Here is a 144,179-nt window from a genome sequence, read left to right as displayed (position 1 = left end):
TAAGAAAAGGCCCCTTTCTCACCTGATTACCTATTATGCTGTCATAACTATATGATAGCTTTTATCCGAGAAAACAGCAACAACAATGACTGAACACAACATTTTGGCATGAATAAAAACAACAAAGACTTTGATTGAACAGCAATCCAAAAATGTCCATTTTTTTATGATCCAGCATCGTAATGAATGAAAGCATGTGATATTAGTTTGGGGTTTTGTTCAAGCCTGTTATCAAAGAGGAACAACAATGGCAGAGGAAGATGGAACAGGCTTGTGTGAAACAGAAAGTTTTTGTTTTTCAATTTTCAAAGCCTTCCGTGAGAGTCGCTGGGGGAAACAATCACCCTGACACAGGTCCATTGTTTCTGGGCGGGTATGAATACAACAGGCCTAATGTGTCTGTTGTTCGCGGTTTCTGGCTCTCTGCACTCATCACTTCCCAGAAGATAGGTGATCAAAGATAGAGACAACAGGATGCCGAAGAGATATCACAGAGAATGTGAGGATTTACATCTGCACTCCTCATAAAACCAGAAGCTTTCACAATGGAGCGCTGATGGGCCCGCAAGGACTGAGCGGCACTCTGTGTGTTTGTGTGTGTGTGTGTGTGTGTACAATGGATTTCCAGCTCCAAATCGTCTGTTATTATCCTCTATGTGAGAAACACCTATGGGAACCTCAGCAGAAAAGGCAATATCAACAATTTCACACAAAGGACCAAACAGCAAAATTATGCTTTCAAAAACCTCTGTCTTGCATGGTAACACATGCATGTGCACAATCCTACATAAGCACACGTACACAAGCACACAGCCAGATGCAAGGACATATCACAGAGCGCGGAGGGGATTACAATATTTCCCCCCTCAACCAGATTAGACAAGATCAAATTATTTCCCTTCCCTGATGCCAGTTTTCTGCTGTCTAATGCCGGCTTTTCAAACAACACAAGGTTTATTGTGGGCAGCGCATAATGCAGCAGATTTCAAATTCCTGTCAAATGCGGTGGGATAGAATACAGTAGCTCTACTCGTATTCAGCAGGAGGAGGCCCACGCAGGCCACTTACACTGACTGCAGCTAAGCTGTTTATGTCCCCCATTCAGCAGTTACACAGGCCAGCGAGTGTAAACACAACAGTATCTTTTTAATTGTGCTGTTTCAAGCCTCGCTTCTCTGTCGAATTAGAGAGCGGACCACTCTCTGTCTTTCCTCCCAGTCTGGCAGATTAGGGGCCTTGCTGTAAGGAAATGCCGGGGTGGCTCGGTTTGGAGTTGTCACCGAATCAGCTTAAACTTTGCTCAGCATGCATGGCGAAGAGCGATAACAACCAGATGCTTGTTTGCGGTGCAGAGATGCAGCGGCAGGGGCGGCTGGGTGAAGGCGTGTGCATGCACGTGTGTGTATGTCCAGCAGACTTTTCTGCTTGTTGTCATCTTATTTGTTAGAAAGCTGCAGATAAGGGGAGACAGAGTGAGCAGAAGAGACTGAGATAGGTACTGTGTATGCGTGAGAGTCCGATAGAAAGAGAGACGTTGAGTAGGTGAATCAGTATGTGAGTAAAGGATTGTAAAAAAAAAGAAGTTTGAATGCAGTTTTAAGTACAGTAAAGACATGGAGGATAAAAGAGCAGTCATATTTCCCCATGTTAAAAAATGGCTCCTGCTGTAAAATGAATCATGTGATTGTTATGATGAGATTGTTTGACAGTTGACAATGAGAAGCTGCTAGAATAGGAAGAAAGGAGTCATATAACATAGTCTTTGGCCTGACGCAACCTAAACATTGCGGTTACATGTTACAGTATAGAATTACTGCGCCAACTGCTGCCAACTGTTGCCAACCAACAAGTTATTATAATGGCTTGATTGCTTTCTTAATAGTTTCCATGAGGTGTGTCAAGGACAGACTTGTAACAAGTAACATAAAACAGATTAGCATAAAAAATCATCAAATGTAGAATAAAATACTGATGTTTCATAGATTCCCAAGTCTTTTGTCCTCCCTCATCTATTGGCTGTTGCCAGGACAAAGTCGACTTTGGTGTTCTAAACACTAAATGTGTTTTCTTTATAATTCTTTTTTCTATTAGTTGGTGAAGTTAGGTGGTGCCAGTATTGAGCAGTGCCTAATTTGCTCAGTATTGGGTTTGCAGTAATCATGCACTCGCAGAACAAATTACCCACTTCCAACTTTGCTTCTGACATTCATGTCCAGTCCGCAGGGCTGTTTGTTTTTTTTATTTGTTTTATTTAAATGTGGGAAAGAAATTGAACTTCTGTAATCACCTACAAGTGGAATAAGCATTAGACTGTCCATCTGCTTACTGACTTTGTAAAAACGCAACTGTCCTGAATAAAGATTCAGTGAGTGCCCCAAAACGGCATATGTTCTTCTGGAGAGCATTGACCAACAGCACATTTTGTTATTTTATTTGGAGGAGTTGCAGATATAATGTTAGCTTGACCCTCAAATGAGGCATTGGAGACACCTTGAATCCGATTAAATGGCTTTCAGTCGTAAGCTGCATTCCTGTTTGAATCAGAAATAATGTAATGTTAGTTCAAATTTGTTTGTAGATTTTTTTATGAAAAAGTGACCTACTGGTACCCAAGCATATTACTTGACATCTTGGTTAAACTTGATACATCGCTGAAGTTTTCTCAGAACCCATTTGAGAATCCAATTCATTATAAAATGTATACGAGATACATTTCTTTCTCCATCCCAACCATTAAAAACTTCTCCAAGATTGGTTGTGATGCATTTTTAATTGTGCCATGTGCTTTTGTAGAATGATCAGCTGGAGTTAAATTGGTTAGGACGGGCAGGTTTTAAAAATTTAAACATTGTCTTTAAAAGACGGGGGCAGGGATATAACACTGGCGGTTGAAATGAGGTCCATATACAGTGAAGGAATTAACCTTTTCTGTATTTAAGAGCTGTGGAGAAGAGACAAGAAAGTCTCTGTCTGTCACCTCTGGCATTCAGGAGAAAAGAGGGGGAGGGGCGTGTTAAGGAGGAAAGGGAATGAGGAAAGGAGAGAAAGAAGAACAGAAAAGGGGGAAGGGAGGGATGTGAAGGCTCATGAATATTATAATGACAGTCGCTTTATTTTTTATACCATAGGCACATCACACTACGGCCGTGCCGTATAAGTTCCCTGACATGAGAGTGGCATGATACTGTACATCCAAAATGAAGACAGGTGTGTGAGAGTGTGTGTGTGTGTGTGTGTGTGTGTGTGTGAGTGTGTGTGTGTGTGTGTGTGTGTGTGTTTGTGTGTACTTCTTCTATCTTAATGCAAACCATTTTAAGCTTTAAAACTACTGCCAGTTGGACCTGTTTTGTTGGTGTTAAGATCACAATTTTAGGATGAGTTCAGATTTCAAGTGTTGGACCTTGTCAAGTACAGTAATAAAAATATGAGGGTGCATGCCAGCATACTTATAGTACATATTGATGTCTGCAATCTTCCTGTCACAGTCTATACACAGTCAAGGAGCCATTAACTTTCTGTGTGTTTTCATTTTTTTTCATGACTTCCCTGTGTGACTCTCCCAGGTTGCTGAAATCAGAGCTCCATGTGGTTGCAAGTTAAATCTGAGTGTCTGAATTTAAATTGTCACACGGGAGAACTTGAGGGCGCGTGTCCATGCTGTTGAGGATGATAGATGTTGGACAAAGAAGTAAAAGCTATTTTAAATCGACACCAATTGGGAAAATGAAGTGTTTCTGGCTGTTTCTGGATCTATTTCAATAAAAGGACTTTCATTTTTCAACAAAGTATCTCTGTCCAATAGTTTATGGTTTATGACCACATACCTCCAAAACTAATGACATCACCATCAGCTTAGCTTTGTGTTTACTGCTAATTACCTAATATGAGTATGCTAACTATTACCAAACTCATACCAATCTCAGAACCCATCAGTTATCAGTTGGACGACGAAGAAGCCTCGGGGGACAAGGAGCTGTATCTGGTCCAGACAAAGACTTGCTTTTCCGTGTATTGTTTACAGTCCGATTATTAACTTGAGATGAGACTGGAGTTTGAGTAGAGAGACGACATGTAAGACCGGATTGTTTCACAAGTATCCAGTTTACAAGCTAAATTAAAACCCATAAAAAGCTAAATCATCATATGCGTTCTGCCTCTTTTGCTCTCACACGGATTGTTTACCGGCATTCAACCAAAGCCCGCTTGAATGAGTCAATAGTCCGCGAACTACAGACGGAACCGCTTCTCATGCCAAACTTTGTTCATCGATATCAATGTTATATTTGCTGAACATCAGCCTGTTAGCATTGTTATTGTGAGCATGTTAGCATGCTGACCTTTGCATTTACATTAGCTCACAGTACCGCTGTGCCTAAGAACATCCTCACGAGCCACTAGCACGGCTGTAGACTCTTGTTGTTGCATTACACTGAAAACAAGATGTATTGTTTGCGAGAAAGGAAATAGTATTTCTCATGATGAGTATATATAGACTGTATGGCTCTCTGCCATATATTTTTTTCTTTGCGTTTTACAAATGCAAAGGCAACCATCTGAACGGTGCTGTATAGTTTGAAGAGCTCTGGGAATCACCAAACAATAAGTGGATTCATTTTATTAATTTCAGCTTCTATTATGAAGTTTATCAAGTGCACTATGGCTCCCTGTACACTGAGTTTAACACATGTAAGTGTCTGAAGCATAGCTGAGGTCTAAAATAGTTTGAAGGCTAATGTCTGAGCCTGTAAATGGCATCGTTACATCATTAAAAAGTGAATCTAAATCTGTACTCAAAGTATTATTGCCTGAATCACACCTGTGAAGATTTCCGAAAGCACCTTCCATTGCCTTGATTTTTAAATGTCGGTCAGGAAAGATGTTTTAAAATACATAAATTCAGCAAAAAAAATGATTTTATATTAATATTTTCAAAGGCAAAGAAAACATCAGGTCTGAAGAGCACTGAGGTGATGCCTATTAATCCTCTTCTATCCGACAGCAGCGTTGGAAAAGGTAGAATTGTGAAATGACAAGCCCCTAAAAAAAGTGAACAAGCACACTTGAATGATTTCGACTAAAGCTCCCCTCAACCATGCCTGTGGTTTTGAAAAGGAGGAGAATATGGTGAAATCTGTCTGTAGACTGACGCAAAGCTGAGTGGACAGGCAGGTAATAGGAGGGCGAGGCGGGGAGAGAGAGACAGGCATGGAGCAATCATGAAAATGAATGCAAATGGAGGCAAGGGCAGCCATGGGAGGTCCAGGAGCATGAAGACGGGTGTACTTAAAAAAGATCTGTTCAAAGGGCACTGACAGCCTTACCCTCACAAGATACAAATGAATGGGTCTAGAATACTGGACAACTTGGTATAAGTATACAGACATACTTTGACAGTTTCAAAAACATAAGTAAGTGTTCAGATTTGTGAAATTAAACATTTCTCCAAGCCTAATCAAGTCAAATATATATATATATATATATATATATATATATATATATATCTATATATAAATACACACGCACATTTGGACAGACAAAAAAAACATGCAATCTTGTAAAACAGCGCCACTTTGATGATAAGTAAACTCAGCTCTGATGCAAATAGACTTGACAAACGTTTATTATAGAGCCACTGTATTGATAGGATTTTAGGATTTTATTGTGCAGGTGTTTCTGTTATGTGTGCTGCTGCATACTGACATCTTAAGTTTGAATAAAACTGACAATCATCACACTTTTTTATGATAGTTTACGACCTGCACATTGCAATCGAGATACAGATGAAAGGCAGCTTTGTTTGTGGTTGATTAGTTCTTTAGAGTTTGGTGACTTTCCGGATAACTTTGAAGATAAGGTTGGCAGGGGCTCCTGATGAAGTGTGGGCAAAACTGCATACATAATTCCTCTGTCTCTTTCCCGCTCACTTATTTGCCCTCTTTCCCTGCACCACAGGTCCTGGCCTTCCTGCAGCTTTGAACATCTCAGCTTGTGGTTCCAGATTAATAAAACAGGAAATTAATGAATTTTGGATGAAATCCTCCCAGTTGGGGGCAGGTTGCGCCTCATTAAGGCCTGTATTATTGATCAGATTGAAAACCTCCAGTACCTCTGGAACCAAACTGTTATAACCAGACACCACCTCCCCCTCCCCCATAAAGAATGCTAATTGCATGGAGGTAAAGGATTAATAGCTAATTGAGCATATTTTCAGACAAATCATCATCATGACTTGACACTAAAACGAATGTCTTTAATATGCATGGGGCCTGTCACACACAGTTAGCTTGATAATATTATGGGCAAGATTTAGAGATCCAGACAAATAAATATACCGCTCGTATTACTGCTGAATAAGGGATGTAAATGTATACTGGAATGAGGCATAATATTCTGCAATGTTTCCATTCTTATCTGAGAAGCAATCAGCTGATGTGAATAGAATGGAAAGAATACAGGACATCTAAAATTGTGAAATCTCCAATTGAGTCTCCCCAAAGTTGTTCTAATTTAGTTGATTAAAAAATGAATATGACAAATATCATCTGGGTTTAAAACTCACAGTAAATACAGAATTCCTTCACTTCAATAACAACGTTACCAGGGCTGCAAAGGTCTTTCCTCTGTGTGACAACTGCACTGCATCATGTGGTTCCATTTGTTTTCTCTTTGGTGACTATATTTATTTTCTCTTCAGCAGCTTGCCATGAAAAATTAAATGGATGCTAAGTGACTAATGCATTTTCTCAGTCATGTGTTGAGACAATAAAAAATTAACAATAGAAATAATTAATTTTGATTGGTGCCTACGGTACTAAGAAACTTGTGTTGTCCCCTTATAAGTAATTCATATCTCATGCAAATTCTCCTCCTTACTTACATGCAAAATAATGTTGCTTCCGTGTTATATAAATTCTGAAAGACTTTTAACTTATGTTCCACCATGTTGTGATTACAATATGCCCCCATGCACCTCAGCCTGCCTGCAAATTTTATTTGCTTTTATTTTGAAGCTGCACCCACTCATCTAATATGCATTTAACCAGAGGTAAACATGCAGCCCAAGCAAGATTTCATTTTGTAACTATTAATTCTTACCTTTCTCCGTGGCATGGCTCATTGTCACACTATTGTAAACATCTCTCCTTTTGTTTTGTTGTCTGCTACTTGGCATATCGCTACCAGCGCTGCATGCCTTAGATTTAACTGTCATTTAGGCTAATGCAGCATCCAGTTCTACTTGTTTACATGATGTAAGCCTGACTACTACCACTGTGGCAACATTCGTTTATTTGTTTTCGCAAGTGATTCATCAAATAGATCCGATGTTACCGGGATACCTACTGTACAGTACAAGTTTGAGTAAGCATCTTTACAAGAACAACAGAGATCCTAATTATGTACATCAAGTCAAAGTGATTGGTTTGATATTACAGTTGACTGAAAGTTAATATGGTCATGATTTGAGCTGCAGACTAAGCTTTTAAGGTGTGTTCTTTCACTGCTGGGTATAACACTGGAATTGGATGAAATTGACCATTTTTGCATTCACGACTTGAGTTTAATACACTGGCCACAGAGGAATTCCCCAAGTAAATGAAGCTATAGTATACTATCACCACAAGAACTGCATGTTCTTTTTTGCTGTTTTATGCACTGTATGTTTCATGTCACAGGTTCCAGGTGTTCAGATCAGTCAGATTTTATTCATGTATTAACCGTATTTGTACAGAAACAATGAATTCCACACCACATATAAATGGTTGTGAACATATTTAAGTGTGTATAAATAATCGATGATTTGGTTAACCCTCTTATGTCTCCTGGACAGGTAAACAAAGGACAATACAAAGAACATACCGTTACAACATAACAATTACATACATTTCCCCTCAGCCCTGCCTCAACCCAACCAACACTCACAAGTAAAGTTCTTCCTGTAAACACTGTTGAGTGCACACACACACACACACACACACACACACACACACACACACACGCACACACTCCTCTCTGCCCCTTACAAACCCCTTGTTGTCCCCGCATGGCATCTTGCTGAATGAGTGAATCCATCCTGACAACAAATGGGATATAAGACAAAGAATATGTTTCCCTTCACTCCCCGTATTACTAATAGATAGACTGTTGGGTTGCATAGCATAAATACTTTAACCATGTCGCCTCCATTTGTTACTGTGTGGCCCAAACAGATTCAAACAGGAACATATGAAATATAAATTGGCATTTTATAATGGCCCTTTGGGTGTGTGTGTGTGTGTGTGTTGCATTGTCGTGATGCTCTGCAGGGACTCCCCAGCCCTTGTAGACAAAGTAAATTGAAGAGGAAGAGAGACCAAGCTTTTCTGTGGGGATTTGAGATGCGTTGCAGGCAGCTGTAGTAGGTCAATGCAGGGAAATTCAATTTAATCCAGCAACTTTTCTGCCCTGATTACCCCCCAAACACACACACACACACACACACACACACTTAATCCTTCAAAGCAAAATGTACATCCTAAAATGTGGTTAATCCATCTTTCTATTTATAAATTATAGAAACAACAAACAGTGAAAGTCAATAAGAATATACTCCAATTGAAGTGAATGTGACAATTGTGCTGTCATTATCTTAATATTTTTTTTATTTATTATTTTTGAGACGATGGTTTTAAGTATTATTGTCTTAAATTGCATGATATTGTAAGACGTCCCTGTTATTTTGTGCACACCCTATATTCATTTGTGCATGAAATTCAAAGCTGTACATCGTCGGAAAACAATACAAAGGTAAAATATTAAAAACTAAAAAAACACAAGAGGAAACCTAGTTAGCTGAGCAAATGCACAGAACACGTTGACCAGAAGCAACATGGTTTCTTGGAGCTTGTACTACACTCCTGTTGGACATCATGTCAATCCTGGGATGATCCATCACTCTGAGGAACACACACACACACACTAGCATCTCCGGCTCCAGATCTGTCATTGCGCAGGCTGTAAAACATCTTGTCCGTCTAACACATACACCAGAGCTAAATTGCTGTACTACATCTTAAATCAAGAGTCCATCATTGTACTTGGTGAAGTACATCTACTCTCTCTTGTTACAAAGCTATGGCTGCAAACTGAGGCAATTATAGCTGCATGGATTTTACACATAAACCCACACACACTCAAAGAAAATGTTATACGACTTGATTATATGGACATAATGCATCTACACACACCATTATACAGTGGCTTATATACACAAACATTTATAGCACAAGTAAATCTATTTGTACTGACATTTTGCTAATTCTTTTCATCATGAAACTGGGTCTCTGTTGGACACTTTTAGTTACTCATAATTAGAGGAAAAGATTGTTGTCGTGATTATATACAGTATTTTAAGAAACCAACATTGGTGGTCTGAGATTGGACAAAAACCCTTGTCTACAAAGTCAGAGATATTGTACATAATTCTGCTCTCTCAATGACGGAGTTGCATGTAAATGTTGGCATTCAGAATCATCCTGTTGTTTGCTCTGCATATGTTGTGTAAAAGAGCAAGATGGAATTCCTCCACTGTCTTAATTAATGCTTTTATCACCTTATAACTTGTTGTTTTTTTCATTATTTATTTCCACTGTGTTTTGAAAACAATATGTCACCGCTGAAACCTTACCCAACACAGCCAGACAATCCAAATCCCGACTTTTCACCAACTCCCAGATGAATCCAGCTTGAGCTCCTTCTTCAGTGAGGAAACTCAGGATGAGACAACTGAACAGCAGCCCATCTGAAAACGTAAGGTTTCTGAACAACACTAGCGTTGAAAAGATTCAGAACATTGGGATAATACAAGGGACAAAAATAATTAAGTGAGGGGAAGTGGTAAAGAATAAGAGAGAAGGAGAAATTGGGCAGCGAGGAAGAGAAAGAGAGGGAGAAAACAAGAGGCAGTAGGAGTAAAGCCTGTCCATCCAGCTCATGATTACCAGTTCAGATAGCACTGGCAACCTTTGATTTAGAGATAATCTCCTTATACTCTCCTTTGTGATAAGTGGACATTGGATCTGTCTGGAGTGACTCATTACTGCTCTATGTCTGTCTGCCTGATTGCCTTGTCTGACACACACACATCCATCCACTCATGCACGCAAAGTCTGGACACGCACAAATATACATATTGGTGAGGGTCAATATCAGGTTTTCAGCAAAGACACACAGTTTGCACTGTTTCTCTCTTTCCCCCCTCTCTCTCTCTCTCTCTCTCTCTCTCTCTCTCTCTCTCTCTCTCACTCACACTCACACACACACACACACAGCTACACACTCACACACTGACAAACACACAGGTCTGGTTGAGCACCTAGGGGATGGATAGCACCACATTTAAACACTTAACAGACCAACTTGCTGTCTTAATGTATCTCAGACTCTTCCTCTCCACCCTGCAGCTGCTGTGAGAGATAGACAGATACTGCAGCTGTTTCTACTAATGGATCAAAAGACAAATGGGTCTTTAAAAGGGATAGCTACCCCACATGGGTGGTGTGTCTTGAGGAGATAATTATATGACATATTCTTTGTCTGGTGATTTCTATCATATGCTATTTTTTTGTATTAGCTCAGCAATGTATCACATTGTATACTACATGTTTTATGATTTTCTGTGCACTGTGATTTTGTCATAGTCAGCTGTCATCATGAACAGCTAAGAAAGATGACGCCGATTTCAGATTGGTACAAGTGACATTTTTTACTACCACAAAAGCAGCTGTACTTCCCAGACAGGTTTAGTTAAATTATGAACTTCTTTTCCGATGATTGGAATTGTCATTTCACAGAGGAGCGAGATGAAGTATGAAGGAGCGAGAGGTAGTAAGTCTCTTCCTCCTTTCTCACAGGTGCTGAAAAATGCACACTTTAGTATATGATAATATTGACTGATATGGCCTGCTTTTACAGTTGTTGACTGTCCTGTGCCGTGATGGCATCTTAGTCAAATATATTTGAAAATGCATGATGGTGAATCAGATCTCATTAAGAAATATTGTGTCAGACAATTCCTTTAATTGGGCCTAAACACAGTGACTCATGTAGAGAGAGGGTCTGGGGTATGCAGACATGGCTTTCTATGAGCAAACTGAGAAGTGACAAGTGTTCAAAGTTTATATTGTTGTGAGTGTAAGCCTTATTCACTGTGACCGTGACTGTCTCACCAGCTAAGGTGAATTCATACAATATAGAAACATCAGTACTGTTGTTTCATCTATCTAGAGTGGGGAAATGAGGGGGAGAGAGAGAGACAGAGAGAGAGAGAGAGAGAGAGAGAGAGAGAGAGAGAATCAAACTATTCATCAAATGTTATTAATGACTCGCCCATATGCATGTGCTGGATAATTAACCATTCACAGGTGAATGTAACCGATAGGCGCCTTGCTTTCTCTGCAGCGAATCGAATGAACTTCGATAACATCAATGGCATCCCTCCTTTTTACTGCACTCATTCATTCTGCTCTTTTTTTCCATTGTGTTGTCCGCAGGATGCTGGTGTCCCTTCGGTTATCAAACTATCGCCAAAATTTGCCCATCTATCGAGGCAAAGAGAGCAAAGGAGGGCAGAAAGAAGCAGAGAGGGAAGAGTCTAATTACTTTAGCCTGTTCCACTGTCAGGTCATTAATAAAACCTAGTTATCTTCCAGTGACGCCCAGCCAGCAGCCTCCCTCAGCCATATCTTTGTCTTATCTACTATAAAAAATATTTGGGAATTTTGTCTGTGAAAATAATTCAAGATATTTGTCTGGGTTGGATATTAAGAAAGAGAAAAAAAACATACCAGCCATGCCAGAGATATTCTTGGAATAATGGAAAGGTCCCTCTAAACGTGTGTGCTTGTGTCTGTATGTTTCTGTGTGCATGTCTACACGCACGTGTGTGTTCCAGTTGGATAAATGTGCAAGAATTACACTAGCTCGGTTTCATAAACATTGATGGATCTGGGCAACCTGCAAATGCAGATAAGGGCTGTGGAAAAATCACTGGGGCAGGTTTTTACTTCTTGGCCAATGTATATTTAAAAAGAGTACGCTATAGGTTACATTTGCATTACTTATTCCTTTGCCCACATACATCAATGACAAGCAGGGGAAAATGAATAGTCAATAACAGCGTGGCAGGGTTGTCCTGACGTGCATATTTTACACCCACCTCTATCAAATAGAAATAGTTAGGTGATATTGAATTCATTTCCTGTAGTGTAACCTCTTTGGCCTGGTTGCTCGGGAGTCTGGGAGATAGAAAACAGAGTTTGTATATCAGGTTGCAAACATGGAGCAACACTGTTTGTTACCTGCTATCATCCATCTAGCTACGAAACTGGGACTAAGTCTACATTTTTTTCATCCTCGGACAGCTGTATAAAATCTGGCAAACTGCTCACTGGAGTAGCAAGGACTGGGTTCGGGCGCCTTAGAAACAGCCTTCAGTATGGTATTAGTATTGTGATAAAACATTGAAATAGAAAGTTTAGTTTAATTATGTTGACTTCATTGAGGCACAATTTTTGTGTGTGTGTCAACAAAATAAGATTGTTCCAACTCATCTATCTGGCTTGAGTTTCCCATACCCTGTTCTTCAGGTATCACATTTAGACACACAAAATGTGTGTCCACATATGTTACAGTATGTTCCTAAGCTTTCAGATACAACCCATAATACCCATCCATTATCTTCGTCTCCACCCTCTGATGACAGGTTGTTTCCAGCTGCTTTGAAACAGTAGTGCCCTCAGCTGTGCACTGGTCTCTGATCACACAAGAGACGTATTCAGGAGGACATTGAATGGATAACTGGATATGGATTATAAAAGATGCTGCCCACTCAAAATATCCCGTCCAAAGCATTCCACTGTAACTCAACTCAGCACGGCAGGGAGGAGGAGTGGAGAGTTCAAATAAAGTGTCAGCAGGAAACATGAGCAGGTGTCTCCTGATGTTCACTGGGGAAAGATAAACTATATTCAGTCTAGTCCAAGTCATTAAACTGTTTATATTTAGTATTTAGGAGCAGCAAATAAGCCGTATTTGTTAGCAAAAATATGTATATTTAATGTAGTCATGAATGGAAGATAATCACATAATCACTGATGATACTGTATTTTTTGATCTGCTTCCCTGTGTAACCTTTGCATATTTCTGGAATCAGTATTTTAACTATTTTGATATGTTTTGACAGATGCGGTGTACTTTGTGTGTTGTTATACTTACATTTTGGTCACTTTAGAATTGCCCTTGATGACTAGAGTAGACTTTAAAGGATTTCATCTTTTAGGTTTACTGAAAGAATCGTACCAGTGGCTCAGCAGCCCATTCCTACGTCTTCATCGATATGTGTTTTCTCTACATTACCCATTACATTTCCTTTGGAGCAAAGGAAAGTTGTCATCATTATAACTATTCACTGGCCCTGCTAACAAATGAATAATACATTAAATGGAATTCACAACAATGGAAGCCCATACGGTAGATTGATTAATAAGCAAAAGAAAGTATTCTGCCAATATCAATTGTATTATGGAAAGTAAAATACAAGTAGCGCTTCATGTTAAAGGACCTTAAGTATACGTTGTAGGTAACAAGCCCTTTATAAGTCCTAATAAGATGCGTATTAACATTATTATGTATTAACAAGACTATAAAACAAGAAACTTCTTAATACAATAATAGAATCCTTTTTTAAAGTTATTTAGAAGTTTTTTTATAATTGTGAATAATAGCATTACAAACATTTATTGAGTTTGAATAACTTAGTGTTAAACCTTTTCTGGGCTTTTTGTTTGCTTTATTAAGATTATTGCATACTTTATCAGCATTTACTTTCAGTTAACAATGCACTTATTAACAGCTCACTATGTTATTGCTGGTACAGAATCTAGAGCTAGAATAGTGCCTTATTAAGATTAAAAAATACTTATTACAAGAACCTTGATATGAAGCGTTACTAAAGTACGCTGTTAAGGTGAGCAAATATACCTATAGGAACTGCATGCATAAGGAACAATCTTGCACCTCGTCATTTATATTCAGTGCCAATGAGGGAAATAGCGTGCCCTGTAGCAAAGCGGAGCGAAAGAAAGAATAAAGGTGCAGTGGCTATATTTCATTTTTGAGGATGGAGAATTGATTTGACTTTCGTAGTTTACATACTTTCTCATTGAATTACACATTCTTCATTCATTAATACTAACATTGTCAGATTCCAGTTCCAGACCAGTACCCTCACATCCATCAGTATCAAACAGCACTGTATTGTAAGTATTGGGCTAAAAAATGTAAAACCACCATTTTCCCACAAAATGCATGTCAATTAACAGTGTATCCAGAGCACTAATGAAATTGAATGTATCCTTAAAGAACCCAGAGACAACACATACTCCAAACTCTTGTGAGTGTTTGGGCATGACAAAAGAACATGTTTTAGAAATAAAGATTGCATATGCTCTTTGTTTATCTTATGGCCCACTAGATAAAGTCAACATCACAGCTGGCGCACTGAGCTGGATTCAATCACACTGCTTTCACCTAATATCCCCCACCACACACACACACACACACACACACACACACACACGTAACCCACCCCCTATGATTCAGGGTCAGCCATGCCCATCTCCTCTGCTCTGCATTTAGGACTCATGAATAAGTAATGACATCTCTCATCACCTCAGAGCACTGACAGTCAGGCCAAGAGCTTTCATCTGCTCAAGCCCGTGTTCAATGTTAATGTTTTTCTTCCTTCCTGATCATGTGACAGACAAGCAGCTGACCCGAAACCACCATAAACAGTAGCAACCTGTAAGTGCATGACGGTGAGGAAATGGAAATATCAAGCGACATTACTTGATTTTGATTTTAAAGTCATTACTCAGGCAGGGTCAGCACTCAAGTTTGCAAACTGATTCCAGCACTAACATTTACTTCTTAAATATTCTGAGGAAAAAATAACTTGTTCTATTATATATGTTTTAAGTAATTCTAAAGTAATATGTAGTTTGGTAATTTAAATACAGGCTGTTTCTGCCATGAACTAGGATGAAAAGAGAGTCAATAAAGAAAAATGGCTTAAGTGAGGACATGAATGAGGTTGCTCTCAGGCCACTAAAGACAAACACCGATACAGTTAATTCAATAAAAACACAAAGGCAACAACACCTTTCTCCTATGTTCATTGACAGTTAAGACCAGCCTGGCAGTCAGTCCCAGAATGATCAATTAGTTAAACAGATGTTCAAATCATAGTGTAACAACAGGGCTTGGGGGAAAAAAAGCATGAAGCAAAACACCACAGCAATAACCATTAATAACCGAAGGAGAGATCACCAAAAATAAAGATAAACAGAGTGCCTGTTTGGAAAAAGAAAAAGAGACAGAAATAGGTAAATGGTCTATCAAATGTCTTATAGAACTTTCTTGTAAACAGTGTCAACAAATGTCTGCCGTGAGAAAGGTCTATTGGTGAGTGCCATCAAATGCGTTGAATGCATTTCCTTCTCTTTGCAAAGCTGATTTTTCTCAAGTTTGAAACCTGCATTGTTTGCATCCATGTTTACTTATTAGTCGTTCTGTTCTTCCCTGCTTTTTGCTGACACATTGCTGCGTGTCTTGGTGCATTACCCCCACCTGTAGATGAGTGGAACTGTGTAAAACTATTAGCTAGAATGTGTATCGTGTCCACTGCATGCATCCTCCAACAAACAAAACGGGGACCTACCTAAGAAAAAAGTGCTCAATAGCTGCTAATGGGGAGAAACTCGACACGGTACCGTTTAGTTATGGCTATGGAAAGATTGTGGTTTTGGTTAAACACCAAACAAAGTTAATGCCTCCTGTGTCTACATCACAATCTTCACCATATCGCTCACTAGACCTGGACCTATGTTGTAGTAGCCTACAATGCACTGTGAGTATTTCCACTACAGGTCTGTTACAGTGGTGATGTATTTTCACCAGTAGATTTATTGATGTGTGCAACAACTAATTTCTTATTGTGGTTTGGCTCCAGTACATGTTTTTTGTCCTTTTGAAATATGGTTCAACATGTAGTGATGGATTTGCCTTGAAGATATGTTTTAGGTGGTAGTAACTAATAGTATCAATGCCATCTCCATCTCCATCCATTCTCTCTCTCTCTCTCTCTGCCCCCCCCCCCCCCCTTTCGTTTAAATGTCCTCCTCTTTTGTCATTTTTTAAGAGGTTGGCCGGTGCCCTTCCCTCCCCCCCCCCCCCCTCACTTTTGCATATTCATTTCATGTTAAATTGATGGATTAAGTTATCCCTGGCTCAAAATCAATCGTGGCTTGCTATGCCTTATTCCTTTACACTGGACCACTATCCAGAGACAGAGAGAGAGAGACTGGGAGAGAGAGACTGCATTGAGACACTGATAAGACTCAGTCCCATTATATGTCATTTTAAACAAAGAAGCAAAGCAGCCTGTGGAGACTCCCTATCAGCTATTAAACAGAGACGTAGCATGCAGCCTGAGATTGATGATTAGCATTTTCTCCTGGTAGAATAAAGATGCCGGCCTGGACCAGCGATAACTGGAGAGAGTAACAGGAAATGCTTCCCTTTTTCTCGCCTCTTTTCCTCCTTTTTCTTTTAGTATTGTCTTGATACCATGAATAACCATATCCATAAATGACTAGTTCTGTCTCTTTTTTCTTCCAGTCTCTTCTTCCAACTTACTCTCATTTCCTCCCTCTCCCATCACTCTCTTGACACCCTTGCTTCTCTCTCTCTCTCTCTCTCTCTCTCTCTCTCTCTCTCTCTCCCTCTCTCTTTACCAAGGCAAATAAATGCACAGGCAGTGTTGCTGTTCCTTTGTCTTTGCGTCCTTGTGTAATCTGTTAGGAGTGGACAACATGGAATCCCTCATGTCACAGCCGGAGACTTGTAAGTTCTGGCCAGATACAAGGCACAATGACACAGAATGAAAGCGGGGTAAAAGGGGGGATTTAAGTAAGAGTTTGATAGGAGCGTGTAAGGCCATTGTTTTCTTTGCTGCAAGACCAGTGTCAACCATTGTGCTGGGACAGTTTAAACACCATGTAAGGGCTGCAAGACAGCTGGGTTTTAGATATAGAGAAAGGATGTTTCTGCTTGATAATCTGTCTGCTGTTGAATGCCGTTGTATGCCGCCACATTGGAAAATTACATTCACTCTTCAAAACTACATAAAATCCTCCCATACATTTTTTTTTATTTTTTCCTTTACAAAACTCTTTTGAGAGGTTTTTCAAGAATAATCTTTTTCTTTCTCGTAATTACAAGATGTGGAACGTGTCATCTCAAGTCACCAGAGTCAAATGCGCATTGACCTTCACATCTTTGCTTTCCTCTGCAGTCTGCTTTGAGTTTTGTCTCCTCCATTTAATTCTTTCTATGATGGACAAATGCATTTTTATTAAACATTATTTGGGCTTTAATTAAACCACTGTCTATTACTTTATGACACTCAATACGATTTAGACTAGCAGTTTGTATGTTTTAATTCTGCTCCTGGAATTAGTTTTTATGTTATTTATTTCATGTTATTTTATGATATTATTTCACTGAATTCTGTTCTCTTCAGGAGTCAACGCTGAGTCAGAGAATAATATGATACAAGCAGATACCTATTGAATTCATGTAAAAAGTTAAACTGTTGGAAAATGTCTATTGAGTTGTAAAAGTAAAAAGATAAAAGGTTGGTAGAGTTGTGTGGTCTACAGGTTAGGAAAGTTTATCAGGCTTGTGATGTCTCTCCAACATTCCAATCTTTGATTTCTTCTCGACCCCTAATGTTTATCTTTGTCAAAAGACAAAGACCAAAAACAACCAAACTTTACTGATAGTTTCAAAAACCTTCTGACTTGTGCATTTTCATAACCTTCCAGATGGTGACATATCAGTCAATTTCACTTATTGACCAATATTTTAATTCCTTTTTCAATCCCTGTTATCCATAATAGATTCATATTGATTTCTAACAATTTGACTTTTCTATATACTTTTCTATATAGTCCCCCAATATCTGCAGTCACCTCCACATTTGCAATGCATGCTTGTTCACCTATCAAGCACTCCATGTTTCATGATGTTTTAAACTTCATGGCAAATTTCAAACTACATATATAACTATATGATTGTTTCTTTATTTTTCTGAATGCAGCAGCCTATGCAGATGTGTAAAGTGCAAAATCATTGGTTCTTTGAAGCTACAAATTGCTGTTTGTGGCCATGCACTGCACTGTATGTCATTGTTACCCATATGTGACCTTCAAAAATCAAGAGAAATGAAATTGTTAACACTGCACAGTTCAAATTAAGTGTAGCCAATCACACAATACTTTGAGTCAGGATAGTTAATCACGTGATTCTGCAAAACTGTCACAACCAACCAAACTGAATGCCATAAGGGGAAACATTTCACCTGCCATACCAGTATTTATTTTGTGCCTCACAACCACATTGTTTTAGTTGATATCAGATTTCACATTATCACAACACAAAAAATACATGAAGGGAGATGCACATATACTGTAAATGTACATAAACACACTTATAAAACCCTGCTTGTTCGCCATGCAGGGACATACAAAAATTAAATAATGTCCACAAATGAATTGTGTATATTTGTGCAGCACACATGCAGTAGTAACACGTACGTATACATACAGTAAAGACTACACGCGTTTATGCAGATGTAGATGTCCACACACACTGAGAGACACAATGTTTGTCTTGTGGTCCTCCCAGTGGTCTTCCCAAGTGGTCAAAAGAACATCACTAGAGCTCCTCCACTTGCTCATAGCTATGTACTGCAACAAACAAAATCATGTGTGACATATCCCACTTTGTAGCAGCTGACAACCCATACATGTGTCTATTAAGAAATAACTATTTAAAACACAGTAACAAATGGAAATTCATATAATATTGTTGCAAGTTTTTTTTAATGTAATAACAAATGTTCTCTAACTCAAAACACTTGACTAGTGGATTAAGCCAAAACACAGATATGATATGATATTTATATTTAGAATATCTGTGTCTCATGACACATTCTTAAATACCTACCTCACATTTATTGTTTATTTTGCCAATTTTGGATAATACTATACTATTTAATTTAAAAGAAGGTTCTAAGCTACCTTGTACAAAAATATATTGCTTTAGAAAATATAAATATGCTGCTCAATTGAGAATGCATAGCAAAACCAGATATAAAACATGAAGACGTCACTAAACAAAATAACTATGTGGTCATCTTTAGCTGTTGCATTAATAACATAATTTGGCAGAAATTAACATTTCTACATTTCCAGACAATATTACCAATTATGTTTTACTGAGTAGCTCTATTGGGTTAATTCATTGTTTCAGGTTCTTCTTCTTGTTCATTCACATTCTCAACCCAAATTGTCCACGTCTAAGTGCCTACCCTAGAATCATAATCTCTAACCTCTGGGTTGTCAGCACCGCCTCAAAGATTCAAACTGCCCTGGAGAAGATGAGGAAATGGCAGAGGGAAAGGAAACGGGAAAGGAGAGCGTGAAATGACAGTCCCACTGTTTTTGATACCTTTGTCATCACCCTAGATGGTCAATTAGACTAAACAGTGTCTGCCTTAGAGAACAGGATGTGACAAGAGAGTCGGAGAGAGAGAAAGAGAGAAAAAAGGTTGTCAAAAAGTGTTGACAGATGTGTAGACACAGAATGACATTTCCCCAAAAAACTTGTGGCATCAGCCTTTCTGCAATCTGACTGTAAAGTCATCCTCCCATGCCACCTTCTTCCATTCCAGCATTCCCATTAAAGGAGGGTCATTTTGTTGTTGTCTACAGCTTTTCAATCTGCTTGTTGAGAAAATAATTCCGCCTATGTTTCTTTCTCTGAGTCTCTCTCTTCTTCTCTACCCAGCCTTGTCTACCTTCAAAATGTCTGAGGATTTTTTAAATGCAAAGTTGTTGATGGAACGGCAGCAAGAACGGGCGCTAACGAACCTAGTCTAAAGTCCTAGTCGTCTATGACGCATCTCAGTGGAGAGACACCCAGGAGGCCGCCATAGATTCTAGAGGAATACAACCTGCAACCACAACTCCCTTTCTGGAGCCATTTAGTGGTGGGGGATAGCTCCGGGACTTTTTTACTTAGAAAAGTAGCAGCAGTAAATGAGAAGTCTGTGTGTGTTTGTTAGCATGTTAGTAGTGCAGCTGTAGCAACAGCAGTTCTGTGCATGTGTTTCTGCTACCACAGTGTTTACAAGGACAAAACTTCTACATGTCACAGCTCCATTATAAAGGAGCTGATTGGGACCGACTTTGGATTGGTTCTGCTACTCAGGTTTTTTAACTTTATAATTGTTTCCACCCAGTTTTAGCAATAAAACCATGGGAGACTGTCAGCCTCTAGTTGAGCAAAGTCTTTAGAGACTGACTTGAGCGAGTCGAGCAAGAAAGTGGATTTTGTTACCTTTTAAATGAGTCAGGTTAGCTGTGTCCCCCTGTTTTTGTGCTCAGCTGCCTGGCTGCCGACTGTGGCTTCATGATTATCTTACACCCTTGATAGTGGTATCAATCTTCTCATACAACTCACAGCAAGAAAGCAGATATACCCATTTCCAAAACTTCCTATTCCTTTAACTATTTTCTACTTTTCTTTTGCTTAATTTACCATGCATTAAAAAAAAGACTTTCACACATAAAATAAACCTGCATTTTAACCATCAACATCCCTCGACTGTGTGCTGGAGCACATCCATATGCTGCAAAACATGAAATTTACCATAAAATATAAAGCCACCATTCCATCTTAAACCCGGGGGCTTCAATTCCTTTATGTTTTCACTGGCAAATGAGAGACAGAAACTCATTTTTGGCAAACATAAACCAAGTATGAAAATAAATTTCAAAGCGAAGCCTATCTTATGGTCTTCATTTGAAAGAACCTCACACATAACAGGCAATGTGTACCAGTGAAGTGATGGGTGTGCCTTTTAGTGAGTATCATTTAAGCCAAATCATATACATAATGGATTATTCCTACTAAATTATGAAGCATAACACCTGCCACACTGTGATGTTGGCAATGTTTTCAGAAACCAGAGTGATGCTTGTTGAAAGACCTGGTTCCTAACCAGTGATAGTCTGGTGGAAGATCTAGTGAGCATTGTGAGCTTGTTCCAATTATATTATTATGAAAATAAATACAAGGAATTAACTTAAACTATATAAATGATCAGCTTGTAGCCCCCGTATTCCCTTCTAAAGCAAGGCCTTGGGTTTTATGTGCATCCCTCATACATACAAACACACACTCACACACAGACACAGGTCACCGATGTCCTAGTGCCTTATCGTGGTATTAGCACTCAGGCAGATCAGTGGTTTCTGTCAACTAACACTCGACCCTTGATGATAGCACAACAGGGCATGGGTATCTGTATTGTGCGTGTGTGTGCATGCCAGACTTTTATCTTTTTCCTCTTCCTGCTCTCTATCATCCAGTCACATTCCAAAGCCATGACCTCCCCTTTCATTTCCAAACGGCCTGACATCTCTATTTGTTGTCCCTCCTCTGTCTTATTCAGCGCTTCAAACTTTGTATCTTTCTCTCATTTACTTTATTTCAAGAACACCATTGAAAGTGAAACGTATACAGAGAAGAACAAAGCATGTTGAAAATCCCAAATTCTGTGTCATTTGGTCACTCAGTGCTAGAGGCTTTCTCTCAAGGTCAAAGTCCATCTCTTCACTATTCCAGCAAAAATTGAGAAAAAGTGTCATTAACGTGTTTAGTATGACAGTCTCACCTCCTGAAAGGCTGACTCTTTTGAGATGGACGGTAATGATGTTCCCCATCAAACACTAACCTTAAGAAGAAGGCACTCAGCACCACTTACGGAGTTCTTTACAAAGAAAACACACACACAAACACACGCCTGTTCAATCCCTCTTTACACGCCCCCCTGTGTAGCATGTCTTTGTTTTTGCCTGTGTAAAATTACAGTTGTACAGGTGTCCAGCCGGCAAAGCAATGCTGAGAGACAGGCATGCGAGAGGACAGCCAAGCACTTGTGTTCGCCACAAAGATCTTTCTTGTCTTACAACTGGCTGTCCTGCCCAGCATGTGGCTTTGGTTACAAAACCCGCTCTTCTTGCGGGAGCCCCCTTCATCTCCCTGAAGAACACAGAGGACGATGGAAGGTGCTTTCCAAGATGAGCGGCAAAGTGGCTTCCTCTTTCAAAGGGCCGTGGATGTACATGGCTCATGGATTCCTGTGTTAGCTGTGAGATAGTGCAGCACCTGGAGGGGCCATACAGGAAGATAGGACAAGAGACCAGAGGAGAGAGATGAGAAAAAAACCCCAAAGAGAAGCCGCTTAGATTCGATGCCAGAGAAGGGACAGCAGCTCTCTCGGATTTCAAATGTCCGTTGTGTGAAATTGTGGTTTCAAACGCTTACAAACCCCCCCCCCCCCCCCCCCGCCTGCTCTCATCATCAGCATATCATGAAATGCGTAGATTAGCTCTTTCACAAAAGCATGCTGCACAGAGCCGAGTATTGTGAATTCCACTTTTACCTGTTTGACAAAGTCCCCTCTGGGATAAATCAACAATATTATACTTTTGGTTTGAGTTTTTTTTTATCTCAAAAGAATGTGTTTTCTCTTGCAGCCAATTGTAATACACAAAATGCAAGTGTTTATATTGCATACAAAGACAAATGAGACAAAAGGAAAAGTCTTTGTTGTTGAAGCTCAGGACAGCAGTAAAACAAAGGGCCTTTGATGATTGACACATCCAGAGAGTCCCCTGCCAATCTTGCGCACAATCCATTTCCTCAAGCCAAAGTGTTCTCTTTGTGTGTTGAATATGTTTTGGAACATGCCGGCCATTGATTGACATGGGCGCAGGGGCTGGTAAAACATTACTGTGGTGTGAAGCAAACAGCAGTCTGTCTGTCACACTGCCTCAGATGTTTGGTCTGAGGGGGTGTACTGGTATAACAGTGGTGCAAAAATCTGGACATTCTCTCTCTCTCTCTTGTTCTCAGTCTCACTCCTCACTTTTCCTTTAACTCATTCTTGATGCATTCCCAATTGAATTTTTGCCCTTAAATTATCTTTCAACTATCGACCTGGTCTTCTGTCTGTCTGCACAGATCTGCTGTGTGTCTTTCTCATATGCTCTGCCTCTACTCGCTTTTGTTTCTTTAAGACACATTCTGTCTTCAAATTTCCTTCATGGACAATCTTCATGAGCTGATTTGGTCAAGTGCAAGAAGCTGTTTCAGCTTTGGATCTGGGTTTAAAGGCATATTGACAGTGATGGAAGGCCCCCAAAGTGCTAGCCATCTTTCACATGCCCCTTGGGAAATGGAACTACACATAATTCTTCCCTTACTGTTCGTAAAGCAATACATCTTAGGCCACTTTTGATGATGATCACTACAGTAATGTTGACAAAACTACATCAATACATTCATAATCGTCCTATTATTGGTTTTCCAATACATCCTACATCTGGCTTTAAATATTATGTACAACAATAATAGTGACGTATTTGTACTTGTTCAGGATATTGAAACTTCCTTTTTTTTTTTACCTACAAACAGTTGGAAGGCATAGTATTGACACCCAGTTCGAGTCACCACCTTGCACCTTTCGCTCTCCAAATGAAAACAATAGAAAAAATGCTGTATATATAAAATGACCTAATACTTGTGTATTTCCAAAATGTCATATGGATTGATTCAACACTGGCATTACAATTTTAATCAGCGGTGTAGAACCAGGTGTTAAAGCGCATGCGGCAGCCCTCCGGGCCATAAGAAATTGGACAAGGCACCAGGAAATTGTGTCTCCTCCAGAAACAAGTGTTTTGTGATTGTTTACCCCATGTCTTTAAATTGCATTTCTTCCTTTTTAATTTAAGCACCTCAGCTATGGGATTGAGGGAGGGAAAGAGAGAGGGAAGGGGATGTAGGAGGAATGGGGAAACCTTTTCCACTATTTGTTTTTTCCTTTTTCTATCCCTCCATCTTCTCCAGTATTAACCCTGTCTGATGTGGTTCCTGTCAAATGCAAATGTCACGACCTGATATGGTCAGCCCACAGGGCACTTTGACTACACGTTCCACACCCAAATTAAAATATGAGGTTGAATGTTGTGTGCGCGTGTTTGTGTGTGTGTGTGTGTGTGTGTAAAATGTGCATGCCGTGTGTTTGCGCACATGTGTACGATTGACTGGCTGATCTTGACATACTTGCAATTACAAAAACCGTAAGCAAAAACATGATTGCTGAGAGGACAGGGAGAAATCAAGTGTGATGAATAAAATACAGCTTCCAAAATACAGCGCCTTTGTTCTCACCACATGCTTGAGTACCTGTATGAACACGTAGTCCAATCAATAGGTTTGTGAATGAGGAACTTAAGAAACTGCTGTGCACGCAAAATTCAGCTTTTAAGCAATAGAGTAAAGCGCTGTGGTCAAGATACATTCTGCTCTTAGTTTTTCTTTAGCTTCCAAAAACTTTTATTCACAAAAAAATTGGCTAGGATTTCAAGTTGTCCTTCAAAACTAAAGTACTTCAGTATAATTAACAATTCATCACATACTCAGACAGTGGACAAATAAAAATAGCCAAATAAAACGTGAAAGCCAAGCTTTTGTGGTACTTTCGAAATTGGCCAATCCACAACTTTACTAATTTGAATGACATCCTCTCTAAACACAAAAACATTTTATTTAGTTTTCCATTTTTCTTTTTCATCTTCTGATCATATCTTCACAGTCACACATTCACACATTCCAAACTTCTTCTTCTCACATAATTCAATGAGAATCAAACGTTGCATGGTGTAAAAGGGAGTCAATAAAGCAGGATGTTGTGATTGAGACCTCAATTCCTTTAGAAGATCGGCAGATAATGATGAAAACGAGGTCACTGCTGACATTCATGTTACATTCCACTCAAAGAAAAGTACATTGTTGCTGGAACCTACACATGTAATGAATGACAGCTTTTTGGTTGGATATTATTCTGTAATATCTTTCTCAATATCGTTTCAGCCTACATTATTGTCGGGGGTGGAAATCACCCAACAACACCATGATCCATAAACGCAATGTTTATTAGCAAGTCACATACAAGCCATCTCTATATACTAAAACATGTAGTTTCATCTGTTATAAAGTTTTGTCTCATTGTGAGTAATTATTCTTATCCCTTTAAAAGATTGTGGAATATTTTTCTGGCTGCATGCTTTAAAACCTTATCTTTTTTTCAGTGTTTACTCTGATGGCTACTGCTGCCAATAAAGTGGCCGAATTCCCTTGCTTGATCGGAACAAAAGGAAAAGTTGTTACCAGCGGACTAAAATTGTGTTGGTGGATTTGTATGGTCCACAAGAGCTGTATCTGTAACTCTGTGTGTGTGTATATGTGCGTCTGAGTGAACATATGGTTGGGTGTAGTCAGAAATACACCCCTGACTGTGCTGTGAAGTAATCACCACTAGAGGGAAGCATACAATCAGCTATGAAGAGCCATTCAATTTAAACAAGACTCAATACTAAAGTAAATCATATGTCAAGAGGTATTAGGCCTCAGTTAAAGATAAATACATTGCCAAATGCCCTATTTATAGTATACTCACTAATAAATCTCCTGTAGGTTTTTAAACCATGGTGCTGAGTGTGTCCATATTCTAAAATACATGCACATTTGCTGTGAAACATACACTACGTGCAATAGATCTAACTAAAATGCATATTTTTCTTCCCTTCTCTTCTTTTTTATACGTTTGTGGCATTCATTCAATCATAAAAAATAATGAGGTTGGAATTAGGTGAATGCCATAACACCTCTCGGAGTGCATTCATTTAATTAAAGTGATACATATTTGTATTCATTGAGATACGAACAAACTAAATATCTGAACTTCAGGAGCTGCAGATATCTTTGGACAAATATTGCCTTTTGTGACTAAAATCATATGCTCTTGACTTGTATCAGTATGCAATTCATAGTTCTCAACAATTGTGCCATGATGACACATAAACCATCTATTAATACTCACAACAGCTTTTTATATATATATATATACATATATATATATATATATATATATATATATATATATATATATATGTATATGGCTGTTCAAGCATGCATCGATGCACGTACACACACAAGTACACACACGTACACACACACTAAGGGCAGATAGCTCTTGTCACCTAGCCGTCCAATAATGAACACCACCAACTTTTATGACACCACTCTTCTGATGACTCTTCGATTCTGACAGCAATTCTAGTCTGCTAATTTCATTGTTTAGATTCGATAGATAGATAGATAGATAGATATAGACACAAGGACAACGTGAGCTGCTGGTGATGTCTAGTTGTATTTATTATGCATTTGTGTGCAAACACATAACACTTTAGTTGTAGCAATGGTTACCAACTGCAACAGGGTGTGGCTGATGTTGTTTTCGTCTTGCGAGTTTGTGTGTGTCATCATTGTGAAATGTGGTCCTGGAAACTGTTATTTTAGTAGTTTGTAGGGTATACTATAAAGTATTAGTAAACGGTGTGACATTGGGACACTGTGTGGTATTTTCAGTAACAGAGTTCAGTCCAAGGTTAGAGCCTCAGTTTTATGAATGGCACTAAGCTGGCATAGCAGGCATAAGCAAGTATCTTGTTACAAGTAAAAATAGTGACCTAGGGAGGTTCACACGCGTTTTCTTTTCTTGAAGATGGGTGTGATCCGAGCAAGGGTATCCGAAGTTGGCCCCCTAACTTTATGCTATTGGCCTAATTTGGCGCCACGGCTGATGTGATCCCATCGCAAGATGACCTCTAGTTAGTTCATGTTTTCAATTTCTAAGAGGAATTATGCTTGGAATGACAGTATGTTTGTTTGTTGTTTTATTATAGGAATAAATGGCAGAGATACAGTACGCTACACATGCTGTATTGCAGCAACATACAATTTGTTTCCCAGTAGTCTGTTACGTCTTTATTTATAATAGATATTATTTTCTCATAAGTTCCCTCATAAGAATGTGAAACAATTTGGGAACGTGCTGACAGAGAATAAAATAAATGTACAAATTGTACATGTACATTTACTGTAGCTTTAGGCTTTATGCTCAGTTTCCCTTTAAGATTAACATCTCAGAAATTCACAAACGTATAATTACAGTTAGTTGCAGCAATGCTTATGTTAAACATCAAGAAAAAAGAGTGTGATTTAATCCAGATGTGTTTATTGTAGGGTATTGCATTGTGAGCCTATTTTGAACATGTTTCATATTTTGTCCATGCCCCTGGCCAATAGTAGAAATGTATCGCAAATATTACAAATCTATGGTGCATTTTACAAATTACGATATTTTGGACAGTTATGAAGGCAATCTTCTAGGCACAATGATGTAGATCGGAGGATGCGCTACGCATGCGCACGGTCAAAAGAGCAGAATCGTGGCTCCGTTAGCATCCAGAGCTAGCTGACTGGTTGGGGAACACGGTGTGGAGGAAGGCGCTCTGCGCACTGTAGGCAGAAATATATCGGCGACTTCAAATATCCCCAGCTAATCCTTGAGCTGACCATTATCCCTCCATGCTTTGCGGGAGAGGAAGATAACCCTGCACTGCCACCTCAATTAGCCACCGTGCAGGACTGATAAGGGAAACTGCGTGAGGAGACTACCTTTCGGGCAGAATCAGTGTCTGTTTGCAATATTGAGAACTGAGCTTCAACCTCGACCAACGTGACCTCATCTAATAATGAGGTTACCGAGTAACAGACAGTGTGCGATGGAAGGAGATGGAAAGAAGATGGACCAAGCTCCTCCGTTTAGAAACCCGTTTGTGCACGTCTTGAAATTCACCCCCATGGAAAAGGCAAAGGTAACGTTAACGTAAAATAATGTTTGCAGCCAAATGACGTTCTCCTCTACAGCTATGTAGCTTTCTACATGTTGCTGTCGTAGTTTGCAGAACATGAACACTTAAGTGCGGGACCGTGGAGAGGCTGTCACCATCATTTAACTTGGCAGTTTTTCCTAAATTGCAGGTAGTCAGCTGAGCTAGTCTTAGCTAGCCTGCTAACAGTAGCCCACATACATGTTGCTTTCTCCCTCCTGTCTTGTTTGGTTGCTGCCTTGCTTAAGTACTGCTGGAAAGGGCTGAGCATTTTTAATAAAAAAATGGACGTTTAGCCACCGCAACGGCATGCATTGCACAGCATACAACATTAAAATCAACACCTCTCACCCAGGAATCCGTTAACAATAAATATAGCTATTTTAGTATGGCCGTCTGTCCAGGGTGGGCCTAGCTTGTTGCACTGGTGTCATAGTTATCAGAAACGAGCATTTTGTGCGATACCCTTTACCATGATTTCATGAATGTTTTAAACGCGCCGTTAGTTGTAAACACGGTACCGTTTTTCTGTTCATGCCTTTGGTGGTTATCACGGTGCGTCCCACTTAACCAGCAACCAACACGTGTGGATATGGAGGCTGGAGAATGGGATGGAAAGATGACAGTCATGTTACATCTCCCCCCCCACCCCCCACCTAAAAGTTAGAGCTTATTTATGAGACATATTTTGCCCAGCTGTTGAAGTTAAAACGTTTTTGCAATTGGACGCCTGATTAAAATGTTTAAATTTTGCAACATGGAGCAGATATGCAGGCAGTTCAGCTGTCTGTCATTCGTGTTGATCATCTGATATTTATCAGGCTTTCATGCAAAAAGGTGTTCACTTGCAGGCTATTTAAAGCTTCCAGACACAGGTTTGATATATGTTTTGTGTTCTTGTGAGCATCACATTATCTTGCTCTTTCAAACTGTGGCTGTTTACAAATTGGAAGGCACATGTGGGAGCTTTTGCTCACCTCATATGATCTCTTGTGACGGCAACATAGGATTCAGATGAGGTTTAAGAGACAGTTTTAGTTGTTGTCCATGTCCATGGGCTTAAGGAGCTTTGTCTCCCTTATGAACACTATATACTACTTCTTATCAAGTTTGAGTATGTAGTACATTAACATCAGAGAAAAGTAAAAGGAAAAAAAGTATAACTATAGATGCCAGCATGCATTTTAAAAGTGTTTGATACGAGTGCATTGTTCATGTACTCTTATCACCCGTAGCTCTAAGGGAGAGAAATACATACATGTGTTAAATATTGGCCAAACCAGTTTCCTTATGTTTGTAAAGCTTCCAAATTTGAAATTGGCTTTTGATTGACGTCCAGCAGTGCATATCTTGTATTATTTCCTGTGAGCACAAAACAGTTAAACACAATAATTTCGATTATATTACCTGCCAAAATGGTTACCATAAAATGTAGCTTATAGGGTATACTATAAGTATAAAGTATTAGTAAACGGTGTGACATTGGGACACAGCTGTGTGGTATTTTCAGTAACAGAGTTCAGTCCAAGGTTAGAGCCTCAGTTTTATGAATGGCACTAAGCTGGCATAGCAGGCATAAGCGAGTATCTTGTTACAAGTAAGAATAGTGACTTAGGGAGGTTCACACACATTGTTTTCTTTTTTCTTTCTCGCTCCTTTGACGGAGACTGAAAGGAAAAAATGTAGAGTGACGGGTGGATCAAAGCCAAGGGAATGGGCAGGTTTTCTGGTTTGTCCTATAAGGCTAACGCAATAAAATCAAGGAAGTTATCAACAGAGGACTGTTTATTTATTTACACCAATTACACGCGTCGAGGGATGTAAAAGCGTGTTCAACTCGCTTCGTGATTAAATATGCAAATTACAGTTACAATTGCAGAATAATGTTTTATTTTGACAACTGTACCAAAAAAAAAAAAGGCCAAATATGAGACACAAATCCCTAATCCCCTAAAGTGGCATTTAATTGTCATCTTTTTGGTAAGGGAGCTTTTTTGCTTAAGCCAAAAGTGCGTCATGACACAATGGAAATAAGAAGGCTCTGTCTTATGACACTGAGAACAATTGTTTTCAGCATGTTGTGCTGGTTTTGTTTTCACATCCACAGCAACATGACAAAGTCTGAACTGAAACATTGAGGTTATGAGCAGGAAGTGAATGTTCTGTCTACCAGTGTAAACATGTACAAGTTTTTGTTTCGTATGTATTGCATGATTGGCCAGATATGGATAATACTGTATTGTCTCCAATTAATTTTGATAAGTAAATCAGTTTTGGTTATGTTTGCAATATCCTCGATATTGCCGACTAGAAAGGATTATAGAAACGGATGAATTTTGTTGGATCAACCCGTTCAATGAGAGTATGATTGGAGTTGGATCATAAAGCTACATTACTGCCCGTAAGAACAGGCTAACGTCCCGAAAGCTTTGAGGCTTTAGATATATTACAAACAATCCTGTTTCTAATAAGCCAAATTGGCATTGTTGCTCACAGTGCAGGAGTCTGTGCAGTCGAGGCTACAATTGCTGGAGACGTTTTTGCTAATCTTTCACTTGAAGTTGACCCAAATCTTGGAGCAACTGTGGAGACTTGCAGATTCTCATTAGTAGACTCTATTATAATTCAGTTGCCTGACCTTTCAATCCATATAAAGATGCTCTTGCAGTTTTGCACCTTGATGAGCTAATTAGTTGATCACAGAGTTGATTAGCATGGACCTAACATGAGAACATATTTCAGGGTTTTAGTTGCCGATTTAGGTGCATCAGCAAATGTTCCTGTCCTAATCAAGCCTTAAAGCCTACAAGTTGGTAATGTGTCAGAGTGCAAGCTACTAATGTTTAAGTTGATTTAATTCCCATCTTAGGTTAGATGAGCCTAATTTACAATCTTTGTGTGATTTATTGGGAAACCCCAAAAAGACCTGAGTCTGTTTAGAGCCTGCCAAAGCAGCAATGAGTCAATAGCTTATTCCCACACTGTAAAGAACAGTATTTAACTGTTACAGTAACAAACAAACAAAAAGGTTTCGGGATTCCGAGGTGGAGAGAAGACTGTTACCGTTGGAGTAATGTTGTATGTTCATTTATCTGGTTATGAAACAGTCTCGGTGTAAAACTGATTCCTCGAAAGATCAGGCTTCCCTGCAGTCGAATCTCCGGCGGGAGGTGGAGAGCTCAGCGCCCGGCAGCAGCGGCTCCTCCTCCTCCTCAGGCCAGGAGCAGCACTACGCCTCGCTGCTCCGCAGGTCCCAGCTGGGCGCACTGGCTCCACGCTGCTGGAGGCCCAGGTTGTATTGCTGGGTCCCTTGGAGGAAAAGGAGGCACAAGTGAGCCAGAACCAGGACTTCTCAGGGTAGAATGTCAGACCTTGCTGCAGTAAAATAGGACCTTTTCTAAAGGGAATGTGGTGCTCGGAAACACTGCAGCTTTTGTCCAAGGGACCGCCAAAATACACACACAATGAAAGTTCCTCTTTTTAACTTTAAAGATTATACCTTTTTGAAATTGACTCATGACTTCAATACATTACAAGATTCTTAATTTTAGAGCAAATTACACACTGTATTTAAATTTGACATTTCACACAGAGCAGCAATTGCAACCTTCCTACAAGTACAATTAACAAACAACTCAATGACTGCAAAGCTGCCAGCGAAACATAGACCCATAAACACAAACTCAGACAACTCCTAACGTATACAAACTCGCACAAGCGTTTTACACAAGACTGATCCTTTCAGGCCATAACTACAAAACAGGCAACTGTCCCCAGTCTCCGGATGAGTTAGCCGCCACTACGTTGCGTGCATTGTCGTAGACACATGCAGCCACTTTCCCAGTTAGTCTCCACCAGATCAATTAGTTTAGCCATTAGGTTGTCAGCTGTGTGTCTGCTTGGCATACTCTGTCAGGGTTTCCGCCCAGTGCAACGTTAGCGTGTCCCGAAGTTAGCAACAGCAACGACTTGAGCTCACTTAAGGTGGGCTGACTTTTTAAGGTAGACCTGCTATTCAAGCCTCTCCTGATTTATTTTTTTTTCTTATTCTTTTAACTATATAACTGATGGTATCATTTGGTCAAAATTGTTGTTGTTGGTTAACGGTTTGCATTTTGAAAACGGGAAGCTCATACACATGTCTCTACTACCAATAAAAAGGTTAGTTTGATTGTTTTTCTTTTTTATTCACTGTTCCAGTATTAATTTAGTTAAAAGTAAAAGAAAAGTAGGATAAATGGCTATCGGCTACATTATGCTTAGAAAAAGCAGGATACACTTTTAGTTTAAACACAGTCTCTAAACTTTGGTTGCATATTAATAGTTAAAATGTAGACTGGTCTTAACCGTTCAGAGTCTTCTACTTCAGTGCAGAGATAATACCAGCAGACCGATAACATCTAGTTCACAATTGACTGCAATTGCTGCTTTGCATTTCGTCAGTAATACCAACATAAAGCCGACCTCTGTTTTTTTTTGTTGTTTTTTTTTTAGATTTACAGTATTGTTACGATATAGGCTCTACTTGGCAGCCATTATACAATTCCCAAGTTGCATAATTCAAGATGAATGTTTATTTTGTTTTCACTCTCACTCTTAAGACTGCAACGAGCCTTATTGCATGAATATATGCCCTGTCGAACAATGGCTGAATTCACTCCAGCTCCTAAAAAGCCTCTCTGCTTTTGTAGCATTGCCTTTATTTTAAATCTTAGTGACATTCATGCATTCTCATGCTTTGGGTCTGAATAAATCTTTTAACAAATGCATTATACAGTGGCTCTCAAGCATTCCTGGCAAGGCCCATTTTATCATCGGAAGAAAGTGCCAGTTGTTTTTTTTTTTTTCTGTCTTGTGCAAAACTATACTTCACATTTGTATAAAATGAGAGCTAGGCTATGTGTGGCAGACATATATAATTAATTCATATATCTTAAGAGGATCTTGGGGAAAGTAAACAGTTTGGAGGACTATGAAAAGAAAGAATCTAGGGTGGTGTGTCACTGCAATAACCGATAAGATTAGAGTTTAATTTAAATTTGCGACTCCCTCACACAACCCAACAAAACAAATCTATAATGTAGATAAAACCATCATGATGTAGAAAGGGTTATTTCACAGACCAGGGTTATGTTTTGGGGAAGGAAAATATGTGTAAAAAGTGTTCATGTAAGGCTTCATCCACACTATGTTTTCGTTAAAAAAAAAAGATCTCCGTCCACACTTGCGTTTCAGCATCGTGCAAAATGATTTCAGTCCATACTAGCAAGCCTGAAAACGGATATCACATGACTATTCACATACACTGGGCATGTGTACACTGTAAGCAGGAAGTGGATTGGTTGGAGTATTATAGTAGTCTTTGTTAATAAATGTTGTGCTTGATACCCAAGATCTTCCTCTATAAACTTAAACGGACACATTTCGTGGAAACTTTTATTTTTTAAACTTAGTTACAATGCTGCAGGTCTTGCTCTATCACTCTCTCTCTCACACACACACACACACACGCATGCACATCAAAAATACTTCAAAAGGAACACTTACAAATCAAGGTTTACTAGATTATGGGTCAGCACGTCTGTCATTTCCTATTCTTACACTCGTAGCTCTGCTGGTGGCTGAAGTCCCTGTCGCACTAGAGAACATTTATGCTTTTGTTCCTTTACAGTTTCTGTGTGGACTTCACAATAGCTGTGCAGAACGAAATAAGCATTAATTAGAAAAGGGAGGTCCCTTTGGTTTTGTGATCATCACCCTCCTCATAGCCACAAACCGTGACTTCACATGTCACGTACGACTGATAACATTGCTGGACACACCGCTCGCTAATCGCTCCAATAACAGCTTACTTCCTTCGCATGTTGGCAGTAGTAGAGTTAGAAAAATGCTGAATTTAACAGCCGCTAGTATAGGCAACAAGGTCAGCAACGACTGTAATTTGTTATCCATGTTGAATTAACCACTGGTAGTCTATCAATAATCAAGGCTGTTTGTTTTCTTCTGTAAAAAGGGTCATGTGATAGGGACGTGACGAATCAGGGAAGGACACGTCGTGACTGCTAAGTCCTAGTCAAGTAGCCAACACGTGCGACTATATCATCGTTTTCAAACTTCACCGGTTACGTCGTCCACACTAGGAGGTAACCCAGGACTTTTCAAACGTATCTGTCCTCAGCAGCATTTTTAACTTATCCGTTTTTGACGCTCTAAAACTCCGGCCTATAGTGGACGCTCGGTGTAAACATAGCAAAAGATATGCGTTTTAAAATGGAATAGTAGTAGTGTGGACATGGCCTAAAACTGTCTAATCTCCAACTGATCTCCAAAATGTGCTGCTTACTGTCAGTAGTTAAACAAGCAGGCGTTAAATGTATTGATTTGAATTGACAATACTGTCAGACAAGACCTCTCCCCGGATAAGACAGATGGGCTTCATGCTGCCCAGTAGTGGTTGCTACTAAGACAAATATTGACAGAAGATAAACGCTGCAATCAGGGAGTCCTACAAAAGCTGTAAACGGTCACCAGTAGACCAAACGAGGTTTTGTTAGTTCCTTTAAAAATGAAAAACATATGTTTATATGTAACATGTGCATGCTTAGGTGGTATACAGGCCATGTTGTGACCCAAGACACACCATCTGATTTAGATTGTCTGGTACAGGCCATGCTGCAGGCCTGCTGCCCTCTGTACTGGGTAGGACAGACGGCTTCTTTACATGATGCTAGTTAAACTACTTAACTGTTCTGTTTTTTACTTTACACCAGATGCTTATAATTAATTGCTTCTCATTGTTGTCTGATGGGCTTTCTGTTATTGTGCTTTGTTAGATATGTAATAAAATCAGCTCTGTTCTCTCATCTTTCCTTCCTATAAAAAGTGTAAACATGCCGGTGTATTTTTAGAGATCGATTGATGCTTTTTGGGTACACAGTTAAAACTTAGCATTTATTGTGAGGCAAATGAAAAAGCCATCGAGTTTGAGTCAATGACAACTTAACACTGCAAAGACTAATGTCAAAGTGTGTCTGTAACAGCGCCAAGATAACTGATAAGATATGTGTATTGTTGAATTTGTTTCTTTAACCCTGTTCTCGTTTTTCTCAATCTCTTACAGATTGCTTTTATGACAGTCACACTGTTCCCCATCCGTCTACTCATAGCTGCATTCATGATGCTGCTGGCCTGGCCTTTTGCCTTCCTGGCCTCAGTAGGGCGCTCCGAGACCACCGTGGAACCCCAGTGCCTCTGGAGGAGGTCGGTGCTTTCTTATGGATTTGTGTGTCTGTTTGTTTGGTGAATTTTAAATTATTTCTTTTGCAGTTTTGCACATTTTTAACTTACCGATCCCACCTGGTTCTTTTAAAACTTTCATATGACAATGGCTATTATCTGGCCTATTGTAGTGCTGATGCCAGCTACTTAATGGCATTCTTAGCAAATCCTCGATCTTGGCCAGGATATTAATTGCTCTGGTGTGATGAGAGTTTAGCTTATGACTTAAGTTGGCCTCAAAGAAGGAGGGGCGTCCAGTGGGGAAGAGGCAGAACAGAGTCAATGGGGTAAAGAATGTTAAAAGTGTTATTTCTTACTGTTAAATGGTGTCATTTTCACTCGTGCCATGACTCACTGAGCCTATTTATTTGATATCACATATTAATATTAACCCCAGCCCGAATCTTCTATTCCAAAGATATCATGACATTGGACGTATACATCTAGAATACTATAAGTGTTGGAGATGTTATCCCCATCTGCAGTTGAAAAGTGCCCCTCACACATGCATTATCTTGTTCCAGACTGGTGGACATAATTCTGAAGATCCTCATGCGGGTCATGTGGTTTGCGGGTGGTTTCCATTGGATGACTGTGAAAGGGCAAAGGGCAATGCCTGCAGAAGCCCCCATCCTCACCCTGGCACCCCACTCGTCTTACTTTGATGCCATCCCAGTCACGATGACAATGGCTTCCATCGTCATGAAGGCCGAGAGCAAGGATATTCCTCTCTGGGGCAGTAAGTAACAAACCCATACAAGTATAATATTACTGTCATTGTTACCTCTATGAATATGACCTATGTTGTGAGCGAATGTAAGAGAATAATAAGATTATCCAATCTGAAAAAAGAAGATCTGACTTTCACGGCAGCATCACAAAATTTGAGAATCTATGCATATACACAGGTATAACTGAAACTTGTTCAGCCACATATGGGTTCCAGGGAAGCTTAAGTATATACAGTATGCGCCCTGTTAATTCTGGAAATCATTATGACTTTTCAACCTTCTACAGTGTTATTACATAGTCCTAATGGTCTTGTTAAAACCATCCATAGCATAAGGAAGCAGAAATCAAACATTCTTCTCCAGGTTATCACAAGAAAATAACTCCTTCTAACTCATAACATTGTTAAAATGCTATGGATCTAATAATCCTTGACATAATAAGACATCATTGCCAATTCATTCTTTTATTTTACATTATTGACAGAATTGTTAGCTGGCCCACTTTTAAACCTGAACCAGAAATGGCCTTACTCAGTCAGTTCCAGATCCTATTAACTAGATTGCAAGTTCACTTACCTTTGTAGTTGCCAGGTAAGGCATTTGTTCTTATGCCCCTGGCAGCTAGACATGCAGTGAAAGGCCTAGCTGTGTGTTATTTGAGCCTTCCTTTCTCCTCCTGCTCTGCCTACTAAGTCATTAATTGGCCACCTATTTATCTCCAGGCTGAGTGAACCTTGCCAAGTTACCACAGCCTTATTTGCTTGCATTACAGGATTAAAACCATATTTGGACATATTTGCTCATAGGCTTGTTGTCTATTTTGTCAACATGATGTTTTGAAGAAACCAAAGTTGCATAAACAATGGATACATCTTACATCTTCAGGAGTCAATAGTAGTATTATTTTTGGTTGAAAGGTGTTGTTCGACTAGTCACACTGGCCTTGCAGTAGGAACCAGGTCCCAATGATTGGTCAAGCAAGTGGAATCCAGAATAAGCATTAAGACCTGATCAGCCACAGTGACGTGTGGAGTGTCTCTCAGGGTACCAGCTAGAGCCCTAATCCCTTCCTTTCGGCAGACAGCTCACAGTTGGAATCGATTTCTTCTTTCCATGGCCTAACTCTCTTTCTTTCTTCATTTTTATGTTTGACTCTCAATAACTTATTGTGGATCTCTCTTTCTATTTGACTCTCTGCCTCAGGGCTACCAGAAACATTGCTTTTCTAATTATTGTATGTATTGTTAAAGATGGAATGTACGAGAAAATGCTTCTTGAATCAAAATAAAACTTTTGCAAATCTACCTTGAATATTCAAACCCAGTCTTTGTCAGATTAGTTCCTTGTAAATTATGCCTTAGTACTTTATCGATGCTTAACAGACGCCCTCGATCTTTGCCCTGCAAATTGTACACTATGCAAATATATTACACCAGGAGTTTTCCTCTTATACTGCATGGATTTTGTGTTCATTGCATTACTCTGTCTGACCTTTTTAAGAAGGTTTTCTTGCTCCAATACAGTCATGTGGCTGTGCTATGGGAAGTGGAATTAACAGTAGTGGTGTCACTCCAATGAGAAAATGTGTCAGGCTGACGCATTGCATGGAAGTGGTATAGTGGGTGAGTGTACTAATGCTTGTGTTTGGTTATTTCACTCAGAACAGTCATAGTTAGAAATCAGGTTGTTGCAATGGTGTCTTTGTTGTAAAATAGTCTGATCCGACCTTCTGAGGCAAACACAGTTTGGCTGCGTGGTAACAATAGATACAACAAAATACATCACTTCATACAGCGCATTAACAAGGCAAGTAAGTCAATTGAAGCAACTGCAGTAAGCACTGACCACTTCTTTTTTTTCAAAGTATTAAATAATTTAAGGAGATAAGAGTCTTAACTTAAATCTTGGTCTGGGACCAAGGGCGGAAGGCGGAACAACTTCTGTACTCATAGAAGGCAGTTTAAACTGAAGCCATTTGTGCGACCTAAGAGTATGACTGCTTTGCAAAAGTAATAACTTCCAGCTTAAGAAAGTGGGAAATTTGATATAGACTGTACCAGCGATTTAACCTACGCAAAGTGAGGGATGCCCATCCTACCATGTCCTATAAGGTACAATGATGGGTCCTGAAGCTAGAATTAGCGACATATCGTAGGGCTGAGTGATACAGGGGGGTCATTCTGCAAATTCTAAAAGGCCCTCTCTGCACTGGAGGCACATGCGTACATGACTGTCATCTGTCATCAAATGTAAAATGAACACCATCATAGTGGTAGATGATGTAAAGAGGAGCCGGTACAGTGAAGTGTTTGTGCTACTGAACCAGACTGATGTTTTAGGCAATACATATATATCCTGTATTACCAGGTTACATCAAAAGGTCTGGCTGAGGTTTTGCAAATTTTGCAAATTCCAGTTAAAACCAGATTTAAGAGCTCCCCCTTCTCCCTCAGCTAAAACACTAAATGCATATAATGCAGAGAAGCTTTAAGTTGCTTAGCTGTCAAAAGAAATAAAAAAAAGAATTAAGGTTTCTGTATTCATTTGCATTTTCTCTTTGTGTCTGCTTTCTTGCTTCTAGCTTTGATTAAGTACATCAGGCCAGTGTTTGTTTCACGGTCAGACCAGGACTCCAGAAAGAAGACTGTGGAGGAGATCAAACGCAGAGCCCACTCTGGAGGGGAATGGCCTCAGGTAAAGAGATAGACATTCTTCTGCACACATGTGAATGTGGTTGTGGGCACACGTACACATAACAGGAACTGATTTTTAACATTAATAGACTTTATTTCAATATTTACCAAACAACGGATAATAATACCAAAAAATCATCCATTATGATTTACTGATACATTGGGTTTGTTGTAAAAAACAGTGTGTCTGTGCAAAACACCTTTCAGGTTACAATTCTAGCCCCGGTTTTCTGATAGCATGCGTAAGGTATGGGGGGGCATAGTCCACATAGTGCTTAAAAAGACCTTGACATCCCTGAAAAGGACAAAGCTACAGACAATAGACAAATGGACATTGCTCCAGTAAAATCCAGCATTGCAGAAAACAATGTGAGAACTAACTGCACATCTGATTTGTTGCAACTTGCCATATACCGGTAATGCAAGCTAATGCACATATGTATGCTTTGTACCATTCTATTAAGGATATGGGTAGTGATTTTTGTAATTTGCAAACCATTCCTTCTTTCCTACAGATAATGATTTTTCCAGAGGGAACGTGCACTAATAGATCCTGCCTAATCACCTTTAAGCCAGGTAAAGCTTTCCCCTCATCATTTTTCTTCTTAAGCTTTCTTCTCTTCTTCTTTCTTTGAAGTCATGCTTGCAGCTTGCTAGCATGCACTGACATTTCATACTCAACCTAGTGGGAATATTAATTTAGCTTTAAGTGCGGATGTGTGGTCGTGTCATCGAGCAATAAGAACTAAAATCCTAGTCTGCGTTCCCAAGGTTTGAATTATGATGTAAAAGTTTTAAGTTAACCTTACATTTACCTTTTGATAGATTTTCTGTGACGAAGAACTCACATAAGATATACAAATGTCTCATAGGAGAGAAATAGGGTTGGGTGATCGGCTGTAGCTAAAGCTGATGGACTTCATTTGGTAGATGTTTGAATAACCAAATGAGTGCATTGGTTACTCTGGTGTTTCTCACAGTCAAATTTCATTGAGTCCACCTTTTCAAATGTGCAAATTCTAATTAGTGTGCTCTTGTTTGTAATTTGTTGTTTATGCTGGTATGTCAAAGTGAAATAAATCCTTTGTCTTTTTTACTCTTGCAGGGGCCTTCATCCCAGCTGTACCAGTGCAGCCTGTGGTGATTCGTTACCCGAATAAACTGGTGAGATTGTTAATGGATATGTTAGTAACACAGCTAAAAAATCTGAAACTTAATATCAAAAAGATAGGGGGCGGATTGTGAGTGGCTCCCGACCTATCTCCTTATTCACAGCTTAATGTGTGATAAAATGCAAACTTTATTGGTGTAACCTCAGTTTCCCTAAAGATTAACCAGTAGCCCAACACCTACTCACTGACTCCCATCAACCACCTTCTATTGTCTGTTCTCTGATTTATTTAGCAGATAGTTGCCTATTATACAAACTATACACTTAAGTGTACTAAGGGTATGTATCAGGTATCCCAACTAAATCAACATATGAGAGAAGTGCATGATGTTCTGCGTAATGGAGAAAGATCAGCGAAGTCAGCAGAATCATACAGGGTACTTTGAGATCCTCCTTCAGTCAACACTTGGTGTCATGGTCATACTTTGTCATTTTTTGTAGCTCTTAGGTTGGGGTTAGAGAGCGATATTGTTCAAATATGGGGATAGCGGTGCACATTTTCAGACTTTGTCTCTCCTGGAAGGCATTCACAGTGTTGCACTTGGTTGTTCATGTGAAAAGTGACAAATAAACAACAGCTAGTGAAAGTAGTTCAAACCCTGGCTCCTTTCTCAGCGTCACACAGCGTGAGTTGGTTATTAATGTCTGTTTTTGAGATCGCCTGACGCAGACGGTGGCTATTGGTAAATATGCTGAATTTGCCCTGTTGAAGTTCTGGATGCTCACTTGAGGCTGAGTTTGTCCGTGTCGAATGATGGACTTACAAAATGTCTGGCAGGCCAAAGAGGCTGATTCAGTTGCAGTCATTTAAGTCATAATTCAGTGAAGTGTACAGAGCCACTTTCTGATAGCCTCACTGGGAATCTGGTTAATCATGATATGACTTAGAAGGCAAGTACAATGCATTGCTCAGGCTTGTTAGTGAGGCTGTGGAAACCCAACTGAGGACATTGTGAGAAGGACATTGTTTGGGGATCTCTGTTTTTACTGAAAGAGGAAGTGCTTTGAGTTCAGTTGCAGAATTCACAAATGTGGTTGCAAACCTTCATTTTATATATATATATATATATATATATATATATATATATATATATATATAAGTATAAGTATAAAAGTGCTAAGTCAAAATACACCTGGGAAATATTTTTTTTTCTTTTTACTAATGATGTCCTTGCTTCATTTACATATTACAGGACTCAATCACGTGGACTTGGCAAGGGCCTGGAGCGTAAGTACACAATTTCTTCATTTCATATGTGGTGTGCCTCAGTTTCTACGAACTTATAGTTATGGCTGGAGGAAAGAGACTGCCCTCATTATCAGTCTCTGTAGCATCCTCGGAATACTACGTCCTGTTCTGGTTTCGCTTCTATAATTATGGTGGCTCTTTGAATGCAGTCAGGTCACCTGAGCAGAGCTATATGTTTGAATAAATCTTTAAAAGATGTGCACACACTTTTAAATGCCAGCTCTACACTAACTTTTTTTACATTGTTTGCAATAGTGTGCCTGACTTTTTAATTTAAGTGCACCGTGTATACACACACGCTGACATACACACATGCCTTTCGGACCTCCTGCACCGACACACTTCCACCAACAATGATCCAGATCCACCGATGCCAACCACCTTACCCCTCCTACTCCGTCCAAGCACCGAACCTGGGTGGGACAGGGCCTTCTCCATCTCTCTCCCCAACACCTCAGACATTCTCTGTCACTCACCACTTTCAAAACTGCACTTAAAACTCACCTATTTAAATCTGCTTGATGCTGGTTATGTATGTTTTTGTTTTGTTTATTACTGTACTATGTCATCTCTCTGCCTTGTTTTATATTTTGAGTATCTTTTTAAAGCGGGTTAGGGTTATACAAATAAAATGTATTATGCCTGTCAGCGCAAATAAGAGGCAGAATAGGACCGGTGCTTTGCAGAATGCAGGTGGGGGAAGAAAATAAAATCTGCTAAATGTCTGGCACACTGGTGCAACCAATTAAAATGTTTAGTCGCACTTGATAGATTTTCTTATCCAAAAATGTTGAAGGAAAATTACATTTCCTTCTAAACAGTTTAGGAGGAACACCACATTTACATATGTATTGACACCTAAATTGATCCATATGTGAAAAGCTGTGACAAGCATACTCTAAAAGATTGGTGCATATAAACATGCCAGTTTGGGTTTTAAAAGTAATTAATTAAAGATATGAATAATTATGAAACTGTTTAATCTAAATCTAAATCTTCCTATGATTTATTGTATGATGGCAAAAACATTAATGAAATTTCTGGAAAAAGTGAAGCGGTCCATTTTAAACGCACTGTATATTCTCAGTGTTACATCATTTGCCTCATGGACATGTTCCCCAATCAAGGCTCTTTGTTTCTGTAGATGTGTATTGTTGACGATGATGTCTTGTTATTATCCAGGTTTGAAATCTTGTGGCTGACTCTCTGCCAGTTGCACAATGAGTTTGTAGTCGAGGTGAGTGTGAAGTTCTCTCTCCATACTTTACTTATTATTGTCGCTGTAGATGATGAAGTATTTGGTCATGATGCAATTGTAGTATTCCAAATATTTGAATGTGTGCTGTGTGAAAGGACGCGCCTGTTGATTCCATCCTGTTCTTTATTTTTTAAATCTATAGCATATGCAACAGTACAGACACTACAGACTTGTTTCTCTTTTCCTTCTTTCATGAATATTTGAATTTAATGCCAGGGGATACATTGTTCTTTCATTTGTCCACAATAAATGGAATATTTGTTTTAATGATTGTATACATATAATAAAATGTAAATTAATCATTCCCATTTCTCTCTGCAGTTCCTTCCCATCTACACACCCTCAGAGGAGGAGAAAAAGAACCCTGCTCTCTTTGCTATCAACGTGAGACGTGTCATGGCTAAGTGAGTTAATTGCTCGTATGGTATTTGGCAGTTCATCCGTCTGAATGTACAAAAAGCAAAGTAAAAGAAGTATCCAGTAATAACTCTTCACTAACTCTATCACTGCTGTTTGTGATGGTGGTTTTTTTAATCACGTACTTATTCCACATATTTGTCAGTTGTGTCCAAACAGAGAGACACTCACACAAAGTGCAGAGCAGCAGAATCATCACGTAGAAATAGCTTCAAATCAAACCTGTGATCAGATGCTGCTTCAAGCCGTCGATGATCGGCCCCATATCCTGATCGGAGGATTTTGCACCAACCAACATTGCCATCCTCATAAACTGTCTTATACAGTGCTAAGGTTGCACAGGCTTGCTACCTGTGTTATCCTTCTCTCCCACGCTCTGTGCTTCACTACTTGAGGCTAGGGATGGGAAATGTAAGTTCTACAGATGGACAAAAAAATAAACTATAAACATTACTGTCAACATCTAAGGAACCATATTGGCTCCAACATTGGCCTTCATGAGCCTTCAGCAAAGTTTGTATTGATTTGCACATACTGATGTCCCATCATTGTCTCCTCTGTGCCATACTCAGAGCCCTGGGGGTACCCATCACAGATTACTCATTTGAAGACTGCCAGCTGGCCATGGCAGATGGCCAGCTGAGACTGCCAGTCGACACCTGTCTGCTGGAGTTTGCCAAGCTCGTCAGGAGACTGGGGTGAGTCACTCAAACCTTCCAATGCAATGCTCCCATCAAAGAGAACCAAGTAAGGGGTAAAAGGGTGAGACCGTGGCAAAGTACTCATCAAACGCCACAGGGACCAGATTCAATTTGTGCGGGCATGGTTTGGATTCCAGCAAACGCAACTGGTCGTATGCACAGGTGGTGAAGGCAGTTTGGGATTGTGTCCTTGTTGCTACGCTATTAACTTCCATTTGTTGGTCAGGGTGCCTGCACAGTATAAGATCTGGAGGGGGATAGTGGCCACACATGGTTTGGGTTCTTGGTGAAACTCCTCTCTGGGAAGTGACAAGAAGCATCTGGCAGCACTATGTGTATTAGTGGAGGCACATGACTGTCTACTCCCTCCCCAGTCCAACACTTGGCAGTGACAAGGACCACTGACAGTGCAGGGGAGAGAAAAGGAGCATAAGGATAGAAAACCCGAGAGGACATGTAAATGGTTTGGACAAAAATTGAATAGACTGCAGCCCGACAAACGATATGGTACAGTCTTAAAAAAGGACTCTGCTGTACTGAATTGTTTTGATGTTTTATTTTTTCTTCTTTTTGATTGTGGCTTTTCTACATTTCCTTGTTTGCACCATGGTTAAGTTATTCATTTAAACATGGTTTATTCCCCCTGCTATCCCAGGCTTAAACCCCAGAACACTGAGAAGGTTCTGCAGGATTATGGGAACAGAGCCAGGAAGCTGGAAGGTCAGAAGCTGGGCTTGGACGACTTTGCTCACTTCTTCGATGTGCCAGTTTCCGAGATGCTGCGAGACATGTTCGCTCTCTTTGATGAGGTAAAGACTGTAGATACTTTTCAATCACGACCATGATAGCGCTACTGTCTTCCTAAGTGGCCATTAGCAAATAACTTTCATCATCATGACTCTCGCATTATGTCGTACTTGCTTTCACTGCAAATATAGAACTGAAATGACTTAGTTAAAATCGTTAACTAGAAATGCATTTGTGTTTGTATGTAGCAAACAATACTTCAATTTAGGGCAGAATGAACTTCAAGCAGTCAGTTGACAAAGTGCATCTATAAAAATACTGTTAAGAATGGAGGCTGAGGTTCAATACCAGATACTTTTTGAAACTAGTCACAGCACCTTGTTTTTCACTCGGGGAATACATTTGCAGTATAGTACCCAAACAAATAATAGAGGGTTTTATTGCAGCAATGTGTTTATGACCTAAACAACAACCACCCGCAGCTACTGTGAAATAAATAGATAAGTAGCCTTGCTCACATCCTCGGTCTTGATCTCTTGTAACGCATAGTTTTCCATTGTTCTTCCAGCATGAAGATAACTGCATGGATATCAGAGAATACATGATAGCCTTATCTGTCGTATGCAGACCTGCCAAAACTCTGGAAACGATGAAATTGGCCTTCAAGGTATGTTCCGTTCCAAGCTCCAAGCTTATCAAACCACCAGACAGAATGGAGTTCTCTATGCTTGCTTAGGATCAGCATGACATTTGCTACGTTAAAATGCCACTTACTGTAGGTTGTCTTGTGTTTTGCATAACTGAGTAATACAAAATGTTTAGCATACTGACAAGTTTACACATATTTTCCCCCACGTACATGCTCAGATCTGCATTTCATAATTATCAGATAAAACGTGCATTTGTGAGTTATCTTTTGCAACCAATTTGTTTTTGTGACTGCACGAGAACCAAGTGGCTCGAGTTTGAGTCATTTTCATGTTTTCACTTGAATTGCTTTTCATAATTCTTAAAGTTGAGCAGGTTCTGTGACCTTAGGGCTCATGAAACTCATTGAATACAGATGTATTATTTAGAGCACCCTCAGTTATTTCAGACAAAGGGAACCCAATGTCACTGGCTCCTATTCTGACAGCCTTTCAGAGTGGTATGCCTAAAGGCAAAGAGATGACACATGCATTTCTCCCCATTGTATCTTCTCCAGATGTTTGAGGCAGAGGAGGATGGTGCCATCACAGAGATGGAGTTGGCAGTTATCCTGAAGACAGCTTTAGGAGTGACTCACCTCAGCGTGTCACGCCTGTTTACTGCCATCGATCCTGAAGACTCAGGGAAGATCACGTTTGGTAAGAGATATAATAATAATAATAATAATAATAATAATAATAATAATAATAATAATAATATTTCTTAGTTGAATCTTTGTTTTGAACTTTGCTTTGCCTTTTGTCTCATGTTGACTTTGCCTCTGGCGCCCTCATGTGGTCTTTCCACAGATAAGTTCAGATACTTTGTGGAGCAGCAGCCAGACTTTGCCGAGGCCTACCTGTACACAGAAAACACAGGCCTCCACAGCAGCCCGTGCCACGGTCACCGAACAAAGCCCAGCCTGTCTTCCCGGAACCTGCAAGGCACTGCCACCACCAAAACAGCTAACGGCATCTGCCCCAACTTCAGCCCCAAAGACCATGATGGCACAATAGATGGACTCCTCAAGAAATACAACTAAAATGGTTTGAAAATGAAGTGGGAGAAAACAACAGCTCTCCTGGTGAGAGGGTGTTGTTTTGGGGCCAGAGGGTAGTTAATTACCTTTTAGTTAGTAACTTGTTCAAACAGTAAGGGACTACATTTCAGTAACCACAACTACAAATATGAAGAAAGTTTACCTTACCCCTGTTTTTTTTAAGTATTGTGTCCATAAAACTTCTGAGGTTATTTTCAACCAGGTACAGTTTTATTTTGTTATGAATTTATTTTTCTTTCTTTTTTTTTTTCACAGCAAGGATCGTCAAAATTCCAAACAATAGCTATTTCAGATATAATGCTTGAATACTTGAAGGGCAAGCACTTATACAAATTCCGAGGGGAAGTGTTTTTCTGTTCCTTCCGACATCGTGCTAACTGTCCGTGTTTGGAGCAAGAAAAAACACCAGCCCTGGACAGTAAAGTTAATTGATTTTCTTTGAAAATTTCGTGTTGGATTCTCTTTAATTTGTAACTTTTCTCTCTTGAATGGTAGCTGCCTTGTTCAGTGAAAGTGCAGAATGCATGGGCTCATATTGTTTTGAGCAGTATTTATCTAAAGAAGGGAGGCCTGAGGGCACCAGTGACATTGTATCACTACGTGGAGGTGTGAAGCTACAGTAGACACATTTGAGGTGGACTCGGGTCTCGGTGAGTTGACGGTCATAATTGCTATCGGCCTGTTGCATATACAGTGATATATTTAATTTAGCTCAGGGTTCAGTGACAAAAATGAAAAATGTAACTTGTATGATGTCATCATTTTTGACACTATAGCTGGGTTATGCGCATGTATTTTTCTCTTACGATATCAGTACTCTTATGCCCAGTCATTTCTCATTCACATGAACTTCACACATTTCTTTCAGGTTGGCAAATTAGAGTGTCTTTTTTTATTGTTGAAATTTCACAACGTGGACCAAAAATGCATTGAGTGATTTAATGTCACCCGTCTCATTTGTACTGTCCTATTTCTGTCCTGTGGTATGATGGCTGGGACCGGGAGGGTGACACAGAGTATGGTCATTGAAATCATCGTTAGGTGGCTTTGATGGGTATTGTAAAGGCAAGGTCATACTTTCTGTCTTACACTGCTACATTTGATTCATTCCTACAATTTTCACAGCGTATTCCCAATCTGTCTGAAACTACCGTTCAGGTGTTGAATGATCTAATATATAAACAATGGCCCATTAGTCACCTGCTTTTATTCACTAATGGATTCATGTTGTAAAATAGATCCCTAGCACCTTAGCACGTAATCGCATTCAATGGACCAGTCTGGAAAGAGAAAATATCCACATGTGGTAACATTCATGCCCTGTTAGTTTTTTTCCCAATGGTGATCTAATTGGCATATGGTTATTTGAATCACTGAATGTGATTTTATTACTTCTTAGTGCACGGGCATACAGCCTGTGCCTCACTGGGCCTTTGCGTTATTGTTACTATTTAAGATTACACATTTGATCTCAAATCACAGTTGATTAGTCGTTAGTGGTCTTTACATGTTTGGTGTTTTACGACACGGAAGTTATATCATGACTCAATTATCATTTTATAATTTGTCCAGTATTTTATGATCTTTTTTTGTCCGATATGAAATCCTTCTTCAAATTCAATCAACTTTTGGATGTATTGGCAAAAAAAAAAATCTCACACGATGATTCTCATTTGCCAAAAATGAATTAACTGCTTTTAATAATCTTTCCGTCTCTGGAAACACAGAAAATGACACAAAACTCAAATGAACACCTCTTAAAATGTACAGTGCTTTACATGATGTAAGTTTAAAGCACAACTAATTGTTAAAGAGAACACCTCTTCTGAGCAGATGACATGAAACGCATTAGAACGTTTGGAGCTAGTTATATTTGAAATCCGTGCATTGGTGGTTTGATTCGGTTGACTTTTTGTTTATAGATGTCACATAAGAACTTTTTCTTCTTCTGTAATTTCGTTGTTGGTGAGCCTCACATTCCCGTCACATTCATGACCATGGATACTGTACATACATCCCCATTATGGCTTACGGTGAAGCGATATTTCACATCTCTTAAGCCTTCTCAAGATGTATGCTTTCAAAGAGTTCTGATATGTATTTTGAATATTCCAAATGCGGGACATTTTGTGAATTTTTGATATACGTATATGGATGATTTTTATTTTCACTGCCATGACAAAAGATCTGTGATCTTCTCTCCTCTGCAGATTGTATTGATGGTGAAAAATGAGCCTCATTTTCTTTTGTATAATACTGCAATTGTTTTGTGCTGTATTCCTCCTACACAGTGTAAAGTTTTATTGTTATGTTATTGCTATTATTGCTGAGTTGACTGCTTCGAGACAAAAATGCAGATTTCTTATGGAAACCGATAGCCTTGAATCTATAGAATTTTTATGCTAAGAAAAAAGAATGTATAGACAATCTTGTCACAATCAGAAGCTACTCAAAGCGCTGACCTCCAGCGGATATTTTCCCACAAAATCATGGTTTTTATCCTGGTTTCACCCTCTCTCCATCGACCTGCTGTCTTGTGTTTCAGGCATGCGGTTTGAAATAAGCTAAGTGTAAGTGTGTCAGGCCTCGAGGTGAAGTCTGCCACCACATGACAGGCCGCATAGCAGAAACACCCCAGACTGTACACACACATAGACTATATGTTACAATATATTTAGTATTCCCCCCCCCCTTTCTACTTTGTCCTTTTTAAATTATACGTTTCTATGCTTGCACTTTACGTTCTTTACTTTGTTTTTATTTTGTAAGAAATATCACATTGCTGTAAAGCATGTTAAGTTTGCAGGTTACATTATTGTAGCTCCTTTTTGTTCATTTGTATTGCATTCGTATATATTTTCTGCAATAATGGGAGCACAGGGGAAATTAGGGATCACCCATTGAAGGAAGCTGTACCTCATCCCACTTTGGTTTTTGTACCGTAAGAAAGAGCTCCGTTTGTTTAAACATCTAAAACACTCGTCTGCCTCGTCTCAGGACTGTGGACATTTAGTAGCTTGTAAACTTCTAGGACTTGGCAACAGCATTCTGATTTGAATGGTTTAAAACTGCACCGTGAGTGTTAAATGTAGCCCTAAGTGACGTGATTTTACAGCAGATCGTTAATTATACAATGTACTCTGTACGAGGGAAACGTACTGTTTTTGTACATCGGATGGGAAATGTGATTGTAAATGTTAAACTGAAACAAAGTTGATATTCGAGATCTGAGCCAGAAGGAAATGTATTGAGCCACAGTAACCCCTCTTTGTTTACATTTCCATGTGTATGTCTAAAGGAGGATGTTATATTTCATCAGAAAGTCAAAATATATATATATATATATATATATATATATATATATTTTATTTATTTATTTGCATACATTCAGAACAATGGCATTGGGGATGTATGGAAATACTGAGTCCATTTATATTCACACTTGTTTCACTTCCCTTTATTTCAAATACCTCTGTAGAGGCGAATCTCATTTTTGTACTTGCTATCAATCTGATCAAATGTAAACTTGCAAGAGATAAACTTGTATTTATGCTACTGCTGCCTGCTTAGTTTGTCCAGCAGCGAGCCTAAGACGAAAGACTGTCTTTCTGATGGCTTATTGTCTGCGGACCAACAAACTGAACGTTCTGTTTTCTCTGTCGCTTTACTTCCTGTCTTTTTCTATACTAAACAGGTTTTATTTTATTAATGCATTTTGATGCTGAAGAGTCATTACTGCAAGCTACTTTGAATTTGTCTGTTCAGGACTGCTATGATATAACTTGTTAATGTGACTCTTGGATTGAATAAAAAAATGAAATGTGAACATACAGTTGTGTCACTTGGACAATGTTAATTGTGTGTGTTTGGTTGCATGATTTAGAGATGGAATGTGTTGTGCACAAAACGGCAAGAAAGTGTTTACATTCTGCTCAACTTGAAATGGTAACCAAATTCCCTGCACCACCTATAGATGTCTCCACCTTGAGGTAACATGGTGGCAGTGCTGTCTTGAGTGCAATTGCATCAGGTATGTTGAAGTTTTTCGTATAACTTGTCTCCAAAATATCTTTGTTTCACATAATTCTTATATCTAAGTATGCAGTGGTATTGGCAAGACTCTGGCAGCATGTCTAAGATATATGACGTGCATCTTAATAGGCAAGTTGAAGTTTACGATCATCAAAGCTCTCCTTAACGAGGCCTGTGTTTGCTGTCATTGATTACATGTTGATGTCGTTGTGTGGCATCGGGGGTGGTTACTTTATAGCTGCGATTGAAGCGTATCCACTAGCTATATGCATGATATTTATCATTGAATATCTGTTGATTGATTTATTTGCTTCCCTGCCTGTCCTTATTGTATGCTACTATCCTGTCTCTTTCCCTCCAGGCTTGTCTGATTGGCAAATTTTGTGGCACAATATTCCAAACTTTTTATTAGCCATACAATAGCGGCATGGCTGGTCGGTCCACCACTTTGGTGCAGACTATTATTATTTCAAAAACATTCCTGGTGCTCAGAGCATGAACGTCAGCATGTTAGTCCTGACAGGGTTGATATTTCTCTCAAAGCATACAGCCCCTTGCATGGCTCCAGACTCGTAAAGTCATTAGGGTAGGCTATGTAAGAATCAATCCTATGATCTTGTGTGTGATGGGCCTGTGCTCATATGAAACTTCTCAAAGTAGATGTTCTGCTGGAGATCCAGATCTCACAGCTTGCAGAAACTTACAATAGAAAATCATTTCCCAGGGCAAGGTGGAGCATTGTTGTCAGTACGTAAGGTCCAGTGTTTGTGCTTTTCACTTCACTTTCAGGATGGCTGTGTGAGTAAGCTGAGGGAAATCTTTAGTTATTGACATGTTAAACGTTTTGCCTTTGTTTGAAGGAAAGACTATTTTTTTTAAAGCCCCCAGGTTACATCATTTGTATTGTATGATTTCCCCCTCATACCATTCCTCAGCCCTCTTGAATCCCTTTTTGTCCCCTCCCTCCCCTTCACCATTCTTCTCTCTGGGTCTCAGCTGTTGCATTCATGAAAACAAGACACTCGATTATGTTCACCTCATCCGGAAACCTCATACATCCAGCTCGGCCTACATCGACCCAACAATTTCTAATATGAGGCCCGAGGCTTGATGGATTGTTGTGGTGCCGCGGCGTTGATGTGAGGGATTAGTGACCGATTGATCACTGCGATTGGCTTGCAAACAACAGTCATTTTGGATATGAGGGTCATAAATATGTCTGTGGGTAGCAGCTTGATTGGGTTATTTTAAAGCCCCGGTCCTGTTCAGGTTAAGTTTGAAATAGGAGAGGTCTGAATGTCAGGGCAACAAAAAAAGGGCACCTGGTTTGATGTGTAGTTCAAAGTAGGGACTTAAATGTTATAGATTGAGATGAACCGTTTGATTTAACAGGAATTAAAGGCACTGGAAACTCAATTTCTTCATCAGCATCTTACTTCGAGTGATGGGGTACTGAGATGCAAAAGTTCAGTTTATTCTATTTCAATTGAGGTATTTCTGTATTTGTCTGTGCTTTTTTTCACGAGTTTGAAGTGGGCAGGGCTCTGTTGGAAGAAGATGATGTCACTTACTCCCACGAACCAATCAGGATTCGGCCATGTTTGATTCAGAATCTGATACTATTTGTTGGGTTGTTTGCTTAAATTGCCAGGACAATGTCAATCAAATCTGAGCTTACCACACCCACACAGTCCTGATGGAGCAGACAGCATTGACTGCTTATATAGTAATTCATGTTTGAAGTTATTAAGAAAAACTAATGATGTCAAGCCGTGATTTCAGGTGCTTTAAATAGTTTTGTCATATCTTTTTCACACCGTTTAGGACTGACGACATAATTTATCAAACAACATTTTCCTGCTTTATTTGTTGAGGAGTTTGCACCACTTCAGTAGAGTCACTTTAACAACATTCAGCCACAGCTGTTGCACTATTGTACCACCCCGAGGATTCTTTGTAGAATGGAGCCAAAATTCTGATCTCCAAGAAAATGAATAGAATAATATGTCTTGAGCAAGAGATTATAATTTCACACCAATTAAGTTGTTTTTCAATTGTTTGAATCAAAATCTAGATACGCATTTCATTATCAAGGACCTTTTGCTGATTTGTCAAAAATGTGGGATTAAAATTAGGAGGATGATTTTAGAGTGAAACTAAATGAGAAAACTTTTTTTCTATTTTTCCTTAAGGGACGCTCTAAGAATTTATTTGTATGTATTTATTTATATATTAGCGGTTCTAACCACTCTCATCTTAATTAAAACATTTCATCTACCGGGAGACATGATTCATGTATAAAGAAAACATCTGTTGCATTTTCACACTATCATGCTGTGAACACCTTCAACTAACTTGAAGCTTCTGCCACGCCAGTGAATCTCGTGCTTCAGAGCCATAATGTGCTTACATTATACCTACATTATACTTACCTTTAGAATAAAACATCTGGGTCTGGTGAGTGATGGTGAAAATAGAGAAGTTTTCAAATATTACACTACACAACAAATATCAATCGATCAATGCTGCTTGCAGCTTTAATATTTGTTTGTGTTTCACAGATTTACAGAGAAAAGTCATTCAAGGGAAGATGCTTAAATCAGCTGAGAAGAAAAAATGCAATGATGTGAGAGAGAGGAGGAGGAGGAGGAGGAGGAACACATCTAGCTCGGGTGAGGAGGAGGGAGGGAGGAGAGAGTGACGGTGATGGGGTGGAGGGGTGTTGTTGATTGATTCTCCTACAAGAGTGGTATCGCAGTCAGATCTTCATACCAGACCCACAGGCTGCTCTGGGATCTGTGTCTGTCACTGGAGCCAGGCAGGTTGGGAGGGCTTTCCATAACTCCCCACAGATTACCGGTTCCAGTCGACTTTTTCTGTCTTGATCCTCATCTCCTGTCCTATTGTGACTATATCTCTCACTGTCTTTTTTTATTCTTTCAGTTTCTATAAACATTTATGCTACGTAAATATGGTCAGCATCAGTTTGCAGCACACTGAAGAACATCCGCACAACTGGAATTAAATTGTTTAAACTGACAACTGAAGGAGCTTTTACCTGACATATTTCAAAGGTGAGTGTTTTTGTATCATTAAAAATGTTTCTTTTGCAATGTAAAAATTGTTATGTTATTTAATTTTATTATTTTAATAAATGTATTTAATAATACAGTATTTGGCTAATACCAATGGTGTGTCATGGTGACAGGACATTTACAGAATAAATGATAGAATTTGACAATATAGCAATTCAGTGGAATAACAAAGGGTTAAATATAATGATGGTCGTTAAAGTTTACAATTTGAATCTTGAAAATTATGGATATTCCGTTTTCAACAACTTTTAGATTTACTGTTTTTATCTATAAAAGAAAACAGCAACATGAAAAAGGGAAAAAACTGCATTATAGTACAAAATGTAAAACATGATTTTATTCATAACTTTCTTATATTTACCTTTTGGGTTTAATACTGGTACTTTTTCTACAAATTTATTTTATTATTTTCGTGAAAAGTTTTAAAGGGAAATCTGAACAGAATTATCTGGACAACATGTTGACGTTAACAGGGTTCGTAGACACTCGGCCAAATCTAAACAAAATGGCGATCAACAAGTGTGAAATGAAATGAGCATGCTGCGATGGCCTGGTGGAGACGCTCCCCCCCTGTTACCCTCAGACTCGATCCCACTCTCTGCTGTTCTCCACTCCCCTCTTGCTCTTTATGTATTAATTCAGGTAAAACCTCTAGATGTTGACATCAATTAATATATTTAATGACATATCCTTACTCTTTTATGTGTTTATCTCCTATAATGTCTGCTTAACATGTTTTTTGCAAAATTTCTCTCTTTCTATCGTGTTGAACCCGATTAAGTCCGATTACATTCGCAACTATAACTCAATTTCCCCAAAAGGGATTAATTATGTTCTACCACGTGTTTATCTCAAGACTCTTTCTTCCTCCTCCACATCCACCGGCATTTCACCATCGAAGGCTGTGCAGTGGTCACCCCTCCGTGCTGACAGAGAGAGTCCCTGTCGGCCTGATGTCTTCGGTTGTAGCCCCGGAAAAGCCCACCTCCAACACCATGGGCCCCAAAGAGGTTAGTGCGTATCTGACCCAAGTAGTGCATTAATGGCATGCAATTCAGTGTGATTAAGAAAACCTTGAATGAATCACAGTATGGGGCAAGCTCCTTAATTACGTTAATTTATCTCTGATTTGGTCCGTCTGACCTAATTTCTACAGCCCTGAAAAGCGTTGGGTGGGGAAAGAATCGTAATTGTAACGAAAGCCACATTTTCTTGAGGCTAAAATGAACTGAATGACGTCTTGAGTAGAACTCAGAGGACAACATGTAACGCCTTGGCTGATGTATGAAGAATTAATGAAGTGAAGGTGATAGCCACCGTCTGTCATGAGTGGGAATTGAGAGAATAATAAAATCAAGGTGATACTTTGGTGACTAAAAGAGACTTTAAATTACCTGAGTATGTTTTCAGCGCCTGTTGAATCGGATTGATTTTTACCTCCTTGACTTCCACCTCTTTAGGTGGAGCTGATCTTGGTGAAGGAGCAGAATGGGGTTCAGTTCACCTCGAGCACCATTGTGGCTCCGACTCCTGCTCAGATCAACCAGAGTGGGGAGGAGGAGAGGGAGACCTGGGGGAAGAAAATCGACTTCCTTCTGTCTGTGATCGGATTTGCCGTGGACCTCGCCAACGTCTGGAGATTTCCCTACCTCTGCTATAAGAATGGAGGAGGTGAGATGGATTAAAGGGGTGAGGGGAGGAAGCTGATATTGGCCCATGTCCAAACGGTCCCATCCAGAGACTGTTGTTAGTGGGCGCATGCACTTTACTCGCATGAATGCACAGACTATTTGCACATGTATGCAGATCTGTGTGCGTGTGTCTGTGTGTGTGTTCCTTGTGCTCGCTGAGTGCAGTTTGAGATTTTTTTCCCCCTTTTACAGAGATCAAAAAAGGGGAAAAAGCACCACAGCTGCTCTGAATAGATTAGCTCTAACAATCACTGCCACTAATTATAGCTGTTTAACATAGAGCTCTCATTACGTTTAGGAGCTATAAATAATACTGTAGACATAGTCGAGGCTGGCATGCTGTCACACCTGTATTTTGGGGAAAATATTAGTGTTAAATTTGAGTCAATTACCGCCAATATTTTTCTCTTATTATTTGTGGTATTTTTTTTGATAGATGACAGTAAATTAGAGAGAGAGAGAGCCACCTGAGCCACCGAGGTGCCCGAACCCAAACTATTTTTAAGAGTGTTGATAATCATCTATGTTCCCTACTCTGAGACTTTACTAACGTTTGACCTGTCTGTGTGTGAGCAGGTGCGTTTCTGGTGCCATACATGTTCTTCATGGTGATAGCAGGCATGCCTCTCTTCTACATGGAGCTGGCTCTGGGACAGTATAACAGAGAGGGGGCAGCAGGCGTCTGGAAGATCTGTCCCATATTTAAAGGTAGGAATTGGCCATAGGACACATATTTAGATAGAAAGACAGACATGTGAAACTGGAAGATGTACACAAGCAAATTCTTGACCACCAATGCTTTCACATGTATTTTAAATCTGTCTGTCATGGTGCGTACATGCCTGCCTGTCTGTCTGATAAAGGACCTTTAATATCTGCATGTCTTTCTGTCTGCTTGTCTGCCCACATGCCAGTCTCTTTTGTCTGCTTGTCTCCTGTGTTGAGCGGGGCGACAGGCATTGTTTATCCTCCCCAGAACATCAGGTTCTGTTGGCACTCAGATGGAAAGCAAATGAAAATTGGGCTTTTAGACTCTTGTCCTGATTGTCCAAATCCTTCTGTCAAATAGTGGCGGTGAACACTCTCGAGTGGTACTTTTCAACACATCGATAAGCAAAGCGCAGCTCAGGAGAATGCCATCCAAATGTGCACTAATGGAGAAACAAACATTAAGACCAATTCCTGTTTCTGAGCAAAGTCATTGGTTGGAAATATAATAATACACTTTGCTTTGTTCAACTTTATATTCAGTGTGTACTGTACGTACTCCTTCATGGTGTACATCTGTGTGTGTCTCTGAGCGTGTGCCTCCTGCGTGTGAACATGTGCCGTCTGTCAGGGACCACACCGAGTAGGTTGACGTTCTAATCACACGCTTCACTCTCTCTCTCTGTCTCTCAGCAGGGGGGATAACAGTAATTATTCAAATACACACATACACATGCCCATATTGACAGTAATTATTCTGATCAACAAGCTGGTTTCCTCTCAGGATCAATGCATTTGAAGAAACAGAGCGAGAGAGGCAAATGGAGAGATAGAGAGAGATGGCATTGCCTCATGTGGCGCTAATAAGAGGCAGCGCTCCCTGGACAAATATCACATCCACATTACAAAAGGAAGCAATAAGGCACACTTGTGGTCATGCCACTTGGCAAAAGATATAGAAAGGGTATAGATGCGTTGATAATTAAGGCATGAAGAGGCAATCTTTAGAAGTCACGGTGATTTTTATGAGACCGCAGGCGTGTTAAAGGCTGGTGTTTTCAAACTGAGTGAGAGGTTGTGCTTCGTGGTGTAATAATCCATCAGGATCTAGTCATTGTTCAGTACATTTATGCTTAAATTGGAACCTTGTGTGGAACATATTACTGTTTCTACTGATTCATAATGGCTCTCCATGACCAAATACATTAAAATCATAACTTGGTTAGTTTATAAACATTCCTGCAAAGTAATAATGTCAAAGTTCTCATTTATATATAAGTCACTCTCTATGGCTGGATGAGGTCACACACTGATGAAAGCCCTGGCATTCACAGGATGACGAACTGGGTGTCTGTGGCGACAATCGCGGGAAGTGAGATCCAAAAAACATGCTTGTTAAGATAAGCACTATACCACTGTCACTGTTCACTGCATGATAAAAGCATACAGCACGCTAAAGGTGTGCGTTGCATGAAAGTGTGGTCAACATCCAAGATAAGTTAAAGATTTGTTTCCTTGAGCAAGACGGTAAACAATTTCCCGATAAGCTAACGTTCATTAGAACAAGGCATACAATAGTATTTGTTATGCTTCTTTTGTGTGCTATAAGTATCCAGTTTCAGAGTTAATAATTGTGTGTTTTGGGAGCATTTTATGCCTTTTATTTGATAGCTAACAACAGAAAGATGACAGGAAAAGCAGAGAGAGATGCAGAGTGACATGCAACAAAGATTTTATAATCAAGTAAGTTCCACAAAAATGTGAAATCAAATCTCAACTGCTTGAGATTCATCAGCTCTACAGGCATGTGATGATGATCTCACGCCTATCATACTGCGTCACTATCTCACAATCAACGATATCACTGTAGAACCAGAAAATCAAAAATGCGGACAAACGAGCTTTGAAAGCTTCATAAACTATTCCACCTCAAAGCTTATTTTTAAATACCTACATGGTCAAAGCTACTTCACTGCTTAGTGAATTCGTTATAAGACACCAGCACATCTGTAGAGTCAACATACATTAACTAACTTAACATTTAACAAAATGTAACTAAAAGTTCTGTGGACATTTGTTGTATATTAGCGTTTCATTACAAACATGAAACACAGTGCATCTGGTGCTTGTGCACACATTTATGTTACAATTCTAACGCTACTGTGATGTCCATATCAAATATACTACACTAAAATGAAGAGGTCATAGGCCAGATGTGAAGTGGCTACTTTGCTTTAATGTTGAACTATGAATTGTATTTTATAGGCTAGTAATATGTCCATCTCTTTCTATCAATGCATCCCTATGTCTTTGATGCCTATAAATACTGTATGACTCATTTGTGTGCCCCTAACAGGTGTAGGCTTTACAGTGATCCTCATTTCCCTCTACGTTGGTTTCTACTATAATGTCATCATCTCCTGGGCGCTGTTCTACCTCTTCTCCTCGTTCACCAGCGAGCTGCCGTGGGTCCACTGCAACAACAGTTGGAACAGTCCTAACTGCTCCGACTGGGCTGACAACAGCTCAGTCGGTGACATTTACAAGGCCACCCCTGCTCAGGAGTACTTTGAGTAAGTTGGCCTGAACTCAGGCTATAATATTTGTTCATTAATATTTGTTTGATGTAGTTCATTCCTATTCAAGAATGTGCAATTACATAGATGTAAAGTCAGTTTGGAGCCCCACTTACTCTTGAAAATAGTTGTCATAGTCAAACTTATATGACAACTAAGCAGCTTATTGTGAATTTGAATTTTGGGACCTAAAAATGGAGAGACGAACAATAAAATGCCTTCATAACAAAATATTCTATTCCAAAATTAAGCAATACTTTATGTTAATGCTTTATCGTTATAACTGTAACTTTCTATACTAAATGCTATATATCTTATGTTGAGGTCTTTTGACCTACAGCAGATATGAACACTTCAAAACTTCTGCACTGTAAGGCAAACATAATATATACTTTATGTATATGTCCAGCTACTAAAACATTGGTGTAAAGGTTAGGCAGGATGTGCACAGGAAACGCGCACTATTTTGCAATAGCTGTAACTCTGTATGTTTATGCATCCATGTATTCACACGCACACACCCTCACAAACATTTGACCTCCATGGCAAATTTGAGGCTCATAGGGCGAAAAACTGTCCGCCAAAGGGAGGGGACATTTTTATGGACCGACACAGCTCGCTATAGAGATGCTGGCTGCAGGTAAAAGGTTTGATGCAATGCAGAAATAGAGTGAAATAAAACTGAAAAGGCTTATAATTTGTAATGTCTCAGAATATATATAACTATGAATACTTAAGGGAAAAAGAAAAATGTACAAGAGGTATGTTTTCCTCAAAATGGATCCAGTTTGGATGCATTTAGCTTATGCAGCCTCCTACGTTTGTGAAGCCGAACAGGTGTCCCCACAACAAGTGAGGGGTTGTTCTGTTGTGACAGTTGTGACAGTTGATCTGCGCCAGTTGAAATGGCAGTGTGCTATTCACACAGAACCACCTGCAGACAACTTGACCACATCGGTTGAACATTGACTGATCCTATTCAGTTTCATCTGTTGGGCTGTCTCTGAAATGATCTGAATCAAGGCCTCAGCAATGTTCAGTCTTTCAGGTGACACATTCAACTTTACAGAATGCAATAGAAAATTACGCTTTCAAATCTGTTACCTTTTATTGCTAGTGCAGTTTTTCTCTCTTGGCAGACTGTCATGATCTTTGAGACCTTTGACTTTTCTAAAATCCAACATTTTCAAGCAACAGATGCACCGACACTTCATGTAGCATCCGCTTGTCACCAATGAACCCCCAGGTACAGAGCTTCCAACGAGGCCAGACTTAGATTGTTAAGGCAATTTTATGCAGGATACAAGAACCATTTTCAGGTGTATACCTCAACTGATGTTGTGAGGACTCAGGGGGGGTTATAACTGCATTTTGTTTTCTGGCTGGGTCACTATGTTAAGGGTTTCTACCTCTGCCCAGCCTGGCAGTTCTTAAAACATGTCCCGGTTTAAATCCAGGGGATTATGTGTACTTGCCTCCAATTGTGGTTTTCAGGTTAAATCACATTGTCATGACTTTGAAATGATAGACCTTGAACTCTGGTGCGTACTGTACTGAATTGCCGCAATGACAACATACGTATGTGCCATTTAATGTATGCGTTGTCCTGTATATCAACTAGTGGACCATATTTGCCGCAGAAACTTTATAAACTATAAATAGGGACTCAGGAGTGGTCGTGGTCCTTACCAGAATACTCGCTTTCCTTAGACGAGGCGTGCTCCACATCCAGGACAGTAATGGTATCGATGATCTGGGCCGTCCACGTTGGCAGTTGACTTCCTGTCTCGGCGTAGTGATTGTTCTGCTCTACTTCAGTCTCTGGAAGGGAGTCAAGACCTCTGGCAAGGTGGGAAATGATCGCCATGTTTATTTGTATGTGAAAACCACAAAAGTACTATTCTATCCAAGAATATTTAAGTGACTCAATACCTCCAGTAGATTGCGGTCAGCACGCCTCGAGTTTGGATTAGTAGACAGCAGTAGCGACACTAGAGCAAAGCAATATACTGCTGTGGATGGGGGCAGCAGCAAAACATATTTTAGCCACCTAAAAGAAAGGCTCACTTATTAAAAAGCTTAATAGCTTATATTTCGTCCGGCCTTTCTGATGGGAAACTAAACTGAAAGTGAAACCTATCTATGCTCTCTAAGCATATATTCTTAATTTCGAGCACACTTAAACTGCCTTTTTTTTAAGTGGGCCCTTCTTTTTGGTGGCTAAAATAGGTGCTGCGGCCCCCGTCCACAACAGTAGCCTACATTTATTTGCTCTCATGGTGGTGCTCTTGTCTGTTTGTTCAAATTGGGGGCGTGCAGACCGCCGTCTACTGTACGTAATACTCATACCAGTTTGTTGAAATTCTCATTACATCCTGACAGCAATCAATCAATCTAATGCTCTGAAAAAAATCTAGTATCTGTGGCTGTTGCAGGACTGCAATAAGCCTGTGAAATCATTTCATTTGGCCCGAATATAGTCATTGGGTGGGCTACCTGCCTGTCTACCTGTCTACCTGCGTGTATTCTGCCCGTGCACTTATTGCTCATCATCGGAGTCCTTCACAAGCAGCTAGCTTGACAGAGTCCTGTAAATGTGTGTTTGTTTGTACCTCATGCAACCCTTTCAGGTTGTGTGGATCACAGCCACAATGCCCTATTTGGTCTTGACTGTACTGCTGATCCGCGGAGTCACTCTGCCCGGAGCCATCGATGGCATTAAGGCCTACCTCTCGGTGGACTTCCTGAAACTCTGTGACGCCAAGGTGAGTTTTAAAAGGAGAGGGGAGGGGGGCACGAGTGAGGTGAGAGTTGTGGGGGTGCTAGATGAGAAGAATAGAAGGCCTGGGAAGGTAACTGTGTCCTCTATCCAACAATAGTACTTCAAACAATGTGTAAGAACATTTTTAAAGTGAGGTTGCTCAAAAAAGACTAACATATGTTGTCCACTATATCATCCCAATGTGCTAAATTAGACTTCAAATGGCTATTGTACATCATAACAGAAAGGTAATTACTTATGCTCATTAAATACAAGTAGCAGCAGTAATAAAATGCAAGCATAGGATGATTCAATCATTTTAAAGTGAGTTCGTTTCTGCATTCACACTTGGAGCTTTTTTTTTAACAGTTGCAAACAGTCTTCCTTTTAAGCAGAACCGTTCTGTGTTCAAGGCTTTGCTAGCAACACGGAGTTACGACAATATAGACGTTATTTTCAATGTTAATTGTGGTGTAAGTGTTTTACTATTGCATGCAAAATAGGATAAGAATGGAGGATTGCAAGTAGATGGGAGGGAATTAAACATACAGTAAATGACAACAAGGCAGGGTTGAGAAGGAGTAGAAAACGAGACACACAAACACAGCACATACCCAACAAAATGAATCATCTTTAATTGTGGCTCTGGAGAGCGGGTTGTCCACCAATCGGATGATCGGCGGTTTGATCGCCAACTCCTTCAGTCCACATGTCAAAGTCTCCTTGGGCAAGACGATGAACCACAAATTGCTCTCCAAGGTTGTGCCATCAGTGTGAGAACGATTAGATTCGAATCTGAAGAGCAGGTTGGCACCTTGTATGGCAGCCTCTGCCATCAGTGTATGATTGTGTATGTGAATGGTAAAGCACTTGTAGTGTTTCGAAGACCAGAAAGGCGAGATATAAATGCAAGCCCATTTGCCATCGATTTACCATTGCAACATTGGTTTATAATGTTAAGTACTGTTAGAGAGGCATTTCCTCAAGGCATAAAAAAAGTGAGAAAATTGTTTGCGTTACCTGTCTCTAATATGTTCCTCATCTGTGAAAGCTGCTATCACAGCACTAAGGACCTCAATAAGTATGTATGCAGGACTAAAGGACTCCGTTTTGGAGAATGGGAGTGAAAGCAAGAAGAGAGATGCATGGCAGCAATTGGAGAATTAGATTAGATAGATTCATGGAGCAGTAATTTGCAAAATTACCCCCCGTATTCACGAGCGTCTTTCATCTACTGCCGTTGAATGAGTTTCCTGCAATTATCCCTAATAATGGCTTTTTTCCTCTCCTGTGTCTTTTGTTTGCCGCTTCACACAAGTGTGTTTGTTCTGTTGCTCCCCAGGTCTGGATCGAGGCAGCAACACAGATCTGTTTCTCTCTGGGAGTGGGGTTTGGTGTGCTAATTGCCTTTTCCAGCTACAACAAATTCAGCAACAACTGTTACAGGTACAGACACACAAGGAGAAAAAAAAGAGGGCATTCACAGAGACAGAGGATTGGGAGTTGCTTAAACACACACACACACACACAAACGCATGCACGCAACATAAACAGGTGAATTACAATAACCTTTGAAGCTCCTTGAAACCCGCTATGTCTTTGACACCATGCTGTGCCACAGACAGCCGTAACACCAATCACAACTGATGCACTCTTTGAAAATTATCAGCGTCCCACGGGAGCCTTTTATCTGCTTTTTTATGTTTCTGATAACTGACACATGATGACACTGTCCACCTTGAGGATTCCTCCATGAGCATAACACAAAATCACTGAAAATATATTTCGACAAAATGTCCCACTTTGAAAAGTAATGAAAAATTGCACATTTTCTGTAGGACAATGTAACGGCATGTGTAAATTGAGTCTCCTTATTTCCCTTTCACACATTATTACACACTTGGTCCTTATTACACTGACCAACTCATTCATTTGTTAATGTTACCTAATTTTTTTGCAATTGAAGGAGGTTAAACTCTCAACATTACAGCAAGCTAACATTGTTGTCATTTAAAAGCCTTAACAGGCTTTCACCCACCAATGACAGACTGTTCAATTGACTGACAGGTCAATTATGTTGATATTGACTGATGACTGATTGATGGTTTTGTCTTGTATTCTCATTCTCATACTGTTGTTGTTGTTTTATTTCATCTCATTTTATTGATCCAGAGACGCCATCATCACCAGCTCCATCAACTCCTTAACCAGTTTCTTCTCCGGCTTTGTGGTCTTCTCCTTCCTTGGGTACATGTCCCACAAGCACAACGTAGCCCTGGATAAAGTTGCCCGAGATGGTATGGTATTATTTGTCATACTCTTGTCAAATTAAATTCTAATATTTAATGTCTGCTTCAGTGTCCAATGCTCCAAATGCTTATTTGTTTGTTTGTGTTTTGTGCTGTTTTCTACTTTCCTTGGATTTGTTGTTCTGTAGGTGCTGGTTTGGTGTTTGTCATTTACCCAGAAGCCATTGCAACATTACCTGGATCATCCGTGTGGGCTGTTATCTTCTTCATCATGCTGTTGACTCTGGGCATTGACAGTGCTGTGAGTATGCACCCACCATCCCCAAAAGGCATTTCCGGCGATCGGCTAGGCTTAAAACAGGCCTTACCTAGTCCGTCGCTGGCCACAGTTTGGACTTTGTCGTGGCTCAAAAACTGACATCAATAGAGAGGTTTGGCCTCATTTTGAACCAGAGAATCTGCAGATTTATACCATACCCGAAATGTTACGATCTACCAAAGTAAGGAATTATACGAGATAAATACATCCCAGTTTGTGTTGTCTTCACCGCCATCTTGACTGTAAGGGAGCCAGGGGGAGAACTGAGTGAGATTCAACTTTATTTGGAAGGAGAGAGTGGGACACACCTGGCGAAGATCTACCCTCTAGCCTACTGATTGCACATTTCTTTCGTTTGTGACAAAAATTGTGTCAAACAGGTTGTGATGGTGCTGCAATAACTATGGTGTTTATGGGTATTTTAGCTCATGCACTGTTCACTGGATAAAATGTGAAATTAACAATTTTCATTTGTAATTTTTATGTTTTGGGGCTTCAGTGAAGCAATTATGCAATAACAAGTGGTCCATCTACAGTGGCTCACTGACTTTGTGTTTTAATCTAACTCTTCAGTGTCTTCTGTTGTAGATGGGCGGGATGGAATCGGTGATCACAGGTCTGATTGATGAGTTTAAATGCCTCCACAAGCACAGAGAGCTGTTCACCCTCTTCATTGTTGTTTCCACCTTTCTCATATCCCTCTTCTGTGTTACTAATGTAAGTATCATATGGGGGGCAGTCTTACACTTTCATACAAACATTTTATCATTTCCACAAACTCTGGTTGTAACACTGTCCGACAAACCAAATGACGACAAATATCTGCAAATGCAATGAAGTGAATCATCAGATTTATTTTCCTGTAACATACAATGAGGTGTATTTTAATAACGCCATCATTATACATTCATTACATGTTTCCTGTCTTTCCAGGGTGGGATGTATGTGTTCACTCTGCTGGACCACTTTGCGGCAGGAACATCGATTCTCTTTGGAGTGCTTATTGAAGCCATCGGCATTTCATGGTTTTATGGTGAGAGAGATAGACAGTAGGAAGGAGGAATGAAAAAAACAGAGGCATTATGTTTTCATACCCACCAAAGCTGATGCCATATTAAGGGTTTGATAAGAAATCACTTGGTATAGGTGTGCTGTGCCACAATGCCTCATAGTTCTATTAGACATAAGGATGCTACAGCTACAAAGTCCAGTCCCACCAATGGTTTCGACCTCCTCAGTCTCTGTGCATGTGTTGTTAAAGTACAAGGATATTCTGTAGCTGTGCTGCTCATAAGAGCTCAGTGAAGTTAAATGGCCAGTGTTTTGAACCCTGCCAATGCTACCTCTGTGTTCACTCAGCAGTGAGCGACTACACCACATAAAGAAAATTGCAGCTGGGGAACAGGCAATTCCCATCTGTCATGGGAGTCAGCTGTCTAATAGCTAGGTTGTAGAGTGTGGTGGGTGGCAAGTGGGGGTGACCTCAAACTCAATGTCTAAATTCTATTGACACTCGATTTTATCCAATTTTGCGATCATCTCAACAATGCTCTATGTTTTATATGTATCACTCATCCAACACACAAAATCCCTCTAAATGACTGTTCATCTCTGCATGAGATAAAAGAGTTTTCTTAGAGTGAATGACATGTCTATCAGGCACTCTATCAGCACAACACATAAGAAATACTTAAGTTGTGTAATAATAAATATCCTCTACATGCTACGGCCTCAAAAGATTCAACCCCGTATATGATGAATCAGCCATTTGGGGTTTCCTCCTTTTTCCTGTTTTATGTGTAAATTATTAGCTAAAGACCACCTTCTTTATGGCAGACATTCACCTTAACATGCAATTTTATCTACAGCACCACCAGCTAAAAACTGACTTTTGTTTTGTGTAAACCACATCTGGGGACTCCAGCAGGCACAAAATATTATAAAAACAATTTAAAGGTCAGGGGAAATGGTTTACGTGAACTTCCGTATTGCGTTTCTTGTCTCATGTCTACTGAACCTGGACTGTGGAGGGATCCATAAAGGGCTAAATACTAACCAGGCCCCAGGCGGTGGGGTCAGCATATTGCCCTACTTTGGTGGGTCCTGACCTTGACAAGTCAGATAAATCAAGCCTAAGGCTTCAGTGGGTCTTTTTTTTCCCATCTTCATAACGGTTAAGAGGAACCCTCGACCCTTGGCCATTGTGGTCTTTCGTTCTGCTGTCCACTACATAAATACACTAAGCTGTGCTGACTACCTGGGCGTCAGTCTGGATATATTCCTCTTCAGTGAGAGATGCCTTCCAGGCTGAAAAAAAACCCAATGTACAGCCAGGTTTAGAAGAAAAAGAAAGTCGTGATGAGGAAAAGATGTTGCAGTGGCTTATTACAAATGGTTCTGCAGAGTGACTTTAGTCACCTACTGTCTTAATAATATTTTCAATACATGTTATTCAATTATAGCAAAGTATTTCCATGTTTCAGGAGTGGACCGATTCAGTGACGACATTGAAGAGATGATTGGCCAGCGACCAGGCAGGTACTGGAGGCTGTGCTGGAAGTTTGTCAGCCCCTGCTTCCTCCTGGTGAGTCCATGCACAGACTGCGCTGCACATTGGAATTACAAAATTTAAAAGGACATACAATTAACAGCGAATATTTTTGAACTGATGCTTCCTCAGGTCTTTTGCATTTAAATCATTTTCTTCCATAGTTTATGGTGGTTGTGAGCTTTGCCACGTTTAACCCTCCGAACTACGGCACCTACACCTTTCCTCCATGGGCTAACATGGTGGGGTGGTGTCTGGCCATTTCCTCAATGTCCACGGTGCCTCTCTACGCCATCTACAAACTCTGCACACTGCCTGGAAAGTTTTGCGATGTAAGTCGGAACTATGACTCCTCCAAAAATGGACTAAGGGGAAATGAGTGAGGATTAAGTAGGATTTGTCTTGCCAGAGACGTTTCATTAAAGATCAAGTATTCTTTTAAAATGTCTAACTTTCTACGATGTCAATTTCACCTCTCCCTTTCTCCTGAAACAGAGACTGGCTTATGCCATCACCCCAGAGACGGAGCACCATTTGGTAGATAACGGGGAGGTTCGGCGGTTTACAGTAAGTGCTGACTTAATTTTTATTGTATCCTCAGAATTGTTTATTGGTGTTGTTGGCAGAAACCTCTGCAGCTTTTGGATCAATATTCATATTTATGATATTACAGATTTTTAGCCCATTTCAATTAAGCAGTAGAATAATGCAGTGTTTTATTTCATGGGCATGTTTCATTTTCCCCACAGCTGAATCACTGGTTGGTGGTCTGAACAGTAAAGAGAGAAAGAAAGAAAGAGAGAGAGATGATGAGAAAATGTACATTGGGTGGATGAATGAATGCACAGCAAAGGTCTGAAGAACTAAGATGAAAAAAGAAATGGTCATTTAAATTGATCGCGATGGTGGTTGCGGGGGTGGGAGCGGTCTAAAAGTTCAGACAAAAAAGAAACCATAGACATTGTAGTGTGTTTTAATTTCAAAAGTGGATGTGTGGAACTGTGCATTGACCCTCTCCACCATTGAGTTCACGCTGGTGAATGGGATTCAGTCAAACACGTAACGTGGTGTTTACACTGCTTCTTCCATAATACAAAACTCTTCCTGAATGGAATTGCAATGTTTTTTCTTTCATTACAATTAGAAAATAGTAAATATTATTTTCATGGTCATGGGTGAAGATGTCGCAGAGATGCACACAACATCTGGAAGAATTTATTGGATTGTTTTTGCAAATAAAGAACATTTAGATTTTTCCTTTATTTTCTCAGTTTATTATTATCAAGCAGTATCTGACATTTTTTTATTACATTTTTATTCAATTTTCATTCTGGATCAAAACAATATACATACAAATAATACACTTTTATTTATCAGTCAGACATGAATGCTACAGGCACAGGTTTGTCTGAATCCCAGTCCATGTCTTGTTTATTATATTTATTTATGTACTTGCTCTCATTAAAGACTGTTATAATATACATAATTCCTACAGACTTTGAAAAAAAAGACACCTACTTGTGTTTGCATCAAAACAATGTACAATAAATACCAGTTGCTACATCAATAGACCAAAATAACGTAATCGGATTTACCTAAACACTATGACAGAATAAACATTACCTGAGCTTTCTCACTGAGTGGCTCTCATTTCTTCACAAACAAAAAGGACTCGTCAGTAACAAATCAATTGTATTGATTGTCTGAAAATAAAAGTCACTTTCTCTTACCGCGTCCCTGCTTTTGTTCATGCTGGATGAACCATCACATGTATTCTAAAAACATAAATGAAACAAAGCCTGTCTATAATCAGACTTCAATAGGTTCAAACAGCTGTCCCAACGTCCTATCAGCCTATTAAGCGAACAAGCACACAACTTCCAAAAAAATAATTAGTGACACGTTGATAAAAACATCATCAGCCGCACTGCTGATTTAATTAACCAAAGACTAAAACAATGTTTTTCCTTTCAATCAATAGACCACTTGATTGTTAACTTTATCGTACCAGGTCAATGTCCCATCCCCTTATCAATAAGTTGGTGCAAATGCACATTTAATTTTAGTTTAATTGAACATTAGTTGCGTATTATTATCCCCACAGTGTTTTAGGTGGTGAAAAGTATCACTGTCACAAATCCAGAAAGCATGACGCTTTAATTATACCGTTTACAGAATCTTAAGTGTTTCAATACTGTTTAAAAAGCTGCTTTTTATTGAACTGCAAATTAATAGAGTGTAGTGTAATATATGAAGTATTTTAAGTTCTATATTTGTGTAAGTAAATGTAATGTAGAGGGGCTTGTTCGTATTGTACTGTATGATATATAACAAGACCATATATACACATAAATCCATATATATGTATCTATGTGTATTTCTATACATGGATTATTGCTTTGTTACTGTGAAGTTGATACATGTTAGCCTTAAGGATCGTAATGATAATCACGTGGAAAATCCACATGAACTCTCTTCTTATAAACTCTTTCTTAACCATTGACCATAAAACATTTTTTGAACTGGTCAGTAATGACTTGTTTTACATTTGTGGTACATGTAATACACTGAAGGGTTAATTAAATGATATGCATGTGCTGCTGTACTGTGCCTTGTGGTGTTTCTGACTGTATGACTTTTGTTTTGTACTGTCAAATAAAGTATAATTAATGAACTTATTTCATTTAAAACATCCCTCTCTGCTTCGCCCTTTTCTTTGATTCATTTTAGGATTAAATTACAATATATGTGCCACTTGTTACACTTTGCTCTGTAGCACTGCAATGGTTTTATATGAGGTCAGGCAGGGACACATATAAAACTGCATCCAAATGACCACTTGTGTGTTCTCTACATTTCATCACCATTCTAACATTTTGACAATTATGTAAAGCTTGATTCTCAAATAGAGATAAATCTGAGATTTGTTAGTTAAAAATCGTTTAACATTTTTCATGATCACAATTCATACATTCATACACATTCTTACACAAGCCTTTTCCCCCATTCACTGAATATTACACATTATTCTACCAATGTACGTGCACAACTCACAAGTATCCGATATAATGCATGCTGTTCAGTAGGTTGTCTTCAGAAGCTGTAGAAATAACAAAGTCTGAATACCCCTCCGCTCACTAGTCCCTTTCCAAGACTGCAGTAACGTAAGCCATGGTGACCCTGTTTGCCTTGTTTATAGGCCATCCTTATCAAAATAACACTACTTTTGGAGCAACGGAAGTCAGAAGGCGGCTGACGTTACCACAGTTTCACTAGCATGTTGGCGAACTACAGTGACCTTAATGTAACATAAAAACACAGTAGGCTCTAGCTAGAGCCAGTGTTTGGTATTTCTGTTCTGGGCTACTGTAGCAACAGGGCAGACTCCTGGAAGTGGACCTGCTCCCTATGTAGATAGGAAGGGCTCACTGTAAGTTAATGAAAACACGATTCTTGGTTTCAAGCAAATATACACTGATGGAAACATAGTTATGAATATCATATTTCATTTCTGCTTGAAGAGCCCCCGGAATGCTGCACACTGGCCCTTTAATGTTGTTTAACACACTGTGAAGAATAAATAAAGAGCACCATCATAATATTGTGTTCAATATTCCAAAATGAGACATTGGTCATGGCTTCCATCTAATGTGTATATATGTGTGTGTATATATATATATATATATATATATATATATATATATATAGGACAGCCCTATTGTAGTGAAGAGTACCTACAATGGTGTTGAGCTTTCTCAAGATTGGTCAGCATGACCTTGAATCAACAGTGTTCACTAGTAACCAAGGAGTCAAGACGCACTGTCTCAGGGACGATCCGCACAGACAGAGGACTGCATATCCACAGCAGACACAATTTGGAGATGATTACTATCTAAAAAGCTTTAGGATGTATTGACATCTTTACAAATCAGCATGTGGCCTTGCCATCATTGTAGAGTTAGACGTGTTCAGCAATGGTTATACACTATTGGCTTTTTGCAAAAGGAACCAGTCTTATTTATTTAAGGGAGGACAGTCTAACCTCCTGTTGTGCATGTTGGTTTATTGTCCTATAATTATGGTCTTACTCAGCAGTTACTTATTATAGGTTATTGTATCTACTCTTAAAAGAGGAAAATACAGAAATAAATGAGTTGTGGATACAATGCCCCTATCTTTGTCATTTCACCCTATTTCACTCCTGACCAAGCACAAAATCCCCGTGCACCGTTTGTCTAAACTGCAGCTGGGAAGAATGAATTTATTACTGCAACAAATCATTTTTTTTTCCATTCTATTTGTCTCCCTGTAATTGAGAGGGTTTTTAAATGTAAATATTCACTTTGCAATTGTTCTCTGCAATCCACAATAATTACCCACTCAGCAAGCCTCCAATGTTGGCCCATACAGCTTTCATAGAAGAGATCAGATGATCTTAATATGGCACTTTAGCTTTGATATACATTCATAGAGGACAAATACTGTTGTAACATAGAGAGCTGATTAAATGTATACATTTCGCTCTCTCTCCAATTAGAACGTGTAACAGTAAACCAGTTAATGTCAGCCATACTGTTAACTATCAATCATTCTTTTTACATCTTATATCACATGGAAGGGGGTCCTTAATGAATCTAAATGTGAATGTTTTTTAATACCTCCTTTCCTCCATTTGTTGTCACTGAATAAGGGCTCCGTAAAATGCTCTGTGGTTTTCCAAACGATGTCAGGTTAGGACAATCGCAAAGCAATTTTGGCCATGCAAGGATCGGGTTTAAAAGGTGCCATTATCACAACCAGTAAACAACACCAATTATGTATAATTTCATGTCTTGCCTCAAACGTTGCAACTGAAAGGGTATACACAAGGACAGGTGGTGCACGGCACTGTATGATTTGGGGTTTGTCTTAACATATGCCAGGTTTCCATCTAAATGTAGCACAAGTTTTAACAGAATTTTCTGAAAAGTGGTAAAAGAAAATGCAAATTCTTTTGCATTTCCATGCAAATATGTTATAGTTAGTTCACCATTATAAGCAGTAGATAGCGCTAATTCTGAAGTCAGGTGCCATTTTACTATTGCGGAAGAAGAGGGCGCAATGAGATGACATAATTAAAAGAGCAACAGTCAAACCCCAGATGGTGGGAACAAAATGTAGAAAACGTGATGTAATTATGACATTCATGTTTTTTTCATGTCAACCCGTTCTCACTCCCATCTCCTCAATTACAAACGCTTGGTCAGTACCCCTTGGTGTCTGATTCCAATGCACCGGGTCACCCTTTAGCTTCTGTGTGAGATGCAACGGTATGAAAGGCAATTCTCACAAATAACATCTTAGAAAATAAATGATGCATCAAAATGTAGATTTTTTACACCTTAAGACATCAAGTTCTATACTCGATACTTTCAACTAACTCCCATGTAAACCCGTCATGTAAACCACGTCAGTATTAGACTGTCAGAGCAACTGACGTATAGAAAGAGCGAGGAAGTCCTTGTATGGCGGAAGGGAGGGGAGGATGGACGGCTCAAACAAACACAGGACTTTCACCCAGGAGAACGCTGTTTCGTGTATGGAACACATTTTGCACGAATAACGTCTTCATGTTGACTTATTTACCACTTTTATACGTTGCCTACTTACGCCATTTACGTAACGCATGTAGTTATTTTACGTAACAAACACCTGAACCACAATCTTTTCCTAAGCTTATCCAACTACTTGTGTTGCCGAAACCTATAACCAAGTTTTGTTTCGTAAGTAAACCTAAAAACTAAGTAAAGCTATATCGGAAGTTTATTTTGAAAAGACACTGTAGGCCAAGTCTGTTGCCATTGCACTTTCTCACATTTTGCTTTTGTCAATACACCGACTTTTCCACCTCATCATTTTGTAACTCGCCCCAGACTCAAGACAATAACAGACTGTGAGGTTGCAGCTAAACCTTAACATTGGAACTCTCCCCTATTGGACTTCAGATCTGTGAACACTGAGGACCCCTTTAAAAAGTAGCTCAAGACCCACTTGTTCAGACTTGATTTTAGTTTCTCATTTAATTATATAATTGTTCTGGTTTTAGCATGTTGCTCTATGTCTGCATTTCATGTCTTGTATTTGTTATGCTGTCTTTAATTGTGAAGCACTTTGTGACATCTTGAAACTTACTTACTCACGAGGTACTGTTAGCTTGAGCGCATGCCATTTGGAGAAAGAGACAGGACAAGAAACTGCATTTGATCTGAGTGTTGCTCAATTTGGAATTGTCACTGAAAGTGTGTGAAATTGTAGGTTTAGGTTAAGTTAGGCTACATGTTGGAGTTAGGCATTTAGTTGAGATGGTTAAGGTTATAGCACGGAGCTAGAGAATGGATTATGTCAAAGCGTTTCCTCACAAATATAGAAGTACAGAGCTGTGTGTGTTGACCCAGTGTGAACCTTGTTTTGTTTTTTTGTTATACACTGCCCTCTACAGACAAAACACCTGCACTACACTCCTTAGAATATTTTTGCAGTCAACATCACATACCATAATGTAAGAGTCAGCCAGTTCATTCAACAGCCCAGAGTCCACAAAGAGAACACATCGTTGGCTTAACTTTGCCAAAGAAGCCATGGATAGAGAATGTTTGTCAAGCCACTGAGTAATTCAAAATTAAATCAATTAATGAACTGTAAATAAGTTCTAACACATTTCCTTCATATCTTTTTGACTGCGGGATGTTGAAAAGCTCATGCAAAACATAAAGTTTGCCACTTTAAAACTTACTAAGCACTAAAATACAGTAAAAAAAACAACCCAGAAAATACAACAAAGCATTTAATTTAATCTAATTATTTAAAAGGATACAGTAACTCATTACACATTTAAAGCAATCTTAAAATCGTCCCTTAGGTTTTCATGAGAAAATTATATTTCCATAATTGTAGCCCCACATGAGTAATCAATCTTGAACCCACAAGAGTTTCAGAATTTCATGTAAAACTCTGCATCCCCATGTTTCTGTCACTCTGTTTAAAAAGAACAAAAAAAGATAGAAATGATATCCTTAACTTAATTCTGGTGGCATTCTCTCTATTAACTTCTTTTAGATGCATGTATTTATAGTGCATCCCTCTAAAAATGACGGCAACTTCTGTTTAATAGGTGCCAGTTTGCTGTTGTATATTTTCTAATATTTGAGCAACATTTTTAACATGTTCTCAAGAAACAATGTATCTGCACCACTCCCCTGCTGAACAATTATCTAAATCTAAATATATGAAATAGCATCATCATGTGGCCTCAGGAGAGAATCGCAACTGTGACGTTTACAGTTGAACCACAGTAAATAAGTGGTGCAGCTGCTGGCAGAGCGGTTAGGTTACAACCAGCCAGAAAATGACTGTACATTATCCTATACATTATATATTTTATTTCTGTATCTACGGACTGACCTCACCTAACATGTGGAACAGTAATAATTTCGCTGATTGCTGCATGCTGATGAAAGTGGGAGTGAAAGAAGTAAGAAGAGGTTTTGGTGATTTAAAGAGCTAATCATCCCACCAGCAGCTAACACAACTTAACAGACATTCTGTAGGCTGTGGTATATTTGCCACAACTAATTAAATATCTGAAATATTATTCTGCAATTACACTAAGGAAATTGGATTTAAACAACAAATAATCCACACCTTTATATAATGAATACATTTGACTTTAAATTGCTGCGATAGGAAACGTGCCATAATGTGGAAAAAGGACATCGAGTTCAGATGTCCCTGTTGTTACGCAACACAATTATGGTACACAGGACAAACATGTTTTTTTCTCCCACTTTCGGGATGTCACAGCTGGGTTTTCAATTGGTCTCTTGGTGCCCAATTAACTTACGCACTTGGCTGTTGGAGAGTTTTACAGCGTCTTAGTCATGCAAAATAATTAAATACATTTTCTCACAGAGCTCTTCGCATCTTTCATTATGTTTTCTACACACTGATGGTGTGCATTTTAATAAAGAATCATATTTTTTCTCATGATTGACTACCTGTTGATTACGGCTCTGTGATGTCCCTGGTTAATCGGTGAGAGAACAGCGGCGTGTTCCCATAGATACATGTCAACAGATGAGCTCCAATGATACCCAGCCTACATCGTGGGGAAACCACAGAGTCCCGTTTGACTTTTACCATCGCCTGATGCGTATTGCGGTGCACACACGAAGCGGATAACTCTGCACCTGTTCCTCCGTAGTGGATTGCGCTTCTGCTAAAATGTGTGGATAGTTTACATTTATAACACCAGGACACATCAATAGTTTAATGCATGTGCTCATATTTGTTTAATTATATTCAGTTACCTTCTATTGATTAGCCTTTTGCCCCTGAACGCTTCATCTGTGTCCCAACTGCTGTCGTCTTCGAAGATCTGCGTGCCGCTTCAGCCCTAATCAACTCTAAACATTTGGCCAGGATGGAGCAGCTCTAATGTACTTATAATGGCCTATGAGCTTTTGTCTCGCAATTGGGATCAACCTGTTTATTATAACAAAGATCTCTCTCTTCGTCGCGCGCCAGCCTACTTTTTACGCACAACGATGAGCTCGGAGAAGCCGAACTTTCTGTCGCAGCCGGTCGTGAAGAACGTTTTCATGTACCGAAACGGCGACCCTTACTACGACGCTCGCCGGATTGTGATCAACCAAAAGAGGGTGGCCAACTTCGACACTTTGCTGAGAGAGGTGACCGGCGACATACAAGCCCCGTTTGGAGCGGTGAGAAACATCTACACACCGAGAGGAGGTCACAAAGTGGACTGCTTGGAGAGCCTGCAGAGCGGGGAGCAGTACGTCGCTGCTGGGAGGGAGCGATTCAAAAGACTTGAGTAAGACTAACTAACGTTTGGCTTAACTATTTTTCAAATGAGTTTCTCACAGTGTCTAATCCTAAATAATACACATGCATAAATACTGTTGTTTTGCATACATACAACTGCAGGTGTCCAAAGACTAACTTTAAGACCACGACTCAGTGGCCCAGTGCTGAGTCACAGCATGGAGCAGATGAGATCAACACTCCAGAGAAGTGTGCTCTGCTCTGGCCTAAAAATAAGTAGACTTATACTGCAGATAATGAGATTTGTGCAGCAAGTTATTTGTAGAAGGCAGTGGTGAAGAAGCTAAGTGGGAAGATATTCTGAAGCCAAGACGTGTGTGTACTGTCACTGTGTCACCATGTCAGGGAAAGTTGTGGGTTTTTGTATGCATTATCTGCTGCTGAACTGGATATACAGTGCACTTAGTCACCATCCTGTCGTTCCTCTCACTGCATACCATGGTGTTGCTTCAATACCCAGAGGGATTGTATGGAAAATCAGATCTCAAGAGATGATGAATTCACAAATGATTCACCAACTAACTGTTTCCTTACAGTTAATGTGTTTGTACATCCCTGATTGATATCATATTTAAAAACAATCTTAATTTGTGAGTTACAGACTACCTCTGTCGAAAATCAGATAGCTGTGTATGTTTAATTGAGACACATTTCCCTTTATGTTTTGTCTGTAGTTACCTACAGATTGGTTCAAGAAGGAAGAAGATGATGCAGACTCTTCCAATGCAGGTAAGGCAACAGTGTTGCTAAATCAAGCATGCCTTCTTTCATTTTATCAGAAAGTCAGTCAAGAAAGGTAAGTAATGTAGTAAACTGTATTAAGTGAAGTAGTGAAGTAGCTGTAGCAAATTGCAGTGTGTTAGCATGTGTGTATTTGCTTAACTTGGCCCCAGTTTTATACAGATGAATTCATCCAGATCATTTAGGAACGGTTCCTAGTTAAATGTTTAAGTGTCATAAGAGTGAAGTGTAGCCCGAGAAAAGTACTTTCTGTGTCTGTATGTTCTTTGGCATCATACAAACACAATCTGCAGAAATGGAACCTGTTTACATAATTTACGTTTTCTTGTCAATCACTCAGAGAGTCTTGAGGTGCAGTAAGTCCCTACATGCACTTGCCAGAGAAGATCCTCAGGTTCCACTCTACCTCCTTTAGTGTTAGCAGTAAGAAGATCTTGAAGCATCATTTGACCGAGTCTGTCAGTCACTTGCTAACTCACTCAATCGCTGTGGATTGGACAACATGTAAACAGTGAGCCAGTATCCCAGTATCTGTACTAAGTCTTTGCCAGACACAAAAACACAAAAATATCCAGCTGTGTAAACTCAGTTAACGTTTAGCCACATGTGAATGAATACCTTTAATCATAGACACATTTTCTAAATTGTTGTTTCTTTATTCCATTATTATTTATTCCTTTATTTTTTGTTTGGAGATTAATGAAACCCTTCAATGGCTATGTTTTTCAAGACAGGGTTTAGTTACTGTATCCTTACATAATCCAACTTTTTGAAATGAAACTGCCACTAAATGCAAGATACATGAGGATTTGTCACAGTGTAACGGTTTTAGAAAGATCATTTCAGCAAGGTGTTATTGTTTAGCATTCCTCTCTATTCTTCACTGTGAATAATCACTTTGTCGTTGTCTCAATGGCCATGCATTATTGATTTATGGATCATAATCATCCCTCCTTTCAATGCATCTTTAATCACCAGCTATGAAGTCTCAGCCAGAACAAGAGCAGCTCAAAACCTGCTTCAAGGGTGTATTGTTTCTATTTTGAAAGTCAACTGCAGGTCTTCTTCCAAATTTGTATTTTTTTTCTCCCCCATAATAATAAAATAGCATAATGTCTAATTAAACAACAAATAAATAGATGCTGATTTTAATCAGTCGTTGAAACACAAGGTTTTTCTCTAGGATACTACAAATGTGCTGCCCGTTTTTTTCTTTGACCACACACAGCTAATGCTGGCCTGCCTCTCTCTACTGTACAAGGTAATCAAACAAATAGAATCAGGAACTGATTGGGAACTGTTCTAGATTTTGTCTTTTCACCGCCTATTTCAATTTAAATAAGCTTTGTTTTTCAGCTCTATCAGCTCATTAATCACAGATATCCTCAAGGGTTTATTGTTGCTGTTGAGATTACGTGGCGAGCATAAAAAGAGCCAAGTTCGTTGACGAGGACCCTGCCCGCCCCCGCTACCCCACTTTACCTGCCTGATTGTGTCGATTAATGATGAGAACTCTTAGCCGGCTGGATGGTTGGCAAGTTTGCTTCTTTGTCCTTATTGATTTTGAAGCATTATAAGAAGGTCACTGCTTCAGATGTGCCATTCTGTATGTGGCTCATTATGACCCCAGCTTGTGACAATAGTCCCTGTTATGAAGAAATCCTTCCTTTTATATTGCACATACAAGATCTTCTATTGTTCTTACATTCCCTTTTACCTTGAAATGTCCCTCTTTATTGCTCTATGTTTGATTAGGTGGCCTTGAGAGGACCCACTTCAAGCAGTGCTCAAGCCTGCTGGTTGCAGTAAACAGTGATACTGGTAGATTGCTGGAGTGTTCAAGTGAGAGGAGAATCATAGTGATATCCACCTCCAGTCAAGTCCTGGTTATTCACAAATTTCTTTCATCTTAAATTAGCACTAACTTTGCGTATTAACTTAGCTGCACTCTGTAGATGGAATCGAGTGGGTGTGGTATTTCCTCTGTCTGGGTTTCCTGTCACAGGTTACTGCTTAGCACTAACAGTACAACAAGCTTTTGGCCAAACATAATTTGTACATGTACACTAAAATGAGCTGAGGTGACATTTCCTTCCTGCTCTACATTTAAAGATCATGTGCTTATACAAATCATTGTCGTGACCTTATGCCCTGTTACTGGTATACCTCTGAATGTGTCCCACACCTTTTTTTTTTTTTAATGAAGTATATTACTACTTCTGGCCTTCACACCTCTGTTGCCAGGGTGCTCCTACAGGTCCCCAGAAGACTTTCAATATACCTTCTTCCTTATCTCTCTCTCCCTCTCAGAGGATCCAAATCTTAGTGTCACAGTGGGTTGCCGGGTGTTATGGGACAGGACCTGCAGTGCTCACTCTTTGCAATCTCACAACCTTAAAGGATTTCAGAAGGCTCATTCTTCTGCCGTCACAGAGACAAGAGGCAGATTATTTTTAGTGTGTACAATGCTCTTTCTTTTTTTGCTGTCAGGGGGAAGCTTTTGAAGTTACACGATCTTGGTTCTTTTCTCTTTTAGTCTCATTGCCCCCATACCTGTGCCACAAAATATTAAATGATCTCTGAGCAGCTGAATGTTTGACATATTTCACCCTTTCCAGGCCAAACCACTGCCACCGAATCGAATCATTGTGTCAGCTCGATTTCTGAAACCCATCAAGGAGCCGTGTACAATTTTGTAAGTAAAATTTCCCCAACTTAACCGTTTCACACTGTTTTTATTTTGCCTTCAATGTTTTCAGATTGTTTATACAGTATATATATGAAACCCTGATTTTGCCTGTTTACATATACTCACAGGGATATACTTGACAAAGGAAACTAGTCTGTGTCAGTATCAGTGTGTATTTGCTTCAGCCATGTATATTTTCTCTACTTAGTGTGGTAGCAAATGGCGATGTCTTAAACCCGGCCATGAGGGTGTTGATCCACCAGAGGATGCTCAGCCAGTTTGAAAGAATACTAGAGATGATCACAGAGAAGATGGGTTTGAGAGTCCTCGGGGGTGTCCGAAGGTAGGCCCACAAATATGCTCACACGTTTTATATGGACTGTATTTTTCCCCCTACATCATGGTATCATTTCTGTTTTGCTAAAGGTACTCTATGCAGCATTGTCAGTTGCTGATTGTAAACAAACAATATTGAAAGTTGGCTCCTCCTTCGTGGCTCAGAGCCAGAGAGAGAGGCAGCACAGTGGTGTTCAAGCGAGCTAGTGTGCGAATGAGGAGAGGGAGCTGCATTACATTCTAAAGCATTTTTCTTTTCATAGGAAAACTGCATATTTTACCTTTTCCAAAATAATCATATTATATCATATTATCTCAGAAGATTTTCTAGCACTTTGCTGCGGACATTTGCATATTAATAATAATGTATTAATAAATGACCATATGATGATTAAAGGAGGATTTTCTTTACTTTACTTTAGTGCGTCTTGTTTTTACAAACTGGTAGAAACACATGATGGACACTGTGGGGCTTTTGACGTTGTTTCTGTTTCCCAGTCTCTACACCTATGAAGGCCACCCGGTGACTGATGGGAATCAACTGGAGTGCAGTCAGCTGTATGTTGCTGTGGGAAGAGAAAGGTTTAAGAAGCTGCCCTACAGTGATCTTCTTTTTACAAAACCCAGAGGGACAAGGAGAGTCAATGGGTAAGTAATCCAGTATCAGAACATTTTCAATTTAATGTGGTTATTTTCCTTCTCAAACCTATATATTAAAAGAAAAACTTGAAGGTGCAGTGTGTAGGATTTGATGGCATCTAACGGTGAGGTTGCAGATTGCCACCAACTGAAAATTCTCCAGTGTGCCAAGCGTTTAGGAGAACAACAACAGCGAAAACACGAATGGTAATATGGAGCCAGTGTTTGGTTGGTCCGTTCTGGGCATATGTAGAAACACGGTGGTCTGCTTTGTGAAGAGGACCAGCTCCATATGTAGATATAAACGGCTCCCAACAATTCTTATTCTCAGGTGATTATACACTAAAGAAAACATATTTATTAATATCTTAAATTTCTGCCAATAGATCCCCCTAAATACCACACACTGTTCCTCTAAACTCACTTTCAGAATATCTTTGAATTTCCTTAAAAACTCTGTAAACAATTACCTTATATTGAGCAAGGTAACTAAGGTCACTAAGGTTCTAAGAGCGATCAGATTGTATCTCTCTGTGTTCCAGTGTGGCAATTAATTACTCCTCCAGGGTTAATATCTGCTTTCCAGTTTCCTAAACCCCACATCCTGTAGCTCCAAATATACTTTTAAGGATGTATAACTTGCTACATGTAAATAAAAGTGTAGTCTTTCTTCTGTAATGTTTGAATAATCTTTAGAAAGGAACAAAGATCATCAGAAAGAGAATGTATACTTACCATATCACATGCGTCCACACAAAGCTACAGTATCTTAAACACACTTTATTTATGTATCTATTCATAATTTAGGTATTTGTTGAATTGGAACTTTACTTTTTAATCAAATACCACCCAGTAAAGTGTTTCAACCTCAAACTTTTCATTTTCAGATGAAGTTTAGTTCTATTGTAGTTTCACATTCACATTTCATTTCAGATTCCTTTGTTCATTAATGGCAAACACTCTCTATCATCTATTTACTGTATGTTAATACAAAATTGTTTTGTTCACAGAATGAAAGCTTACTCGCTACCACCTATCTACAGATTCTCCAAGCAAAATGGAAATGTAAGGATTACACGTGCCTTTGACATCATTTATTTTGATTATTTTGTTTAGTTTCAAATTGGAAATCAGAAATTCAACATTTCCATAGCTGGCATACTTGACGTTGTTCATATAAACCAGCTTGCATAGAGACAATTAGCACAGATTTAAATTTGAGTTTATTGTTGGTCATGTTTTCCACAAGTTTCTCATCAATTGAACTCGACTTGTATTTCCTCCAGAGTAAGTCTATGGTCAGATGCAGTGATAGTGGTGATGGAAACTCTAAGGCCTCTCCTCCAAGCCACAATGGCAGCAAGGGTCACCTGTCCTCCATCGTCAGAGAGATCTCTCAGGCCAGACTCATGTCCCTCAGGAAGAAGAGGAGTGGACAAAGCATGACCCTCGGCATCTCTGATAATGGTAATGCAGAAACAAATCGAACGGTATGAAAAGGAATACCAATGCAGTGTGGTGGAAGTGGCTTTGGCTCTGCGCTCCTGGGGGGGGGGGGGGCGGCGCGGCAAGCTCACCTGTAGGCATTAGTCACAAGCACACGTTGATAGTGTTTGTGTAATAACTCTCACTGACCAGAGGGAGGAAATAAAAGTTCCACCCTGCACGTCAAAAGCGGAAGACAGTTTGTGTGTATCTGTGTGTTTCTGTTTCTCAATCCCTGATGAAGTGAATACTTGCGGGGATGTATGCTTACATGTGTGGTTGCATGTGCTTGTGCAATCAAGAAGATGAGTGCCTGGCTTAAGACACTTCTCACAAGAATGTCACAGACCATAAGAGCTGCCTTTTAAAATCTCTATGTCTTCTCCCACACATCATTTCCATAAACATGTGCACAAACAGGGCTTGTATACAGTAATACAAGGTAATATGATATCCAGATGATGTAATGCATGGCTTTTTAAATCTTATGTAACCTGCTGCAACATTAAATGCCCACATAGTGGCGCTGTTGCTCTGCAAAAAAGTAGAGCAAGAAATATTGAAAGTAGGTCTTGCATGATGACATTAACTACTATTACAAGAAACACATTACGTCATCTTCTGGGCTTGAGATATTTCAGTGTTACAATGTCCTACAGAAACTCTTTTTACCTCTAAATATTAAGATGTTTTGTTGCTCTGGGTCCCTTCAGATGTTTCCCATGAATAGTATATACATTGTAGATATATACATATTTATACATTGTGAGAAGGAGTTGAGAGTTTTTCTTCTCTTTTTGAAAACAAAATATTACAGTAAAATGGATTTTCTGCAGACTGCTGCTGACCTTGTTATAACGCCTACTGCGGTACGAACCACCATTACGTCATCTCTGGCTCATGATAGATGTTGCCTGTTTGCTACTCTGGCAGGAGTCTTGACAGCTGAAGCCCAAAGGAGCATGGAGAATTCTGTCTGTGGTTCAGGGGAGCTGGCATTTTGCATCAAGAGAGGGATCAGGAATGTGTGTGCGTTCGTCTTTGTCTGCATTTGAAACCTGTAATGTCACCCTCAAAATCCCCCGAGCATCAGATTGTGTGGCATGTCATATTACGGGTATAGAAAACATGTTGCATTATTGGTCCCCTTCGGTGACATTGAGCAAAGATTAAATTAACAGACAGACAGCTCGGAAAACAAGACCAGGCATCAGAAAATATTGTTTGAAAGGCTTGGAGAGCGTATCATATTTTCATGCACCATATACTGTTTGACCTATAAAGTCTTTTTCAAATGTGTCATGTTTACAAGAAACAATATTTATTGATTTGTCTGGCTTAGTAGCTAGGTGTAGTCCATGTAATGCAGTCTCTGCATGGCAGTTGGTTTGTCTCTGTCCATGGTGCTGAACAAAGCTTTTGTAAGATTCAGCAGGTTGAGGTTTCCTAAAGGAATCTCCTATATTTCCTCGTCTTTTCTCCCAAGGCAAACCAATGCCAAGATGTTATTTGTGCATTTGGTTTCTCAAAAGCAAACGAGTTGAAATCATAGTTGCCTATTGGCTCACCAAAAACAAATTGTTTATGTACCCATTGACTTTTACATTTAGTGTTGCGTTCATGTTTGTCCAGTTTAGCTTCTCAATAGGGACACAGTGTTCATATCCCCTTTGTTTCGTGATTCACAGCAGCACAGAGGTGTTTTTGGTGTCCCTTTGGGAAATCCTGCCCTGGCTGGGTATCAGGTAAACACATCCCAATCTGGTGCCAAACAGAACACAGCCAAAAAAATTGCTGACTGGCAGAGGCTGTGGAAAGAACACAGCATGACACCCACACTTCAGACATCTGGTGTGCTGGAACATTGGAATGAAAACAAAAGATTATTATAAAGGTGTCATGGAATTATCAATGTTTTTGTGAGAGAGGGAGGGGTAGGAAATTATAGAGAGATGCAATGCTTTAAAAGAAGCAAATGATAGAGAGAAAAGACAAAGGCGACAGAGTGACCTCATAACTCGAGATTCTCCCTTTGTTCTGTGCTGACTCTGTTGTGACAGGGAGGTTAGTTTTTGTGTGTGTCAGTACGCCAGTCTCCATTATTCACTGTCTATCAGCTGCTGGAAGCCAGACTGAAGATAACTCAGCAGTGTCTGTCTGGTGTATTGTAAAGCTTCTGACTTTTTTGCCTCATCAGAGTGAACACAGTGGTGAGTGACAGCAAAGACAAGGGGGAGGCAGTGCGACAACTCATGCAGCAAAGGTCACGGAATGAATCTGAACTATAACAAAGACATTTGGCGTAAAGTACTTCACCAACAAGACACATTGCCCGTCCTACACTACACCCAACAGAGTAATATTTTATGGCAGCCATTTTTTAAGGACAATGATTTGTCCAATTTAGCCAGTAATCAAAAACACATTCATGTTCAGGTTGTATATAACAAGTCAACAGTTGTTGCTAACCTCAAAATAGAAATAGGACGTTTATCAGTGTTCTCTTTCTTAAAGGGCCTGGGTGACCAGTTCAGTTAATGCTTCCCTTGAGAAGAGAGGAGGGAAGATGAGAAGTAAAAAGAGAAGCAGCAGAAATGGGAAAACAGAGAAGAATAAAGGATAGTAGAACAAGGAAATAATTTGTTTTGGCAGGGGAGGGGAGATAGGATGTAATGAGAAGGGAGGATAAAAGAGAAAGGTTGAAGAAGAGGGAATAAAGAGGTAAGATGATGGAGGCAGGAGAACATTATGAGGAAGGAGGAAAAAAAGAGTACAGGTAGAATCAAATAGTGAGTAACCCGAGATGGAGGAGCATAAGCATTGAGTGGAGGAAAAACGATAGAGGTAGAGGGATGGGGTGGGTTTGGAATAATTGCCTTTCATTTGGATAATATCTCCATTTAGAGTCATCAAAGCAGCATTTCACTTGTCCCTGCCCCTTGCTGGGAACAAATTGCTGCTCTGAAAATCAACAAAAGAGCCTTGCACTTCAAGGAGGACGGACAGACAGAAAGGTATGGACAAGTGAAATGAAAGGGGAAGCAAGAGGGAAAGCACAACAGAAGGGGTAGATGAAGGGGGTCTACTGATTATGTGGACTCGTACATGGATTGTATGTGCCTATGTGCATGCATTAGTAAGGGGGCTTTCTGATTTGCAAAACTGTGTGTGTCCTTTTCAAGTCTACTCAGACCATGATTGGTATCTGCCAAAATAAGCAAATTGTCCCTCTTTACATAATGGCAGGAATTAGGCCAATAACTCTACAGCATTGATATTTGAAATACAGGTGCTACTTTAAAACACATAACAGTGCGGTGTGAGTTTTGGCACCGATAACCTTGTTTTTATTTAATATGATCAAATTGAACAATAAATCATGAGGATATTTGAAACGCAATGCAACCAATACAGTCAACATATAACACAATGCAGTACTTTTTCGCATTTTGTGTTAGTAATGGATGCAGAGATGCACACAGTTAGTGCTAAAGGAGTGTTGGAATAATACTTCTTTGGGGGCTAATGATACTTTGGACATGGTGAATGACTTGTCAGAGTATTACCTGTGAAAACACACACTCTGGATATTGTTGATGGTATCTTTATTTGAGCTGTTCTTTAATTGTTATGGAAACTTTATTCAATGGAAGAAAATTCTAGCTAAATAAACTCACTTTTTACATTGCCGGGCACTCATAGGGCTTGTTTCAAGGACTTGTTTGCCATGCGAGCTACACTGTAATAATGATTTACAGTGCTGTAAATCAAACAAGTTTTCACACGTGTAGTTTTTGCAATTGGAAGCCGATTCCATGCAGGCTGTCCAGCCTGAAACCCAGCAATATGATAAAAAAGTCTTCCAACTGGTATGAACACATAAGTCGTTTGCTCATACACTTTAACACAACCTACAGGAGCTTCTCTTCAATTTGCGCCCCTACTGGTGGCAAGAGATTAACATGTCCTCTTAACTTAATGTAACGGTTGCAGTTTGAAACCTGTGGTTAACAATGCAAAACAGTCACAGTTTGGTGTAGGCAACAAAACTACTTAGTTATGTTTTGGAAAAGGGATTTGGGTTAAAAGGCTATTCAAATTAAGTTAACCTACGTTACAAATGTAATGCACGTCATGTGCATTACGTAGGTTAACCTACATATGAAAGTCAAATAACTCAATGTTGACTTTTGGTTTCACATGAGAGACGAACAGCGGTCTCCTGTGATTGTTTCACCTGTCCATCCATCATTACCCCCACCTTATGCAGACTTCATAGTTTTTTATACTGCGTCACCTGACATCCTCTTTTGCTCCCGTCATAATTGCTACAGCCATTACATTACAGTCATTTAGCAGATGCTTTTATCCAAAGCGACTTACAATTCAGATTCTATCACATTTCTACACCGTAGGCACAGCTACAGGAGCAATTTTGGGGTTAAGTGTCTTGTTCAAGAACACATCGACATGCGACTAGCAGAGCCGGAGCCGGGGATCGAACCGCCGCTCCTCTGATTGAAGGACGGCTCTGCTATCCACTTAGTCACAGTCGCCCATTAAAGGTCTTCGCCTAAGAATAAACGACCTATGGGTTAATTTTGTAGAAGGACAGAGTTTAAAAGAACAAATGATTCAACAATCTTCCCTCCTTTATTTCATTTTATTTTATTTTGGTATCTCAATTGTGAAGTCTCAGTACCTCATTAAGGTTCATCTTGCCTTTTGTTTCCTATCTCTAAGTCTGGAGATGGTGAGTTCCAAACGACTTGAGTAACTCTAACCAAGTTGCATTGAAATATCAAGAAAATCCACTTTACACATAACGTTATGTTCTGAGTAGCCTGCTGTCTCCTTTTCATGAACAAGGTTGCATCCTTTAATGTAGCAGGGAGCCAATTCAATTCATGCCACACAATAGGTACACGTTATGTCCATTCCATTTTTGTTGAAGGGACTTTAATTTGAAGTCAAGGAAGTTTTGAAATATTTTTCAGAATACCTAATTTCCAAAAGTCTAAATGGAAATATTCTTGGTATTATTTGCAAGTTGAATATTAGAGGAATTAATATTGCTGCATACAGTATGTGAGTGTGTCTGTGTGTTTATGCGTGCCTTTACACATGCACAAGCCATCCAAGCCAGATCAACTTTTTGCCTCTGGTGTCATAAAATGTGATGCTGCCTTGGGGAATTAGCTCTGTTAGAATGTGTATCTATAACGCCTGTCAGAGTGAAATAGGGTTCAGAACAGCATTGGGAGGCAGGAGACATGTACATAAAGAGGCTGTGTGTCTGAAATTGTGTGTCTGTGTCAAAAAAAAAAGAGGCTCAGCAGCAAATGATGAGAGACGGCAACATTTGCCAAGTTCTTAGAAAGTGTGGTGTGTGAGCACTGCGTTAAAAGTATGTATGTGTATGTTATGTGCATGACGGTTTTTATGTGCACACGCTTGCATGTCACATTTCAGACAACATGGCCATCCTTTCCAATTCCCTCCTCAATTCTTCTCCTTTCATCTCTCCCTTTTCACTACAGCTCAAAAAGGTTCTTCATGACCCTTTGATGCAGGATTACTGGATTAAAATGCAGAGTAGCTGTACTAATCTGCCACATAATCTGTTAACAAGTGTTTCAGCTGTGACATACAACAGTGAGGGCTGTGACACGTAAATTATAGGGTTAGGGTAACGTGTGACACTTTCAATGAAAAAAAGATTCTTAATTTCTCTCACTTGTAATCTAGCCTGCTTTGCGTGTTTTTAAATGTTTCTCAGGTTTAGCTAGTCACACATCTGGAGTAGCTGTGATAGGAACATCAGCATTTGCAGGATTTGTATCAGCCTAAGACAGTGAAACAGCGTTGACATTCAACCTAAATGGCAAGAGTAAATATGACATTTGTGGAGAACTTAAGTTTACATCATTTGCCACGCAACATGCTTTTTGTTAATCACTGTTGGTTATAATGCATTAATACATACACTTTCAAATGTTTTACATTTCACTCATTTATCATTTTTAATCCAAATAAGAAAGTTTAGGGTGCAAAGAGAACATGAAAACATTTAGATTTAGACAAAACTGATTAGACAGAAGCCATTCGAAATAAACCTTTCATGTGATGAACACACTGGATGGCATGGTTTCCGGCAACTGTGAGAAAAGTAAGAGAACAAGTTCCATGAGTTATTAAAATATTTAACTGAAGCTGTGACCTTTATGAATATGACTCTGTCTGTGTAACTGCAACATTGTTAAGCAGCACCTTCCTCTGATTAAATGTCCAACTTTCTAAGCACAGGGCTGCACTTAACTTTAGATGAGAGGCATTTTTTACTCTATTGAAAAAATTCACTCTCGTGATAGGGTGTTTATTTATTCAGATGCATCGTGGAAACAAAGATGAATGTACATTATGTTATAGTCTATAAGTACTTTAAATTACCCCTATATGTCCTATTACTACTGTATAAGCTAGGGCCAGCTACTTCCGGGACCCCTTCGAGTAAGCCTTAGGCCTGCCGGGGAGAAGAAGACAGAGACACTGCAGACCACCAAGCAGGATCTGGATCTGCACCTGGACCAAACTCCGTACCCTATAGGGTAACTGCCCCAGGCTCCTGAAGTGTTTGTGGAAGCTGATGGATGTGGCAATCCCAATCGATCAGATGAGTGTGGAGCAGAGCGGACACCGGCTTCATTCCGAAGGAGAAAGACTCCCACAACATCAGCCAGTTCAGAGGTATGGCCATGCTAAACCTGGAAGGGAAGATATTCTTCTCTGTGGTGGCAAACAACTACATCAACACCAGTTGTTAGAAGGCAAGCGTTTCAGGGTTTCCTGGCTGCATGGAGCACTCGGCCATGATCTGGGAACAAAATCAAGAAAGCCCAGCGCAGCAAATCAGATCCTGGCGTAATTTGGTTGGATCTCGTAAATGCCTACTGGTCTGTTCCCGACCACTTCTTACATGTACCATCATGCATCTAGAGACGAGTAGCAAAGTACTTTAACAACTTCCATGTCTGCTATACAACTCAGGAGATCTCAACTTGTTTGCACCAGCTGGAGAAAGGTAAAGCAATGGGTTGCTCGATCTCTCGCATCCTTTTCACAACAACAGCAGTTCAGATAATCCTAATTGGTGGAAGACACATTGTTCGAAGAGTCAGATCCCAGTACGGTCAATGACTCCTGGCCCTACATAGCTGAATCAATGATGTTACCATCCTCCCTCAGACACCAGCATGCACCTCCAGACACCTGAAAAGGCTTTTGGAGCTGCTACTATGGGCCAGGATGAAAATAAAATCAGACCCGCAGTCTCTCAATCCGGAAAGGAGTAAGGAACGAGAACATCTCCCTCTTAGTTGATATTGACAATTTCCAGTTCCGTGTGGTCCAACCTGGGACCAACCTGTGCAAATTCTTGGAATGCTTTACACAGCAAACCTGTCCATTGCTGCCTCATGCCAGCTCTTGGACATTCTAAGCAAGATTGACCAAAGCTTCTTACTGGGGAAATTCAAGATCTGATGTTACCTCTTTTTACCTTATACCAACGTCTGATGCGGCCCCTGAAGTTGTGCAACATCACCTCAACAACAGCTCTGAAGATGGATTCAAAAGCCAACAAATACACCTGTAAATGGCTTGGCCTTCCTTTATGTCTTTCTAACACGGCACTGTTTGGGAAGAATACCCTGAAGATTCCACTAAAATTCATTAGCTTTGGCTACGAACAGGAGAAGGTGAGGCTTGTGTTCGAGTTGAGGGACTCACCTGACCTGTCTGTCTAAAACATCATCGCCAAAGTTTGCACAGGATGCAAGTGGAATGTGATGCAGACAGTAAACCAGGCAATCAATTAACTGGAACACCAAGAGATCGTTGGATTGAAGCCAGGCAGGGCCGGTTTTGGAGTGGAAATGGCAGCCAAGATATGGTCCAAAGCCACAATAAAGGATGAACAATCAAGGCTGTGTGCCATCAGCAGCAAGGGAGATGGACAACATGGGAGGTTGTGATTATCAGAGCAGTGATTTGAGCGTATATGTGGGAGACACTCCAAGCGAGGCCGAACTTTCTTATCAGGGCCACGTACACTACCCTTACCAGTCCCTGGAACCTGCACCTTGGGTACAGCTCAGAGAATACCTGCCAACACTGCAACTTCCAGAACTAGAGCATGTTGTAGATTATTTTTGGCTGCATGGCAGCATTGACACAGGGCCACTACTGATGGCACGACGACTGGGTCCTGCACAAGATAGTCAAAACCGTGGAGGCACTCACCCTGCCGCTGCTCTACTACCTCGAGATGTTCAGGGATTAAAAGAGGGAAACATCAGTGAAGGGGGTCTCAGCTGCATGTCCAAAGTCAATTGATGACTTTATATTGTCTATAGGTGTGAATGGAATGGTTGTCTGTCTCTACTGTCTCTGTTAGCCCTGTCATAGCCTGGCGACCTGTCCAAGGTGTACCCTGCCTTCCCCCAATGCCAGCTAGGATCGAATAGGGTAACGATCACAGATCACAGATGGGTGGATATTTTAGTCCGTCTAAGCACAGTTTCCTCATTTATTGAGCGATTTAGCGCTGCACTTAAATGCATAAATTTGGAGGATTTAATAAAAAAAAAGTCAAAATGGAAGCAGCAGGGGCCAAGATATGACTTTTAGGCCCCAGTCTAGGTCATGCCCCGAAAAGGCTGGATCCTACATTTCCCATAATGCAACTGAATAGCGTCTGCCATTTGAAAACCTTCCTCCAGAGCCACACAACTCATTTTTTTGTAGTGCTCAATGACAAGTTAATTGAACTTCATGTGTTAACATGATGGCATTCCTCTTAAATACAGTTGTTGTGATGACCTTTGAGTCCCACATTTAGCATGTACAAAGCATTACCATTACAAATATGATAAGGTGGATGTGCTCATTTGTGGTTTGCTGGATTGCTGATTGCATTACATGCATCACTTTTACCCTAAAGATTCTCGTGATACCGACACTGTATGCTATTTAGCCATGTACACTTATGAATAACATTCAAATATATTATGTGAATGCATGAGAGAGAGAACCAGATGAACAGAATTATTGTGCAGTCATCAGCTTTTACACTATATGGCTGGATTGCGTCACATCACTATATACCCAATACCAACTGGGTCTTTCTCATGTTGGCCACGGCCTTACCATCATTAAATGTTTTAACAAGACTCTGGCCAGTGACTGGAGCACACTTGCTGAGTGGCAACATTTTATAATTACCATTTAGAGTTACTACCCATACTGTTTTACACCCCGCCATAACTCAGCCATGTGCTAAGTGGGTTAAATCAGCTGGGTGTAAATAAGCAATACAATCTACTGTATGGTGATATACAGGGAGTGTTGTGTGAAGTGATTTAGGTACATTAAGTAGTAAGTCAAGTGTTTATTTAACACTGCAGAGCTAATCCGCTGAAAGTAGAATTGGCTTGTGGAGGCCATGTCAACAAGGTTTATTTACAGGGGATAATGGGTGGTGATACTGGGCAGAGCAAGGCAGGTCAGGCAGAGTGGGGTGTGAGCGTGGCAGGAAATGGAATGCACTGGTAGGGGAGGCAGGCTTGGGAACCAGAGAGTATGATCCACTGTGGGCACAGGAAGACAAGGTAAATGCAGGTAAGAGATAACAGTAGGAATGAATTCAGAATACAAAATACTGAGCGGCCGAGAACGACTAACTATCACTGTGGTTGCAACAACGATCTGGCGATGGAAAGCCGGGGTAGATATGTTGTTGAGTAGATTAGTTGAGGGTAGGCAGCTGGGTAGACTGGACAGGTGAAGTGAATGAGTAGTAATCAGGAGGGAGCCGGGAGGAGACAAGGTAGGAGACACGCCCACATAACACACACAGAGACAGACGGAGGAAAACAAGAGATACAGGTGTAGAGGGAAAACAGGAGACACTGCCTGACCGTGACAAATACAGTGTGTATCAAAACAGTGATTTGTATCAGAACTACAACCTTTGACATGTAGGGATTGATTTTTCAGAAGTGGCATTGAAATAAAGATTCTACTATTCCTCATCAAAAAAAAAAAAGCTTCCAATGACCATGGAATCCAAAATATTTCCAGGACACAAAGTCACTCAAAAGATGGGTATGGTCCGAACAAGGGGGACGAAGGGGTCCCCTTGCCTCCTCACCCCTAAACCACATTGATTTTCAGTCGAGGATCACTGTATCCCAGTTTCAATCATTCCCATTCACTCACTGAGAATGGAGAATCCTTGACCTTTTTCGTCGCCATCAATGCTCCCAAGATTTAAATCAACAGCGTAAACACACATGTTACTCAAAGAAAGGAGAATCCTTCCTTTTCAGTCGCCGTCAAAGCTCCTATACGCTACAGTTACATGGCAGTCGTTCTTTGTTACTAAAACCCTTGTTTTGAAAAGACATAAAATGAGTGTGTATTATCACGCAAAAATGTAGCAAGGCGGGTACGTAAAGCGTCATAGTTTGAAACTTAGTGCCATTGACCAAGCTGCGTTGTTTGATGCATTGGTGTGAGAATGTGTTGACAGGGATGACGTATTTTTGCAGGCCGGAGTTGGCATTACTATGGTTCCCTTGACAAAAAGCCAATGTGATTTTGCCATTGGATTTGGAATTATTGCAGAAAATAAGCTCAGTGGAAAACAAACGTTTATGACAGTTGCACGTTTTGTTCAGCAACATGATCTACAGTAATTAACACCACTTTTATAATTTTGGAAGCTTGAATTATAATAAGCATCAATAAAGGGCAAAGGTTAGGTTATAAAAATACTACACACTAGTCTCATGATGTAACCTCACGAACGAGCTAATGGTGGACTAGTGTTTGGCTCATTTAGCAACTCATTTAGCAACTTGTTAGACCGCCTTCACACCATATAACACAAGATTGTGCACAAAAGCATGGCATCAACAGTACTATATTTTGACATTTTCAATACTCTTTTTGAGCTGAAAACCCTCACTGATATGGTTTTCTAGAAGTGTCTCCAGACTAAGAAGAGCTTTATTCAGTTCAATAGGTTTTCCCAGAAGTGCCACAGCACTGAGAACATCTTGACCTGTTCAAAATGACATAACAGCTTTTAGAGAAACTGGAATAATGATTTGCAGAACATTAAAGGAAAGGTTTATTCGCTGCTGTTAAAAGCAACATATACATCCTCAATAAACCTATTTGCGGTTCCCGTTGCCATTGCCATGAAATATAAGATGGGTTCATGCCCTTGTCTGCAACATGTTTCCTGGGGAGTTAAGAATGTGATGTTACTGTATGGATTTAACTCGGAAGTGGAAAAGTTTTTAAATATGATATTAGACCCTGCAAGTCTCTGCTGGACAGATTTTACCCCCTTCAACTGTTCAGTAGAGGACTGAAGAATACACTGATGTAATGCACATCTACATTGTGTTATTGGCTGATGATTGACAACAATCCCTTATATCCTGTAGGATTCATGAAACGATGCAGCTGTTTGCTTACACTGTGCTGGGAATTAAAAAAAACAATGCTCTATTGTTGACAATGTAGCTCAGATTGAGGGTTCATCTGAGCACAGGGAACCATGTGGGATGTTTCTGCTGTGATATTTATTAATTGAGTTGATGAATACAAATCCGTATACAAAATACAGTATTTCGTCGAATAATATTTACATCCTGCTACCTAGTGTGAACTGCACACTCGATTCCCCCAGTGTGTTAGGGTTGCCAGTATTGGATGATCAAATGGAAACACAGAACAAAGCTGCACAATATAACTCTATGGAGCTGCAGAGTGGACACAGAGATCAGATCACCTGTTTTTTTTTATTGATTTTTTTGTTTCGTCCTACAAACCAGTTCCCTAAAACTAAAATCTGCAGCAGTAAGGCAGAATATGTGTGTATGTGTGGTAGTAAAAAAGAGAGAAATGGTTTGTTTTTAGAGAAGTGGGAGGTTGTTGTAGTTTACTACCTGCTAGTATGTCATATTTAGTTGTGTGATTGCAGTGCAGTGCGGTTATTACATTTCTCTGGAACAACATTCTTTTATAACTTTACCTTTCATGACAATGGCAGCTGGAGATGTTTATATGAGTAATTGTACACACTTACAGTTGCATCCTCGTTTTGCCTCACACTGATGGATGAGATGTAGCACGACTTTAGAAGTGTGGGTGTGCTCTGTCGAAGTTTGTTTGACAATAGTGTGTAAGGGAAAGAAGGCATATGTGTGTGTGTCTTTGCCGACTATGAAGGAAAAAAAGAGACAGACAGACACATATTCAGATTTACACACACACACACACACACACACACACACACTATAAAGTAATTTCGCAACACCAGAACCTGGATTTAATGAAGAGCAAGAAAGGGAGGTTCTAAATATTGTGTTTAATTTGATTTAGCATTTTCATGAGCCGGTGCCTCATCCTCAAATCATGTTAAGATGTTTAGAGTCGTTGCGGCTCATCCACTGCTTACTGCTTACACTCAATTGCTTGGCCCTCGCTGTTAATGAATGCGGGCAATTTCCATAAAATATTCTTAAAGAAGTCCGATATCATTACCATAATGTTTCATCTCCCACCATAGCTAAACTTCAATCAGTTTTGCATTTGAAATGCATTAACTGTCTCCATAAACTCTTCTAATCTCTACCCGAGTCATTTTTCTTCTTTAACTGGTATGTGTAGAAAGGTAAAATAATATTAAAGACATTAATTACACTGTTTTTTCCTCACTCTTTTGCTGCTTATTTCTGATTGGGAATTTCAGTCGCATCCATTGTTTCACAACAAGTGTGTAATTGTGCTGTTTATCAGAGCGTATAGTTGTATTCCGCTTATGATGTTTAGGGTTAATTACTTCAAGCCCTTTGATGCACAGGCTCACACGAAAAACTGAAAAGAAAAAAAAAAAGTCATAATTTTGCACTTCAACAAACCTGCCTTGCTGGGCTGATTGCTTCAATGGAAATGAGTGTGTAGCTACTGAGTTGTGATGTCTTCATTTAAACACCAACATCCACGATATCACTATGTGGTTGTTTAGGCAGTACACGATGACAGGGGATTCCTTTGGGGGACTGGGCAAGATGTTCTTGTCTTGCAGACTGCTATTACGGCAAATATACAGTATATATATATTTTTTTTTCTTGTCTCCAATCTACTCTCCCAATGTACTTTTTCAGTCTGTCTGACACATCTTGTCTTGGGCAGAAATATTTAGACTGCAGCTTTTAACAATGTTGATAAGTATATAGGAAATTAAAAAAGCTTTCGCAGACTAAACAATGGATTTCTCCATATTAAAAATATATTATGGGGCCCATTTCTACTTTCAAATCAATGTTGACTGCCTACTCTTAAATTGAAAGCCAGTATCGTGGATAAACAGCAACACTGGTTGTGAGGACTTGAAGGAACTCTTTCAATGTTTGTGTGTTACATCTACCTTAACGGGGATTATTAGGACGATTACTGTGGTGGTAAAAATTATAACGATGATGAAGATGATCTAATTCTGAATCTTCTCACCACCTTGAACTGCCCCGCCGTACTCATCCCCTCCCCTCATGAGCTTACAAAGTGTTTTCTGGCTCTCTCTGCCACACTTCCATTGTCTGTGCAAGTTGTTTACTTGGCTGAGATGGTCTTGGGTGTTTTTCTTCTTCTCCACCAGGTGTCAGTCTTGTTCTGTGTTTTGGTCAGGAAAACAACTGTGGTATAAAATATGTATAATTTCAATAACTGGATGATGAATAAAAGCTCCCTTATTTATAGGATCTTTTTTTGAATTTCTGGAATGATGTAATCGGCTCTGACTGGGTTTAGGGTCCTGAAAAGTATTCAGCAATGTTCCTCATATTAAACCTGTAAAATTGCATGAGGGAATGGAAAACAAAACACTTAACAAGAGTGCCATGATTCTGAATTAACCAGCGCATAGCCTATTTGGGATTTTTTTTACGTTAAATTCATGTTGAGATGTGCAGAGTTACATGCTGCATTTAATCATTTTGACCTTCTTCTACAAAACAGAATGTTGAATCAAAATATGATTCATGTCTTTGATGCATTTCATGGCATTTTATTACCTCCGTCTCTATTGTGTCTGATATGGCCAACAGAAGTCTCTTTAAGCCTATGTGAGATGTAATAAATGTTGATGTATTTACACCAGGCTGACACCCATAATCATCCTTCTTGTTATATTGCCCCTAATAAGCCAATTCAGGGCACAATGTCATACATTTGGACGAGACAAAGATATTTCTCTATCCCATAAAGTCACACTGAAACCTACTTTATTCAATCCCTTTTTTTAAACAGACTACTTTTCTCTGAAATAAGCCCGCGCCTCTCTTCAGATTTTTGCAAACAGTGTGCTCAGGTAACATAATTGTGTTCTCTTTCTATAACCAGATGACCTGGAATCAAAGGCTGATGATGGGAACGCGGAGGACAAGACCCCCCAAGACCAGCCAGCTGAGGAGGTAGAAACAAGCAGCACTGAATATAATATACTGTTAGTGTAGCATGTAATGGCATCTTTGTAAAGAGGTGAAGGTGTACACTCGGTTTTGTAGCGCGTTACCCAAAGAATGATGATGAGTCTGCTCTAGTTTTGAAGATGCTGATTTTCATATTATTATCTATTTCACCTACTTTTACTTTGCTTTAAGATACATAATTCATATAAATATCACCCATAGTATGTTAGGCATATTGATTGACATGCCATTAAAAGGGTTTTGAAAATAATACAGAATGCTTTGGCTCCTCTTGATTTGTATAGCAAATAATAGCGATATCTCTTTCATTCAGGAAAGTGTATGTCACAGGGGGAATGATTGTAACAATGCAATTACATTGTATGCCTGTTTAAATATTTAGAGCCACAGTATAAATTGTTTCCGTGGTATTATTGCATTACAGAATTCTGCAGATGATGCTACAAAAGCCGCGGAGGATAATGGTGAAACGGCAGGAGATAAGGAGGAGGCTGTTGCTGAAAACACCACAGAAGAAGACCCTTCCACTAATAAAGATGAAATGAAGGAAAACCAGGAAAGAATTGGTGAAAAAGAAGGAGGGGAAGATAAGGAGGAAAATACCGAGCTAAATGAGGAAAAAGAGGGAGCAACAGCAGGATTTGAGGAGGAGGAGGAGGCGGTAAAAAAAGAAGTACAGGAGGTGGTCACAGATGAGAGTAAGGAGGAGGTTAAATGTGAGGAGCAGGGGTCCAGCAGTAGCAACAGTGATATGACCCAGGACAGTAAAGAGAAAGAGGATGGAGGCCATACATTGTCTGAGGGCGAAACAGATGAGCGAGACAGAAATATAGAAGAAGAGGAGCAAAATAAAGACAGTGAAAAGGGGGAGAAAAGCAGTGAGGACAAAGTTAATGATGAAGACATGGGGGACGAACAGAAAGAGACAGAAAACAGCAGTGACCAGGGAAAGACTCATTCAGATAACGAGACAAAAGAGAACGATAGCGGCAGAAATAGCAGTAGTGAAAGTAACCAGGATGAAGATGTGAGGAAAACAAAAGAGGGAGCTACCAAGGAGGCAGGAGAAGAAAAGAGAGACGTGAATGGAGAGGTCAGTGGAGGAGATGATGAAGTGGAAAGTGGAACAGAGCTGGACACTGTCGAGAATTCAGCCAAAGATGCCGCACCAAATGGAGAGAAAGGGGTGGATAATGATGAAGGTAATCAAGATAATAACAGGAAATAAGGATGAGGAAAGAAAAGAGAAAGTCGTTGGATGAGCGGTGCTGGAAATAGTAAGCAAGACTTTATGATACTATTTTAAAATAATGAAGGTGACAGAGCAAATAAAAAGTCTTACTCGACGGCCATGTAGAGTCGGCACTGAAAAGTAAACAGGGTCCCAAATGTCAAGAAAGCAATAGAAGCTTTGACAGCTTAATGATGTCAGCTACAAAAACACCATCACAACTTCAGGTATATATTCAAAAGCTATTATTCAAAACATTATTCATAACTCATCATGTCAGAAACGGGCAAAACAAATTAAAGCTTATATATTCTTATTTTTAATTAAGACATACTGTCACCTTGTGGGCTGCTTTATCGTTTCAGTATACACTGTCTGTGAGCACTGTAGTGAGTGATGCTGGGAAATTGAAATATAATTACAGTCATACAATGTTTATTAAATATATATATATATATGTATTTTTAACAGATATGATTATACTAGTTGGTTGTTTTTAAGATGCTTTTTGTATGTATGGTATACTTCGTACTATTTCCCAAAACAAGTGATACAAATGAACTTTTGTAAGTACAATAAGCCATGTTTACTATTGTAAGCATACTGTCTGCATCTGCATGTTATTCCAAATCATAATCCTTCATTAGGTTGTCATTACGTCTTAAGATATCTGTTTATTTATGTCTATCCCCTACCATAAATATAAAAGAGAAAAGTGAGGCACCTTTAAAGGATGCTTTAATAATACAGACTTGGCTTGCTGTCACTTCATTATAACCATGTGTAATCAAATTTGTCAAAAAATAATAAAAAATAATGCTTAGAGTGTGATAATACTAGCTTTTTTGTGGCGGTGCATCTGATCATTATTGACTTTACTTTAGACAATGTTTGTCAAATTGGACGATCTATATGAAATAGATTAAGATAAATATTCATGTTCTCTTGAGCCACTACTGCTACAACTTTTTTTTTTTAATGCTTTATTGGTAAGTTTAATTATTTTACTATTATTTGCTAAACAGTGGCCCCAAATCCAGCACAACCAGAAACAGCGATGGTGTCTCTGTTGCTCACCATGTTGTCATGTAACTCCAACATGACACTCCATCGTCTAACCATGACAACATGGTGAGCAACACAATGTTTTATCATTATTTTGTCAGTCAGAAGAATATATCTCCAGCATTCATGTCAGCCAGTCTTTTCACGCAAACCTGTGATTTGTGTGCTTGATAATAATGTCTGCACAGACACTTGAGTGCTTACAGTGAAACGGTTTTCTGAATGCACCAATAAATATAATGACAATGTGCATCAACCATAACTTATTTAGGCCTGTAATCTAATTCAAGGAACCAAGATGCAAAGCTTAGCAAGTAACAGTCTTGAGTCTTAAACATCTTTGGCGAGAAAGACAAACGAGACAAGATTTAGAATTTGATGCAGCTAACACATCTTGTGATTTTGTCCAGTTATTTTGCCTCTCTGTTTTCCCATGAAACAAGGTTGCATAAAGCCACTATAAACTGCCTCCCACAGGCAGGAAGCTACAGTGTGAACTGTGATCTAATTCAGTGTCTATGATGGCCTCGCCGCCCTCTCATCCCTGCAGCTGTTCAAATTAGGATTCAGTCAATGCGATTGTTAGTCACGAACCCACTAGAGAGAAACATGGGTGAGAGAGAGGTTGAGGTGGAAGGAGAGCGCAAAGAGCGACAGACACAGAGAGGCGGGGGAGGGCATGTGAGTGAGTCATACGGCCTTACTGGTCAAAGCTTCCCCTCCCTAAATGACTTTCCTGATTGATTACAGTAAGAGTTTCTACACGGTGAAGGCTTTAGTAGGTTGGAACACCATTGACAGTCTTAATGAAAACCAACTCCTTTGATTACTCAATCTTTTTTCTTCTTCCATGACGTGAAGAGGACACACCTGTACCTTTACCAACAAAAAAGGACTCGCTTAAACATGTACAATACATAAAACTAGCCCTGTGTTTCAAGGACATAAAGATTTAGAAGAAGATAAAAAAGGTTGTTTGGCCCAATACATAATATAACTGACTCATTCTATGTAACTAATACATGTTAACAATAAATACAATAATTTGAGCAAATCAGAATTTCTAATGGCCCATGTGATACATTTTTAGGTATAAAGTATTATGATTCATACAAATACTGACAATATAATATTCGTAACTTTTGATTAAAAGTAGAAATTCAATATTCACACATTTTGAGCTGCAGATATTTCAATTTTTATTGTGTTCTTTGAAAAATAGACATACTGTATATAGACATTGATATATATTTGTTCTTTATTCAATCCAACCTCCAATAAGTACAGTATACGTCTTTTATTTACTGGGAGAATCTACTTTTACATCAGGAGACACTTGAACTGGGAAACGGTCAGATTAAGGGCAGACGAATATCCATTGTGAATTTGGGATTGTAATGTAAAACTTAACTTTGTTCAATGTAAGGATAAAAAAAAAAAACTCACAATTTTACAACATGGAACTACAAGTCAGCACATTTCTTGATCATTTGATAACACTCTGACCACACTGGAGGTTTTGTTGATAACCGATTGTTTAACGGTTTGCTTTTTCTTCTTGTAGTGTAGGTTTGCAGCTTGACAGTGGTTGTGTAAATACTTGAACATGTCTTGATTATTAGTATATTGTTCTTCATAGTTTAAGCTTCATGTTTGTGTTGTATCCGAGACCAAATGTGTTGACATAACAGAATAGAGTGGATGTTGTGAGATAGTAAAAGGTCCATTTATATTAACATATGGTAACCAGCATAGCAAAAGCTCACATAACTTATATAATATATGTTTATAGTAGCAGTATATAACCATATATTATTTCACACAGTATGCATATGGCATGGAATTGAAGAGGAGGAATTGTTTGGAAAGACCTGCAGCACTGACGCACAGTAGGAGGCAAGTAGCTTGATGGCACTTGGACTGTGACTACCACAAAAACATTGTTCTAACCAAGTACAGTGAAAAAAAAATGACAGTACTGTATCTGTGTGCAATGAATTCAAAGCAAACAAAGAAGAAGCAACAACTAACATAAGAATGTAAAGTGGCAGGGTCACAAAATAAAAAAAAAAAAAAAAGAAAAAAAAAATATATATACGTATATATATATTAAAATACATATATAGACACATAGTTTTGAAAAGCAGCAAAACATGACTATAACAGCTCATTGTGCTTGTGAGTTAAAGTTACAGTGAGTAAAAGCGAGTGCCGATAAAAGTAAAAGAAATAAAAAAACTGCAAACCTGCTCGTTCTAAATTCTGTTTCTCATGTAGTATGCAACTACATATGCATCCAGTTAAAAGACAGCTTTGTTGATGCATACATACTGTAAGCTGTTCTGTAAGCTTCCTGCATAATGTAGTTTCAAGTTTTGTTTGTTAGCACATGAAGGCAGTTAGTGTGTTGAAAGCATCTGTGGATCCAGACAGACTGTAAACAACGAGCGCTGTCAAATTTGATGTAGCTGTTGTGATCTCACTGGAGAGCTTCATGTGCTCTCTTCATCCATCTTGTGGTGTAACATAATCTGTCACGTTGTTTGTTGGTGCGCCCTTGCTCTGTCTTCATTTCAACACGCAGCACCTGCACATCTTTTTTTTTTTTCTTTTTTTTTACCAACTGCGAACTGCAAAAAAATGTGCCTGCTGGAAGGATAGGTGTGTGTCTACATGCTTGGGTTTGTCACAGGGAGAGAAGGAAACAAATACAGGGTTAATGAAGTGTTTAGGAAAACAGTAAAAGATTGTAATTAAAGATAGAAGACGCCTCATTTGTATTTTTGATAAAAGTAATCTGCATGATTATGATTGTGTTAGTAAGTGACAGACTATGTTGTTCCGCATGTTAGGTCCGGTTCAATGTACCTCTCATCAGTCTGTCTGGTCTATTGATCGTGTCTGAAGATTCACTGAAGGAGACAAGGTCAGACGCCTAATAAGACAGAATAAATGTCAGTGTGAAATCTACCCTGAAGGTCTGTTTGAATCTGTGTTCATCTATAATCTGTTCTGATGATGTGTGAACTTCTAGCAAAGTAAGACTGCTCTTGGTTTGTTGCTGCATGTAAACAGAGCTTAAAAGAACTATTCAGCTACGGTATAGCACATGTACTCATATTGTCCATTTGTGGCAGCTCTCACTGAGTGGTGTAATGAAGTTGCGCTGCACATACATGTACACACAGTACACACAAAGTGTTCTGCACTCAGAAAATCTCATCCTCTGATGTCCTTTTAGACACTATAGGCAACGAGATAATGGTTGTTGTGTTCACTGCTGCTTGTGATCATTTTCTGGCAATGGGGGCCAATCACCAATAACTTCAAACAACACCGCATCTGCTGCTCTACAGCCTACAGCAGTAATACCATCCTCCTTTGCGAGTCCACTTGACAGAAGAATACTGAGCTGCGGTGTTGTCGTTCAGCTGCTGTGTTCTATTGATTTGTTTCTGTGGTTTGTTTTTCGGGGTAGGGCTCAAGACCTGCAGGCGCTTTGTCTGATCACTATGGTGTTCAAACACAAGGCTTAAACTTGTCTCAGCTATATTAACTATGCTCCTATATAACCCCAAAAGCAAGCTTAAATGTCAAACAGTAAATAAAGATGATGAACCAATACTATCAATCATGTAAGCTGACCTTTCAAAAGAGAAAATGCACACTTTGATCAACACACACACACACACTTCTTCACTTTATGCCTTCATCTGGTCTTCTGTCAGGTCTCCGACTTTGTGGCCACCGGCTGTATGTTCTGGACTTTGGAAAGTGTGACTGGCACCTTTCCCTCTCCGGGAGTCGGCGCTTTCAATATGGGGGTACCTGTGGAAAAAAGCAGCTCTGTTATGTTTGATATTCATAGAAAGCCCTTTGAGTACAGTAGGACAGTTAGCAATTACCCTTTTCACTATACTCTTTGGCATTTATGTTTTAACCTTCATACCATAATGGGTCGTAACAAGACAGCAGAGAGTGAAACCTCACCAACTGTTGCCTGCAGATCTGCCAACCTCTCCTTGAACTTCTGCTGCAGGTACAGTTCTTCTTTGGAGTAGCTTTTGGCGAAGGCAGACAGCAGGAGACCCACAGCCATGGAGGTGCCGCCCACACAGAACAACACAGCACCAGTCAGCTTACAAACATCCAATGCGCGGTTGAAACTTACAGCGTTGCTGTTCAAGAAAAAGACAATTAGTTAATTAAAAGGGTATAATATATACTTGTGCAAACAATAACTGTGACCCTTAGGAAGTCTACAGTTTCAAATGTCACAACTATAACAATATAATAACATACTGTATGTGCATTCCACTAAAACAAGGTGCTCTCCATTATGATCATAATGTGAAAATGCTGCACATATTGCAATTGTTAATGTTAAATACACAGAGTAGTAGAGTCTTACTCCCTGTATTGTTCCTATACAGTACCTGTCAACAAAAAGGAGGTCATCTTCGCCAAATGCTTCGATCCTGGCTGGAGTGGCATAACCCACCAAAACAACAATGAGACCCGCAAACAATATCAGGGATCCGAACGCGAGACAGACCTAACGGGGGGGAAGAATAACTTTTGCAATTACAGTATGACTACCCAAATAACATCAGGTGAGATGATGATTTGTGTTTGAGCATGAGGGTTAACCTCACCTTCCAGAGTAAAGAGCTCCACCTGCTAGGTGATCTCTGAATCTGAAAATCTTCATCACGTTCCCAGATAGAAGCTGTGCACTCCTCATAAAACTGGAGAAGAGATCAGAGAGAGATGTTCTACTTTACAAACATGGAATCTGAAACCCACGAGCAATCAAGATTTAAAAACCTCACATTTCAAAAAGAAAAAGTCTTTACAGTACAATATGAGACTGGGAAGACAAAGAGTTTGTGATAGAAGAGGAATGTTTAATATTTGTTGAGAGATGCACTATACTCTCGTGTGTGTGTGTGTGTGTGTGTGTGTGTTTGTGTGCGTGTGTGCGTGTGTGCGTGTGCGTGTGCGTGTGTGTGAGAGAGAGAGAGAGAGAGAGAGATATACCTGGTGCAGGTAGGAGCGGACTCCATACTGCTGGCAGTTCCCGCTGGCTTGAGCTTGGTCACTATACTCGGACCCACAGATCTCTGGGCAAGAAGTCATCCTTCACTTCTGCCTACCTGCTTGAGGACACACACACACACATGCATGACTGCACCCCTTGCTTTAAGAGCCCACCCACACGGTTTGTGGCCAAACTCTCTCCTACTTTTACCAATGCCTAAACATGCACGCACAGATATGCAGTGCATTAGTACATTCATAAACGCAAACATGTACCCTCACAGTGCCAGAAAGTTATGTAACACTGTGCTGAAAGCATGGGTGCCTCGGTACATTGAGATTAATGATGCATTCGCCATGAAATGTTGCATGACTCCTCCTTTTTAGATTCAATATAGTGTCGGCTGAAAACAGAGAGGGCTGACATGCACAGAATTAACCTTTTTTTTCTTTTCATATTGTGTAACATGTAATCATGCAACAATATGACACCGAAACCCTTTTTTTGTGTGCTGTGCATCAAACATTAAGCAATATGTTTAGTTTACAAGATTTCACAGATGATATAAATTACATAATGTTGACATTTATCATGATTATTTTCTTACAAGACAGATAATATCAAGTTCTGTAAAGATACAACTTTTAATGGATCAGTAATACGCAGTACAAAGAAACTTGCATCATGTGTTTTTACATTGTTCAACTGTTTTACATCAAGTGAATTCAGGGAATCTAGCACGCTATTTTATTTCAGCTTATATTACATATTATACCTGTTACCCTTTTCTTTCTGTTACTAAAAAATGATTGCATCCTGATCAAACAAATTATGTTAAAAGGCAGGAAAAGAGATGCTAGGAAATCGTATTTTGCACACAAATGCAATTCCCTCACTAACCATTTGAGATCTAGAGGCATTTCACAGCTCAGTGCCTCTGTACAAACTCACTTAACTATGTTTCAAGTTTCTGTCGGCTAGCACTAAATCATAACTGCTGCAGAATTGGGACTAAAACACTGATCCCAGTGTTGGCAACATTTCTTATCAATGCCAAAACAAGTAAAACAAAATGAAGACACATCCCAGAAACACATTTATTTACGATATGTTATGCTACAAAAGCAGCATGCTCTTATGATACGCGTGACAAATAGACAAAGAAAGTGCCCAAAACGAAAAAGCAATATTTCTAACTGACTTACTGGACTTTCTGGTTCATTATGGTAGGAATGTAAATCAACTTGTGGGTAATGTAATCTTTACTAAACTAGCAGTGGTTACACACCTCTGATTTAAAACATGAATGTTGTTGACTTAAATAGAGTTGGGAATACATTTGGAGTTGCATCTGCAGGCGCTTTCTAGCCTGAACAGTATTTGTGATATTTACTGATGCAAGCTGTGCAGTAATAATAAGGGAGGTGAGCACAAAAGAGCATCTTTGACCTCCGTCCTGTGTTGCCATCAATGTGATTACACAGCTCGTGTATAATCGGAAGACAGGCATTACTTTTAAAGGCATTAATACTAATGAATCATAACAGGCATCACTAGTGGCTTCCTTGTTTTTGCTGGCCTTTGATAGCTGACATTACAAAAAATCACAAGTTGCCATCAAAAAGCTTGACAATCTGTAAAGCATATAACCCTCTGTCCTAATACCCTTGATTTAGGATTGACCTATTTCATTACATTAATCAAATGTCCAACAACACACAGGTTTAATCTGCTTTTGTGAGTTGTTCTAAAATGTAAACATTTTGGGGGTTATACTATGAAGATGTTGGCTAGACACAGCAAATATGTTGTCATTCTATTCTACAGACTGTTTGTGTTATCTATACAAATAGATAATAGATGTTCAGAAATATGTGAGGTTGAGTGTGTCTCAATTCCACAAATTGCCAAACATTAGTTCACACAGTATATGGGAGGTGTCAGCGTTTCAGCCAGATGACATAATGTGAGTGTGATGAGTGGAATGCTGCATTAAGATAGGACACAGTGTTCCCTGGTACCTTGTGTTAATCGTATTACTGTTTAAGTTGTACCTGCTGAGGACTGTCATGAACATCTGGCGCTGCCCAGATGCTATGAACTCTTTATACCCATATCTGCATATTCAAGGAAGTTTAAATATTCATCATCAAGCCAAATAATGTAAAATGCAACATATGAGAATATGAGAGATTGTTGATTATGCACTTCTTGTTCCAGGGACTCCATTGAGCCTTAATGTATCCCCATTCAAACATTAGACTAGAGTAGGAAACATGTGTAATTAGGAATTTCATAAAAATAATTTGGAATTATAATATTATAATTAGCTATAACGTGTTTTTGAAACAACATAACATTTCTTTAGTGCTTGCAGATTTAATCAGTGACCTTGGCCAACGTAGTGGCCCAAACTGACAGATGAGATTATTTGATCGATTTAATGAGATGACTGCAATGTGATGTAGCCTACCAACTATGGCTAAATACAAACAACACCACCAAAACAAATAGTCAAAATGGCCCAATACTAAATTCAGATAAGCTAACAGGTCGCAGTTGTACAGTGCGTCTCTTGCAAGGCGATGTTCAGTGTTACACTGGTGCATCCTCTCGTATTTTTTTAATTTATTTTTTCTTCATCCACAACATACAAACTAAATACTTCTCGACCTACCTTGACCTACATCAAACTAGAGTCTTGCAAATAAAAGCAGAATACATCAATACAATGTAAATGGCCAATTCTAGCAGTAAACCAAGAACAAATTGTCCGGTGTACCGAGAGCTGACTGGTGCTGAATGCCATATTATTACCATCCTGCCCTCAGCCAAGCAGGACAACACACAGACGTCATATGTGACGCCAGTCTGAAAACAGACCTCATCCCAACCCCTCATGAGACAAAAATAGAAACCCAGCACGCGTTTCAATTAAACTTCGAAAGGCGGACTTAATTCGGTTCGTCTGACGTCTTACCACCTGAAAAAATATAATCTCTAAATATGATATCCGCAGGTACAATCTTTTAAGTTTTATTTCATCTGATTAGGAGAGCAACGCCCGAAACCCTCGTGGATTTAGAAACCAGCGAATAGGTGAAAGGTGACGACACAAAGTTTAAGAGAACATTTTCGAAATTGTTCCAACAATAACGCTACTTCCAGATGTGCTAGACGATATCGCGTGCAAGGATGACACTGAGTCTATGCAGGGAATATAATTTCCCGATATGTTATTTACAAAATCATCAATCCATCTGAGCCTCTCTAATTCCAGAAATATTTCTGAAAATCATTGAAATCGTCATTTACCTGTCATTAACAGCTCGGAGAGTGATCACTCGCTGCCGTTCCCTCAGCCGGGTCCCATCACTCTACAGTCAACTCTCTCTCTCTCTCTCTCTCTCTCTCTCCCTCCATCTCTCTCTCCATCGATGATTCAGATTTTTACGCTGTCTTGTGCGCATGCGTTACATCCATGACAACATGTGATTCAACAGCGAATATAAATAACCAGACAGGAGGGAGGACTGGCTGAACAGAAAAGACATTCATTCAAGATTAAACATTCAGGCCTATATGAATGAATTCATATTAGATGGATGGATGGATGTTTCTATAGGAACAGAGGGCAGAAACACTCATTGTTTCACAGGGGAGCTTGTCATAACAATGTCAGTTGAAAGTCAAAGACAGGCACAGGCCTACAAAATGTATTGGTCTCTATCATAATAACTACCGTTCCAATATGCATTCAACTTCACCCACATGTATACATGTTGGAATGTATAGATAATTAAAAAAAAGCTCAAAATACAGTAATTTGCATAGGCTCAATGGGATGTCATACATCAGAAACACAAATAAAAACCTAAGGGTGGAGGAAAGGCATTTGAGTCTTGCGTCAAAATCCATAGCAGGTACACAATAATGCAAAACCCACACACCCGTTTCTCAGAATTCCAGTCACATACAGTACAGTCTATTTTTAGTGCTGTCAATGACATTCACTGTTGAGGGAAGTATTAGTCACCGTCTCAGTGCTCTTCTCGAGGAAGGTACGACCTAAAGGGACGATCCACATCACGACTGACGTACAAAGCTCCTGTTCATAAAACACAAGAATGAGTCTGCTGTTGAGTCAAACTCACCACAGTGAAATAAAAATGTGTTTTACTTCTCAGGTTTGTTTAATGTGTGCCCTACAGTAATAACAGCATTTTCTTGGAAGTTCATTTCTTCTAAACACTTAAAGTGGACAACAAACATTGGGTACATAGAATGCAGTGTAGAATGAACCTTTGATTATGTCTATGACCTTGCACACTGTGCACAGTTGGGTAGTTTGAAATGGCCAAATGGGGAAGTGGGAATCCCACTATCATTTCTGATTTTCCGAAAGAAACCTTCCGTACAAAAACACATTGTGGAACAAATGGAAGTAGTGCTAGCCCTAAAGAAAGATCTCTGTGATTTTGACTAAGTGGCAGCTAAAATTAGTAAATCCTACTCGCACCTCTGCAACATCAATCAACATTTATTAATTGTCAAAGGCTGTAAATGGAGAGATTTTATTAGCCACACTGGATTACAGATCTGGTTCTCACAATTTAGACTCAGGAGGCATTAAGTTAGTCTTTATTGGTCGAAAGGCAGAATTTCAGTCATCTTCTCAGGCAAACAATATTCAGGGGGCTAACCTAGACAGGTACTGTAAACGAGAAGAAAGGCCGGACCACTGAGCCAACAATTTGGCAAAAAACTGACTGATTGACAATAAGGAGCCTGGTGGACAGGTGATGGGTCAGATGTTCAGCTGAGGCAAGAAACTCAAAACATACAGCTCAGCGGCAGGTGTGGAATAACACGCCTCTGTTAGGTTAGTGTGCACACATTAGCTGAACTAGAGGCAGCCAAGGAGGATGAGAGGATGGGAGCAGCGGTCACCGTGACGGTTATCTTGGAGATATTTTTAAGGCGAAGAGATGCTGCTTTGTCACAAAGATGAGGATGTGTTGTTTTGTCCTGTAAATGAGTTCAGTTCAGTTCACCTGACAGGTGTCACTTAATTCATGAAAATGAACTCCTGGTATTAAGGTCTATTCAGTTATATTACATCTTCATTTTGTGTTGCTTTAGAAAGTTGTTTGACATAATAATTGATAAAATAATTACATATTTTTTACATAACAAAGATAAGTATGATTTTAAAGATACGTATGGGTCTTCAATGATAAGACATGATTTCTTTTTTTAGATGTAAAAATGGCATTGCATCTCACCTTATTTGCAATTACTTGAGTGGGTCCAACACATTTGTTGTACTGCCCATGAATCACATGCAAATGATGACATATGTGAAGGACTGGAGACCCATCTAAGGGGTGTGTCTGCCTTTTGTCTGATGTATGTTTTCATAGGCATCAGCCATCCTGAATACCGCAAAAAAAAAAAGGACAATAACAGTAAACACATTAACTGAAAAGCAGCCCCATGTCTCTCATTTTGTAAATCAGAATACGGCTGTTTGACACAACAGCCGTGATCATCTTTCAAAGCTCTTGTTTGTTTTTGCATCTTGAGTGTTTCATAGTGTATTTTTAGACATCCCAGAATACCTCTCACAGCATCCACTTGCTACAATTGCAGATACGTTGCAATCATTTCTGTGTCTAATCACACAAAGTGCTCGCTCACACTCATCCCATACACATACAGTGGAGAATATCTTTCTCTGAGGCTCTATCGGCTTACCTTTTGGAGTTATTTGTGTTATTTTCTTGCCAAATCCACTTATAAACATGTTTAAATCAGCTCACGCAGTAGTGACTGTGTTTGTGAGAGCTGCTTTCAGGTCAAATTAAGTAATGGATAGTCCAATTTATAAAATATATTAGGTGACAAAAAGTACAGTACGAGAAATTGAAGCATTGAACCTGTATGTTTAAAAATAGGTGAGTTCATCTTATTCATTATTGGTTAACAAAATAATCTGTCCTGTTACATCATACATAGATTTGAGTATGTGCTATATCACATTGCAGCACATTAATGTCCTTTTGTTGGGAAGAAAACATTCTGTCATCTCTCTCGCTTCCTCTCTGACTCTGTGTACAAGCCGAGCATCTCAGAGCGGAGAGAGGAGGTTTCTATGGCGACGTGAAAAGGTCACCTTCAGGAAGTTCTCTGTGAGCGTGTGCAGAATGCCAGTTGGATAATCAGGCTTCCTGTAATGACTGATAAGAGACCACAGCTCATTAGAGAGAAAGAGAGAGATCGGGTGGGGTGGGATTGCGGGGATTTTTAGTCATTGAGAAAAGAAACAATAGAACATTTATTCCAAAGGTATTCCACACTTTTATTGTGAAATACAGTGCACACTTAATTCCTACATAGCATAAAGTGATACAAAAAAGCAGAAATAGTAGCAGCCAAGCAGACATGACTCTGGGCTAAGCTAATTGTCTACTGTCCCCTCTAATTGTCGATACTGTATGTAGCTAACTTGGGTGCTACTAACATGAAAGAAACAAAAGACACATTGATCTGCTAAAATGTCTGTAGAGTAGGCCGTACATGCCTGGTTGGCAGATCGTCTAGATAGAAACAAGATGACTTAACTACCATGTAGGTCGGACAATGCTACCTGGCTGCCTGGCGGGACAGTGAGACCTACATTAGCAGCAATGCTGCAGCTACATTGCTACATGAGACATTTCTTTTGGATAGCGGTATGACAAGAACTGATTAGAAAGGCAATAATAATCATAACAGGCAGCAGTAACCTGCTTAGAACAGTAAAATAACGATTATAATGAATTCAAGTTGTGAATCAATAAATCAAGTTATTTTGCCCACCCCTATGTGAATAAAAATATATATATTATTATATATATAATCTATATAAACAATTACTAAGAAGAAGTGTAACCTTGTCTTCCACAGAAAACAGAGATAAAATATGTTTTTCAGCACTACTCTGGAACGGGTTTAAGCCACCTTGTAGTCATTAGTTTTCTCTTATTATTTGCTGTAGGCGACCTTTTTGAATTAAGTAGGGCCATGTTTCTTTTAAGTGTGTGTGATTTATGTTACTCTCTCATGCATTACTTCACCCATGACTTCACCCCTTGCATGCTAGATTACCTGTAGCCCGAAATACACACAAGACAGCCACATTTGTGTCTCCCTCCTTCATGTATATCTTCATATGCGTCTTTTTGCTATTGGAAAATTGGAAAAATTAAACATTTCAAACATTGCTTCATTTATTATGGATAATCTGTACGTCTTTGCAGGTGCTGTACATTTCAGAAATCCAAATTGGCACGGGAAAATAAAAACACCAAAAATCTTTAGCAACCACGAGTCTGATTTAGTGGACAATATATAATCAAAGACAGTAAATGGGGTGGGTTCTTTACCATTGGTCAAATTGTGTCCCTGTTACTCTGTACCGTTTGTTGTTATGATGTGTTCTCTGGTAATCTATCCAATAGGTACACTATTATGATGGTGGGAATCTTGCTATGAATGAGATTATCTGATAGACCATTCAAGCGATTTAACACAGCACATCATTTTCTATTTAACTACAACTGTAAACTGCAGCACTCTAGTCAGTAATTACTTTGAACCAACAAGGCTGACATCTACTGGGCATAAGGGCCTCTGCATCAACAGTGAATAAATACTGTGCAAAAAGGGAAGTAGTTTCACCTTCAGTATTCAGTACTATCTATTTTTTGCCTCATAATGATACATTACGTCACAAATGTTTGATTTATAGGCTTGTTAGCTTATTCGGTTGTGTGTACTGTTTGCTGGTCTTTTAATAACTTCTAAACTATGTTGGTATACTTTTCATGACTCAATTCGTCAAACACCCTTGTGCAAGGTGTGTTTGACAGTCAACAATAACTGGAGCTTTTGTCCTATGTTAAAACTAGTGCAATAGCTATTTCAGATGTTATTTGATTTATTTGACATGGTTTATTTTCATTCAAATTATAATGAGAATATAAGACAATGACTTTCTATCAAATTTGTACTCCGATTTAAGCATACATGAATTGAGCTGACTTGCATTAGCCCTCCCCACCTCTCTATATTTTATGATAGATGAGAGGGAGGGACACCTGATCTATCCATCTCAGGAACCTTAGCCTTGGTGTTGTTGTCCATTCTTCATGGTATTGATTCCTCTGTCATTCTGCCATACCAGGGCTGGAAGCTCGGACTTTCCACTTGGGCCTTGCTGTATTTCATAAACTATTGACTGGACGGGCCAAAACAGGTTTTGCTCTGATGGAAGGGATCTTTCTCTGTGGGACAAAGCTGTCAAAGTTATAGCTATACAGACATTGTGGCAATATTTATGCAGCCTCAAAGAATGGTGGTACATGTGAGGAATTAATAGAATCAGAATTAAATACTTTGGAAAACTGACATGATAGGTTCCCTGTGATGAAAGGAATTAGTTTAAATTCATCTTTAGCACTGCGATCTGGCCTGATTAGAATAATGGAGACACCACACCAAAAATCACTGACATTCAGCTCTTTCCAGTGATACAAGAAAATCTCGGACCAGTGCTCTAATTTGTCAATAAGTCAGAGTACTTTAAGCAAATAAAACTCTGCTCTCTTTTTAATAACAAAAAACAAAACATACAGATAACAGTCAGGCAAATGTTATTATAAATCTAACACATCCCTATCACTATATCAATATATTAAAACTGTGGCCAAAGGCTCTCTGTTTTATTGGCCATCAACAAATCTAGTTATGAGAATGCTTTGCTCATATTTCCTGTAATCATTTATCAACAAACTGAGAAGCTTCAGGGGAACTGCAGAGAATCAGGTTAGGATGGAAAAGCTGCAGTTCTAAACAAATCAGTCAGAAAAAAATACACTAAGGTAGGCGTAGAGCTATATGGGCAAAACATAATTTTACAATATTTTTCTTTATAATGACAGTATAACAGTATTAGACACATGGGCTTCCAATACTAATTAAACTTACATCTTTTTTTTAATACAATTTTCTAGATCAAGTTTCATATTAATGTTGAAATTCTTTAAGAAATCAGGAGATACAATGGAAGTAATCAGGTCAATAAATCATATGAAGGCATTAATCATACATACATCCACCTCATTAAATGTAGAAATAGTGTGCAGCAGTGACACAAGTGTCTATGTAAATTAAAGTTATGCTCATTTGTTAGTCTCCTAATTTACATATCTAGGAAGTCTGGAAGGAAACCAAAAAGTTTCTATTTGAAATATGATAGTACATAATTAATCATAACCATACAGCACTCATAAATAACAACAGGTAATCGTTTTAAGCTTTTTGACAACTCTTTACCTATTGGCCCTGCCACACATGTGCACACACTGGGCTGTAGCCTCGTGTTCCTACAGTGATCCTCAGCTACCCCCATATTTTAATTGTACCATTTCACACATTTACACTGAGTGGTCATCAGTCATCGGCTTATGGGGGTTGATGTATGAGTCTGAGTTGTAATAGTCTCTGCTTTGCTCTCCAGGCACAACATCACTTATGAGAGACACACTTAATAGCAATTAATCATGCTAGATCACACCCCACAGACTCTCTCTCTCTCTCTCTCTCTCTCTCTCTCTCTCTCTCCCTCTCTCACACACACACACACACACACACACACACACACACACACACACACACATACCTCCGTATGATGTTTTTATAGCCATTTATGTGAGAACTGCCAAAAAAGTAAATGTTTGGCAACTATACTGCAGAATATAGATCAGGACAGTTTCCTACAGGTCAGGCCGATAACCAGCAATTCTGAGGAACCGTTGGCTTCCAGTTAAAGGCTTGGTTTAGACTCTATATTAAGATTAGAGATGGTTATGTATAGGAAGGAGTTTGTGCCGAGTTGGTATCTGAGGATCGGTCCGTCGCTCCCTAGAACTACAGCGGAATCTGTATCGAGGCAATGTTTTCTGATGGCCTATAATTTCAAATCCATGATTTGTGTGGCCTGCCCCAACATCCAAGCTTATTTGCTTTCATCGGGACAACTGAATGCCAGAAAATGCCTACTTTTCCGCATCATTGTAGGAAAATTAGGCCTTTCCAGTGCAAACAGTCATATCTTAAACGTGTCATACATACAACTAGTTTCTAGACACATGTATAGTTTGTAAAAGAGTGCTGGTTCCTTGAGTTACCCTAAATCTGATCTGAATCTACTACATGCAATCTTGCACCTTCCTCACTGGCGGTAGGGCGAGTTTGGGTCCAGCACACAATACCTCTCCCATTTACTGCTCTTTTTGTATTCTGTAGATCCATCTGCAATCGCAACCCCCTCTGCTTTGGTTCTCTTCCCCTCTCTGTCTCCCTGTGTCTCTGTAATGGTCATTTGAAACAGCCTCAAATTGGAGGATTATAGGTGCATGTCTCTCTCTCTGTCTCTCTGACTCTTACTATAAGTGAGTAAGAGAGAGAAAGACAGTCACATGGAGATATGGCAGACCGTGTCCAAGGGATGTCCTGAAGAACAAAAGCATCTGGAAGAGGCCTCCTTTGCTCTCTCGGTTACCGTGGTTACAGGCTGGCAGCTTATGTTTGTTTGTATAGTATGTGAGCCTGTAATATCAGTGTTTACTGTCTGTGCAGATAAAATATCCTGATTGACAAAATCCATGAAAGGTCCATTATGATGATCAATGTCAGAGATGAGGTTGATAATTACATTTTTTGGTTATGATAAAGGTACAGTAGCAGTTGCTGTGGGGACAATCAGGAAAGGATTAGAACAAATACTAGTCAATGGACGGCACTCAAAAGTTTAAACGTCTGCCTAAATTTGTGCATTTGTGTGTGTCTGTGTGTATAAATGCGTGCTTGTGCCGGCTGGCAAGCAACTGACACCACGTGGCAACAGCCAACCACGCTTCACTTCTGGTCGTGCCAAGCTCTCCAATTACAGGGGCCAGCTCTGCCAGAAGCCCCCTCTTTTCCTCTCAATAGATGGGATGACTGGGCTGCATCCTCTGACACACACACACACACACACACACACACACACACACACACGCACACACACACACACACGTACACACGTCTCTCTCCCCTCCTCTCTTCTCGTGGTGCACCTGCCTCCCTGCTCTCCAGGCCAGCTCAACTCCTATCAAAGTAGCTGAGCTTTTTTCTTCCAGAAAGCTAATCCAACACCTGTCTCCGGGCTTTATACTGGGAATAGAGGACTGTGTGCTGTGTGAGTGTGAATGCAACAGTACAGTGTGTGGAGCGGAGAGTGTGTGTTTTTTTGGGAGAGGGAGACAGTTTGTGTTCCTGCTAGATCAAGAGCAAAAAATAAATTGTGCGTGTGTGCAGCTCTTTTATGTGAGGATTCGAGAATGGACATATGGAGACTACAAGGCACCCTGTATTCTTTTCAGTAGTAATGGAGTATCAAAGGGCATTTTGGGAATAGATGGGGTTTTAGTTTGCAGGGGGTCAGATTAGCAGTAACACAGAGACCAAGAGAGCTTTCATTCTACTGTTAATGATACCCACTGTGGCTGTTGAATGTTGTTTTTTCAGCAGAGCGAAGATATACAGTATAAATCCCAGACACATTATGCAACAAATAATGTTTTACAAAAGGCATTCAGCAAGCATATGAAGTTACATATACAAAGACCAGACTATAAATCTTATAGTCTATCCTAACATCTCTATTTGAGGGATTTACTTGTTACATGAGGGCCATTCAAGGCAATGCTTTTCATGATTTTGTTAGCTCTGGGCCCATTTCTAGCTCACCCTGGGCTTAGCATCTTTGAGTCGTGTTACTTCTCATGTCATATGAGAACTTGTTAAGCCCTAGAAGCCAAGATGGTAAGTGATGCATACTGCTCTGTGTACAGGACGTAGATAGTGTTCTGGTCTTGTTGCTCTATAAACATGGGCGGCCATTGAAATATTTTGCCATTTTTTATAGACTTTAATTTAACAGGACGACTCACATCAGACCCGCTGAAGATTCTGCCTCCAGCAGCAGGGGTCTCTCAAATTGGAAATTGGAGGTAAAATAAATCTAAGATTGCTTCCCTCCCTGTAGAGTCCCGGAAAATGGCTGCAGGGGAGATATTAGAGAGAGGGCTGAGAAGGAGAGTTAGATGGATAGAAGGTGGGGGCAAGTAAGGAGAGAGAGAGAGAGAGAGAGAGAGAGAGAGAGAGAGAGAGAGAGAGAGAGAGAGAGAGAGAGAGAGAGAGAGAGAGAGAGAGAGAGAGAGAGAGAGAGAAAGACAAGAAAGGGAATAAACGGAGACGGTGAGAGGAAAATGGAGGGAATTATAGAGAAAAGAAGGGATATAGAGTTAATGGAGCCTTATTCACTTTGGCCATCGGAGCCTGAAAGTCATCTTTACCAGTAACGGGTTCTGAAACCTCTGCTGCTTGTCAGGGAACATGCATGAGTCTTGGTGCATGTCTATGCTTGCAGATGTGTCATGGATTTCACAGCATGTGGGCATGTACAGGGGTTTATACTTTGTTATATGTTCCTCCAGTTGTCGGGGGAGAGCGATGATTGGACACGCTTAATCGTGGCATGCTAAAGTCCCATGAACATGTGTCACTGAAAATGAAACAGGGTTTATTTGAATCAGATGTGCCAATGTGGTGGCAGGTGATCGGTCACACTACACACACGTAGATACAGCACTGAGAGTGCGTCTCTGCCTAGACATGTCCTTACATGAAAAGTGCTGTTGAGATTATAATCTAAATGTGTTACTAGGTCAAGTCTCAGAGATAGCAAGATGCATGTCCAATTGATTGGCCACAAAAATGGAAGATAAATGTGTCGCCATTTGATACAAAATTACAGTGTCTGTGGGTTGTAGGATAATAACGTTATATGTATGGAACCCTTTTTGGCAATTTTACAGAGAATTAAGCTTAATATTTGACACAAAAGCATAGTTTGTTTAACATTCAGAGCGCCTATAGGAGAGCGTCTTAAGAGCTATGAGGCACACTCAAAATACAGTTGTCTTATTTGCTATTTTACTATTTTTTATGTTTAAAATGTTAATAAGGACTGGTCAATCTGAATGGCTCAGTACGACAAAAAACAATGTTCCTTACATTTTACCTAACCGGGTAAAAATGTGTAATGACAAAAAAAAATTAAGGTTATTGAGCAAATACTGCAGATCACTGCTTCATAACATGCACATTAATTAAAAAGGAATTCCTCGTAAATGAGTATTTTGCATTTTAATTCATCTAGGACTGAATTTCATTGTCAATGCCATTGCATCAAACAGCAATGTCAAGAATAAGTGGGTACATTTTTCTTTCGGCTCAAGCTAATCCAAATCCAAAATCAGTGTTGTTAAACCAACAGCTTTGCCTTGATGACATAGGAATACTACGTAAGCAAAAATGACCTCACCCTCTAACTCTAAATAAGAATATGTACCAATTCTCACTTTCCCTCTGCCACATATTCACATAATTGCAAGCACCCATAAATCCCTTCCTTCATGAACTTCCCACACTTTTGCTCTCTTTTACCTACTTCCACAGACACACAAACACATTCCACACTTAATTCATGTTTTCCCTTTGCCTTAACACACACACACACACACACACACACACACACACACACAGTTGCATTTTGTTGAGTGCCTTAGACGTGATTCATACTCACTTTTACATCGCAAAGAGATTATAACTGTGTCATCCAGTACTGGCTCAGCAGTGCTGGTGTAACTGGAAGCATGGACAACTGGGTCCTTTCTCACACTCAAGCTCTCTCTCACTCTCTCTCTCACACACACACACACACACACACATACACACACACACACTAGCCAGGCTGTTAAACTCATATCAGCAGAGGCTCACCGGATTAGCATATCTGGGTGAGATAAAGAAGCAGACGATGGTTACTTAACTTTGACTTAATGTCCCCCATCTGCCTCTTTCCATCTCTTGCTCCTGCTGTCTGACTGTCTTTGCCGTCACTTCTGTCTGTATGTCTAAATTTTTATTTTTTTAAATTCTCGCCCTTGCTCATTTTGTCTCATTTTATGACTTAGTGTCTGTCCTTCTCTCTGTTTCCCTGTGCCACTGTTTTTCTCTCTTGTTTTTCCCCCTCTTGTGCTCTCTCTACCTCTCTGCTTTTGGCAGATGATGATATCAATGAAAGCACATTAGTACGACAATACATTTCTTATCATATTGCATCCACCATGAGGCTGTGGATTACCTACTTGTACATTAAACTGGTCTGTCCCTCAATGCACACCACTGACGCTGCAAATCAAGGACATCTACCAAAAAAAAAAACATTAAAAAGTCCACCTGCAAACATAGAAACACACAAAACACTCACAAAACGTCTGCACAACAGAGGTCATGTACGCAATAAACACATAAGATTACACACATTAGAAGACACAAATGCATAGACACATGCAAAACACACACAGACACAGGGATAAACAAAGTTTATACTCCATGCTCAAGAAATGTCACGGGTATGTACATGAGATAGAGGACCGTGACATTTTATTCCCTTTTTTGGAATTTTGGATTATCCAGATAAGGATGAGATGGAAAAATGTTGCATGGTGTCTACACAGCATATCAGCATGGTTTAAATGGGATATTCCTGAGTCCCCTAGTTTCAAAGCATGTGTAAAATACCAATTGCTTTTCTACAGTTATCTTTCTCTGTACAGTATATAACTTGTATTTCTGAATAATAAATAAATACCCTATAAACATGTGACAGTTTGCAATGAAATAAACATGAATACACATTTTACAATGGTAATCAGGATCCCCATTGTGTGACACTGTTCCAAAACCTATTGCATGTTAAAAGTATGACAACAAAAAACAAACTCACTTGTGGATGCATTAAAATATTGACTTCTACTTAGAGCAGTTATTCATATTTGTTTGGGCACAAAGGTTGCCAACTTCCTCTGTGTTTGTGAATCCATGTGCCCCTCTTTATCATGTGTAGCTGTGTGTCATTTTGGGTTCAGTTGAATTGGATTACTGAGCTTGATAAACTGTTGGTATTTGAAAGGTGAAGCGAGTGTAAATTTAACCTTCCCAGATTTGAGCGGACTTTGTTTTGAATTAGAGCTGAACATTACCAGTATCCTATGGTAATGAAATCAGTCCACATTAACTTCCAAAATTTCACCTCTTGTAGAATCCGTATAACAGTGATCCATGGACATGACTGCTCCATTTGAATCAATGGCAGTTCAAAATGTCACAGCCATACATAATCATAAGATTAACCCAGGAGTGATGGTTAAGAAACCAACTGAAGTGAAACATATGAATCTCCATTTTGGACTAAGTTAGTGTTTTCATTTGTCAGAGCCTAATGGTGCTATTAGGCAGCTCATTGGCATTTTCTGCCCCACAGAATGAATTCATGCATATGGCTCTTCATCCCGAAAGTGGACACACGTATACAGGCATCCACAATAACATACATAGACACACACACACACACTGAACAGTCTGTGATACATTTGGCTGCACTCTGTAGACATAATGATAATTTATTCTGTTCACTGTCACCTGTCAGTGTAATTGAGGTTTGCTTGCTACTGACCACCCGTACTGTTTGTCTGACTAAGTCCCCAGGGCAAAATAGTGACTGTGGATGCAGCCAGATACAGTAATTCAAATAGATAGGTGCATATTAGAAAAAGCGTATACAAGCATGTTCTGTACATGCATACAATAATGTGTTTCCAGGCACAACTTAATGACTGTGGATTCTGCAATGACACAATCACTTTACTGGATCGCTGCAAAGAAAACATGATTACATCAACACAAATGTACACATTTGTACATACACACCTGTTGTTTCTCTGCACACATGCAGAAAAACAATAATGGATAGAAATGTAATAATTATGTTGGATTGCTGCACAGTGACACAGATACATACTGTATATTGACATACTTTATGCAAATTTACAAAAATAAAAATAAAATACACTTTCACTCACCGTCACATGCTGCAAATGTATAAATATAGCAAACTGGGGAAGTCATTTTGACAATGTGAAATGATCTACAGTAATTTCACCAATGATCCAAATCCCAACGGAGTATACTCAACGCAAAATGGAAGGCATTGCATTAAGGGCACATTGTGGTGGAGCTCATACTTTAAGTTGAATTGCAATTATCTTTATCCACCTGTCTCATACAACTGTTTCTAAGCAACAGACTGTCTTAACATCTCTTACTTCCTCATTTGGCCCCTCTTCTCTTCCTTCTCTCCAATTTTAAGATAACTCTATTTTTACTCCATTTCTTCCTTCCTTATCTCTCTCTCCCTTCTCTAATTTACCTTAGTGACAGATCCCCCACCTGCCTCAGATAATAAGATACTCCCACTGGCCTGTGAGACTCATTTCCCCAGCATCCATCACTCCCCGAGTCACATTACTGCCCTTTACAAGCACCAGGATGTTTTTCTCCTTAATTGTAGCCATATACATACCTCACCCCCCAGTAATAATAAATGATCTTGTCCTCCATTATGGCCATTAGGGAACTCACACTGAGAGTAGCATACCGCCCACAGTGATGAGGGCTTGTTTGGAGTCGGGCGTTGTGGCTAAGAATGCCCCTGTATTCTGGAAACACATGTTAGGGCATTCAGTATCTTGACTAGGACTCTCACTCTGTCTCTCCCAGTTCCTCTCTTGCTTTGTGTCTTCATCTCTGTGCCAGACAAACCCACAAGTAAATAGAAACACCAGGTTGAATGGGAGAAGAGCAAAGGGAATACTGAGTCTCCAGGGATTGAGTAACATTATACTTCTGCAACCAGATGTCTCAGACAGTTAGACAATTTCTTTCAAAGAATATGACAGTAGCCACTCTGTCCAGGAGATGGCACTATGTTCCCATCATATTGCAAACACCATGTATTATACCGTCTTATGAAAGCATGATGCTTGACAAAAAAAAAAAAAATAGAAAATTGGATGCACATTAGGGCTTGAATGAAAAGGTAGAGGTTGAATGATTGACAGCCAAGGCTTTTTACTGCAATGTGTAGTGTTGGTACTCTGATCATGCAAACAATTTGAAAAATCACTACAGTTAACAAATTACAGAAAACCTGATGCCTGATTTTAGATGAAGATGTTGCACAGTCTTTACAGATCAGATTGATCAGTAAAGACTACATGAGAGTAGTTTTTTCTTTGTATAACTCATTTACTCTGTGTGCTTTACGTCAATAATTGGACATATAATTTGAGAAGCTGAAAATAGACATCATCTATAATGTTATATTTGGCTCACTGTCGCGTACACAGCAATGCCATTACAAGCATAAGTGGTTTAAAGACCTGACATCATTTTTAGTTTTGGTTACTGCTATTTTTTCTCTTGCGCATGTGGCTGATGGAAATTTATTAATGAGGCCACAGTGAGTAGAGTAGTAACAGTGGATCTCTGCAATGTTTTCATTCTTTCACTGAAACTAACTGTTTCTGTGATATAGAAAACTGCTGATGCCATCCTCTCCTGTGAATATCAAACAGGTGCACGCCAGGATGTGGAGTCTCTGCATAGTATGTTGCACTTACTGTTTATTGATAACACTTCTGTCAGGGAAAATATGTCAAACTCCAAAGTGTATTTACTTGTGGAGGAGGTATGACCATTATTTTACTAATAGATGTATATCAGTAGCCTGGAGGATCTACGCATCTTGCTTATTCAGTATTTTGTTAATGACCCTCGAAGCACATCAGTATATTGTAAAGCCTTGGATTCATCATTTCGACAAGCTCATGTTTTGGCTTTTTCTTCTTTGTATGGTTTTTTCTTTATCATCTTAGAAAACAGATATTGATGATCTGTTGCTGTTTGGGCTTGTAAAACCCATTGAGGCAACATATGATTTTGGGCAAATCAAACATTTAGAGAAAATCAAATCCCTATCAAGATTAAAAAAAGATACACATGTTTTCAGACTTTTTGGCAAGCTGCCAATTGCATACCTCATTTTGTAATAATTTAACCAATATTTAATTGTATCTTTTGTTCTTATTTAAGATTGAAAACCAACTTAAAAAAAATGCAAATACACAAGACTCGAAAGACCAACACATACTACTTGATGTTGCGTTCTTGTCCCCATTTCTATTTAACCTCCCCCCCCCCCCCACACACACACACTTTCTTTATAGATTGATTTCCTGTGTTACACAGAGACATTTCATCTCTTTTTCAGCAGTCTGCTGTCATGTCTGTCGCTCTATGTGCCTGATACCAACAGGCCAATTTACAGATGGCGACACAAGAAACAGACAAGGAAATCATTACGGACAGATTCATAAATATCGGCTGCTCTGTTTCTTTTAATGGTCAGTAGTCAGAAGTTTAAGGTATGGGAGTCCTGGAGCTAAAAGACTCAAGGATAGATCAATGTCAGTCGTCAGGGGGAATGAGAGCCAGTCTGGTGGAAAAAGGGGAAAGAAGGAAGGAGCTTCAGGCACTGAAAAGTCATATCATAGAGTCGTCAGGGTGGGCTGTGGTGGTTTCAAATCATGAATTCTTTAATGTACTAAGTCCAAATGGTCCCCTGTGCCCCCGCAGTGCCTTGCCTGGCAGTCTGAAAATAATTGAGGACTTGAGCTAGCGCAAAGGGAGGGGTGAGTAAAGGGAGAGAGTGAAGATGCGGGACAGGGAAAAGAGGAAGAGGGAGAATGAGGGAATGAATAAATGACAGAAAAAGAGGGATGGAGACTCTGCTCTTTACAAAAATTACTTTACCTTTACACTTACACAGGTCTCCTGTGACTCAAGGGCCGTCATTTGTTCAGTCCTCCAGCCCTTGTATCACTCACACTGATCATAAGCTCTGGTGGAAGGCGGAAGGTAATCTAGTGGCATTTCAGGGAATGGACCTCAGAGGAATACTTCTTTCCTCCGAGGTCATTAATCGCAACATCCAATCACCTTGCTCGTAGATCAATAGCACACTCGGCGTGCTAAAAAATGAAGGCATGAAAAGTGATGCTGAAGTAAAAAACATGTGGCATATGTTCCTCCTCAGCAGGTTTACAGCTAGCTGGGTCAGTGAGTTGGTGCTGTGTGGCCTTTCAGATTATCATGAATGAGCTGATCCTGAGGTTTGGTTGCTTAGGCTGTGATTAGGGACTCAAAACTGCTTGCATTTCAACTTGATAAGCCCAGATCGGAAGCTCTGTCTTTTTGCGAATGTGTTTAATTTTATTTGCGATTTACAGCTGCTTTGGAGGATTAAATTTAGTCCATGAAGAGAGTTCAATGGCAATTGTTTAATATTGAAAACCGCTGCAAGGCTGCTGCAGTAAAACCAGGGTCCTAAAACCAAGGTTAAAAACATTGCTCTGGGCAGCAATCCTCGATCAGTGCTGTTTGGAAACCTTGATAATTGCCTTTCCTGGTTTCTCAGTTCAGTGAGTACTGGCCACTAACTCTCTTAGCGGGTTGGGTGTTCATTAGAAGTCCTTATTCAGTAGTTAGAAGGGATATGAGTTTTCAGTCAGCCTATTAAAGGCCAAATGTCACCAATTTAACTGTGCGCAAGGCTCATAAAAGAATTCATGCATGCTATTGATGTTCAGTACCTTTCCATTCTTCATAATGAGCTGCCTGCACAGAACTGCAGTGTGTAGAATGTATATCTCTGACTTTAAATGGATAGATAATGAGCATGCCTATTCCATTACAATTGTGTCTGCCTACTATAGATAGAGTCATTTTAACTGTTGTTTGCCACTCACTTGGTTTAGCAATATATTGCAACAACTTTTATTTCTAATCATTAACCTGAGTCAGCCTCAGAAAGCAACAAAGTAACACTTCAAACTTTAATATACCAATTTACACTCCAACAATGTTTTTGATTGTTTATGGTGTACTTCTCTTTTTATTTCATTTTTATGCTGACTAAGTTCACCGCCTGTGTTTAGCATGTTAGCATGCATACATTTGATAAATAGCAGGAAAGACAAAGTAATGATTAAGATGCTTACGCCATTAGTTTTGCAGGTATTAAATCATAAAACGAAAGTATTGGACAAATAAACATTTTGAGCTGATGATGGCACTGTTAAAAAACTCACTTGATAAAGGATGGTTACATAACTCTCCACCCTACATATCCCATATTCCACATAGCCTGTGGTGGCCACGCACTGATGAGCAATTTTGTGGTCTTATAAGCACTACACATGCATTGCCTCTCCAGTGATTGGAATACATTTTGGAGCGTCTTTTAGCGAGAGAGAGGATCTCTCCACTCAGAGAACCTGGGTTACTCATGTAACCATCCGTTGTCTATTGTGTCGAGACTATGTAAGACACCACAAGGAAACCAAGCAGACCCAGCTGCTCCTGCGGGAGCATGCAATGGCAGTTGAGTTCAAATGAGACGTCAACGACACCAGAGTGCTCACCCATGTGCTCATATACAAATAACACTATTTACACACCTGTGGCCTCGGCACAAGATGCCTAAGGCCAACTGTAAATGGGTGAAAGGCCACTTAGCCTGTCAGGTTGCAAGGCTAACTGATAACACTTTATAATGACTACACAGAAGCATTAGCTAAGTATGAGTAAACACTTAATTCATCATTTATAAAGCATTGTTCCTACATTAACACTCATTAGTATACAATTCATAACAGTTATAAATGTTTTATTCTTGATTAATAAGCTCGTCTATTATGTATCTCGTGATTGTGTTTTCATACTTTATAAATGATGGATTTCCCATTTGTAAATGAAGTATTATATATATACAAACCAATTATTAAGGAGTTGTAGATGATTAATCACATTTATAAAGTGTAAGTGAATGATTAAGAACTTATTTAGACGTATATTATTCATGACTTTATACATATAATGATTTAGATATGCACTAATGGTTAGGGACTATGTTAATATATGCTTTATAAACATGTATTAATACTTTAATTCATGATTAATTCAGGTAGTTACTAGTCGTTAAGTATTGTGTGTGACCTCATCTAAAGTGAGGACTATCTATGCCTTACAAAGCATTTATTAATGACATTGAAAGGCCATCAGTGACTCTGTAAGCGGACCGGCAAAGCCGATGCTGCAAGTTGCCACGCTTTCACCAGCCTGTGTAAAATAGACAATACAGCGATCCAGAGAGGGGCACCAAGACCAGCTCTCCTTATCAATAAGTAAGCAAACAATGCTGGTGTCACCAAAGTCATTATCATTCTTCCTCTGGACACCATGGATATCTGCACCAAATGTAATGGTTATTCATGTAATGGTTGTTGAGTAATTTTACTAAATGTAAGTTAGCAATGTCAACCTACTGGTGGGCGCTAACGGAAAAGTCAGGGTATCCCCAAAGTCAGTAGGATTCAACTTCTGGCGATTAGGAATATCTGTGAAAAAATGTCTTTCCAATCCATCACATACTTTTGAGATATTTCACTCTGGACTAATGCAGTGGACTGACTGATCGTCTGACGTTTCCATCCCTAAAGCCATGCCGCTAGCATGTCTAAAATCATTGGCAAGCAACTCAAAAAGCCATAGCTTTCCTTATGGTTTCAAGCCTTCCAATCTGCTGCAATAGTGTAGAGTATCCTGCAACATCATCAACCCAAATACACTTACACCATGTGTTCAGCATGAGGGGACAAATAACCCACATCAGCAGGCCTCTCAACATACCCAAGGGGAGAAAGAAAGAAAGGGATTGGGTTATTCCAAAGATGAATGTGCCTTGCAGCTTTTGGGCACACAACACAAAACCAGCGAAAGGGAACATCGGCATCATTTGATGAGGCATTCCAAATGTCTCGAGGGGACTGAATTGCCATGGGCTAAATGACAAATATATGTTGTTGGTGGTAGAGAGTGATTCTGCTGGCTGCCCTAAGGTGCTTTGTGACTGCCAGCACTATTCCATTTGTCCTTGAAGATGTTGGCTGAAAATGTTGTCATCTGCTTGCGTTGTCTTTTGTGCCTAGTTTGTGTGTACAGTACCTATTCTACTTCTCTGTTTTCTTTTTCTTGGACTCTCACTTCTTTAACGCTATATGAGATTGTCTGTCTTTTCTGATTTTCATCCCGGGCCTTCCCTTTTCTCCATCCTTCAGGTATTCTAGTCTTTCTATCACATTTTCCTATACTGTATATGAATATACAACGGTAGACAAGCACCTTTTAGCTAAGGCTGCTGTAGTTATTGAACAGAATCTGCAAAAATACAATGAAATGAATACGTTCAAAGTTTAACTGTCATAGTCTTCAAGTTTAAGTGTGCTACAGAAATTCAATGAAATTATTATGAAAGAAATTCAGCATAATCTACTACAGCTGCCTGCACACATACAATTTACCATTTTCATAAACTGCACCATTTATACTATGCAAGACATTGTTCCCATTTCAAAGTTTTATAATTCAAAAAGGCTCACACTTACAAAATGCATGGAAATTAATAATTCTTTGTGCAGAGACTTACGTACGTTTCTTTTTTTATCTACCTATACGCCTGAATAATTGATATAAGTCTCAGAGAATTTCTTCTCTGTGCGCAACGTGGATTATCTATGCATATGCCTAAAGACAAAACAACATTGTAAAAACCTCCATCAGAGAGTAAAGCGGGAGGCATGGAGTTTGAATATTTACAGTCAGTTAATGACATTTCCATTCTGTGGGCTTGTCAGAAATAACAAAGCCTTGCATTTACCCTCTGCATCTGCTTAAGTCTCTTTTCCTCCTCCCTGTGCCCCAAGTGGCTCAGAAATCCTACTTTATAGCGGAGAGGTGTCAGAATTTTAAACAGGCCCCGTCTTTTTCCCCTCCTTCCCCGAGCTCTTTCCCTTTAATTCCTGGAAGACTAGGCCGCGGTCGCCTTTTAACCCTCACCTGCTCCTCTGCTAGAATAATGTTGGCTTCTTTCTCTTTTCTGTGGGGGAGGAGGGTGAGGGGAGATGATGAAGAGCGAGGAAAAGGGGAGGTATGAGGTAGAAAAGAGTGTTCCAGACAGTAGAGACGGATAGGGTTAAGATGGGTGGGAAAGGGTGGGAGGTATGTGTGTATTGAGGTGGAGTGTCTCAGAGAGACTGCAAGTAAAAGAAAAAAAAAAGAAAAATGAAAATACTGGCAGAGGTAGAGACAGGAGGCTTGGACAGACAGCAAAGGCTGGAGTTATATTATTCTCTAGTGGGACGCTGACTAGCCATTTATCACACCTCCCTGTGAAAAGAAAAGAAGAGAGAAAGAAGGTGGAAGGTTTTTTTTCCATCCCTTGTCAGACAAACCTGATGACAAAGCACTATCCACACACCAGGTAAATTCCCCATTGTGCAAATTGGAACAACTCTCTACAAAGACAAAATAAGGGATGATGATTGGCCTACATTTCAGGATAAATAAATGTGTTCCTTTGTCCTAACAGTACAGTAGGTTGTATGAGGGAGTCATATCAATGTGGATTATGCAGTATTCACCATCTAAATATCTTGTTTAAATTTAAATATATTTCATTTAATCTCCACTCTAAACCAAACAGAATTTGACAACTAATCATGTAAAGAATGAGTCTGATCTTGACATGTGTTGAGAGGAGATATCACTAATGTACATAGTATTTTACCTGATACATTTTCCAAAATATACAACATTTAAACTTTGCCTTGGGGTGAATCTGCTTGGCACTAAAATGAATAAATTGGCAGACGTTTTCAAATGAATTGTGTATAAATGATATTCTGCTGTATGAGTAATTGCCTGCAATTCACTCCCCTTTGAGTCAATCTCATGTGTGAAGTCAACGCTGTTAATTAGACCTGTTTTTATGTTCAGGGAACCAGCTGAGCCTGCCTCTTTCTCCGTCTCTCTCGCTCTCTTTCTCTCTCTGGCATTTGTACTTAATTACTGAGGGACTGCTGCCTGCACCAGCGAGGCATAACAAAGAGATGTAATTCCATTAGCAAGCACAAAAAATAAGAGAAATTTAATAATTTCTCTTCTTCTCATGTCTTAAGAGGGTAGAGTGGTTAAGATACACTTTGTAACTAATGATATTTCCCTATGTCTATCATAAGGACTATTACATTTCTTGAAATTGTTTAGTCTGATTGATGTACTTACTGTATGGATTAAATGTGTATTTTTGGTAAAAGCTAATGCTAAATTAGAAACTTACTATGTTAACGATATATTAATAAAGAGGTATGTCTGCCAAGAAGATATAAACGCGTGCTCTGTGGCTTTAAATAACATTTGTGGCAAAACAAAAAATAATTTATGTGTACAATGATCAAAAAAGCTTAGAGTTTGACATGCTCATTAGTGCAGTATATGATGTTCTAAAAAGGATGTTTGGTTTCAGTTATTTTTAAGAGTGACAATATCTACCACTGATAAAACACTAGTTTTTTGAAATTATGCGAAAGTAATGTTTAAGTCATAATGATGTAAATGTCCAAAGTAGAGCGATTGACATGAGGCACACAATGACACCTACTGGGTGTTAGAAATTGGATTTACACCACAGCGGTAGCTTCCATTTGTTTTTCAAAGAGCAGTCAGCGATAGTGCACACACACGTTCCCACATACACACAAGCTGAGAGGTTTTACAGGTTTTGACACTTTTGATTGCATTTGACACCCCAGAAGTCCACAGGACGTGTACCGTGGAAATTATCCATTGATTACAGTCGCCTTTCCCAGGTTTTTTTTATATGTGGTGAATTGAATCAGCCGTGGCTTTGCTAAGCTCTGCAATACCTGGGGTTATGAAAGAGAGCTCTTAATTTAATGCAGCCACAAGAGCTAGTACAGCAAAAAGCAAAGACAATCATGTAGTTGGAACTCATATGTTTGGCTCACTCAATTCCCAGAGCTCCATTGCAATAGCTTGATTTTTTCTTTGATCACAGTAATTGCATTGATTTCTAAAAGATCATGGTTTTCTTTATTACATCAAGGTTAGCTCTGATGTGATTTAATGCATGTAAGAACAAAGATTGGACTGGACATGTGTCATTACTTCACATTACACAACAGTCTGTAATCTTGGATTTACACTGCAATTGGAGGCTTATATTTTTACTTTGATTTTTATTTTCTTAAGTTTCTTAAGGACATGACTTCATAAAAAAACAACTTCAGATTTTCCCTATTTATTGACTTTCCTTTAATTTGTGTTGTGTTTTTTGCTTGGTGCATCTTTCTTTATCTATAATCCTCTTCTTTGGATCTTTATTAGCTTATTTTTCTTTGTAAATAGCTAACCAAATGTTTGTTTGCATGTTCACACACTCCTTTTTCTGGAGTTATTCAGAGTGAGAGGTAATGAGCAGGTGGTGAGGATACTCACAAGGGCCCAGCTGAGCTCTTAGTGTTGGAGTTTCTCCAATTCCAGAAGGTCACCTCAATGCTAATGGGTGTTGCAGGGTCCTTGTAAATACTCCACCTCTGGACTCTAAACAGTAATTCTACCATTAGTGTTCACATGTCCAATGAGAAAACAGTAAAAACTAAATATATCTGCTTTGTTATAGCACTTCTGTTTGAAGCATAATTGTCAATAATCATAATATTTAAGCATAAGATGGTGAATAAGTTGTCCTTCTTTAAGCTTCTATAATTAGCACTATGTCAAGTGAAGCTTATTATTTGAGGGTGTTATATTCAGTGGTCATGTATAGTTATTTGTAAAGAATGTGTGTATTATCCCCCTGCGCTTGATGTCTATGCTCTTTATGTTCAAACCCAAGTTTGGTTAGTGGCCAAAAGATGAGATGAGCAGACCATACTGTCGCTTGGTCAAAATGCCAAGTGTCAGGGCTCACCTTTCAGGATAGGGTGGGGAGGTCAGAGTAGGGCCACAGCCTCATCTCATTGAAAGAGACAAGGCGAGACTGCCTCAAGACTAAGGCATTTGGGCACTTTACCTCCCTGATGCACTCTGTGGAGGTTATTTCAAACGTGCTAACCTGGAGGAAACCCCAGGGCAGACCCACACTAGATAGATTATACATCCCAGGTAGCCTGGGAACACCTCAAGAGGTGATCGATGTATGAGGCCCTAACACATACTGCACCATAAAAACCACAAACCTCCACAGCTTTAATCCAACTGTGGACCTACATTGCATGCCATCTCCCTCTACCTCCCAGTATTTGACAATACTATATATTAACTATTAAATAATGGATGAAGACATAAAATATTGAATCAATGCATATGCATTACACTACGTTAACAATTAATTTAAATAAAATGATCAATCAGTATTGTCTGACCATATCAATTACTATATTCACAAAACTGAAGAGTTTGACTGTAGGGCTGACGCTGTGCTTTCAACATGAGGGAAAACAAATAATATGAGGCCAAAATTCTGCAACAATGGAATCTCTCTCTACATATGAAGGGTAAAACTGTGCAATGTGCATATATGCCTGGGGGTGTCTTTATTCACACATCTATTCAAATATACACACATATGGAGGTAGTCAATCACACATATGATTCAACGTGATATAGTCATAACATGAAAATATCTCCAGACTTTAATACGTCTGAACCTTTTGATTGATGGCTTGGACTTAGATAGAGATATTTCAATTTAAAAGGCATCATGCAAACTGTATTGGAAGTCGGGTTTCCATTGATTACGCTCAGAAAGTGTTTGAGGCAAATTCCATCAGACTCTATGTTCTATATACTGTAAAGTGAGAGTCCCACCATGCATGACTGCAATTTGCACTTTCGAATGAGTGACAGTTTTCCATTCATCAAATGCTAAAATAATACAACCTGCCACGGGCAACAAACGATCTAATGGATCAAACTAAACACACCTTTTAAGAGAGACTTCAGGGCGTGCTTTATGAATTGTTTGCATTCATGAATGGTTAAGTTGATTCTTAAGGATATTAATATACCAGCAACATTAAAACATGGTGAAGATTTTCCCTCAACTGTGAATGCTGGCGCTGGAGGATTGCCACCTAAATTGTGAAAGGTGACATCGGCCTACGAATAAAGATAGTCATGAATAATAATGAATATTTCTTATTAACTTGTACAAAAATCGCTAAAATCAGTTACTCAGAAACATAGGCTATATTTCTCTACAGTAGTATCTATTTGCTGGCCAGATTTTGACTTGTGACTGTAACATTTGTTTTGATTTGGATTGGCATAAAGTAACAGATGTTAAATGTAAATAAATAAATAAAAACATCAGATTGTAATTAGAGACCTAATCACTGTGCCGTGTTATTCAGATCACCTGCTATTTGATATGTGCAGTGTTACTTAAGATATTTTTGGCAGAACTCTGTCAATCACACTTATTCTGTTCAAAAAGAAAAGGTCACTATGAAAAAGAAGTTGCAATCCCATTTTGCAATACTGCACCAAAATGTTAAGACATCAGACTGTAGGCCTATATCTTTACAATAATGAGAACATTACGAGAGCTTAGATTGTCAGGTTTTAATAAGTGTCAGATCAGCAGCTCCAGCAGAGAATAATAATAACAATAAAAATACATTTTATTTGTATAGCTCTTTAAAAGGTAAAACGCTCCAGGTGTGTTTGCGGTAGCAGCAGGACAGTTCCATGTCCATAGTGGTGACACTCCAGAAATGATACATTATAATTATTTGCGTTTGTGGGCCTAGTTCACAGGCAGGGGCTAATTCTTCAAATCGTGCCCGGACACTCACAGAATAAATACATACATACATAAAATCAAGCCAATTTCCAATAGTGGTCTCTTTTCTCCACCAACATTCTACAATGCTATCACAGTTAAGTGGAGAATATTATATTCAGGCAAACTACATGGGCTTTAAATACATTACTTGCTCCCTGCTTTGCACTGTTTGTTAAGATGTTGCGCCTGGATTACTTTCAGACTATGTAGAGTTTTTTTTCACAGTGTCAGCCTGATGACCTCAATATCCTAAATGCTGCCCATGAAAACAACATGTAAGTCAGCCTTCACTCTATGGCCTCTCTATACAGGTAAATCATGACAGTAAAGATCATATGATGAAGTGGGACATGATCAGTGCCTCAAACTGGTGACTGGCTGCTGCTGTTTATGATATTAGCATATATCGAAACGCCTCATTTTTCATTTTAGGCATTCGTAAGGGTGACCTTTCACTCTAAACTACTAACGGCCAAATTTAATTATTTATATTACATGATCATTACAGTAAGAATGAATGACTCTGTATGAGTATTAAATCATACCCATGTAATATGTCCGTGGTAATCGCTGTATTATCCTCAAAAGGCCATCATGATGTTCTTCTTGTGTAAAAGGGACAGTTCAAGCCCAAATCAAAAATACGCATTTTTCCTCTTTCCTGTCGTGCTATTTAAAAAATCCAGATTGTTTTGGCATGAGTAACTGCTCACAGCAAGGTCTGTGGATTATCTTGAGTAGCTGGCTCATGATTTCTGGAAAGAGAAATTGCTGTTGAGTTTTTCAAATGTATTTATTTGGCACTTTAATCACCACAAGCCCAGGGCCATACAGTCCTATTATATTCAAGAGAAGGCAGACATCTACACTGCCTATATCTCCAAAACTAGGCAACTCACATCAAAACAATCTAGATTGATAAATAGCACTACGGTAAAGAGGAACAATATGTATTTTTGATTTTGGAGTGAACTGTCCCATTAATGTATGAGCTATGATGTTCTGGTCATGCAGTGACATTTAAAACAAAAAATCTGCCAACAAGCTAATGAGCCATCAAAATGACACGCCACAGAAAATCTAATACATTTCTACTACCACTAAACCATCCACAGCAGTATGTATCATTTTTCTATGCATACTGCATTTAACAGTACACACAAAACTGGCATACAGGACCACATGGGTAATACAGACTGCACTATGATACAACTTATTATATTATATTATACATATAGTACAAAAAAATACAATATTTACAACAATGGTTACTACTTAATAATATGGTTGTGAAAGTTTTACTGCTTGGCTTGGTAACATTAGCAGTATTATGATAAGTTACGATGCTCTTTATAGGCCTACTTCAGGATCGGACAAAGTTGGGATACAGGGAGTATGACAGAGACTAGCCTATGCACACAGAACAAGTGTGTGCACTTGTGTGTAAAGCAAGATTGTGTTTCCCCAAACTCCATCACTCACCCTCTGTGACAACTCTATACAAAGAACTGTTGTTCCATCAGGGTTGTAAGTCAACTGGAAGGATAGATACAGTGGAAACACACACATTTCAAAAGGTATTCCAAAAATATACTGTACTGCTGTCTTGACTGTAAAAAGCTTGCCAACAGAATCAATTCTTTGCTTTGTATAAATACAGTTATGAGGAAAACCATATAAAACAACTACAGCTACATGTAGCCAATTTACTTACAGATTTATTAAAAATGAAACTTAAAAAAAACCCATTCAGACTCGTAGCCTATGGCCCTGTAAAGAGCCTCTGCGTGTAGCATGGAGTGATGGTAAAAGGCATCCTTAGGAGGGTATCTTAAGGTCATCACCATCCCTCGCAGCTCACTGGAGCCATAAGTTGATAAATTCAGAGGGGCATTTGCCCTTCAAGCCGCACAATTTGCTAGCGGCCCTGCCTCTGTTAGGCCTGCCCTAATCTAATGCCAACTGTCTGCCTGTGAAGAAAAATGGAAAAATTGTTTGTGAAAAATGAGCGTCAAACCCTTTCCTCCGCCCCCAGCCCCTAATCAGAAATACGGTCAGCAGCAGCATTTATTGGGCCTGGGAGAATTTCTTATGTTTAGCCCTCTAAAGAGAAGTAAATGCAGGCAATTATAGATGAAGTGATTTAACATGCCAGTGTTCCATCTCTACATAAGTGGCTCATTGTAAAGAGCAGGCTAAGGGTGCCAGAGCATGCTAAGCATCCTATAGCACTGCTGCTGTAATGACTGTGACCATAATTTTTGACAATGTCTTAAATAGAATATGACATGAATATGAAAATGTTCATTCTGTGCCATATTTCTTGGATGTAGACTGTGGAAATGCCTGGTAGAAAAACTGAAAATATGAACAGCTGAAGAAACCCACTTTGTAACTGCTCCTATTTGCCAGCAGACTCCATCTGCCCTCATCTGTGTGTGCTTCAAAACTTTAACTTAAAATAATCAAATTAATAAAAAAATCTGAAAAATACCTCTGTTGTCATGATCATCTTTTAATTTCTAATAAAAGAGATTTAATTTAGCTTAACGTTTGAGCACTTATCCTTTGCGTGTGTCAGTGAATTTTGACTAGTGTGTGCTATGTTGTTTTTTCTCCAAGAGCGAAGTCTCACAGGATGGCAGTAGCTTTGCCTCATGTCCCCTTTGGACATGCTTCACACAGACACACATGCAAACACATGCAGACACACAGGGCAGAACACATAAACCAGACACACAATTGCACAAAGACCAACACACTCACACACACACACACACATACACACACCCCTACACTATAACCTAACACCCCCATAAGCGCCTCTTCTGCATGCCTCTGCCATAACTAACTGGATTAGTCAGCCACAATCGATTTGGCACATGCTATCAAAACCAAACAGCCAATCTCCTCTCCCCCGTCCATCTCAGCACCCTGCTCTTCCTTCCTCTCTCTCCCCACCCCTCATCTCCTCCTGTCTTTTGCTCCATGCTTGCTTTCCTTTTTCCCTTTCCTCATTCCATCTGTCCCCACCTCCTCTCCCTCCGTCCCTCCTTTCTTCTTTCAGCCACACTACTGCCCTGCTCCCCCTCTCTTTCCACCTCCTCATCCCTCATTTTCCTCTTGCCTTCCATCCTTTGTCCTAACACAAACTATCAATTCAAGCAGCCACACGCCCTTCTTTAATCCCCGCTTTAATTTCCTGGTTCCTCCTTTCCTTTCCTCAATGCTTATATTACTCCATCACTCCCTTTTTACTCACCCAATTCCTCTACCTTTTTTTTAGCGTTTTCACACATCCATGCATCCATACTTTGCTTTCTCCTTCCTCTCCTCTACTTCTTGTCATCTCACACCTGTCCTCTCCTCTGTCTACCAACCTTTTTAAAAACTTTTCTTCCTTCCCTCATCCCTCGCCTGTCCTTCACTATGACTTCTCTTCCCGTTCTCCATCCCTCCATGCCAGAGTGCCACTGTTCCTCTCCTCCTCGCCACACATTCATCCATCCTTTCTTTCACTGCAGCAGCCAAATCACTCTCTAACAGATGCCGCGCTCATTCAGTCGATCTCCCAAGTGTATGGGTGTGTGTCTGAATGAGTGTCTGTTGTGTCTGTGTAATTATGCATGTGTGTGTAAGGGAGCACGTGTGGGCATGTGTGCATGCGTGTGTCTCAGTGGAACAGGCCTGGCCAAGGCTAATTGCTGCCTCCTACCTGGTGGTGACAGGCCTAATCAAGGATGATGAGCTCACTGTTGGTCTCCCTCTCTCTCTCCCTCTCTCTCACTTGCTCTCTCTTTCTCTCTTCCCTCTTTTGGCAGAAAAATAGATAGACAGCCTCCAGTCCCCCATTATGGGTTGTTTTGGGAGAGGAGAGGATGATGGCGGGGGGAAGGAGAGCGGGAGGGAAAGAGAAGGACAAGGCTTTTCATTTCAGCTCTCTCCTCTTAAGGGGACAGCATGGGAGCAAAAATTGGCCAGAGTGCTTGAGGGGTTGAGGTACACAGGTTGCAGCACAATGGGCCTATTCACCTTCTCTCAAATAGTGAAGAGGCCAAATGATTGCGTGAATGAATAAATTGATGAATACATTTTGTTTCAGGATGTTTTGGGGGCAAGGCGATGTGATGGGAGGAGATGGGGGTTTACATATGTGTGTGCGGTGTGTATGTATGAGAGACAGACTGTGTGTTGAAGGGTATGGCCATCAAACAACTGCCTCCTCTGGCCCAGAACTGCTTGAGTCTTGAATTAGAATAATGGCATTTGGCCTCAACAGCACCATAACAGATGCGGATTGCAGAGACACTCATGCATGCATTTAATATGTCACTTTGTTGGTCCCCGTAGAAATTATCTGTTTTCAAATGACCTTCTCCAAAAGGGTCAAATGTCAAAGTCAGATGCAGAACAGGTTGGGTTACATTAAGGACATAATGATAGTTTCAAAAAATGCCCTTGAAGCCATCCTGATGTCCACTGAAAACAAGTGGGGACATATTTAGGCAAAGACATGTGAAAATGAAATGAAAATATAAAAACAAGTTAATTAACCCAAAACTGTCCACTGTGTATCTTTATTTATTAATGTTGAATACTAACAAGCTTATTCTTGAATGTAAGATCACTAATACTGGTATACCTATATATATTCTCTTGTAAGCTTTTCTATTCACTTATTTTCTCTATTTATGTCATGCCATTGCATTTGATAGCCAGATTTATGTTCCCTGGATGTTTAAAATGTTAAAAGCAGAAAAGACACCATGTGTACTTGTAATGATCAAACATGTGTTGTGAATATCTGACTTTTTGGTCTTTAGCTTTCTGTGGGCCAATAATGATACCAAAACCCTGGCCTACAATTATCCTAAAACTCAGAGTAACAGAAGTTTGTATATGTATAAAGAATTGAACAACTATTCTGAGATGGGATATTTTTCACCTTGATGTCAATTTTGTCATTTTTTTTAACAATCTGGTTTTACTCAGCTCTTTTCCCTCTCTCTATCACTGTATTTATGAAGCACCAAACTAAGAGTCATTATCAGTATGTGTGTCGCCATTGCTTTAAAAAAGCATTGCTTATTTTGAGATTTGTGTTCAAACACAAATGAGGGATTTCTGTGGAGACCTTTAATGGAGGCTTTAAAAAAACAACAACAAAAAAAGTAGAATTAGTCTAAATCTGAAGATGTGACATGCCAAATCTGGCATTAACCATACATTCTGACAATTTTCTACACCTAACTAAGTCGACCAGATTCTTCAGTATATTGATCTGTCCTATATCTCAACCCCAACATCAAAACCTGGAGAAATCACGTTCCCATTTTTACACACAATTTGAGTGTAAGACCTTTAAAACGACAACCATCAAAAGAGTGGAGGCCTGCTGGTGCAAAGAGCTTTTCCTAAACCTAACTAAGTGGTTATGTTTCTTTAACTTTACTTTCTAAGTTCAAAGTTTATTTTGAGAAGACACTACACATGTAACAAGTATAGATTGCTACGCTGTCCCAGGCACATCCAAAACTAATGCCAGAGGGGTACCTAGAGCATCATAGTTTGAAGCTTATGGCCAGTGACCAAGCATCGGTATTTGACGAGCTGGGAGTGAGGATATGTGCCCCTGACCCCTACACCCCCGACCGATCTCCTTTCTCTCTCTCTCTCTTAGACCACCTTCCATTTTCTTACATATCTTTTGCTCTCCGGGGGTTTGTCAATTATGGGCATGATTCACATGGATGACTATCTTTGAGTATAGGCCGAACTTGCATATTGAGGTTTATCTGGTCTCTTTAAATCGAAGCTAATGGGAGATTGAATAGATCTTTATGGAGTGATTTGTTTGAAATCTTTAATTTATATTCCAGACACTTTGATGGAATAATTTGGTGCTTTTAGGTTGAGTCTCTAGAAGAGTGTATGTGGTATGTGGTAAAAATACATTCGGTGGAATTAACATGGATTGCCTTTTGAGATATACCATAGTCATGACCCGGATGTTATTGTCTTTTTGCCCCAAAGAGGCAGTGTGGTTTATTCTATTACTGTTTTAAGGATGGCATTATTTGTTTTTTTCTCTTTGTGTTAAGATCTTTTCCCTTCCTTTGCAATAAACATGGCAGTTCAGACTTTTGTCCTGTCTGACATCCATCCATTATCCGTAACCTTATCCTGTTCAGGATCGCTGGAGCCCATACCAGCTGACATTAGGCCAAGGGTACAGGGTAGCCAAGGTAGCCAGCAGGGCAGACACAGACACACACATCCACACCTATGGGTAATTTAGGGTCATTAATTAGCCTACAATGCAAGTCTTGGAACTTTGGGACATATACTCATGACATTGAAACTCCGGACAGCTCCAGAGTGCATGCAAACTCCACACAGAGGGGCTGTGCAGCCCAGGAATCGAATCCCAGTCCCCCTGAGGCTACAGTGCTAGCCACCACACCACTGTGCATCTCCTTGTCTGACATAACTATAATATGAAATTATGTATTCTGACAAAGATCATTAGATATTTATATTTATATTTAGAAGACAATTGCTTTCCCTTCTGTAACATTTATTGCTGTTTTGAATTGTATGATTAATGTCCCTCCAATGGAAGTGAATCATTTTTAGACCTAGAAGCACAAAGAAGAAATGTTTATGACCTAATCAAATATATGACTGTGGTTGTAATAAAAACTTATTTCCCCCGTGCATGATATTAGAGAGACATACACTCGGAATCATAATTTCTGGTTTGTGTATGAATTATGTGGATATAGCTATGGCCTGTAGATCATCAGATGATTTAGGAGATGCTTGGCGAGAATAGTGAAAAGATGACTACATTGCTAATGTGCAAACGTGCTAATATGGCAAAACGGTAAAATCATTTGGTAAAACAACTTGTGTTTTTGGTCTAGACTTGTTTTTTTACAGTGTTCATGTTACGGTGGAGCATGGCTATCATCAGTGTATGATTTTAACACAGTATCAATGCAAACATGAATGAATTAATTAATGCAGACATGTTTAACTTTAACTGAATTTATTTGTCTATTTTTCTCCATAAACATTTTGTTGACATTGTAGGTATCCATTATTTGGAAAGTGGACTAGTTTTACACAAGGACATGGTTAGATTAAGAGCCCCTACAACTTCCCTCGCTTGTATGGAGGCACACAATGCAGCATCTAAGCTAACCCCTTCAGAAGAAGCCATTGTTTTTAGTTCTAAAAGGTTTTAGCTGTGTTTCATTGGGAATGGGTGTACCCTGAGGATAAATGGCACTGGGATGAGATTTCATTGAATTCTCGGGTTGTTGACTTTGAATGACACCATAGGCACTTTTCACAGTGGCCATTTTGGAATGTCATTGCAGGGTAAACACTGGTGTAATTAATAACGTTAATTATGGCCCTGTTCCATTTTGGTTGTCCATGGTCTTTGTATTGTGCATTGTACTTCTTACTTGCTTTATTACCTCAGTAAACAATGTAAACATGAGTTTATGGTCTCAATCGCCAGTTTCAAATCTTCTTCAATACAGCATGTCCATTTTGTAATTCATGGTCCCAAATTCACGACGACTGTCCATTTCTTATGTTCAGTATATGGGTCCAGCCTGGGTACAACAACGATCCAGCTCTGCTCCACAGACTCTTTTTTTCTATTTTAGATTCTCTTAATTTTCTGACTGTCTTTGTCGATTTTGAGCTAGTCATGGTTAAACATGTAGTAGCGTTACTCATGCACGAAGAGGTTAAAAGGTGATCAACCTTTCTTTGACATTACATTTTTACGTAAAACCTTTGGAGCTAATGTTAGCAGAGTTTGTTCGTACTTTATTAACTAGGGTTAGCACTTCTGTACGCAAGCTACTGAGTGTATACTGAACGTATGCCCATGCTGCCTTTGCTTTTAAACGATTGCAAAAGTTAGTAAAGACCTACCTGGAACCATTTCTTTCCTTAATTTCATTGTTTGCTGTCCCGATAACTAGGTGGTGGTTTACGTTTACACTGTGTGATGCCCCTCCCACTGTCTTGAAAGCTGTCATGGCCAGCTGCTGCTGGCAGTTAGCTAACAAGGGAGGGTTGTCAGCTTGATTAAGTTCAGGCTATGAAAGCCGGTCCACACGCTTACTACAGCAGACATCCGCTCTGCGTGATTGTCGTTTGGTTTTTCACCTTCAACACCTCCACAGCACACTTGACTCAAATCCATGCATGTCTTTTATTACTGACTTTGCTGATTTGCACACGCCATTGTTTATTTGAATTAACCTTTGTTTTGTACATTATGTTCAGTTTTAAGTATAACCTTACATGGAGTTTGTGAAAAATGTCTGCAACGTTAGGCTTTAGCTTCTTTATCTTTATCTTTTCAACTAATTTCTGCTGTGAATCATTTTGACATCCTGGATACATATCCTTCAAATGCATATTGTAGAACCTTCTGTCTGCTTTCACGGAGTGCAGTTGGTCACTATATATGTATATATATATATATATATATACAGTATATACTTTTGAATCAGATAATGAAACCACAGGGATGCTGCAAATATGTACACATCTGCAGAGGAGATGATGTGTTCATGGGGACATTGGGAACCTTTAGGCCTTTAAGGGTGTTTTTGATTGTCCATGACACTTGATGTACCAGCTTAATCTTTGCAGCTTTCAACAATAATGCAATGACAATATGAGATGTGGGTATGGTCTTGTATATTCCATGGTCAATTGGATATTTCCTTTCCTTTGAAACAGCAGGCATAAGGGAAAAGATACAATGGCATTTCGCAGCAACCCTCCCACAGGACACAAATCTTCTCTTCGAATGAAGAAGCTTTTTACACACACAAAAACACAATCATAAGAGTATCAGAGGGAAAGGAAGGGAAAGGGTAAATTGGTCAAAATGAGTATTTAAAGTGCACTCTATTCCCATACATTTCACTGAGCTATTTCTGATGTGTGTAAAGTTGATGGTTGGAGACACTGACCGCAATGAAACAGGCCTTCATAGGAGTACTGGGTCTCCTCTAATATTACATTATGGAACACTCCAGTGATAATAAAACTTTCCTTTCTGCTCTCACAGCAATAACAGAATCTAAACCGCACTGCACATGAAAGACCACAGCAGCGTCGGGTCCATCAAACCTAATTGATTCTACTATGTCTTCATTTCCACTGAAAAACGTGTTGGGCCGGTGAGAATGATAGAGGGCTTGATTTATGAAGCGCAGAGATGTGGGTGTTGCAGGTTTAGAAAATTTCATCTCAGATCAAGCCCCAGCACTGTGGAGGTAAAAGCAAAAGAAAGGAGAGGTTCATACCTAAATGGATTATGTTTATGGCTTGTGTTGCACAAACCACAATGTCTGGGTCTCTGTGTACGTGCATGTCAGTACAGCTTTTCATACATAGCGCTCAAATCAGTGGCCTGAGGGAAAATTACGTTGAATGGCTTTCAAAAGGTGATACTAATGGTTTACAGAGCTGTTTACCAAAGCATCCCCAACACACTGGCCTCCTCTGCCCACCACTGTATTTGTGCTTGCATGTACTGTGTGTTTGATGGTTACTCGTGTACGTGCATGTATACATGCATGTGTGCTTATAATCTTGTGTTTTTAGAAACCATTCACAACAATAACAATCACTGAAATAACGTTGTTGGCTGCATAGAAATATCGTTTGGCCTCTGGGACTTCAGCTGTGAGACCCAAAATAACTAATTTTAGAGCAATTAATGGATGAGAAATGGAATTGTCAGCCTCAGTTAATGTTTCTTGAGGTATAGTTAAAGTTAATAAACAAAAACCCATTTCCTCATGGGAAAGGTTTGATTAATAACTATTGTACTTCAGAAAGAACACATTTGATTTTTAATAGTGCTGGTATATGACAAGGTGATGTTTGAAAGAGTCTGAGTAAATGGTGGGAGGGAAAAATTGCCTATAGTTTAGGCATGATTGTAGATTCTGACTGGGGAACTTCCAGGCTATCTTACAGTAAGTACTGCTACCACCCCCCTCCCACCTCCCACCTCTGATACACTGCCTCTGGCTGTGCTTTGTATGACAGAGACCAATAAAGCCTAAAGTACAGAAAGCTAGTCTTTTTTCAACTCAGCATTATGCCATAGGAATCCCGCACCTGCTTTCAAGTTTCTCTTCCTCTGTCCTCTCTGCTGGGCACAGCCTGTGTGTGTAGTGGCCGGCTGGGGTATGTGATAACTCAGCCTAAGCCCAGTCAAACCAGCTTAATTCTCCCTGTGTCAGAGTAAAGCTTCAGAATCGTCCATTTCATGGTTAAAAAAAAAAAATCAGAATGTTCATTTGGCTCCCAGCAGCGAGGTCGGGCATCATCTAAAGCAAAAGATTCTCTCTCGCTCGGTTTCCTTTTGCTTTCATTACAAATATGCCAGGCTATTGGTCTTGTTCTTTGGTTTGGCTTATTTCTTTGCAGAAGTTATTTTTCACTCTCTAGTTTAAAAGTTTCTTTCTTTTTATTTCTTTCTTTCTTTCTTTCTCTCCTTCTCTTGCTCTCATTGTCTCCTATCGACTTGAAGAAATTAAATAAGGGATGAAGCTTCGGCTGGCCTTTGCCGTCAGCCCCCAGCTTTGTGAATCCTGTCTGCCCATCAAATAATCGTAAAATGAATTCCTCAGCATTTGATTAAGTCATGTCAAAAGGCCAATGAAATAAACTTCTGTGACACCAAATCCCTCTGTGCCAGGAAATTGGAACTACATTTATTTAATTTTAACAGGAGGTTTTATCCCCACATCCCCATTCTGCTTTTTTGTTCACTTGGCAGCTTTGAGCTTTGTAGAGTCAGAAGATGTGCTCCTTTTTTGATAGGGCCAGAATCTTTATTCGTATTAAACTCTGGTCTGACCTCCTCTACCTTATTATCAGGTGGATGTGTGAGGTTCCAGACTGTTGCCTCTTGAATTGTAAGCTTACAAAATATTTGATGAATAACATCTAACATATCAATGCTAAATATTGAGTATGTGCTTAGTCATTAGTATCTGACATGTGTTTAATACCATGCAACCTCCTATTACATGATACTTACAGAGGACCTCAGCAAAGTCAAAAATTGTGTTGTCTGTGGCAATTTAAAACTGCATTAAAACAACACAGGGGGCTGTTTTGATAGGGGAGTGTTTAAGGTTTTAGTGAGACAATGAAATGTGATGCTTGAATCTTTATGTAAATTACATCCTACAATTTGTTCTACTGTAGCTATCTTGCATTAACACTTTGATGTCTGTTTAAAATAATGGAATATATAAATAAAGCAGTAAACCACACCACTATCAAAAGTAAACAAGTGGGACTACCATGATAACCTGATAAATAATACATTCAAAAATACTGTGTACATGGCTAAAAGCCATGTTTCAATGCCACATTCCTCTGAAATTAACAAATGCGTGAGTACAAGGCATGTTTTTCTAACCTCAACATTTGCCATAAAATCACATTTACAGTAAACTGAGCAGTGAATACAGACATAACTGTCAAATTTAGAGGCAAGTAGAATTGAAAAATCAAGCAATTGTTATTGTTCTGTGTTCATTAGCGTCTACAGTGATTCAATTATCTGAGGCTACATTGTTGTTAAATAATTAGCTTATTAGCATGGAACCCACAGCACTGGAAGGCCAAGCAATCAGAGCAACAATTAGCCATCAGCGTAAAGACAGTGAGATTGGGGCCACGCAGCAATGGCAGCTTATGACAATAGTGGTCAACTCATTTCCATTACCATCAATTAGTGCTTGGCCTAATTTCATCTAATGGAAAAGGAATCATTAAGCAACAATGCCCTGTGAATAACAAAAGCATCTGTTTGAGTTTGTTCACATGGCAGTGATTGAAGAAACGGGCTACTTTACTCGAAAGGAACATTTGCTATTTCAAGTCTTAACAACCTTTTTTAGAAAAAAAAATTCAAAGTTTCAATCATGACAGTATTTCATTGTTGTTATTTAATCTGCACATAGACTGTGAACATGTAAACAAAGACATGCAACAATCAAAGTGTCTGCATGTATGATTGAAGAACACATGTGTCCGGTGTCGAGATGTCGACCAAATACTCACTTTGTGATGTGCATTTCAGCTTACCGTGTATAGAGATTTTTTACAATGCCAGCTTAACATTCATATTAAAAAGCAAAGGTACATTTTTGTTAAATGCAAATGTCTATATCTATATATATATATCTGTATATATACAGTATATCTTGTTGCTTTATTCCTTGGTTAGGTGTCCACACACATTGTAATATCCCAAAGTTTAGATTTAATTTTAACTTTGACTTTGTGTTACGTAAAGCTACACAGTGAAATGTCTGTCTGTGGGAATTGCCCTACCAGAGCCCTGTCGATGCGCCAGATCAAAGACAAAGACATGGTGTGTTATTTCTTCTGTCTGTGCACTTTTCTTGAAGTGCAAATCAGACTGGAAGCCATCTCCCCATTGTAAGCCCCCAGCCTGATCATAACCGAAATGCCAATTATTTTCTCATTGCTATAAAGCCTCATCAGGAAAATCTCACACACATCCACACACCTAATGAGGTTGAGTCATTCAGTATTGGTTTAAGGACCAGTGCAGATTGCACAGACATAATCATATCTCTGAGAGGCTAATTTCTGTGAGCCTAACAGGTCGGCACTTTGTTGTTCATGGTTCTTTTTTAGCAGTGATGCAAAAAAAGAACCTATAAAGGTCACATTATTGAGGCTTTTCATAGCAATTGTTTGCACAGAGAGACATGCAACCCAAAGTGCTATCTCAAAGCAAAACCTCCACCACATAATGATGTCTAAGACAAAGCTTTGTACTGTACATCATAGTTTTTTTATTAAACTCACATGAGGGTTCATGCAAATGTGTTACGCTCGAAGCTACAGCCAGCACATATCCCAATCTCCTGATGATTGTGGGGGATGTATGACAACGGTCTATTGTAATTTCACAGCCAAGGAATCTACTTGGCCCAGGGTGGAATAAAACAATAGAGAAGCCGATATTGTTGAGAGACCAAGAAAATCAATCTTTGGCATCTTCTCATGAACTTTTTACATTGCTTCTATACATCAGTACAAGGTACTGTAAAGTTAGGGGCACATGTGTGGCCGACCGGCTATGTCGACAAAGCAAGGAGGTGCTTGTATAACAACACACACAGAGGCAGAATGACTCATTCTCTGCTCAGGTAGACATTATTCCTCTATTTCTTTTCATAGCAAATTGTTTTTTGTTATCTTTATGCTCTGAATATCAAATTTAATTATATGGCATGAATGTAAAGTTTAAAAAAAGTTACTTCTTTAGTCATTTGTTCATGTTTTAAAAGTATGTGTAGTAGATTTAGGTTGTTAGGGTTCAATTCAAAATCACATATGCTCAATGTAATTCAATGCCCCCTTGCTTTGACTTTTACCCTTTTCTTCAATTGCAGCTCTGATTAATTAATATATCCTCCTTTCCACTATTCCAATACCTTTCTTGGGCTGTACGTTCTAGCAGCAGAACTCTTTTCCCTGTCTGCCTCTATCAGTTTGTGAACAGGCAGGCCCACCGCATGTTCTCGCCAACATCTATCAGCAGTTTGTATGAGGGTTTCAAAGAGGGCAGGATTATAAGAATAACAATAGAGAAACCACTTGAGTTGTGCGCACTGGAGATTACCGATCCTCCAAACACC

General features: G+C 39.4%; 4 protein-coding genes across 5 annotated transcripts; 3 read left to right on the top strand and 1 right to left on the bottom strand.

Annotated features, from left to right (window-relative positions):
• Nucleotides 1-27,527: 27,527 nt before the first annotated feature.
• On the top strand, nt 27,528-46,287 carry LOC116398753 (lysophosphatidylcholine acyltransferase 1). Its single transcript, XM_031875334.1, has 14 exons — nt 27,528-27,953; nt 35,089-35,228; nt 35,771-35,985; nt 38,559-38,671; nt 39,186-39,246; nt 39,776-39,834; nt 41,035-41,069; nt 42,273-42,327; nt 42,670-42,752; nt 43,338-43,463; nt 44,122-44,275; nt 44,782-44,880; nt 45,418-45,559; nt 45,710-46,287. The coding sequence occupies exons 1-14, from the start codon at nt 27,831-27,833 to the stop codon at nt 45,940-45,942; spliced, it is 1,638 nt and encodes a 545-aa protein (XP_031731194.1). The 5' UTR covers nt 27,528-27,830; the 3' UTR covers nt 45,943-46,287.
• A 6,491-nt stretch (nt 46,288-52,778) lies between these two features.
• Nucleotides 52,779-67,238, top strand: slc6a3 (solute carrier family 6 member 3). Its single transcript, XM_031875331.1, has 16 exons — nt 52,779-53,066; nt 53,989-54,097; nt 54,548-54,758; nt 55,355-55,486; nt 57,843-58,059; nt 59,773-59,911; nt 60,693-60,827; nt 62,166-62,269; nt 62,996-63,120; nt 63,261-63,373; nt 63,980-64,108; nt 64,325-64,424; nt 65,875-65,975; nt 66,104-66,271; nt 66,435-66,506; nt 66,689-67,238. The coding sequence occupies exons 2-16, from the start codon at nt 54,041-54,043 to the stop codon at nt 66,710-66,712; spliced, it is 1,827 nt and encodes a 608-aa protein (XP_031731191.1). The 5' UTR covers nt 52,779-53,066; nt 53,989-54,040; the 3' UTR covers nt 66,713-67,238.
• A 7,283-nt stretch (nt 67,239-74,521) lies between these two features.
• LOC116398764 (doublecortin domain-containing protein 2-like) lies at nt 74,522-96,786 on the top strand. The gene is made up of 9 exons (XM_031875354.1): nt 74,522-74,808; nt 75,494-75,548; nt 78,179-78,255; nt 78,458-78,592; nt 79,084-79,233; nt 80,235-80,289; nt 80,511-80,691; nt 95,186-95,256; nt 95,699-96,786. The coding sequence occupies exons 1-9, from the start codon at nt 74,522-74,524 to the stop codon at nt 96,500-96,502; spliced, it is 1,815 nt and encodes a 604-aa protein (XP_031731214.1). The 3' UTR covers nt 96,503-96,786.
• A 1,972-nt stretch (nt 96,787-98,758) lies between these two features.
• On the bottom strand, nt 98,759-106,023 carry nrsn1 (neurensin 1). Of its 2 annotated transcripts, none has more exons than XM_031875352.1 (6): nt 105,927-106,023; nt 102,611-102,729; nt 102,226-102,318; nt 102,007-102,125; nt 101,561-101,748; nt 98,759-101,398 (listed from the first exon to the last, which is right to left on the bottom strand). In XM_031875352.1, the coding sequence occupies exons 2-6, from the start codon at nt 102,707-102,709 to the stop codon at nt 101,295-101,297; spliced, it is 603 nt and encodes a 200-aa protein (XP_031731212.1). In that variant the 5' UTR covers nt 102,710-102,729; nt 105,927-106,023; the 3' UTR covers nt 98,759-101,294. The 2 variants fall into 2 exon arrangements, with proteins under 2 accessions (XP_031731212.1, XP_031731213.1); XM_031875353.1 differs by having other exon boundaries at nt 102,611-102,726.
• Nucleotides 106,024-144,179: the final 38,156 nt, after the last annotated feature.

This window comes from Anarrhichthys ocellatus, unplaced genomic scaffold (genome assembly GCF_004355925.1).
Source record: "Anarrhichthys ocellatus isolate YVR2014 unplaced genomic scaffold, GSC_Weel_1.0 scaffold89, whole genome shotgun sequence".
NCBI classification, from domain to species: domain Eukaryota; kingdom Metazoa; phylum Chordata; class Actinopteri; order Perciformes; family Anarhichadidae; genus Anarrhichthys; species Anarrhichthys ocellatus.
This window is presented reverse-complemented; position numbering and strand designations above follow the sequence as displayed.

Coding starts and splice junctions, on each gene's coding strand:
- LOC116398764 (XM_031875354.1), top strand. CDS start 74,522: ATGAGCTCGGAGAAGCCGAACTTTCTGTCGCAGCCGGTCGTGAAGAAC. Junction 79,234..80,234: donor GGGACAAGGAGAGTCAATGG/GTAAGTAATCCA, acceptor TTTTGTTCACAG/AATGAAAGCTTACTCGCTAC. Junction 95,257..95,698: donor AAGACCAGCCAGCTGAGGAG/GTAGAAACAAGC, acceptor ATTGCATTACAG/AATTCTGCAGATGATGCTAC.
- LOC116398753 (XM_031875334.1), top strand. CDS start 27,831: ATGAGGTTACCGAGTAACAGACAGTGTGCGATGGAAGGAGATGGAAAG. Junction 27,954..35,088: donor CCCCCATGGAAAAGGCAAAG/GTAACGTTAACG, acceptor AATCTCTTACAG/ATTGCTTTTATGACAGTCAC. Junction 38,672..39,185: donor CTGGAGGGGAATGGCCTCAG/GTAAAGAGATAG, acceptor TCTTTCCTACAG/ATAATGATTTTTCCAGAGGG.
- nrsn1 (XM_031875352.1), bottom strand. CDS start 102,709: ATGACTTCTTGCCCAGAGATCTGTGGGTCCGAGTATAGTGACCAAGCT. Junction 102,319..102,610: donor TCCGCTCCTACCTGCACCAG/GTATATCTCTCT, acceptor TCTCTTCTCCAG/TTTTATGAGGAGTGCACAGC. Junction 102,126..102,225: donor GGAGCTCTTTACTCTGGAAG/GTGAGGTTAACC, acceptor CCCCCCCGTTAG/GTCTGTCTCGCGTTCGGATC.
- slc6a3 (XM_031875331.1), top strand. CDS start 54,041: ATGTCTTCGGTTGTAGCCCCGGAAAAGCCCACCTCCAACACCATGGGC. Junction 55,487..57,842: donor GATCTGTCCCATATTTAAAG/GTAGGAATTGGC, acceptor TGCCCCTAACAG/GTGTAGGCTTTACAGTGATC. Junction 63,374..63,979: donor CTCTGGGCATTGACAGTGCT/GTGAGTATGCAC, acceptor CTTCTGTTGTAG/ATGGGCGGGATGGAATCGGT.